General features: G+C 38.5%; 2 protein-coding genes across 3 annotated transcripts; both read left to right on the forward strand.

Moving 5' to 3' along the window:
- The first annotated feature begins 581 nt into the window (after positions 1–581).
- Positions 582–35,436, forward strand: LOC140229344 (glutamate dehydrogenase, mitochondrial-like). Of its 2 annotated transcripts, none has more exons than XM_072309628.1 (12): positions 582–834; positions 9,559–9,689; positions 10,425–10,566; positions 11,981–12,181; positions 13,435–13,574; positions 14,083–14,217; positions 14,929–15,066; positions 17,403–17,540; positions 18,120–18,200; positions 18,739–18,862; positions 20,198–20,352; positions 34,739–35,436. In XM_072309628.1, exons 1-12 carry the CDS (start codon positions 702–704, stop codon positions 34,856–34,858), a joined length of 1,638 nt encoding a protein of 545 aa, XP_072165729.1. In that variant the 5' UTR covers positions 582–701; the 3' UTR covers positions 34,859–35,436. The 2 variants fall into 2 exon arrangements, with proteins under 2 accessions (XP_072165729.1, XP_072165728.1); XM_072309627.1 differs by lacking the exon at positions 34,739–35,436 and adding an exon at positions 28,264–29,041.
- A 20,333-nt stretch (positions 35,437–55,769) lies between these two features.
- LOC140229346 (tetraspanin-17-like) lies at positions 55,770–116,045 on the forward strand. Its single transcript, XM_072309629.1, has 9 exons — positions 55,770–56,487; positions 72,345–72,395; positions 73,610–73,756; positions 89,247–89,321; positions 109,079–109,177; positions 109,860–109,991; positions 111,271–111,327; positions 113,792–113,908; positions 114,985–116,045. The coding sequence occupies exons 1-9, from the start codon at positions 56,104–56,106 to the stop codon at positions 115,057–115,059; spliced, it is 1,137 nt and encodes a 378-aa protein (XP_072165730.1). The 5' UTR covers positions 55,770–56,103; the 3' UTR covers positions 115,060–116,045.
- The last annotated feature ends 28,134 nt before the right edge of the window (positions 116,046–144,179 follow it).

Consider the following 144,179-nt stretch of genomic DNA (forward strand, 5'->3'; position numbering starts at 1 on the left):
CGCCCTACTGTTACATAATATGGATGAAAAGGGATACAACAGGATCAAACACAAACTGTGATGAACAGGTTCAACAACACCAGTGAGAAATAATGAAATGAATCACCCGTGGATCTGGAAATGAGTCATAACTGCCAAATCTGACTTTCCACTTGATCTAGATATATATGAGTGAGATTCCAGAAGAATCATGTGCGATAAAGGCAACAGTAACTCTTTGATAGTAATGATACTGTATGATGTATGCAGTCCTCCATTGATAGTAATACTTTTTTGTTTATGTTGAACAGCGATCCTTCCAAGAAGTAAAGTGAAAAGCAAGAATCGAATAAATAGTGCATTGACCCTAGCGTATGGTCGTGAACCCCCACCGACTTTACGATGTACAATGTACTTCCGTGTTACAATACTAGTAACCGTTGTGCCTATCACATTGTGGTGCCTATTTACTACGTCACAGTTGGCTTGCCCGTGAGTGCACGGTCATTGGACGCTCATGACACACCCCCGACATGCCCTTATTTGCATACAAATCACGAAGTGACCTCTCTGTGACGCCATTGCGCTGCGCTGTAACACTGCTGCACTGCTCTACTGCCGGTATTTTCTGTGCTAACAAGTAACGGTGTCCTTAGCTTGAAATAGTCCATGTGTGTCTTAATTTATCACTGAGAGTATTACCAGACGTGTTGGCAACAACTATGCTACGAAATATTGCATCAGGAATTTACAGGGAGTGTTCCAGAGGAGCTGGAACGCAGTCATTTTTACGAGCAAGCCAACAGGCAGTTGGGGCAACGCATCGTCATGCATACTGCACAGCCAACGGCGAAGGTACGTGAAGTGAATGAGATGTGACATGGTGGTCGAGTTCCGGCATTTGCTCGTGCTCCGTAGAGAGTTGTAGCGTTAATACACGTGTTGTTAGTGGTGGTTGATGAACGCATGGATCTTGACTGGATCTTGTCCCAGTCTTGCTCATCTCCGTCAAGAGTTCATATGCAGAGTCAAGGAATGTCTTGTGGATCACCCGAACTGTCTGGACTTGTATGACACTGATACCCACTGCAATTTTCTCGTGCTACCTTATTAACCTTTCAACCTTGCCTGCCATCTGTAAATTAATCCAAAATAGCCTGTTTCTTCTATCCCTCTTCTTTCTTCATAAAATCCATACTTGCCGTTCTACTTAAGTTTAATACCATTATCTTATCTTGCTGGATTTGCATAAATTTATCTGGACTCCAGGAATCTCCAAAATAGTGGAAGGATCAGCTAAGACTAAGAGAGAGAGCATGGTGCTGCATTGACCGAAAGATCGGTCTGTATCTGTCTGTCGGGGAATGTTCCGTGGAGACTGCGTCTGGCTTCACGGATCCCCTCTGTATACAGACCGAAGTTAATGATCCCAGCTAGCAGCTCCTGTGTGGAGCAACGCGCACAGATCAAACGTTACGATAAACCAATTTTCAGACAGCTATTTTACATTCAATCAAGTTTGACATGACATGACACATTATGCAGCAATATTTGGGGTTAATTTCTCACATTTTGCAATCGAAATACTCACAGTAACGCGGTTTTAATGCAGAAATTTTATCCATATCGCAACATTGCCGTTCGCTAGCTGTAGGTCGCCATTTTGAATCTGTAAACCAATCACATGCGAGGTACTTTTTTTAGTAAAAAAAAAAACGTAGAAACTACCTCGCATGTGATTGGCTAATAGATTCATACTGTATGTTTCTGCAGTTTGAACGTGATGACGCGACGGGCTGGTTGATGTGTGTTTTGCGTTGAAAATTCTACAGAAATATTGAATTATTCATTAATCTGGTGAGTGTAGTCTATTCTTGAATAGTTGATTTAACTATTCAAGCTTAAATTTGCCGACCTAGGGCCGTGAATTAGACGCAATCGAGAAGGGTGAGGTACCTCACCCAATTTTCCATAGAGACAGTGGTTAAGAACATCCACACAGCAATGGGTACTATAACCTTCCGTCTGTCTACGGAGGATGGCGTTAATGGCAAAATACAAAAGAGTCCTCCGGACAGACGGATCTTTCTGTCTAGGTGCTGCATGCATGCTAATATGTCGGCTTCAAATCTACTGTACATGTAGGACGATACCCAGCACACATTCATCAAGTGTTCATACTCTACTTTCACTTGAAGTCAGCTCGATCAGTATCTCCTTGATCATCCTAGTTTAGTTTACAGGCTTCAGTACAGAGTAAAAAAAAAAATCTAGCAGATGAGCACCGTTGCCGTTTCCGGGATCGGGAGTCAGTTTGGTTTAACATCCAAACGGAAATATTTGATTAATCTTAACTCTTGAAGATTCAGATGCATCTTTATTGATATATGTTGGATCATATAAATGCTTCTTCCATGACATATGTGTACAATAAACGCAATTCACATCACAGTTACTTGTCTCGGCTCTGTGACCATGGTGACAGATAGGCGCCTATGATGAATGTTGATACTTTAAAGTACTTCTAGACTAAATAATCAACTACAGTGTTCCAATATGACTGATATACAGTGTAAATTACATTTGTACCTCTGGCTCTGCTGTCACTCCTCACCATAACACGGTTGCTGTGTTTGCTTCACTGTGTCAAGTAGGACTGTAATGCAAGCAGCCCATAATTCGACCGGCCATAATGCCGTCCAAAATTTGAACGCCTGCTAGTGCTACGTGTAGAAACCTGTGCTTTTGCTTTTGCGCTTGGTCAAACCTTGGTGCAGGTGCTGATACTCTTCTGAAATGGCAGGATAGACTTTAAGGCCCGATTTCACAATGGTGGTACAATTGAAACCATGGTTTCAATTGTACCACCTTCATGAATTCGGGCCTTGATGAGAAAAAGAAGTAACGCGTTAGTTTTAATTTTCAAGCCCAAATTATGTAACTTCATTGCTCATCTGGATCTGGCATCCTCTGGTGGTGATACTCTACCATGAGTACAATGAGTGTTCATATAATGTGGAAACGTCAAAGCTTTTAATGTCACCTATATGTTTATACATGTAAGCATGCTGTCTGTGAAGTTAAGGTGTGTATTTTTTTTTTTTCTTCTTCTTCTTCTTGTGCTTGCTGTCAGTGTAGACTACTAGAGCTGTTTAGACATCACGGTTGCTGAGGGTCGGGTAGAAGATTTTACCTGCTGTCAAGTCTATTCACTATAATTGGGACAGGTGTACATCTAAAGTGGATGATCGATGAAAGACACATACAATGTAACTAACATTTTCTTCTCTCGGGATGAGATATTTCCACTCTTCCTCTTCTTTTTGCATATGAGGCAGGGGCAGCTACAATAAGTAATGTCCCTTAGGTGTTCTAACAACTCTGTATTGTCTGGGAAATGAATAAAATACAGTACATGCCACATTCACCTAGATTTTCAGTGTGCATAATTATCTCTCATAATATGATAAAAACCTGCATTTCATTAAGATAATCTTGACTTTCAAGCCCAGAATTGCGAGATAAGCGTCTATTTTTGGAGCGAACCAGGATATCATATGGTTAAATGTAGGTAGCCTACTGTGTACATGGAGCATACAACTTAGCATCATTTGCAAGCATGCAAGTCTGCTGAAATATGAGTACTGAAGTCCTGAAGATATAAAGTTTCAACTTCTTTACATTAGTAAAGCACAACTATACTTTCTTTGAGTACTGCACTGTACAATGTAATTGTAAACAAGTAATGCTGTCAGAGCCAACGTTGATTGTTATATGAGATACCACAACAGTTACAGTACTGAAGTTTCTGTGTTAAGTTGTCATATATTTCTGTAGGCCTACATCTATGCTATTGCATGGTTTATTTCATCCTAATGAAACAATAAAGACAGATTAATGATAAGCAAACATTCATCTATTTGACTGATTAATAGGTTTGTACATGTACAGGAATTTACAAAATGACCATCAAAGCTTATGTGATGTGAGGTACAACTGTACATTACAACAAAGTTTGAAGCTTTCATTTGTACAGTACATGTACATTTCTTGTCCTGCTCTACATTTTTTTAAAATATTTTGTTTTCAATTTTATCCATTCAAGCTACTTGAAGTACTGTAGTAATACTCAGGGCTAGTAATTTTGAGAGTTCAACCCCCCTCCCCCTAAAAAAAAAAAATAGTATGGAAGAGGGAACTAAAGAAAAAAGAGGAGCAGGGACTGTTAATCTTGTGCTCAGCGTTGAGAGTACTTGCTATTCAGGGCCAAAAGTTCCTGGAATTTTTTGATACACCATTTCTGATGTACCAGCAGAATTTCCATGCTGTAGTGGCAATACTTTGTCTCATTTCTCACAAGTATCAACTTTGTGTATCGATTCATATCGTTGTCAATGAACTACCGTAGTATTGTTTTAGTAGTGCCAGTGAGGTTGTAACATGTTGGGTATTCTAATACAGTCTGACCCTCCTATCCGGACATGTCGGGACCGGCGCTCATTCGGATAAGGGATTTGGCTGGATATAGGAGACTCACTGTTTAAACATGCAGCAACCTACCCAATGGTACCTACAGTAGCTGTATGAGCATGTATTAGTTTTGTGTGAACATGTCACATCCTTGTCAGCTGGTCTGCTTTCAGAATTTTCTGATAAATTGCTCAATGAACGATTGCCTGCACCGTGCCCTGATTTACTGAAAAATTTTCTGTCAATGTTCTTGCTGTGATTTGGGGGTAGCGAGTGTCTCAATGTCTGTTGTTTGGATGAAAATTTGATGTGAATGTACAAAATGTATGTTAATTATGTTGGGAATAATACATGTACAACTGTATGTAATTCATGTGAGTTTGTGCAGGAATTTTGTCTGAGTTTGGAACCTTCCCTCTCCCCGTAATTATTAGATTGGAAAAACAAAATCATGGCGAGATCACGTCTGGATAATACAGAGATCCGGATAAAAGGAGGCCGGATAGGAGAGGTTGGACTGATTTCCTTTTAAAGTCAGCATACAAGAACCCAACACAGACTTGTAAACTATTAGCAATAATTACAGTGTTGAATGTTGCTCCCCCTCAAAAAAACAAACAAACAAACAAACAAAATACACACACACACACATATTCAATCATGCAATTTGTATTACATTTGAGGGCTAGTTTTAAATACAGTGTAGTTGATATCTGGCATTGGTCTTTGCACATTTTTTTTTTTTGTTTAAACTCTTCCCTGTCAGTAAAGCTATGGCTTCTTTCTGATCAATTATCAATTACTGATTGTAGGAATAATGCAAGTGCTGCATTTTTGGGGGTCATTTTCTAACTTGCTTATAAGCATATTTTAATCTCTCTTCCACCTCTCTGGTGATAATATTATGTACATAGCACTGTGTAGGGCTATTGCACCAGGACGGTGTGTACACATACTGAAGGATTATCTGATATTTCAGGAATCCACAATTGATTTAGTCTTAGTATTCATACATTACAAGATACCACAGGGGTTACCCTGTACAGTGTACAACTGAGGGGGATGTGTTATCTTCCTTGATTAACACGATGAATGAGTTTACCGATAAAATCATCAGACACAATATCATTCTAGATCCAATCCTACATGTATGTCTCATGAACGAAATGCATTCTACTCAAGTGTGTCAAGATGCGTTTATCATTTGATATGTACATTTGTAGGCCATGTGATGAACCCTACAGCATAGAGCATGTAATTATTTGTACCTGGTAAGTTACAGACATTTGATGAAACCAATGAAAGTGTGACACTGAGACTGCCAATTAGGGTCATGATTGTGATACCTAGGGGTGGTACAGTATTGGTGGAGATGAGAATTGGGCTTTAACTTTTTGTGAGATACCAAGAAAACACTTACGAAATAGTACAGAGCATACCATTTTAAGAGGAATTCAAAGTTTATTTGACGAAAATCGGGTTTGGAATGACTGAAATATCCACAAACAAAGTAAAACAAAGCGATCGCAATGTGAGGTCCCACACTTCATTAGAATCGCTCTGTTCTGGATACCTCAGCCATTTCAAAACCAATTTTCGTCAAATAAACGTTGAATTCCTCATGGAATTACATGCTCTTTCATATTTCATGAGAAGTTTCTCATTATCTCACCAAAAATGTTAGAAACCTGAAATTAGGTCTCAACCAAAACTATATGATCCCTTTAATGTACCGGTATGCCAGCATTGGGCCGGATGCATAAACGCTAGCAATTGCTTGTGCTAGCCTTTTACTCGAATCCGTATGCATAAAAACAAGCAATTGCTTGCGAGCAGAAGCTCTTGCTAGCAAGTACAAGCAATTGCTTGCTGTCCGCAAGCAATTGCTCAGAGACCAAGCATTTGCTTAAAAACGTATGCATAAAACATACCTTTTGCTAGTTCTTGCTAGCAATTGCTTACGATTTTCCAAGCTCTGTAAAATGAGCTTGAGCTTTTGCTTATCTGGGACGTTCCCTTTTAAGTATCATTTTCATATTCATGGAAGAAAGACAACAATTGTGAAGGAGTGGTATAAATCTACAAGAAATTACTCTTAAGTAGAGTAAGAAATTTTTCATTTCAACAACGGGAATGTCCAGTGGTTAGCACGCAAAATTTGATGAAAAACAGGTAGGATGTCTCACTTCGGTGGAGAGCAAGGAGACGTCTCTCCACGTGCGATCTGGCAGATGCGGGCTATTGTAAGCAGTGGTGGGAATCAGCCAGTAATACGAGTGTGTGCATAGTTGTGTGTGTGTGCGTCTGTGTGTGCATTTATGAGTGTCATTTCATAGCTCTTCTGCTATGTCAGGAAATGTTTCCGCACACACATGCCCTTTCAAATGCATGCTGCCACACTCGCCTTTGTTCTTGTGTTCGCACAGGCGTGACGCTATTGTTCGAACCCTAAGCAATTGCTTGCTGAATGCAAGCAAAAGGTATGTGCACAAGCAAAAGATTATGCATATGTATTTAAGCAATTGCTTGAGCTACACCTTTTACTAGACGAGCTTGTGCTTTTGCTTGAAGCAATTGCTTACTAGCAATTGCTTGTTTTATGCATTCGGCCCATTGTACCAGTCGAAAAGAATGGTGGAATCAGGATTTGCAGTTTGATTTTCTCACATTTGTATACACATTGTAATAGCTTGCACTTAAACAGCAGCTACTATTGTGTACACTTCAACCACACATGAGTCTGAAGTTTGTAGATTGATGCCCTAACTGTTTAAGTTAAGTTAGCCAGACTTTTTGAATCATTTTCAATTCAAAACACATGTCCGCTGTAGCTACGTATATATGCATAGTGTTGTTTTTGGATATTTTTCAAGTATCGTGACTGGTGCACATAATGTGCATGGCAGTTTGCCCAAAAAGTTGCAACAATGCCCACTATCCTGAGAATTCACCCAGAATGTTGTGAAATGTGTACAGACATGTTTATACACGTACATGTACATGTAGCATGCAAAGTGCAGAGTTTAACAATGAGCTCTCATACCTGTTGCTAACTCTTCCATTAAAGTTCCATTCTTGGCTAACCTTGAAACTTTACCTACAGAGCATCAGCATTACGAGTCCTTTATTATATTATGGTACATGGCACTAAGATTCTGTGCTCAATTCTGTCTGAGGCCAAAAATAAACACTATGATTAGTGACACAGATGTAAATTGTAGATCTGCGTGTCTAATAAATCTTATATTGATTGTCCATTACACTGCCATGTGTAGGAAGTGAGACCGTGCTGCATGAATCCGCTAAATCCGCTATCGCAGTACAGAGTCATTCCCAGGCATTACCCATCATGAAAACTGAATGACTGCTGATTGTGCCCTAGTGAAGGATGGGGGGGGGGGGGGGGGAACCCAGCATCAATTATCTCAGCACACAAATCTACTTGCAATACTGATTAAAAAAAGGCCTACACCAGTCAGGTACACTTGCTTCACAATCTCGTAATTACCGGTATACATGTACATTGTATATTGTACTTGTACATGTGCAAATGTACATTGTACAGCGTATGTGTGTGTGGTCTTCTTGGCACACACTGTGCCATAACTTGCAAGCAGGCGCTCTTGTGAGTGCGTGGAGAATGCATTATGTGCTAATGAGGAACACATTTACTGCTTATTGCAGTGGCAATAATATCACAATACAGAAAAATGCATCTGTGTGACATTCAGCAATCATACATGTACCTCAGCCTTCTACCTCGTTGAGAAAAAAAGAAAGAAAGATGTCTCTGAAATAGTCTAATGTCGCTATGTATATTGTAGGCAAGTGTTCCAGGTTGGCTTGTAATATTGGTTTAGCAAAATTTACAAGGGGCCAAAATTAGTGTGCCCTGTACAAATAAGAGGAACCTTTTAGAATGAACGTTGAATTGAAACCTTGGAAGGTGAGAGTAAACTGTAGCATGACAAAAGAAGTGCTATTGTGCAGTACAATTCTGCATTCTTTTTGAAAGCTACGAAGAAAAGTGATAGCTTTTCAAATGAGACCACTGTATATGATTGTGCTTCATTAAAGGGACATTCCGTACGATTTCCATAATTTCACATCATGTAGTACATAAATCAACAGCTCCATGTATAGATTCCTGGAATTTGTTGTGGTCCTTGAGCAAAGAAACCAATAAATTGAAAATCTCAAACAAATTACACTGAACAGTGTTGATGACATCAGAGCCTCATATACATTGTATTTCAGAAATGTAGCAGTGCAATGCCATTACAATACCACTTGCTCAACAAGTTCACCTGTGAAGAATCTATGCATGCCTTCTTCTTTTGTTCTGCTTCCGTGTGCCCCAACTCATGCATTCTTATGGTGAGGCTGTCATGTCATCATCCTTGCTCATTGCAATTTGTTATAAATTTTGAAAACATTCTCATTCCTCATCCCAATCACTATAAATTCTGAAACTCTGTACTCAGTTTAGCTGATTTGTAGTTGTTCAGATGTAAAAGTCTGAAAATCATCCGGAGGTCCCCTTTAAGATGAGGGTACGCAGCTACATTGTACTTTGTATAATATATATATATATATATATATATATATATATATATATATATATATATATATATATATATACACATGTACAGTATATATATATATTTGACAGTGCCTCTCCGTCTGCAAACAGTTTGTAAATGTTAGAATTATGCTGCAGATGCAATTTCAAATTTACTGTTACAGTAGAACTTTTGATACATGCAACCACCAGGGGCCTGTTTCATAAAACTTGTCATCAGTGACAAGTTGTCATAAATGTGACAAGCTACTGAAATCCTTGCAGCTGATTGGCTGAGAGCAAATTTGTAATAGAAATGTGGCAGTTGTCACTGATAACAAGTTTTATGAAACGGGCCCCTGGTCTGTCTTTTAAGACATACTATTCATGTGTAACATTGAGCAGTATGAATTACGATGCAAAGGAATGCTTCGTATACATACAATGTGCCCAAAAGATTGTGTGTATTGATGAGAATTTTTGCTTCCTTCTTTTGTTTCTCTCATCAACAATGACATCATAAAAAAAAAAAAAAACACGCACTCTAGAGGAAGTTCAAGATGACCCAAACTTTTTCAAAATGGTGGAGCTGTTCTATGACCGTGGGGCCGCCTTGGTTGAGGACAAGCTTGTAGACACCTTGAAGGGACCTGAATCAGCAAATGAGAAGAGGCTAAGGGTAGGTCATACATATAGGTCAGAAAAATATTTACATTGGTTTTGTTTTTGTTTTTGTTTTTGTTTTTCTATATTCTTGATTTGCTTGAAGCATAATCGCAGAAGCATAATTGCATTAAACTTGCCTGCTCGTACATTAGTAAGCCATTCAGCAATATTTTCTTTTCTCCATTGCTTGTTAATTAGTCTTCAAGTGTTAATATTATCGAATAGATACCATGACAGCGAACATAGCAGTGATGTTGACTGAAAATGTCAACATGCAGTACATGTACATAACTACAATCATCAGCCTAGGAAGGAGGATGCAGTCTTACAAATAAATCACTTTGTTCCATTTTAATGAGGTACTAGTAATTGTACTGTATTCATGGCAAATCATTATTCTCTGGAAAGGTAAAAAATTTGTTTGTTTGTCTTTTTGCTTTCCTGAAATACGATATTTAGAAGATTTAATGACTGATGGATGATTTGCTGGCTTGTGAACAAAGATTATTGTATAACGTGATTGTCTGTCTGTCACTCTCACAGTAGAACCCAATATTTGTCAAACAGGAGAGTGGTTCCAAAAACAACTTTAAACTTATTCTGGAGTTTTCTAATTTTTTTCTATTTTTTTTTCATAACCAGCATGCACTTTCAAAAAAAGCACAAGTCTACCATTCAAGGGTTTTAAAAATCCACTGGTCAGGTACTGGTATATCAACTTGATGATGGTTTTATTTTGAATTCTCAGGTTCAAGGAATCCTGAAGTTATTGAAGCCGTGCAACCATGTGATTGGCATCAACTTCCCCCTCTTGAGGGACGATGGGTCCTTTGAAATGATTGAGGCATACAGGGCCCAACACAGCCAGCATAGAACACCCTGCAAGGGAGGTGAGTTTAGTCCCAGACACAGTGGATAGTGTGGTGTCAGCCACCACATTGACTGGCTGACGGTCACACTCTGCCTTGACTAACTTGGTGATCCATGAGTCAGGCAATGTCTTGACTGACCTTTTTGACTAAGGTCTTGTGTTTATGCATCTGAATTGATAATGACTTTTTGGCAAAATGCTGCAAACTTCTGATGTCATAAAGTATGCCACTCATAAATTGTGTGATGGTTTTTCTTAATCTTTTCCCAATTGTTGTCTGTTTCCATTGACATTTCCTTCTGTTTTCAAGTCAGATATTTTAATCTGCAGGTATATGATTCCACTAATGTGATACTGTACGAGCTGAAATTTCGCGTACAGATATTTTCGCGAATTGCTACTAGGAGAACATTTTCACGTATTGTTAATTTCGCGGTTGTGAGGTCTAACTGTGCTTATCTGTTCTCACGTTGTTATTTTCGCGTGTTGTTATTTTCGCGGTTCAAAGGCGATTCGCGAAATTCGCGAAAATAAAACCACCGCGAAAATTTCAGCTCGTACAGTATACTAAAATTCTTTCCATTCATAAGTTATGAACAATTCCAATTATTCCTATGAACAAATTATAGTACACTTAAAGGACAAGTTCACCTTCATTAACATAAGGATTGAGAGAATGTAGCAATATTAGTAGAACACATCATTGAAAGTTTGAGGAAAATCAGACAATCCGCTCAAAAGTTATGAATTTTTGAAGTTTTTGTGCAGTCACCGCTGGATGAGAAGACTACTGCAGTGTATGATGTCACATGCGTACAACAATATAAGGAAAATATAAAGAGAATTTCACAAAATTTCATCTTTTGAAAAAGGTACACATTCCCTTGACTCATTACTGACATACAAATGTATGTTATGGATAATATTATTCCCATTGCCTTTAGAAAGAGACAAGTCAAGTGCTCTTTTATTATGCGAAAAAAGTGAAAATATGTTGAATTTTCTTTACATTTTCTTTATACTGTTGTACTCATATGACATCACAAGCCTTAGTAGTCTCCTCATCCAGCAGTTCCAACACAAAAAATTTAAAAAATTCATAACTTTTGCATCGATTGTCCAATTTTCCTCAAACTTTCACTGATGTGTTCTACCAATATTGCTGCATTCTCTCAATCCTTATGTTAATGAAGATGAACTTGTCCTTTAATTATCCTGCGATGACATTTGTGTTGTTATTCATGAAATTTCTATATTTGTATGGTAAACCAGTGTTACTCTTTAGATTGGTCTTGTTGAATCTGACTGACAATCAGCATTAGATGGAAAAAAAAAGAAAACAAATAGTAATATTAGATCACATGTCATCACAAGACACAATGTGAATGCACATGCTAACTGTCCTCCTGTTGTCATGACAACTTTGCCTCCAGGTATCCGCTACAGTGAGGATGTCAGTGAGGATGAAGTGAAGGCCCTGGCATCGCTGATGACCTACAAGTGTGCAGTGGTGGACGTTCCCTTTGGAGGAGCTAAGGGAGGCATCAAGATCAACCCCAAGAAGTACTCGCTGAAGGAGCTGGAGAAGATCACAAGGAGGTTTACCATCGAGCTTGCCAAGAAAGGATTCATTGGTAACCAGCTACTTTCCATTGATGATCTTGCTCTTCCATAGAGGACAGTGATTTCCACCCATATGTATGCATGCTGAAAAATCACCCGACTTCCCAATATAGAAGCCTTTGTTTTGTCATAAACCCTCGGCTGCGCGGCGCGCCTCGCCCTAGCAGAAACTAGAGCACACACTTTAGTGCGCGTATGAAAACCTCAAAAATGCGCAGCTTGAACTCCCAAGTTCGTTGACCATACCTGCCAAAATATTGAAAATCCTTCATAAAATCCATAAATATTTCCAAATCACTACCAAAATTTAATCATCTTTTCCTTGTGCCATTCTCAACCTTTCCTGCAAGTTTCATCCAAATCCGTGCACAACTTTTTGAGTTATTCTGCACATTGACAAACAAACAAATTAACTAACGAACAAACCAGCGCCGATGAAAACATAACCTACATTGGAAGAAGTAAAAATATGCTATCGTGGAACATCAATGGAGGAAGGCTAGATCATACATATACTTATGATCTGCAGCTTGTGTTTATGATTTCGCTAAAGTTCTTTGACTTACCTTGATCATGTATACTAACTCGTACTATTGGATGACAGAAAATATAAATTTCCAATGCTGAGAGTGGATTCTTTGTGTCTTCTACTGTGATAAGGGACGCAGTGTCTGCATATTATGAGCAACGATATTCAGGGTCATATTCAAGGGTTTCAAACATTTACTATTTTACCTTGCCAGTACATTGATTGTTTTGTGCTGGGAAAATAGTTGCGAGTCAAATGTCATGAAGCGAGATAGCAGCTAAACGTGACTGAAAAACCATGTTTGATGATGATGTATAATGTGAAAGCAGTGTGCAGGTAATTTTCTCAATGTTGGTACTGATACTGCAGTTGCTGGCAGGAGCAGTATTTGTGCCTTCCCATGAATTTATTTCAGTTTAGATGAATTCTAGCTATCTCTTGAGAGCACTCTCAATGCTGTCATTATCATCAGCTCCATCATCAAGCTTATCATATCCAGTTTTTGTCTGCTTGTAAGGATACAGCTATAAATCTTATGAAACAAATTGCTTTGGCCAATTAACTTATAATTTCTTGTATCACCTCAAATTCCACCTGTCTAAGTGGATTTGTAATAGTGCTCATCCTGTGGAAGGAAACTCAGTGTGCACTGTTTAGATTGCAATATTTTCTGTAGTACCCCCAAGAATAGAGTTTAAGTTCCCAGTTCTTTCTTTCTTCAATCACCAATGTCAGGGCCTGGAATTGACGTCCCTGCCCCCGACATGGGCACAGGTGAGCGTGAGATGAGCTGGATGGCTGACACCTACGCCACCACCCTGGGCTTCAAGGACATCAATGCGCATGCCTGCGTCACGGGGAAGCCAATTACACAGGTGGGACTTGCACTGTAGACACTAACACCAGCAAAGACTTGTAATTCACACAAATATGCACCTACATTGGTATTTTGGGACTTACACGGACACTAACACCAGCAAAGACTCACAACACACATCAGCATCTGCACATATTGGTGTTTGTATTTTCAGTCACACTCTTTGGAAGATATGCTTTATCAAGAACATTGGCACAATGCTGTTGTTACACCCACAGTCATTGTGTCCTATAAGTGTGATATCTCATTCTTGCATAGAATTTCACTTTGTTTCATTTCTATATTCACACATGCAATCAAAAATCCAATGTGACATTTGATCAACAAAAAGCAGAATACATATTATTGGATGAGCAATTTGAGCTTCAACTTAAAGCTTGACTTAAGGACCAGTGGCATGCCACATGATGAAATAAAGCTTTCAAGCAGCGTTGATTATATAAATTATGGTACAGTCCCTCTTCACATGGTTCACTGAAGGTGAATGTCGTAATCCCATTTCTCAGGGTGGTATACATGGACGTATCTCAGCCACCGGCCGCGGCGTCTACCACGGCGTGGAAAACTTTGTCAACGAGGCGTCCTACATGAGCGCCGTCGGGCTCACACCTGGCTTTGGGGACAAGACGTTCATTATACAGGTAATTTAGGCCATGTGAAGGCTGTGTCTTTCAGTGTGAGTCAAAATCATTCATTCAATTCATTCAAATGAATCACATGATTCCCCTTGAAGTTCTATCATGTCAGTACCCATTATTCTCATGTCGTCTGTAGTTGATTATATACTGGGATCAAATCAAGCTCTTATTGTTGTGGTAGTGATTGCAAAGGCTATAGCCACCATGTCAATATGCTCAAAGCGCATTTTGCTGTTAGCATGCAGGTGCCTTTTTTTTTGGGGGGGGGGGGGTGGGGGAGAGTGGGATTGGCATGGGGATGGGGAATCTCTTATCTGTGAATTTCTGTATCATTTTACCCTCAAAATTACTCACTTTTGATTGCAGACTTTTGGCTTTTTGGAGACAAATGATAGTTCGTTAGATATTATGCGGGAAAAAAAAATGAACAAAAACCACAGATAAATGAAGAGGTTTTATTATCCTGTGACAAGCTTCAATTGTTTTGTCAAGTGCTGCTAAATTGGTGTGGAAGTGTCTGTAAAAATATGCAATAGATATACAGTGTATATGTCAAAGATATACTATAAATATATATGAAATAAACATATATTGAATATAAGTATGTGAGACAAAATGATGACGGGCAGCTGTTGGCTCGATTATTAATGTCACAAGTTGGAAGTTATGTGTGTTTATAAATACTTTATGCATGTTTTTTTAATGATTTTGTAGGGATTTGGTAATGTGGGGCTGCACTCGATGAGGTACCTCCACCGCTTTGGCGCGCGCTGCGTCGGTGTCATGGAGATTGATGGTAGCATCTACAACCCGAGCGGCATCCACCCCAAGGAACTGGAGGACTACAAGCTGGTAAGAGGGACAAGCAAGATTGACATTTTTTGCGAATTAGATCCGACAGCCTTTTTCCTGGCATGATTTTTTTTTTTTCCCGAATTGTCACTGGCATACAACGCATGCACAATGTAAGGTATTAAGGTAAGGTAATTTTTCCCAAATCTTGGCTCTTGCGAAATATGTGAAATTTAAATGCAAGTTTAATGTTCCTCGTTTTTCAGTATAGTTTCTCATATCTGGATTTGGCTTATGTCTAGCTGATGCAGCTGAGTAGATCAAGATTCGTTGGTAGAATGGATTTTTCAAAGGGTGGGGGGGGGGGAACCTAATTAGAAAACAAAATTGGCAGAAATGCTAGATATGAGAGGACAGGGAACTGCACAGTCAAACGGATCTTTGAAGAGTATTGAGTGCTGTGTACTAGTATATGATTTTTATGCCTCCGCCACGAAGTGGTGCCGGAGGCATTATGTTTTCGGGTTGTCCAACCGTCCGTACGTACGTCCGTACGTACGTCCGTACGTACGTCCGTACGTCCATCCGTACGTCCGTCCGCTTTCGTTTACGCAATAACTTGAGTAATATTTACTGGAATTTTACCAAACTTGGTCCAAGTATGAAGTATGATGGGGCAACGATTTGATAAGCTTTTGGGTGAAATCGGCTAAAGGTCAAAGGTCAAAGGTCAAGGTCAAATCATGAAATTGTATCCGTTTACGCGATAACTCAAGACTGTATGGAGCAAATTTCACCAAACTTTGTTGGAGGATGATGTATGATGGGACAATTACTTGATTAGTTTTTCAGTGAAATCGGACAGAGGTCAAAGGTCAAAGATCAAGGTCAAATCCTAAAATTTATCTGTTTATGTGATAACTCAAAACTGGATGAAGCAGCTTTCACCAAACTTGGTCCAAGGATGATGTATGATGGGACAATTAGTTGAGTAGATTCTAGTGACATTGACAAGAGGTCAAAGGTCAAAAGATCAAGGTCAAATGCTAAAAATGTTGCTATTTCCCCCATATCTATGCAATGCCCGCAGTTATTTTCTTGAAACTTAGTGTAGACATGTACTACTGCGTAAGGATTCACTAGAGAGAGTTTCATGTCATAAGGTCAAAGGTCAAAAGGTCAAAGGTTAGGTGAAAATGTTGCAATATCACTTTTCTCGCAAATGGTTCAATGTATCTTCATGGAACATGGTACATATGCATGTACTGACTGGCAGGGATTATCTAGGGAATTTAGGGGTCATGGGTCAATAGTCAGGGGTTCAAAGGTCAAGGTCAACTCCTCAAAATGTTACTACTGTATTTCCCTCATACTAGTATATGCAATGATTGCATTATTAGTTTTAAAAGTGTTTAATATATGTACATGTATTACTTGATGGAGATTCTCTTGGAAATTTCCAGCCAGAAGGTCAAAGGTCAAAGGTTAAGGGTCAAAGGTCAGGTTTAAATGAAAAAAAAAATATTTTGTACTGTAATTACACTCTTTCTTCATACCTTGAAAATTATACTCAATGCATAAACTTATAATAAGGTCGGTCAGAAGTCAAGTAAAAATTTTCAATTCCCCAAATATGTGTACCTGCACTCTTTAATAGACAATTATAGCAAACCCAGTTCGTGGAAAGTGAACATTCAAGATATTTCTGACAAACCTGTTATTTCGATATTTTGCCAGTTATGTGAAACTGTCATCACACATTGTCAAGATATTGTACTATACACCTATTGGGAGAATCATGCATTATGGCGGAGGCATCAGTCGCCGTAGCGACATTTCTAGTTTTATTTGGCGTTAAGCTTTTAGAAGTATGTAGTTCAATTTATCTGCAGTTTCTCCTCAAGTCGTTGCAACAACAATAGCAACAAAATCATGCGAAGCTCACGGAAGGGCAGACTGGCCAAATGGCAAAAATCTCTCATGATAAATGTTTGTAGCCTACAAATTTCAAACTGTCTCAGTTCCTGTATGAAAAATAGATTGGCATTGGTAACCAAGAAAACCAACAAACTATCTGTTGTTGTCACAGTATACATGCAACTGATGATGTGATGGGCAAAATATTGTGTCTGTATGAGAAACAAGGCATCTTAATGAGGAATTGAATAGAATTGAAACACTTTTAATAGGTTAAATGAGCAATGAACATTTCTTCTACAAAGTCATGAAGCATTTGACTCAGTTTTATTCAGTGCTCTAGTGCAATATGTAATAGCAGCTATGAAATTATGCAACAAATCTCTGCTGTTGATGGAAGGTGGTCAAGCTCCTTCCTTCTAGTTTGCCAACTCATGTGATGTATCAAAGTTTGTGCATCTACTTTCTCTTTTCCTCAGGAACATGGGACCATTGTGGGCTTCCCAGGGGCAGAGGCGTATGATGGGGATCTTCTGACGACCCAGTGTGACATTCTGGTCCCCTGTGCCGGGGAGAAGCAGATCACTGCCAAAAATGCTCACGACATCAAGGCCAAGGTATGTTTCCATGCTCTATGGCCCAACACTCTATTTTAATTTGCCAGGGCGAGGGGGGGGGGGGGGATCAAAGAAGGTTATGCACAATATTAAACATGTTCTGTGTGATTCTTAACTCTCACCTTATCCAGGGCATTCCCCCATATTTTGATCTCTTCATGCCAGCCACCCATCTTTCCAAGAACCATCTTTAGGGGATAGAGTGGTTATTGTTGTTGAAAGAAGAACATTTGGCAAATTTATTCAGAAACAATAGGCAAAAGGCTTATGTTTCTTAGGTGAGGCAGCAAGATGCTTACAGCTATTCTGTTAGAGATATCTCTTGGTGACATGGGATGTTCAGTTATGAGGGTACCTGGTTATATGTTGAACTTCCCTCCGCAAATATAGTTTGGAAAATTGGCTAGTATTTACCATGTAGACATGTAAGCATTGTGGAAAGTATGATCAATCTTAGTGAGCTGCATTTCTCCTAACTTCTAACTAGATGATAGACAGGGACAGGGAGGGATGTTTCCAAAGGACCACCAAGTTACCAGATAACAAAATTATTTCCCACTTCTCTCACCTGCACTCTAGATCATCGCAGAAGGTGCAAATGGCCCCACAACACCTGCAGCTGATAAAATCCTCCTGGACAAGAATGTGCTTGTGATACCAGTAAGTGTTAATGTGTAGTGAAGACCTGTCTGTTTGCTCTGATGATGAGCACTGAATTCTAGAATGAGAAAAAAGAGATTTGTGTGATTAATTCCTTTGGTAAAAAGACTCCTTTGGATGTGTTGCTTTAATTATTGATAAATACCACAATCAATATGGGAGATGTTGGACATTGAATGCCATAAAAGTTTACGTGTTTTTTTAACTTCGTAGTTAATCTGTAGAACTCATCAAGTCCTTTGTATGGTACAATGTAAATATTTCTAAAACTGATGTAAATGCATTGAGCATGGTAGATAAGTAAACCTGTTTGATAATGAATAACAGTGTCAATACTTATATTATTCAAGTAGGAGGTGATAGATTGATTTCCCGTCAATTTATCATATCTTCAAAATGTTTTTGTCAAGCTTTCCCATTCTATGACAGAAAATAAAGGGATGCTCTGTAAAAGATTTTCTGTGGTTTCTCAAAGCTTTGAAGCTCATCTCTAACCTGTACATGCCCATCTAACTGCTGTACCCTCTCATCATGCCAGGATATGTTCATCAATGCTGGTGGTGTAACTGTCTCCTACTTTGAGTGGCTCAAGAACCTTAACCATGTCAGCTACGGTCGTCTGACCTTCAAGTACGAGAGGGACTCTAATCAGTATCTTCTTGGTAAGTTGTACGTCCTTATGTTAGGGTACATCACTTTTCTCCTTTTTTTTTGTCTCTTTCTTTTTTTATCATTTTTTTTTTTATAATCCTTAATGTGGAGGGATTTTACCTCAGTAGGTTCTTGCAGTAGTTTTTGCAATGTGACATGATGGGAAACTTGTTAATTTTTGAAAATTAAATAGTCTGTGAATTATTTTCAGTGAGGCGTGATTGTGTATTTACCCCACAAACCTGTTGGCCGGCGAGCGGAGCGAGCCGCCTTTATCCACTCGTTCAGGGATGTGTACTTTTGTCGTTGTTGTTGCTTTATATTCTTCGACAAATTTGCGTACAAATTTGACGCAGAAAATACACACGGCACCAAGGCAAGGCAATGAATAGGTGAGCGATCGTAATTATGATTGGTTAACTATTCTTATTCTACTTAATATTAACGAGGCTTGCCTTGGTGCCGTGTGTATTTTCTGCGTCAAATTTGTACGCAAATTTGTCGAAGAATATAAAGCAACAACAACGACAAAAGTACACATCCCTGAACGAGTGGATAAAGGCGGCTCGCTCCGCTCGCCGGCCAACAGGTTTGTGGGGTAAACGCGCTATATGGGGGCACGCAGAGCGAGTCGCCTTGTTTAAAGGCTAATATGAATGTGACACACATGTACTGTACGAGCTGAAATTTTCGCGTACAGATATTTTCGCGAATTGGTCCTTCGAGGACATTTTCACGTGTTGTTAATTTCGCGGTTGCGAGGGTCTAACTGAACTTAGTTATTTGCGCGTTGTTATTTTCGCGTGTTGTTATTTTCGCGATTCAAAAGCGATTCACGAAATTCGCGAAAATAAAACCACTGCGAAAATTTCAGCTCGTACAGTATACATTTCTCCATTCAGTACAGTACTCCACGATCGCGAATTTAACCACTCACAAAATCTTAAGGAAGTCCCGATTCGTGAAAATTTAGATTCGCTAAATATATGGCGTATACAGTAATAAATAGGGGCACCGCTAGGATATTGCAAAGAGGAAAGTCGTTGCTGTAGCTGGATTCATGCTTTCAGGCATGAATGGTGCTGAAATAATGCTGCCGATAGCTGAACATCATCCCCTCTTGAATGGATAATCCAAGCATATATGACTAATAGCATTCAGGAATTCTTTTCCAAATTACATTCAGTGGCAGCAACTTACCCAGTCATTCCAAGGTGCAATAAGCCAATTGCCCTGTAAGAGAGAACTCTATGGCATTGGGAATCTGATGAATTGAGAATGATACCATTTATACCAAAGGTACAAGGCCAGCTGACTCATGACATTGTTGATCCTTTTTCTTGCAGAGAGTGTCCAGGAGAGTTTGGAGAGGAAGTTTGGTAGGCACGGAAGTGGCATCCCCATCCTGCCCTCGGACGAATTCAAGGATCGCATTGCTGGTGCCAGCGAGAAAGACATCGTCCACAGTGGACTGTCCTACACCATGGAGCGATCGGCTAGGGTAAGAGGGTGACAGAAACACACACATGCACACACACACACACACACACACACATATGTACATGACCACTAATGAGGAACAAAGCGAGGACAATGTCTTTGAGATGCTATCACTCCTACCTCTTAAAATCGTCCACAGAAAACAAGACAACTGATCTGTTTAAGCAAGTGTTCTTTGTCTATAACCTGAAATGCTGGCTGTGTAAGGACTGTGGGCAATTTAGACAGAGAGTTGGATGGCTTTTTTTTTTTTTCAGTGAAGTTTAAGAAAATATTTCTCCAGGGTCAATGCAAGTTTGGTCATTGACATAGTCATTATGGCCATATTTTCCAGTTCTCCAGTAGTTGCAACTGTCATGTCAAATATGAGCCTATAGTTTGTAAAATGTGATAATTTGACTTGTTACTTCAGTAGATGCAATTCTTTTTGAGTGACAGTCATTGCAAAGTTTCACACAGTGTGCAATACATCTTCTGACTTTGCCACAGCTGCTTCAGCTTTCTGATTTCATTGCACTTGTGATGGGTAAAATGGGAGAACAAGTCACTAATGGTAGAAAGAAGAAGGACACTTGGAAAGAAGACTTACATAGTGTATGCAGAATGATCTACTATATGAGATGGGGAAAAATATGCTAAGGGTGAAAAGAAAAGGTGAAATATTGCACCTCTGTCAAACAGATATCTTATTGAGAGGAGTTGGTGAAGTTACTAGGTATGAAAACATGCAGTTGTTGATTTTTTTTTTTAATTTCACGGATGAGTTAGTGCACACAAGAGTAGCAGGATAAGATGAATGATTGTTAGAGTGTGTGGCAGAAAAAGAATATGACAGTTCAGATGATGCATAGGCCTGTTGAGGCACACATCAAGGCTTGCTGTGTGAGGGAAGTTTGTTCTGAAGTGTCAGTCATTCCCACGATCTCAGCAACATACAGCCACGCTGCCTAAAGCTGGTATCTCACTGAGCGGCGAACGTTTGCGAACGTAGCGAATTTGAGATTCGCCAACTTTTCTGACGAATATTTGCGAAAAATCAAGGTTCGTTTCTGCCATTAGCGACAGTTAGTGACTTTTAGCGATGTTTAGCGACAATTAGCAACACTTGAGCGAATGTTTGCGAAAGTGTTTGCGAAACACAGGTGGCGACTATTAGCGACTGTTAGCAAATGTTAGCAACAATTTTGCAAATGTTAGCGACAGTTTTGCGAATATTAGCGACTGTTTGCAAATCCTTTGCGACAATTTGCGAATGTTCTGGGACCTAGGAAAGTACCAGGCGATTGTGTAAAGTGAGACCCATAAAACGAACGTACAACCTTCCACTGAATTCAGATCTCTTGTGACAACCGTTCAAGATGGATTTCCAGTATATGGAAATAGATTTCTGCCAAGAAGAGGCTCAGTGTGCTGTTATCCTTGAAGAGCTGCTTTGCCAGGCTGCTGCTACACTATCGTGCAGCATTAGAGAAAGAAGATAAAGAAAAACAAGAATGAAAGAAGAAAGGAAAGACTGTTTGGGTCAGAGAGCGGTTGTTGCAGAGGACAGACTTTGGTCAATATGAAAAGTTTTTGAAGCAATTACATGATGGAGATGTCAAGAGCTTTAAGAACTTTCTTAGAGTGGAACCTTGCCTGTTTCAGGAGCTTTTATATAGCAACCATATGGTTACTTGTTCGCTAGCAGTGGCGAATCAAATAAAGATGTTAGCGACACCGTATTACGACCGTTTGCGAATTCTTGCGAGTGTTTTGCGAATGTTTGCAACTGTTAGCGATAATACAAATTCGCAAAGGTTCGCAAAGAAATTTTGAACATGTTCAAAATTTCTTTGCGACAAGAAAACTGTTTGAGACAATAAAAACCGTTTGCGAACTTTCTTGCAACTGTTAATGAACCTTTTGCAACCCTTTACGAACCCTGGCGAAATCCCAAATTCGCTACGTTCACAAACATTCGCCGCTCAGTGAGATACCCCCTTAAGGCAGGTTGATAGTAGAATGGAGCGGAAGAGAGAGGGAGATTGAAGCCATGACCCGACTAAAGGCCACTGCACACTACACGGCTTTGCTACGATTTACCGGTAGTACAATGTATGTCCTAAGACTGAAGGTGTGACGTCACTGGCCTTGCCAGTTTCTAGTCTTACAACTGGGTCTCAATGCCAGTCATAGAGATTTGACATGTAAAATTATTACAACCGGTTGTGGACTTTCATCCGATCACGCTACAGTAAATGTACTGAAGCCAGAACAGTTGTAAGCCTAGCTGTGTAGTCTGATCGTATAGTGTGTTGCCAAGTCATGTGACTGGTTGTACCACCCGGCTCACATCTCTAGTAATGCAACTGGTAAATCGTGGCACAGTCGTGTATTGTGCGGTGGCCTTTGCTGTTAGCAGCAGCAGCAGAAAGTGATCCGCTTTCCTCATCTTGAGTTGATTGAATATTTCAATGTGTGCATGTGTGTTTAAAACGTGTGTGTGCTTGTTAAGTTTGTATGTTTTGAATGTATGTTTTGTGGACAGGACAGTAATTATTGTCTCCTGTCCTGGACGTTGTAGTTTTCTTGATGCTTGAGTGTGATACAGGGAAAATGTCTGTCGCATTTCATTTGATGGCAGTTGATTTCGAGAACAACAGAGAAGATGTCATCGCTATACCTGGAGATGAATGTGCAAATAGGTTAATTCTGAATCATACATGCACACGTGGAGTCTACGAAGTATTCCCTTGTATGAATATTTCTGATGTGTGCTATCTTCCTGTAAGCTTTCAGGTGTGCAAGAAAAAAAAAATTCCAAAGTATAACAAGAGAAAATGATAATACAGTACATTGGATTGTTTGGCGAACATTAAGTAGATTTCCAGTGCGTAGCTGCCGAATGAATGAAATATCAAATCACACTCCCCAAGCCTTACCCACAATGCACTGGTCATTGTTGCCAAGCTGTTGCTTGCTGCTGATATTCTGCAAAGTTGAATATGCACCAAACTTTGCATAAACCATCAATGGCAATAAAATGTACCAAATGAAGCTGGGTGTATATTGATATTCTGAGATAAAGATCGTGATTCCAATTTAAGCAGGGAATTTTGCTCCTCGAAATGCAAAAAAACAAACAAACCCTTTTTACAAAGTGAATAAGTTCACATGAAAACGATAAGTACATCCAAAGCTAATCAGGGACTTTTGTCGAGTCTACTGCAGCCCTAGAGAAAAGGAAATTCAGCACTTTGATGTAAGGTTGTGACTTAATTTGATGAAGGGCAGAATGTGTAGATTAAGTCAGAATGTGACCAGTGGTGGGTATTGCATCAGGATTCATGTGATCATAAGATTACATAAGTCTCCAGGGAAATTTTCATCCCCCCCCCCCCCCCCCCCCCCCCCCCCCCCGGAAGGTGGACAGTTTCATCGTCACTTGCTTTTTCATTTTATTTCTCTGCTTTTTTTTTTTTTTTTTTTTGCCTCTCCAAATTATTGCATCAGTGCTTCTTCCTGTGCTCCCTGCTCTCTTTTGTGTTCTTTGTGGGTTTTTTTTTTTTTAAGGAATCTAACTATGAGATGTTAGCTCAAGCCTTTAGTGTGACCTGTCAAGTTCTAAACCTTTTGGTTTTCTTCCTGTTTGTGGTGTTCTACTCAGGGTTGACAGTCACTGACCCTTGACTGACAGAAGCTCACAATTAACTGTTGACACCTCAATAATCGTTCGATGAGGAGTTGTTCTCTGACCAGCATGTTCTTGTCAAATTATCCCCCATCTGAAATACTTGCATCAAGTCTCTATCCTTGATGAAGAATTGTGTACTTTATCTCTTTTTGTCTGTCCTAATATCTTTCTCATGGTCTGCTGATTGTGGTACTTTCTTCGCTCTACCTTTGAGATGTTCTCTTGATTAATTCCCCCTCTTCTTTTGCACCCTTACTACCTTTATTAGACAGCCCAATACTTGAGTTAACATTAATTATCAAACAGTAGATTGACTCTAGACTCACAAAGATGCAGCAGAAAAACCTCCTCACAGCCCCTTGAAAAGATGACTGATGACTTTGTCAGATATAATGCATTCTTGCAAGGGTTGTAAGGCAAAAAACATTCATCAATTTGTCTGTCAGTGGTTAGGTGATGCAGGGAATAAGATGTGGACAAAACAGACCACTGGGAACCTTCACAATGTGTGTTTTGTTGAAGAAATGCTATTGATTAGCCCTTTATTCTTGCAAAACACTCTGAAGGAAAAGTTAAGCAAAAAAAAAAAAAAAAATGAACTGTTGAAGTGCCAGTTACTTCACGTGTGTCAGAAGAATGTGACCAGAGCTCAGCGTCTGTTGCTATCACAATATCAACTGTGCTAGGCACAAGTTAGGGAAGATTTAGAAACGTTTAAAGAAAGTGATCGGATTGTGAGACCGCGGCTGAAATCGCAGAACATAAGAGATTGAAAGGTGCTCACTGAAGACCTGCCTATTTTGGGGTAAGCAACAAAGTTTAAATAGTTGTGCGGTGTTTTTGTTTTCTCTGCATTTACCTTTCGTTCTTTTGTTTTCATCCTTCATTCTTGGATATCTAACACCACTGATGATTCTGTACAAACCCTGCCATCTCCAAGTTCATTTATCTTCCTAACTGTGCTTGTTTCTAAACTCATAGTTTCATCATTCCGTATCAAATGATAATCTTCAGCTTTCTGCTCTTGATTTATGTTGCATTTAATACAGTAACCCTTACACCAAAGTGCGGAAATCATCACTTTAATTCACCTGTCTTTCATGCAAGATTTTATGATTCTTGCTTTAACCAACAAGGATCTTCATTGTATACAGTCCACTCATGATTCACTTTGATCTTCTATGAGTCAATTTTAAACTTTGTTCAACTTTGTGTAAAGAATCAAGTTGGTTTGTGCACTGAATGCTGCCTGTATGTACTGTTTCTGGCCTGATCCAGTTTGAACAGGTTAAGGATTCAACAGGCTTTCCCTCACATACTTTTTGTACTTGCTTTATAATGGACTATTCTGTGTGTGGGTGTTTGTGTGTGGCTGTGTTTATTGTTATTTTTGTTTTTATGTGGATTTGTTCTGTGTGCATTGATGTTTAAGTGCCAAACTGGCATTTGGCCAGTTTTGATGCAGCCTGTGAAAATGATGCATGGACCATTTTCTGGCATTACCATACTGCCACAAATGAAATACTGTTACATTGATGGAGTACTATCTGATTTTGATTGAAAGAATCACCTTGCCAGGTTAATGTTGCTTTTCTTGATAACTGATTAATGTTCTGATCTTTGGTACATATGTGTACTTCAGGTTGCATGTGTTGTGATATTCTCATGTTTTCCCTCCTTGGCGCATCCTGCTAGTAGGCCAGCTGAGTGTGTTTGACATAGGTCTTGTGCAGTTTTGTCTTTCTCCCCTGCATTTCTTTGTTTTCATGGATCGGACCATTCATTTCCCACCTTGTGATGATGTGCAGTGTTGTGAACTGGGCGGTTACAAAGGTCGTGACCCTCTTGGTTGCCAGTCTGTCCAATGCCTGCCAAAGTTTATCTCAAGATGCTGGACATAAAAGATTAGAATTTGGGGATTCACTTCCTACTGTACTACTCACTGGTTTGGGGATGAGAAAGTATGTTGTTTCTTCTATACAGTTGAAAGAGAAAAAAATATTCTGACTGCTGTTATATAAAGGGGTCATTAGGAAGGTTACAAATCCTACACCAAAAACACGTGAGTGACAGTGATTGGAAGTCAGTCATGCATTAACAATATAGGATGCCACCGTTATAATTATGCCATGGAGTTTGCTCCCTCTGTCCCCATGCTCGATTCTTAAAGTCTAATACTATAACAGTGCTCAGTGCTGAGCTACTACATACCTGATTATGTTTGCTACACATTTGCAACCAGATTGTCTATTTTCAGTGTTCAGCTGATGTTGCCATTGTGTTTCATCATTTCAAAATGTCAGATAACATGGTCATACAGATTCTATGCATGAGAAAGTGTTTTGAATGCACCATTTACTAAAAAATCTTCATTTTGACCATTTGTACTAGCCATTTCTGCATGCCCCAAAGATATTCAACGAGTTCAATATTCATGACATTTGATATGGTTTCCGTGGAAGTACTAAGCAGATCTCCAAGGGGAAAATTGATGTTTTTTTTTTTTCTATAAATGATTAACCCTAACTAGGCCGGGCTATTCAGGTAGATGATAGAGCCGGGGGGGGGGGGGGGGGGGGCCTCCCAGGCCCCCCCTCCGGATCTCGGCTGTCGACCGCGCGATCGCGACGAAAATTGGCACACGCATTGCCTATGATGTAATCTAAAGTACCATGAAGTTAATTTTTTCAAAAATTATCATTTACACTAAATTATGCTAATTTATGCATAATGATGCATGAAATCAGACAATTTGGTATAAATCACTAAATAAAGCTCAAAACAGGCACATTTTTTGTGTAAATATTCTTTTTAGTGTCCTTAGCAAATGTAAGAGAAAAAAATTGCGCAATCAGAAAAAATTTCCTAAGTATTTTATTGTTTTTTGAATTTCTTATGTATTTCTTTGTTTTTTCGACTTTATGTTTTTCATTGTTTTTTTCGATGAAATTTGTCTGTGACATTGTTCCGAACAAGAAAATACGTTATTAATTGATTTTAATCAATAAAACCCCAAAATAATCATGCTTTTATGAAATTTGCCTGTAAACACAGTTTGCATTGAAATTGTACACAAATTCACGTTTTTGAGCAATTTTTGGTCTGACATGTACGTGCATATTTATGCGCAACTTCGGAACCGCGCACCCGGGCATCGCAAATTTGGTGTCAAAAGATGCAGGAGACTCGAAAGAAAAAAGTCATGAAACGTCGCGGTGATAGCTTCTCGCGATAGCGATACATCGCGCGAAACGTCGAGGGGGGGGGGGGCCTCGGAGGCCCCCCCCGGCCTAGTTAGGGTTAAGACAAAATGTTCTTTAAGTGATACTGTGCTATGGCCATGAACTGAATGTTATGATAATCTATTGCCCCATGACTCATAAAGTAGCCATGAGTTTATTGCTGCTTGCAATCACATTGAAACTTTTTGAACTTTACATTACCATCTTCTGAATCTCATGTGCCTCTCTCACCTATGCTCTGAAAATAAAACAATTTGGATAACTGCCTGTAGCAACAAGACTGCCATTAGAATACCAAGCTTATACACTGATGACAACAGCAGAGCTGTGATGAGCCAATGCTACAAGAAATCCCTACCAACCATATTAAAGGGATAAAATCAAATAAAAATCAACAAGACATCAAATCATTCTGACAGATGCATTCTGCACCACCACCCCAATGTTGTTTTTTTCTGTTTCATGCCTTGATTTCCATTAAGAGTTAACAAAAAGCTTTCCGTTTTCTTAAAAAAAACACCAACATTCAAAAGATTCCACAGCTGCCATCATACTTGTACTATACCATCAAAAAGTAATCAGCAATCCCAATTCTAATGATCTAAACTTAATGATCTAAATCTATTGCATGCTAAACTAATTTTCCAGTTTCCAGTATCTTTGAAAAGGCATGTTTAACTTCTGCATACTGTTATGATGATGTCACAACATGCTGACATAAGTCAATAACATATTTGTCCTAAAATGGCAGCAATACTCATCCAGGGGAAAACCCCTTTCTTGTTTGATCTTATTCACCATGACCCGTATCCCATATTCTCTTGCCAAATGTGATTGTATGTCATAGTCAAATTGTGTCAGTCCATTATCCAAAGATGTCATCACTATCATTCATGTCACTGGGATCCTTAGATTGTGCTTTTATCATTCACTGATTACCAAATGATTGCTTTTGAATGCATTGCAAACAATGAATGCATTCTGTTGTATCTTTCAGCAAATCATGAAGACGGCCATGAAGTACAACCTGGGTCTCGACATCCGCACGGCTGCATACGTCAACTCCATCGAGAAGATCTTCCTGACGTACAACGATGCTGGCCTGACCTTCACATAATTCTCATCTAGCTAATATTTATTTGACTTTTAGTAGTGTAAGAACCTGAAGAGTAAGCATATTCTTGTTACTCAAGTAGTCTTTTATGTGTTTTGTGCCCAAGAAACTTTTCTCAGACTAGGATGTGCCAAGCAAGCCAAAGTGCATATCAGGTTCGAAATCATATCTGTACTTTGAACTTATCTAGAGATACAAAACAAATAAACAAACAAAAAACAAATTACAAATAGTATGTGAAACAAAAATAGAGTTAGTTGTAATGCAAAAAAAGGGTCTGGGGTCAAGAGACATTGTTTTCTTGTAAAGTGTAATAGGGTAACAGGGTTGTAAAGTGAATTAAGGCTTGCAAGTTTTTCAGGAGTGTCAGAAAGGCTATCATCTGCATACAAAAAGGAAACTACAAATTTTACTGTGAGAGTAACATAGGCACTCAAAACAGTGATCAAAGAGATGCGCATTGAACGCACTCATGGACTGTTTTTCTGACCCACATTCCTTGCATAGTAGATATTTGGACCCCGAGCAATCTTCCTCAATGTCCTCGTGATGAAAAAGCAAACAAACAGTAAAATGACAAGTTGTTTAATGTCCATACTCTTTATAAGGAAAAGCGAAGCACCTAATAAATCTGCCTTTTTGTATACAGAAAGCAGTTCAAGATGGTTGTCAAGTATTTATGGTAGTATGTCAGCATGGATATGTTAATGAGCAGCATTTGCAAGCATGAATTTGTGAATGATGATGTCGGATGTTCTGGGCTGGAAGTTTGAGCTAGTGTACTTTTTATTTTGTTGTAAACACAGCAACTGCAGCTATGAATTGTTTTCTTTCCAAACTTAATGAGGATATGGCTTCCTTTGCTCTGAACATGTGAAAACTGCAGGTCTATGAAATTTAATAGGGAAACAAAACCAAATATACTGAAATAAAACAACATGAAGAGTTGTACAGGCACGAGCAAGAAGTGGCAGCTGGTCAGTGCATTGAGCTGAAAAGTCAATATTCAGCATCCAGTAACTACACTTTAGTCCACTCTGTAATGATTAGACATTATCCAGCATATAACTAGACTTTTAAGCACCTACACTGCTTTCAGAATTAAGCAGTTTTCTGAATAATCATGATGGAAACTTGAGACTCTTTACCACAGTTCCAGACTTGGATAAACTGGGGATCATTCATTAAAGTGTGCTTGTCATTAGAATTCTGTCTGGCAAGATTCATTGTAATTGATATTCCCTTTGGAACAGCCAGAAAAACAAAAGACACATTTTCATGAAAAGGCAATCTGTTTAATGTATTCATAGGCAATTTGGATGCACAGTTACTCTGTGTGAATGAGGCCAAGGAAGAGCTGATATGGCCAATATTTTATTTGACTCTAGAGGACAGTGTTGTTGTCTTTCATTAATGCTTCAAAGAGCTCAGCCCGAGAATATGAAACTAATGAAAGTGCACCCACTTGTGATTATTGCCATCTGAAATCGGAATTAGCCATGGCTGCTCTTGATACAATCTACCTGGTTTTCTGAATGTCAAGCTCTTGTGCTGTGTGCCTTTTTTTTTTCTATTTATTTGTTTATCTTATTGCTGTGTAAGGATTTTATAGGAAATTTGTATTTGCAGAAGTTGCTGAGAATAGTAATGATTACTTTTTTGTTTTGTTGTTGTTTTTGAGTTGTATTGATTTGCTTTTGGGAATCTCCTGACTGTAAAGGCCCCAGCACATGGAATTTGATTCAACAATACGTCAGAAGACACTCCAAGATTGTGCTCGAGGGTGTTACTTCTGACACTCTTGTGCAAAAAGTGTGCTAAAATATAGATCACAAGATTTTTACACAATGAACTGCTAGCATTTTCATTTCAGCCACACGCAAATTGTTGTCTTGCTCATTGTGTTATTAAATTTTGAAATAGCTATTAAAACGAGGCCTGTGTTGCAATGCCTTTAGATGTAGATGATGCTTTGGAAACACAGAATTTTGAGAAATGAAGAATGCCCTTGTTCAGCTGTAGAATATAACTGTCTGCACCTTATATTTCATGACTGCATAATTCACAAAGCTGCTTTTGTAAGACAATTTTGCTAGTGGATAAACTCATAACAGAAAACCAAAATATAATTATTATCATTGAAAAAAAGCGACATTCACAATATTCCACCTCGACAACCATTATACAATTTGTTTGTGTTACAGGAGACATATACTGTAAAGCAAGTTATTTTCGCCGCACAAAATTTTTGCAAATATCCGCTGGCATTTAATGGATAGTGTAGTTAAGAACTTTTGCGTGTATTTTAATTTCATGAGTCTTGGCTGGCATGAAATTTGCTAAATTAAGCTTCATGTGAACATTCCTGTACTTACAGTGTTAGCCTTGACTATTAACTCATTAAAAAAAAAAATCAACAACAAAAGCTGCCATGAAATATATGGCATATAAAAAAATGCTAGAATGCAGGAGGGGAAATTTATAATCTTTGTTCATGTGCTTCATTGTGTGAGATAGTGCTTCTCAGAATTAGTGATTTCACTGATTATTTTCAAGTCAGCCCATAGCAGATCCAGTGTATCAGAACGGTGTAGAAATGCATTTGAAGAGTAATCATGTTACATGTTATTGAAAAGACATTAATTCACATATGATTTGTCCTATATCTGTTGATAACCAAATCAATGCTTAATAAGGTGGCACAGATTGTATCAAAGGTTTATGTTATCTTCTCAACTCTGTTAAGTTGGGCAGTGGGATATGGCTGTATGCACGATCCCATTACAATTTGCTAGTCATCCTACTTTCGTAGGATGACTTATTTTCGTAAGTAAGAAAAGCAAAGATATTACTACATGTAGTACTGAAGTGATAATGTATTCATCATATAATAAAGGTATGGAAAAGTTAACATTTACATTCACCAAGTGAATTTCATATCATCCTGCATACATGTGTATCCCATCCTCAGTAGATGCACACTAAATCGAGCAAGTGCTGTATTTATGAGCTGAACTAGTTTTACACATTATTAATTATGTATAATCAGTGGATATAAACTCTGACGGAAGTGTGTAATTTATTCAAATGAAATCAAGTTATAGTATTTTTAATAGATTATGCACAGATGCAGTAGAGGACTTATTTTTAACAATGTATTTATGTTGACAAGTTCCTGTAGTACATTTTGTGATGTATTCCTGAGGCTGTAGACATATCAAATGAAATTACATCATATCTCCATTAGGAAAAGTGCTAGAGGCAATTCAATAGTGTCATAAAATGTGTTGGATGACGTTCACCAACAGGAGCCATTTTTGTAAGCCCCTGTTTCCGTAGAGACGAGGGGTAGAGAAAAGTATTGGTTTAAAGAAACGTGGCGAATGATATATGAAAATTATCTTTATCTTCATGATCATGTAGGAATATCACAACACAGAACACTTAAATGTGTCATTGAGACAGCATATTTCTTGACTTCAAAATTATGATATTTGACTAACCAACACAACGTGTTTGGTCAGTTCATAGCATGAGAAATATTACATCAGTCCCATGCACCCAAACTGTAGTGAGTGTAATCCTAGACTCAAGTTACATGTTGTCCGATCCTTGAGCAAGACATGTGCATCACATTGTTCTGGTCTGATGTAACTTTGATTGCTTACCCCTAAGATCACTGGGTAAACATGCAATGGGCTAAACATCCTATCAATATGTGAGGGTTTACTTCATGTCTGTAGCAGACACTCAGGCAGCAGTTTTTAATTACTTATTGAAGTGGTATCCATCATAGCTCAATACCGATGGTGTGAACGTGTACCATTGTGCAGACTAATGATAGATTGCAACTCTTCTTCATACAGTCCTTAACCTACTGAGCCTTGACACTCAAACTTCCATGACTTTATATGCTGCTGCATTCTCTTTACAGCTGATGTCAAGACAAATCAGGATATGATATATGATGTATCATTTTGACAGAGGAAATTGGTTGGTTTTGTATCTGCTTGACTGATGTAATGTTGTTGCTTTTCATTCTTATTCTCTGTGGCACTGAGAAAAAAACAATACAAAACAAAACAAAACAAAACATGGGACAGAATTTACAGAGAAGCACAAGTGATTGTGCGCAATGCATGTGGCATGGTGTAATGAATTCATTTCCAGAAAATGGGATGCGGTAATAAAGAGAATATATGAAGCTATATCAAACAGTGTTCTGTAGTCTTTCATTGAGTTAAACTTGCTGCAAGTTGTATTTTGTGTATCTTTCTGACAGGTGAAAGATGCTCTTTCTGGTGGTCTGTGACTGTGAGTGACTGCGAAAAAAACCCAATTTGTTATAAAAATCAGGAGGCAACTTTTAAAGGTTTACTTTCTTCCTTTAGTCTTTTGTTTTTTGCATGTTGACTTCTTTTTGGATGATGGACATGTATCCTTTGTCATTCTTAATGTTTACTTTTCTCTGAACAAGTTGGCTAGGCATGACAAGGAAGGGCAGTGTGCACTACTGTAAAACACAATATTTTCACGGCAAGAAATTTTCGCAAGTTGCCTCTGACATTCAATGCATATAGTGAAGACAAAGAACTCTCATGTGCATTTTAAAGGACAAGTTCACCTTCATTAACATAAGGATTGAGAGAATGCAGCAATATTAGTAGAACATCAGTGAAAGTTTGAGGAAAATTGGACAATCGATGCAAAAGTTATGCATTTTTAAAACTTTTGTGTTGGAACCGCTGGATGAGGAGACTACTAAGGCTCGTGATGTCATATGAGTACAACAGTATAAAGAAAATGTAAAGAAAATTCAACATATTTTCACTTTTTTCGCATAATAAAAGAGTACTTGACTTGCCTCTTTCTAAAGGCAATGGGAATAATATTACCCATAACATATGTCAGTAACGAGTCAAAGGAATGTGTACTTATTTTAAAAGATGACATTTTGTGAAATTCTCTTTATATTTTCCTTATATTGTTGTACGCATGTGACATCATACACTGCAATAGTCTTCTCATCCAGCAGTGACTGCACAAAAACTTCAAAAATTCATAACTTTTGAACGGATTGTCCGATTTTCCTCAAACTTTCAATGACGTGTTCTACTAACATTGCTACATTCTCTCAGTCCTTATGTTAATTAATGAAGGTGAACTTGTCCTTTAATTTCGTGAATCTTGGCTCTCACGAAATTCGCGAAAATTAAAATGCATGCAAAGATTCCTCATTTTACAGTATTTCTTGTGTTTACCTATAATCTCATCAGCTGTCTTGTTGTCATGCCTGACGTCAGCTGCTGTTACTACAAAGTGCCATCTTGTCATTCTCAGAACGCATCTTTTTCGTCTTTTTAAAAAAATTCTACACATGAAATGATGCATGGAAAAAGGGGGCAAGTAAGGAAGAAACTATTATGCAGTGACAGGACATTTCTCGCTTCCACTGTTTCCTCTCCATCCTGCACTATTTCTTTTAGACCCAAACTAGATTTTGGCATTGTTGGTGTAATAGCAGTGTAAGGCATGGTAATCTACTGTGGTACGTCTCGCTTCGCCCCTATAGCAGCAATATGATTATGAGAATATGGTACCTGTCCTTCATAGTCCAGTGCTGACACCATGTAATTATTTTAATTATTATTTAATGTCAGCTTCACTGATTTTTTTTTTCTTTCAAAATGAAAGAACCACTATGTGGTTTGCACTGGAAAAAATGCTTAGCATCAAGAGTTTTTCTGTCACAGAAACAGAAAATGTTTACCCATTAAATATGTTAATATACATGTGTGTTGCACTTTAGTGATTTGAACACAGAGTTCTTTAGTATTGTCTCATGTAAATGTCACATAGCACTTTCCATGAATGAAAGGTTGGTTGTTTGTTACGAGGTCATTTGAAGTTCCACCTTACAGGTAGAATTCTCCGGGTGCGAACATGTTTTCATGAATACTCCTGTGCAGATGATAATTTGCATCAGAACAGCGGGTGCAATACGTGAATAAGGAAAACTGCAGCTGGGCTTAGCAAAGATATTTTTAATGTTATGTCTGTTCACTTGTTTATTGTGATTATGAAAGGCGTCTTCCAGACTGCATATTGAAAGATGTTCACAAGTCAGTCTATTTTTTAATGTCATAAGGCAATGTAACAGATGAAATCATTTTTGTTTTTGGGTTGTTGTTTTTTTTGTGTGTCTGAGAGCTTTCAACACTCCTCTAGCTGCAAATAAGAGCCAAAAATAATGAGCCTTCCGCCACTTTTCTGCCTATTGCTCCTCTTGCAGACCTGAAAAGTTACAAAGGCTGCGCCATTTAATGATTTGTCTCTCCAATATTGTTCTCTCGTGCAGCAAATCATGAAGATTGCCATGAAGTACAATCTGGGCCTGGACATCCGAACAGCCGCCTACGTTTCTTCGCTGGAGAAAATTTTCAAGACGTACTACCAGGCTGGTCTCTCCTTTACATGAGGAAATAAAAGCCACATATTTCTCCCCCTTTGCTCTCTCTCTCACACACACTCGCATAAATACAGTCAGCTCATAACTAGAATAGCAGTAGGCTATGTGGTGTTGATGGGGTTTTTTTTCAGACTTAGATTCTCACCCTGCTGAGTGTTTCTCGATCAGTTTTGAGTGGAAATCAGATGAAATTCAAATAAAGTTTGTACATGTTTAGAAATGAGATATAAGGATGTCGTGGTGATGCAGTTGAGAAACAGAAGGGTGTATGTACAGTCGATATGTGGATATATAACAAAAGTAGCACCCGTGTGCTACACAATTTGTTTCAGTGCCACCCCCACCCCCCTCATCATGTCGCTCATGTCTAGTAAGTGAAAGAATCATGATAGTGCTTTATTTCATAGATATCAATTTAAAGAGAATCTGAAACATTCAGTGTATGAAAAGTTGTGTGACATTGTGCAGGTTAGAGGGACTGTGCTGTAGGCCTACTGGTTGAGGTGGGGATTCAGGTTTATAACATTCTAAGTGAGATAATGAGAAACCTCTTATGAAATATGAAAGAGCATGTAATTTTAAGAAGGATTCAACATTTATTTGATGAAAATTGGTTTTAAAATGGCTGAGATATCAAAAAAAGTGATAATAATAAAAGGTGACTGGCCACGCCTTTTATTAGGAACTCTTTGTTTCACCTTGTTTTTGGATATCTCAGCCATTTCAAAAGCGATTTTCATCAAATAAACTTTTGATACTTTTGATAGAATTGCATGCTCTTTGACATCTCATATAGTGGTTTCTGAATATCTTGCAAAACGTTAAAAGCTGAATCCTGACCTCAACCAGAACTGTACACACCCTTTAAAATGACTACATGTCTTACATGATATAAGAGACTGATAATTTGTGGAGATTGGAAGAGCATAAAAACATCAACCAGTGATAGACACTGTAAATGATGTTGAAATCATCCCACTGTGAGACATATATTGCCTATTTTTAGCATACAAAAAGATGTATTAGATGATGTGTTATGCCTGGAATCGAGACACCATGTTTCCAGCAGTGTTAGAAGAGGACTTACATGGAGAAGGCTTTGTGAATGGATTGCAGTCAGTAAGTTTTAGTTCTTTATTTAACTTCTTTGTTTTGCCATTGACAATGTTTAATATCACTAGTCTTTACACTCGTAGGGCCGCTGTGTCAAATTCCACTGTCATTGTAATCGAGTCTTGCATTCAGCCGTAATCTGCTTTTTCTTTGTTTTTTTTTTTATAAAGATTTTGCAGAAGTTGAAACATTTTCTTCCAATCTCGATGCCCTCGTCACAGTCACTTCAGTGTCATGCATATTCTATTTAGGTAGGCCTAATTCAAGAAAAGAGGTACATATGAATACATGTACTCATTTACAATAGTCGTGCTGTCGTACATATACAGTTTCCGTAATACTGAAACACCAAATCTGATGCAGTTGTCTCTCCCATATATTTCAGTGGCATGTACAACTGTACTGTTGTCTGGAAAGATGTGGTGCATGTGTTTCTCATAGCTTTGTGGAGTAAAGTCCAAAGTCAAGTAATGAAGAGAATGCTGCCTAAAGTTTTCTTTCAAAAAAATGTCTAATTTCTTTGTATCTATATGTGTATGTGTATAGTACATTTGTATATGCTCGATACTGAATTGTTCATGCAGTAACAAACACTAAAGATTCATTTTTTCCATAGAAACAGAATGTGAAGCAGTAAAATTCCCATTTTTTACACTGTGTATTATGGTTGTGGTGGGCTATACAAGAAGTGACTCATCCCATAAAGGATTTATATAGCTTTTTCTTGGCAATTGAACTTATATTTATTTATAAGTTTTTAGTAGGCCTAATAGCTGGTAATAAATGGCAACAGAAATGTGAAATGCACATCAACTGTCGTGTCTTCTGTAAATTTCTGGATTTGCTGTCAAATGTGTACATTGTACCACATGTTGAAATACACACACGCACATTTCAAGAATGTGGTATAGTCCTGACTTCATTCAGAATAAAAACATATTTTTCTATTCTTGGAAGTACACCACCTTGAAATACAGTAATATAATGTTCCAGTTGTAGGAACCTATACATTGTACTAAATGGTGCACTTCAGGTTTCCTTGTGCTTGCACAAAAGAGAAAATCCTACGGCATTTTGCCGAGTGCTATCCATTGCTGCACCGTTCTGACCATGTAATCTACCTCAAGAAAATTACACAGGATTATATCTCTATGTACCGATACATATAAATATATGCATGTATGAGTAAACTCAAATGTTGCAAGGTTCTCAAAATAAAGAGAACTCTATCATATATATATATATATATATATATACATACATACATACACACACACCCACATACAGTTGAACCTCTATTATCCGGCCTCCCTTTATCCGGATCTCTCTATTATCCGGACGCAATCTCGCCGTGATTTTTTTTTTTAATAATTACGGGAAGAAAGGGGGATTCCCAACTCCTTGAGAACTCCTACCCAAACACACATGAATTACATATTACTTCCAATATGATTAACATACATTGCATCAAATTTCCTTCCAAATTGCTTACCTTCAGACATTTCAACATCCCGAAACATCCCCAAATGTAACAATGAAAAGGTTGCAGTATACACATTACTACATGTGGTACTACAATGGGCTACATCAGTACATGTGTATGTATATGTACATGTATAAAGCATTGAGTCTCCCGTATCCGGCCAAATCCCTTATCCGGATGAGCCCCGGTCCCGACTTGTCCGGATACGAGAGGTTCAACTGTACATATAAGATCTCAGCATTAAAATATTAATATTTTTTTTTTGACATGAACTTTTGTTCTACAATGTATTGTGGTAGCTTAGATCAGGCAAGCCACATTACGGTTTTTGAAGGCAAGCTGTGAATTTAAATTTCACATCACATGGCTGCTGCCACTAATGCTGAAGTATGCTTGATACCTGTACTGGATTTTTTTTTTTTTTTTTTTTTTCAGCAAACATGATTTTGCGTGAAGTGTACTCCAGTCTGCATCAATGCTTTTGCTTTGCAATGCACTAGGACCATTATTTTGTAAAGTGTGAGAAGTCACTGTGTACATTACTGAAACTCTTGTTAGGCTGACGAGTGGAGTGTAGAGATAGCCATAAGTCTGCGTCTGCTGGGTTATACTCCTGTCATGTACCTTTCAAATATTAAAGACAAATAGTTCTTGTAAGTCTGTCTTCTAGCAAATGTCAAATACCAATACATATAAACACTGAGAAGTACAACTTGTATCATACCTTTGCATTTTATTCAGTCATCACAAAATATACAAAATATCCCAAAACAACATCAAGTGGTGACCACATAAGTGGTACTTCCACTGAATGTTTCACACATGACGGTAAATGCCACAATACAGTACTATTGGCCTTCTCAGTACACCTATAGAGCAAAGACATGACAAATCAAAGGATGAACTGTAAGCACAAATGGCAATAAATAAGACACAAGATAGAGAGAAAGTTTTGGGAGAATTCCAAAACTACTGTGAGCTCACCAGAGTTTCTCAGACACCAAGTCAATGTGTGTGTGTCATATAATTATCAAACAGCCAAGATTGACCAGAATTAAGTTAACAGCATGCATGAACACCAACCTTGTCGAACTTCATTTTAACCCGTTGAGGACGGACTGATTTTGCTACAACACGCATTTCCCATAGACACCTGCCCGAGTATACTCGGGACTCGTCCTCAACGGTTTAATAGCCTGTAATCATCTACTGGGAAGACCTAGAAGATACTTGGGGAAACTGAGAATACTTCACGTTTCTGTCATACATACGGCACAGCCAATTCTCTACAAACTGCAATGAAACACACACACAAATTTGTGATCCTCTATATGAAATCTGTAGAGACTGAAGGAGATAAAATCTATGGGCATTGATGGTACAAAATAATGACATTGGTTGGAAAATTTTCCACAAATATGTCAACCAAATGTAAGTCTACGGAGCATCTATCCAAAAATGATTGATGGTGCTATTCCAATGTCAAACCAACAATTCCAACAAGTTGCCTCATTGAAATGTGTGACTTGTGTGGGGATGATGCATAAGGTACTGTACCAGCATCCGAAAAATGACTGTTGCTTTGCGCTGCCATACTGAAAAAAACAACAACAAAACAACAACAACAAAAACACATGAACAGCAACATATAATTTCTTAAAATAACTACAAAGAAAGACTGCAAAACACTTTCGTGTTCATAAGCTCAGGGATGCACGACCCTCTATGTGGTAGAGATGACTTGTGCATTCTTCTTGGTTTATGCTTTAGAGATGCACTAAACTGGGACTGCGTCATGTGACTAGACTACCATTTGTGAATGTTGATGTATTCACAATGCGTAGCAGTCCCTGAATAAGGCTAATGGCTTCACCATGAGCTGCTCATAACACCTCTTCAAGGATTATTCCATCAAGTGCTTGGCGGTAATACTCTTTAGAGCTGCTAGAAATTGAGGGTAACTTGGGGCAGTACTGGCTGTTTGAATGCTTCGGAACACATCCCCCAAGCGCTCTTTTGTGAAACTGGCTGTTAGGACGTATGAGTGACCCCTAGAGAGCAGTTCTGCTTGCAGGTCCAGAATGGACATAGTTGAGACAATGAGTCCTGTCTGAAATGGTTGCCACTTGTCTTTGGTCCCAACAGACATCTTCTTGGTCACTTGAACCACCTGTTTAAGGTGGGCCACAGCTTTGTCATAAGCTTGCCTGTTGATCTTGCTCAGTGCCAAAACAGGGTGTCTATTTGACATCAACTCGACCCACCCACGCATAAACTCAAGGAACCACGCTGTTGTTCGAAGGGCTGGCTCACATCCTTCACATTTGACCAAGTGACGAAGAGCAGAACTGACTGAGGGACTAAGGAAGGCATCAGAGAAGTTTGTCTCATGAAAGTGTGTTGACATTGTGATGGCTCTGGTGATCTCTGGGGCAAGCTGTTCGTGTCCGTCTTTCTGGAAATTTGCCAACTTCTGCAGATGCTCAGCTGTCACTTTGTCTGAAGGAAGTTTGAATTTAGAAACAGTCTTCTTGGGCAGTGTTATGGTGTTCCCTGTCACAAGTTCCATTCTCAGGCTCTCAATGACATGAGGAGCATCTGCAAGAAAGTGCAAGTGCCTGTCAGGCCTACATGGGTGCGGAACCTTGTTTTTTGTTCTGTTGGACTTGGAGCAGCCAATTCCAAAACTTTTCCACAGGGCATGGTTGATACTTCCCATTGAAGAGGTCACTGCAGTAACGTGTAGGCCAATGTTGTGTGCCCTCCGGATGACTTTGAGCACAAATGGCTTGACCGAGACTTTATCCTCAGAACTTCCCGTGGAATGGAATGCAACAGTTTGTTTCCAGTGAGATGTGACTCCTGCAAGCATTATTACAAGAGCATGAGAGGTTGCTCTGGGGTGATTTTGAGGTACAGCACCTCCTTGTGTACAACTGGAGTCACTGGCATTCACAAGATCATCTTGTAGTGGCATTTCATCCAGCATCAGGCAGCATTCCCTTTCTGTTCCCTCCATTGCAGCCACCTTCAGCTTAAGAATGTCAAAGACCTCATCCAGCACACCTGGTTCTATGGATATTTCATCAAGCCATTCTCTCAAGGAATGTACAGATGGGAGGGGCTGCTTCTGTGCCAGTAGTAACTGGTATCCAGTGGCACTGCATGCAAACCATAGCTGGAGGGCTTTTTCCATAGTTTCAGCAGACCAGTCTGATCCTCCGTTGTTTCGAAGGCCGAGTTGATCCAACTGATCTTCACTGAACACCTTGGCCACTCTGGCCTCGAAGCTTGCACTCTGCTGCTGGAGCAATTCCCTTTCTTTTCGCTCTCTGGCCAATTTCTGCCGAAGACTGCGGATCTCCCTTTCTGTCGCCACACCCTTGCAGGGAGCAGTCCCAAGCATGCTGGATGAACTCTGTGAAGGAGACTGCGGTTGTTCTGATGCTCCTGCCTCTCCAACAAGATGGTTCCCATCTTCTTCTTGTGAAGCCCCTGGATGAGGAATCAAGGCAAGAAATTTCACAATCAAACCACACTTTGTATTATCCTCGTATCCAATACTTAAGCCGCCGCACACTATACGACTCACGACCTTATGACTGACAGACTTTGGATCTGAAACAAGAGACCCAGGGGTCTCGCGCTCACCCGAGTATCACAAATTCATCTTCCATGCATTCTAGCAGATTCTTACCTGAGAACATTGGAAACTTGTGGTGTGGGGCAGCTTTGAGAGCTGGGGGCATGGTGTCCATTTGCATATACCATCACACTGGTAAAAATACCTGCCAAGTATACTGTTCTTTATATAAAGTTGGACTATGCAGTTTTGAAAAAAAAAAGACTTAAAGCCCTATCACTTTTGATTTTAGAGAAGAATATTATTGAATATTCCTTAATTTAGGAGGTTTGGACCCCTGGGGACCCCCAAGGAAAGCATGGTGCCCATTCAAACACTTTGAGATCCTATCCCCCTAGGAATACTACTTGCCAAGTTTGGTGAAAATCCAGTATGTTGTTTTCAGCAAAAAGATGAAAATTTAGGTCCAAATTTGGATCCACTTGGAACTACAGTCATCAATGTACAAACTCAAAGTAACTTTGCTTTATCACTTCTGGTTCTAGAGAAGAATTGTAAATATTCCTTAATGTTGGGGGGGGGGGGGAATTAGGCCCCCTCAGGAGCATGGTGCCTTGTTGAACAAATTGAGATCTTAACCCCCTGGCATGCTACCTGTCAAGTTTGATGAATATTCATCAAAGGGTTTTCAACGATTATGAACATGTACAATTTACATCACCATTTGGACCCATCCTACCCCACTCCCTTGGGTCCCAAGGGGGGGGGGGGGGGAACCCCAGATTCTGCCATGAACAAACTTGAAACAATAGTCATCAATATACTGACTCATTGTATTAACTTAGCTCAATCACTTCTGCTTCGAGAGAAAATATTTAAAGATTTCTTATGGGAGAGGGGGTGTGGTGCCCATTTGATGGCATGGTGGGGCATGGTGCCCATTTGATGGAATTGAGATTCTATCCCCCTAGGGATGCTACCTGCCAAGTTTAGGGAAAATTCATTGCGGGGTTTTCAAGAAAAAGATGAAAATTTACAATTTAGGCTCCAATCTGGGCCCCCTGGGGCCCTCAGGGATGCTACCTGCCAAGTTTAATGAAAATTCATTTTGCCATTGTCAAGAAAAAGATGAAAATGTACAATTTGGGCCCATTAGGATCCCTCCTCAGCCCCCTCCACTGGCCCTGGGTCCCAAGGGGGGGGGGGGGGGGGGGGTGGTACCCCTGATTCCACCACGAACAAACTTGAAACTACAGTCATCAATGTACCAACTCATAGTATAATAGCTCTATCACTTCTGGTTGTGGAGAAGAAGATTTTTTAAGACTCCTTGATTTTTGGGGGTTTGGGCCCCTCTGGGGTCCCCCCTGGTGAGGCATGGTGCCCAATTGAACAAATTGAGATCCTATCCCCCTAGAGATGGTACCTGCCAAGTTTAGTGAAAATTGGTCATGGGGTTCTCAAGAAGATGAAAATGTAAAAAGTTTACGCATGACGGACGCCGGACGCCGCAAGACGGACGCCGGACAAAGAGCGATCGCAATAGCTCACTTGAGCCTTCGGCTCAGGTGAGCTAATAAACAAGCGGTGTTTATTCTGAGGATACTGTGATTTATTTCAGATCCAAGGTCTGTCAGTCATAAGGTCGTGAGTCGAATAGCGTGCGGCGGGCTTTATGTTAATCTTGTCATAAAATACCATTGAGACATCTTACAACTTACATGACAGAGCACCTATGGCACAATGGGTTATTATCTTGTTTACATCATTATCATTATTATTATTGTTATTATTATTATTATTATTACTAAAACTATCATTATTATTATCATATTATCATCATCATTATCATTATTTATTCCGCATTTGCAAGACAATACAAATGAATGGCCAATCAACAGACAAACAAACAAAACAAGCATAATACATGGGTACAAGATGTCAGGCTTTCCCTGATGCGCTTCCCTATGTTGCTGCGTTGGAAAAAAACAAAATCACTATGGCCCTTGCACCACATATTTTGCACCTCAAGGTCTTATGATTTCCAGCAGTTTTTGAGGAAGGAAGCAATCAAAATACATGTATATTCAAAATAATGAAGTATGTAATTTGTTTCTTCCATTGTTTGTACACAATTGTAAAAATTGTACAAAATACACTCAAGCGGAAGCAACCATGATATCATTGTAAAGACAAGACAATGCACACACATTTGTTTTAGGCTGGGCTGAAGAGGATTGGTAAAAGAAAAAAAATACAACTAGAAGTGTTGCTATTGCGATTGGTATGCCTCCACTATAATGCATGGTTCTCCCTGGAGGTCTAGAGTACATGTTGAAAATGTGAGATGACAGTTTCATATAAGTGGAAAAAAAATGAAATGACATGTTTGTCACAAATGTGTTGAGTGTTTATTTTCTTTAAACAAGGTTTCATTTAAATGGAAGTCTATATTGTTTATTAGAGAGCAAGTATTCAGGAATTTGAGCATTTTCACTTGACCTTTGATCCCATAGCCCACAATTCTTTAATATCCACTAACTGGTAACATCCACTTTTATGGCAATACCTTGAGCTTTTTCCAAAATATGGAGAAAATTGTGACATTTTACCATTTTCACTTGACCTTTAACCCCATGGTCAAATTTTCCCCTGCAGAATCATTGTGCAGTAATGCATGTATACACCAACTTTTATCAAGTTTATGCATTGAGTTATCTCTAAAAAATGAGTAAAAAGTGCAACTTTAGCATTAAATGGAATTTAAGCATTTTAACCTGACCTTTGACCCTTCACCTTTGACCCCAATGAAACAAAAGCTCCCAAAAGAATCAATGTCAGGCAGTACATGCATATGTACTAAGTTTCATGAAAATACCTCTTCAAAGCTACTTTAGAGATATAGAGAAAAAGATGAAATTTTAGTATTTTCTCTCGACCTTTCACCCCATGGTTCAAAACTTTCCCTTGAGAAGCTTTATCTTGTAATACATGCACATATTACATTTAAAGAAAGTGTGGGGAAAGAGTTAAATTTTGAGAATTTGGCATTGACCTTTGACCTTGAGCATGTGCAGGCATAAGTTGATAGGCACAACTTGGCTCACTCAGACATATGCCAAGTTTCATTAAAGGATACCTTGACCAACTTTGTAAATTGTGCTGTCCACATAATCTATTTGGAACGAAAAGACGGGTGGACTAACGGACAGATAGACGAACGACCCAAAACATAATGCCTCTGGCGACACTTCATGTTGGAGGCATAAAAAGAAAAGACAGAATTATCAACCTGCTGTAACACTAGCTTTGCCATCAGTTGAAGACATCTGTGTAATATCTGGCTCAGGGAGACTGGTCTGTGTGGAGTAGGAATGTTCCTGTTGGATCTGCTTCCTGTGAAATGCTTTATTCTGGGCAACCATACGTCTGCTTCTCCTCCAGAGAGCTTGGTGGTGGAGAGCCTTCACTCGTGGAGACAAGGTGACTGCATTTTTCTTCAACTTTTTAACATTTTCGGTACAATCTTGTTTGCACTCTGTGTGATCGGAGTGTTCCTGGGAAAACAATTATCAAAATGATCACAAAGTTAGTGAAATGTAAAGTGGTAGCCTTCTGCTATGAATCTTATCTCAAGTTCTAAACTGTGCACATGGATTCCAGAAAGTTTTGCACAGTAGGTCATGAAACTCAACAACAACCTCAGATGCAGATATAGAACACCACATTTGTAGACTTACTAATGAATGGAAACTGACAGAAAATACATGACAATAAACAAAGAAAAATGGATCCTATTGATATGGAATCCAATTTTCTTTGTTCACTGTCAATCAAGTTATTTTTCTGTCATCTACATGATCTCTTAAAATTATACACCATGGTGTTGCTTTAGTTTTAATGCCACTCTGGAAATGAATTCTTCAGTGTGTAATTTCATTTTCTTTTGTACAAACTTTGTGCTTAACTACATAATAAAATGTGGCATTCTGGGGTTTTAAAGGGGCCATGCAAAACTTCTACCTCATTATTACACTTATTGATCTCAGTTTACAAAATGGAACTCCATTTTTTCAGCTTTCCAATCAGTGTGTCAGATTATGATCCTAGATTTTTGCCATAAATATTTGTTTGATAGATACTTTATATTCTGCAAATCAATATATATACATAAATTACATAATCATAAACATGGGAAACATACAAAGTATATTTGAAACAGAGTCGTTTGACTTGCATAAACAACGATATAAAAGGAAATTAATGATACAATATTACAGTATGCATGTCTATGCAGCAGGGATTACAATAACAATACATTGTATTATATTTAAGGAGCGATAATGCAGAGGGCCGCCATTGTAAGCATTGCTTGAAAAGATGGCCGGCCCGAGGAAAAGGTAGGGACGTACTAGATTCGTAACAATACAAATTCTGCTGTGAAGATAGCAGGGGAAAATAAACTCTGATGTGTGATGGTGGTGAATGTGCGTGCAAGTGTTTGAAAGTGCACAGGGGCAGATAGGCTGGAATTTAGAATAATAAAATTGGTTTGCTGGAAGAGGGAACGACATCTTTACAACCATTCCTAAGAAGACACAGGAATTAATATATTTTTTCTTAATCATATTTCATATCCCAATTAGAGCAACAGGAATAAAGAGAGCGAGATAGCTAAGAAAAACGAAACTTCATTATTCATGCAATCTTTTGAGAGCATTAAAGGCCACCTTACCCCAAGGAAAAAGTCAATTTCAGGCATATGAGTAGATGCTCCTCAACATAAGGATAGAGAGCAGAAAAGGTTTGCTGATACATTCACGCATATGAATACATAGTATAGGTCTATGTGATGCAAGAACAGGGATGAAGCAAGGTGGTGGAGGGAAAAAAAGAAATCCCCTCTGAAGTTCTGTGTCACTGCACATGTACACCATGAAGCTTCTCTGCTTTTCCTTCTACTAGAATTTAAAATCTTCTTTTTCCATTCAAAAGATTTCAATGTAATGTCTGAATTTTTGTAAGCATTCACCACTTTCTGTTTCCTTGCAAATCTATTTTGAATCGAAAGTCAGATACCCTTGGTATGCGACATCTACACATCAGAAGTTTGGCAGAGCAGGGAGCTCAAGGTACTTCACAGAATATCATCAGTTGACACTTATTTTACACGAGTGCTGCACTTGCATGCATGATGCCTGCACTTGATGGACTTGCCAGCTCTCTCATCAGCACTCTCCTACATATCATTATGGCATCAAATCTTGCTGTGGAATTTGTAGTATCCTTGGTTGACATTTTGTACTAAGTGTATGTGGGTTAATCTTTCTGTAGACATGAAATTCATCTACCTTAGTGGTTTTCAATATATACATGCATACTATATACCCTATTTCCACTAAAAGGGTAGGCATCTATGGTGGGGAACACTTACTCCAACATTGAAGGCAAACCTCGTCGGTAAGGCATTCGGCTTCAATTTCCGCAGATTATCAGCACGACCTTGCTCATACTGTGTTTCATCAAAGTGGTCCTGTGAAAGATAGAAGTAATCAAAATGATCAACTATAGTCAGTAATATATGAGGCCCTAGTCCTTTGCTTTAAAGCTGCCACACTGTTGGGGTTTGGTGAGGGCTTCTTTCAATATCCATTGACTTTTGATAATCAGAAAGTCTCAGCAAAGATTTTCGAGGAAACATGCAGCATTCATAATCAAGTCTTTGCCTATCATGAGCTGCCCCATGTATGAAGCAACACACAGACATAATACTGTACGAGCTGAAATTTTCGCGTACAGATATTTTCGCGAATTGCTACTTGGAGGACATTTTCGTGTGTTGTTAATTTCGTGGTTGCGAGGGTCTATCTGAACTTAGCTATTTGCGCGTTGTTACTTTCACGTGTTGTTATTTTCGCAGTTCAAAGGTGATTCGCGAAATTCGCGAAAATTAAACCACCGCGAAAATTTCAGCTCGTACAGTATGACAACATTCACACAATCAAGTTGCTACACAGATTGTGCTATGAGGTACATAAGACTTTAGTTCGGTGCATTTGACATCACTCGGCCAGCTTTGCTCTGAGGCAGTTAGTGTATTCTTATGGAGAAAAGAAACCTTGTATACATGTGCATTGAATGAATGCAGCAATATCAGTAGAATATATCAGTGAAAATTTTGGCAGCAATGCAGCAATAATCATAGTGGAATATACACTTGTATTTTTTAGTGAAAATTTTAGGAAAATCTGACAATGCGTTCAAAAGTATGCATTCCTAAAGTTTTGGTGCAGCTGTCACTGGATGAATTCAGACTACTGCAGTTCATAACGTTGTTTAACAGAAAACAAGGCAAGTGCCAAAATGTGTCTAGCCCATTCACGTAGAAGAAATTGTTTTTCGAACTCCAAGAAGTTCATTGACCTGCCCATGACCTTTGACCGTGTGGTGACCTTCAACTCCCCAAGGGACATTTACCGGCCAAGTTTGGTCACAAACGGACAAGTTATGAGCCATAATCGAAACAAGCCGTAAAAAATAAACATTGGGCCCTAAAGGTTCATTGAACAATGTCTGTGACTTTTGACCATGTGATGAATTTCAACTCCCTAAGGACATGTGCCATCCAAGTTTGGTCACAAATCAGGAATGGACATAGGAATCAAAAGTTATGAGCCATAATCAAAACGCAACGTAAGCCATAATCAAAACGCGCCGTAAAAACTCAACATTGGGCCCTAAACGTTTGTTGACCCCTGTCAGTGACCTTTGACCTTGTGATGACCTGCAACTCCCCAAGGGAAATGAACCATCCAAGTTCGGTCATAAACAGACATAGGGATCAAAATTTTTGAGCCGTAATCGAAACGTGCCATAAAAACTTAACATTGGGCCCTAAAAGTTCGTTGACCCCTGTCTGTGACCTTTGACCTTGTGGTGACCTGCCACTCCCCAAGGGACATCTACCATCCAAGTTTGGTCACAAACAGACATAGGGATCAAAAGTTTCGAGCCATAATCAAAACGCACCGTAAAATCTTAACATTGGGCCCTAAAAGTTTGTTGACCCCTGTCTGTGACCTTTGACCTTTTGGTGACCTCTAACTCCCCAAGGGACATCTACCATGCAAATTTGGTTGCAAACAGACATGTGGATCAAAAGTTTTGAGCCATAATCAAAACGCGCCATAAAAAACTTAACATTTGCCCCTTAAGTTCATTGATCCTTGCCTGTGACCTTTGACCTGGAGGTGACCTCCATGTTTGGTAAAACGTGTAACTTTGTATAACCACTCTTCCCTCCAAGTTCGATTGAAATTGAAGCCCACTAGAGAGTAATTCAAGTTTTTGTAGCGTTACGGACAGACGATGGACGGACAGACGCCGCAGGCGATCCCCTAGTCTCCCCTCACCTCCGGTGGGCTCGACAACAATGCAAAGAAAACAAAAAGAGAACTCCACAAACTTTAATTCTTTATGAAAAGTAAACATTCCTATAACCTGTTACTGACATAAGATATGCTATTTGTGATGATATTCAATATTCCTCCTGCTTTCTGAAAGAGGTAAGACAAGTGCACTCTATATATAGGAAAGTGGAAAAATATGTTAAATTTTCTTTACAATTTCTATGTATCACTGTCCATACGAGTCGTGGCTGTGATGTCACAACTAGTCTTCTCATCCAGCCATGGCAGCACTAAAATTGTCAAAACTCTTAATTTTTGAACAACTTTTCCATACCCGTTTCCTTTAAATTTCATTGATGTGTTCTATTAGTGTATAATTACTGCATTTGAATTGAATTGAATTGATTTTATTTCCATTAAAAACTTTTAACTTTTTAAAAACTCCAGTTAACTTCCACTAAAACAACAAACAACATTTGGAAAGCACATGTATACAAAACAAAAATGATATGTAGACCCTATATGTGGGTCTTATTTTCCTTTAATCCTGCCTGTTGGTCACGACCTTTGATTGTGATAATTTGGGAACAAACAGGTAACTTGCAGCATTGCAGGACCACAGAGTGCAATTTATATAATTTCTGATACTATCACTCCTACGAGTTCTCCTTTCTTGCTCATGCTGGAGACAATGAGAAAGTAAGATGAAATAATTAACTGCAACATATCTGAAAAAAAAAACATTTAATCATATATATCATCAGATATAACATGTCATTGACATGTAATATTAGAATGCTATAAAACTTCAAAATTGCATAAACTAGCCCAAATGGAACTGGTTACACCTCACCTACAAACCTTACCGAACTTTGTGTAATTTGCCTAAAGTTATGAACAAGAGTGTGAACATGCAGAGGGTGATTTCTCAAAACACTTGCATTGGAGCTTTGTTGAGGATAGATCTAGCACTTTTGACAACAAAAAGTGATTAGTCGAAAATGCTTCGGAATGAGGTGACAAATTTAAATTGGCCTGTTTTGGATAAGAAGGCAACTTCTCAAACTCTAGGCCCTACCCAGTCCCAGATCCCCTTACAGCCTTGTGTCTTGGTGCCTTGCTTGAAGAGTTTTGATCTTCTCACTAACCTGTTCATTCTGAGAAGTTCTTGAGTTACTATTCAACCTATTCTAACGGTTGCCACAACTAATTATGAAGAACTGTCGCTATACAGAACTTCTCTTCAGAAGTCGCGCTTCAAACGGCTAATGTCAGTAATATCCCGATGAATGAGCACCGAAAACTGGCTTGGGGAGTCCCCCGCCACGGCCCGGCGGCGCCCCGTGATGAGGGCGAAACACGGACGACTCGGAGCTGATGTGTGCATGATGTTCAGGAATGTAGATCATTATTTTCTATTCATTGAACAATCTCATAAACATGACAAGCTGTCAAGCATACTCACGGCACACAAGAACGATGAGTTTTTAGCATGCCAATTTTCTCGACAAACCAGGATTTCCCACAGCCGTCTTCTTTTAGGATCTCTGGGAAACCGATGCATTTTCGACCCCCTATCCGGTCTATTGGAGCATCCAAGCACTGCACAGCAAGGCATTTTCACTCAGATTTCAACGAGATCAAAGGACAGAGACAAATCATACGAGGCCTAAATATTGCAAGGATTGCTTGCAAGTGAGCTGTCAGCCTTGCTCTTGTATTGTCAACCAGCAAGAGGAAAAATTAACTGCTCTGCCTCTGCTAAAGAGCGAGCTTGGCGAATTGAATCCCCCGCAACGAATTGTCGGGTAACAATATGGCGCCCGACACTCTAAGAATGTACGTCACGTGATCGCGAAACGCGTGCTATGTGCGCAGCTCAGCGGGGGTATTTCACACAAAGATACCACTTTGTCACAATATTGACTACTGTATATCGCCTACTCGGTATTCTTATCTTGTAGGTCCTAGTCGTTTATACGGCAGCATGAAAGGAAAAACAACTCTCCTAAATGTGCATTTTTATTACTGACGTTAGAACAACATTGAAGACAACACGATACATACCATACTTTTTTTTGGAAAGATCTACATGTACTTCAATTTTTTGCGAAACACTGTCAGCAGGGGGATACGAATGGGAACGTGACTGTCTCCATCTTTTCAGGAGTGCGAATTTTCTTTGCACGTTTGAATTAGATACATCATTCCAACATTTTGCTCATTCTTCGGCGTACGGGATCTTGGATGGAGCTAGTCGAGAAATGTCGACAAAAAGTTAAGTTAACGACACTTTTATGAACTCTACGGTACGGTGATTCCCAGGGTTGTGTTATACCTAACTGTCACCGAGTCTTAAAATTTAGGGCCTACATGACATTGTATACAAAATGAAGGTATCTCAAATGATCCCTCAGTGCACATCTTGATATAGCATGCTGATGATATTGTAATTGTAGGTATGAATAAACAAAATGAAGATGCACTAGAGAATATTTTGCATTTGTTGATAACTGCAAGATGCAAAGATAACCATCTTGTATTGAACACAAAGGAAACTATGGAAATGATGTTTGTTTCAGAAGGAAGAAAGACTTTGAACCTCACACGTTGCCGATATCGTAATTTGATGGGGACCCGATTGAAAATGTACAAAATTATAAATATCTAGACACTGAAATTGATGATCAGTTAAACTGGGAAGAACAAGCAAAAGCTGTGATCCCTTCATGAAATGAAACCAGAGATTGTATTTTCTGCGCAAACTCGTGAAACACCTCAATGTAAATGAAAAAAAAAATCCTTTGGCTTTTTTTTTTTTATTATTTATAGTCATTCACACGCCAGACCCATGACAGTGTCGTGTGGTTCAGCAATAGGAAGCAAAATGATTTGGTAACAGTGCACAGAGTTGTAAAGCAGGCAGGAAAAATAACCATTGCCAGAGTTGAATTGAATAACGTTTATAAAGATATAGGTTGTGAGTGAAGCCCGATCTTTTGTAACCAATGATACTCCCTATCACCCAGTCCATGACCAACACTGTTGGCCCGAATTCACGAAGGTGGTACAAAATGTTTTAATGAAACCATGGTTTAAACCATGGACAAAAACCATGGAATGCCAATTAAAGTGTCGCATGCGATATTTCGCTACGAAATCAGTCATTTCGTCGATGAAATGATTATTTTGTAAAGAAATGACAACATTTTGTAACTAAATGAACATTTCGTCCACGAAATGATAATTTCGTTAACGAAACAGTCATTTTGTCGACGAAATGACCAATTTCGTAACGAAATATTCTGTTTGACACTTAGCGCTCCATGGTTTTTGTCCATGGTTTAGACCATGGTTTTGTTTGTACCACCTTCGTGAATTCGGGCCAACATAACATGTTGAGGAGTGCAAGGAGACTAAAATTATAATCACAGCAAGAACATCCCGTTACCTGAACTCATTTGTGCCTTATTCCATGAGTCCGGTTATTAAATGATTTTCATAGAATACTTTATATGCATCGTGTTATCCTCAAAATATGGAAATAAAATCCTCCTAATATTCATCATTGCAATTTAGTGTTATACGTTCAGTTTTAATGTTAGTCGCACTTAGTTTATATCCCCAAATGCACATATTTTGTTGAAAATTACTCATGATGAAGTAGGATGCACTCTATAACTTCGTTGGATTAAAAAGTAATCTAAAATAGACCATGAGGAGGGACAAATCCAAATAAGATTATTAATTTCAAATCTAATGGATTTAATTTCTAAATCAATTAGACTGAAAATTGTAAACTTATAATATGTGGATTTGTCCCTCCTCATGGTCGTATTAGATTACTTTTTAATCCAACGAATTTAGAGTGTGTGTTGAGCAGTGTGTTGAGTGATATTTTCTAGGTTTCACAATGTTGACAATATACGATGTTTTACAGATTTTCATTGCTGTTTATGTGGATGTAATTTATTCTGTATATTCGTTGAAATCTAACATTATGTATAGGCATAACAAACATTTTGATAATGATAATGATTGTTATGGAATTGGCTGATTTGATTGGTATAGGGCTTAATATGTATACGGCCTAAGGTTTTGAAGGCAAGATAAGTGATGAGAAGGTTTGAATTTTTGTATAGTCGATGATATTTTCTTTTTAGTAGAAAGTAAAAAAAAAAGAAGTAGGATAACATATTGTGAGTATGATAATGACTTGTTGTTGTTGTTTTTTTACTTTTGAATTAATTTATTTAATGATTTGTATGATTCATTTTTATCTCAAGACACGGAAATAATCCACCTATATTAGTTTTGTTGTACTGGGTATTCATATCAGTTTCGTCGTACCCTCAAGACACGGAAATAAACCACCCATTTCAGTTTTGTTCACAGTTTATATCAATCATAAAGATACATCGATGTTGAATGATTGAACATTGATGTTGATATAAGATATGTGATATGATATTTGTTTCACTGTGTTACAATGCTGGCAAAATGATGTCTCTTATGTCTTATATATAATCATTTGAATGTTGTTAATGTATAATTGTATTTCTTAAAGCATGTGGACAAAATAAATATTCATGGTTGTTTTGGACAATAAATGAAATGAAATGTCCATTTGAAGATGGATAAAAACCTTTTCTATGAACCGATTTGTATAGAGCGAATATTTTACCTCCTCCATCCAGTAAACATGCAGTGTATGAGTTTTTTAACTCTCGTATACTATAGTATCCTCATAAAACGTGTTTCTGTTTTTATTCCTTCATTATCAGTGGCGGATCCACAGGGAGCGCACCGGGCCCTCTTTATTTTTGTTTAAAATAAAAGAAATAAAATGCGGAAAAATGGGGGGCACGTGCGCCCCCTTTATTTTGTAAAGTAATGCACCCCTTTACGGAATTCTTGGATCCGCCCCCGATTATGCGCCTTGAAAGGAGTCACGCGGGGTAGGAGTTTCAAGATTGTAAACATGCATGCAACAAAGAAGTCCAGGGAGACATCCAGGACACGGGGAAGGGGAGGGACATATAGGGGTGGAGACTATAGATCCAGAGACAAGTTAGCAGGAGAGAAAAATTTATACTGCAGGTCTTTTATAAGTGGAAAGCTAGGAATATAAAAACGAGATCGATGCTCACAAATCAATAGGTTATTACGTGATAAAATGCAGAAATTTAAGAAACGATCTGTGGATAGATATAGGCCTATAAAAGATAAATAATAAGCATAAAAACAGGGTTCTACATCATTTATGACACAAGCACACACACACACACACACACACACACACACACACACACACACACACACACACACACACACACACACACACACACACACACACACACACACACACACACACATACACGCAACTACCGGGGGTAGGAGTGGCGGTCAAGGTCAAGGTCAATGGTTCCCCCCTCCCCTCCGCATTTTATATGCGGACCCTCTGCAATTGGTACAAGATAGTGTACATTACACACCAGAAGCAGGTGAAATTGGAATATATCGCATTAAGGTATATAGTAATCTCTATACTTAACTGAAATGTAGCATTTTGGTAAGTCATCAGGCAATATAGCTGTGATTTTTTCCCCCAAACATATTACATCTGGCTCCAGTTGACTGCAGAACGATATGAAGTTCTTGTTACTGTCTTATGCTGCCCTCTCTAGTTGATGAACTGCACAGATCCGATGGTGATCGTCAGTCACTCGGGAAAGTAATATCCTCAAAGAAAATGTAAAAGGGATCTCAAAGTAAAAATACTATAGGATATATTAGAGCTGTTGACAACTTTCATTTGGCACGAGGACCGGTATATTTGCCACAGTGTTTCTCAGCAATATGTAAAGTGAATGTTTACGTTTTATTAACCAAAAACAAACAAACGAACAAACAAACAAACAAACAAAAGGCCCAGAGCATGTAAAATGTGCGCAAAGTTATATACTTACATAGATATTCACTGTATATACATATAATTACATACACACACACACACTACATTAAAAATCGCTATTAATACAATAAAATAAATGTATGATATTGCCGTATGAATGACAATAGAATGACTGACGTATGAAAACCATAGGTATAGGCCTAGGCCTTTTACGTGGAGATCGCATTTATTGAAACAGGACCTATTTAAACAGAAAAAAAATGAAAACGTTGACGACGTCGTATGTCTTTAAAGAAAAACAACGCATTTTCTATGGTGCGTTTAATCTAGCAAGTCATAATGAAGAGAGACCCCCCTCTCAGTTACAAGTTTGTGATCCAAATATTCAATTACTGAATTGTTTTCATGTATCACATGTTTTATGCAGCTCAATTTTGCATACGCAAATAAACAAATATGTTTCTGGCCTTCCCTTCGAGAACCTTAGTGTACAGGCACCCTGCGTATCCATGTGTAGCATAATATTGTTTTGGTTCCGCGAGTGCTGACTATTCAGGTTGACCACAGGGCGTGTCCCGATGTGCCTTCCTTTTCTCTGGAAACCTGACGTCATTCTGGACACAAAAATACCAATGCAGTGCACTTGCACTATGCGTGGGTAGCATTTGATACCCATTATATACAATTTAATATATTTTTGTTTGTTTGGCATTTTTTTTTTTTTGGGGGGGGGGGGGTGTTTCCGTGTCGTGTGAGACATCTGAGCAGGGAGGGGTAATAGGGAAAAGAAACCGTACCCCACCTTCTTGATGGGAGTAAATTCGTGGACATGTGATGACATGGAAAAAAAAGGATGTGGTGGTCCACCCTTTGGAATGAGGCACACAGGATCTGGGCAGGGAGGTGGGAAGGTCTCTTCCAACCTCCCTGATTTGGGCAATAGCAGGGGATTGGCGGATTTATTTCGAGTCACATCAACGTCTCGCAATGACACAGAGAATGGGGAAAAATAAAGAAATGATTTTTTTTTTCAAACTATGGTACAAAGGCATATTTTCCATCATGTAAGAATTCACATGTATCATTCTCTATCTTGAATACTTCTGTACGTTGTTATAGGTACGAGTATTTCATTCTTTTTATGTAGTCCTAGGGGGAGGGTGTGTGAGTTCCGTGTTTTACGTTTTTGTGATATGAGTGTGGTGTAGTGCAGTGTGTCCATTTCCAAGCATATCACGCATAGCATTGTACACCGCCACCTGCGTGCAGTTACTCACAGCCGAAAGATCGACGACGACAGATAATTGATCAGCGGATCGGACAGAACGTGAGCGGTTGCTTTGTGTGGTTTCATGTTCATACGAGCTAAGTGCGTTGCCCATTTCAGGAGTAAGCAAACATTACTTGAGTTGCAGTTGACATGGGCATCTGTTCCTTTTCCACGCCTTTACTAATTTCATGAAATATTAGAGAAGCTATATTCTTTACTTTTTCAATGTAATTTGCGTCAATTAAGTGATTTGGAATCGCCAAACGATATAAGTGCTTCACCAAGTTTCACTCAATGACCGTGTCGTGTTCAGCTCACTGGGGACTGAGCTGAGTGAGCTGCTGGAAAGCATGATGAAGATCTTTATCTGAAATTTCAGAAGGAAATACCGTCACTCGTGCATGTATATCCTCCGTCGTATCAAAGTGTAATATTACGTCAGTGTCTTCGGTTGACTCCATGTGAATTCTGCTTCGTGCATCATGGCTGATTACTACGGAAATCCACCTCCTTATAGTACAAATCCACCGCCTCAGTCCCATGCCTACGTTCCCTCCGCCGCCGGGCCGTTGTACTACGACGATTATCCGGGGCCTCATGCAGCAGCAGGGTACGGCGCACCGCCTCCACAGCCAGCGGCCTCGGCCCCACCGATCACTCCGACCTCGTCGGTGCAGAGACCGACGTCGGGTGTGCCGCAACAGCAGCAGAATAGGGGTCGACCCAAGAACAAGAGGGGTAACAAATCACAGGCGCCTCCTCCCCAACAGCAAGCAAGACCAAAAATGCAACGGGCAAATAGTGTCCCATCCGAAATAAGTCTCTGCACCAAGTACTGCTTGTTTTTTGCCAACTTTGTATTTTGGGTGAGTAAATTAATAAACAGTGTAACGTTTAAATTTATACGTGTAAAAGTGAATGTTTAAATATTTATGAGATTACTTTCAGATTTGCTCCACTTCTACTTTAACTCATTAATGAGTCAATCAGCTCACAAGGCTCACACCACGGTAAGTTCGGCCAGATGTTGCGGCACATCATCTTAGACTAGTAGAGGTCTAAACTTTAAGTAGTAGGAGCGTAGGTTCTAACACTAGTATTAGTATTAACAAGAAATCTTGATGGGCACAATTCATACTTCACTTGCCCTTGATAAACAAAAAAGTCCAGTGTGTGTCTTCTTGGGATAAATTTTCTTCTCAGAATGGGACAGTATTAAAGTCAGATGACACTGATGGATGGATCTGGCATTAATAAACCCTTGCCCATGCTGAACAACTCACTCTACTTATAGTTATAGTTATAGTTATAGTTATAGTTTATTAACTCAATCACCCTCCTTGGGTATGTGAGTAAAAATAAATACATGTAAGATACAAACTGGCAAGAATAACAATCTACATGACAGACTAAACATGCAATGAAGATATATATTCATGTACATGGAATAGAGATGAATCTATACGAATACATCAGACTATCTACTTTCTATAACAGGCACTGTGCCTGCAATACATGTAAGCTAAAAAATCATTATCCTCTAACAGGGTTAATGTATAAGTACTCATAATCACACACAAGAAAATCTTTCAAAGTTTATCAAAATAATCTACAATTACCTTACAAAACTTTACTAATTTCAACATCACTGTTTGCGTAGAGTGGTTAAATAAAAGATCCATTTTATATACATTAGGTCGTTTCCAAAAAAATTTCTTCATGGCTTGTTTACGATCATTTTCAAATATTGGACACTGAAACAAATATGAAATTCATCCCCGATCTGATTCAGGGAGCAACATTCACATATCATTCGATCCTCTCGAGGAATATTTGCATACCTTCCAGTCACTTTATAGGGAGCTTATTATTTAAACATCGAAATCTACAAAAAAAATTCCTATCACATGGATTAAGGTGCACCAAATAATCTTTAAACACTAACTTTTGCTTATATATTTGATACACAATACATTGAGAATTCACATTTATTTCGTTATGCCAAACTTGTTGGCGTGTATCATTCAACCTCTGCGACACAATTTTCTTAAACACAGAAAACTCCATATATTGTGCTTGGTTATCCCAAATGTATGAAAATCCTAAACTATCAAAAATACTTTTAATCTTCCCAAGCCATGGCAGGATGTAAGTACCAGTTTCAAAAAGAGAAAAGTAAAACGAATACATTATGCTAGCCAGTTTACCTTGCTTTCCATGAACTATCGTATACCAAAGCATACGACTTGCAACAATATACTCTAATTTATATTTCCCCAATTCACCATAAACTATACAGTTAGGGGTCTTCCTATGAACATCAAGAAGACCTTTACAAAATTTCAAATAAAAATTTTCAATCTGTGTTTCTACTGACAAGTGAAAGTGGAAGTATATGTAGAAAATATCTTCCATGATTGCTCGCCCAGTACTCTGGCATTGGAAAATTATTTTATGTTTCAGCTTATCAAGATTGATCTCTGTCTGAGACCCCTTAAATCAAACCTTTTTTCCTCCTCAAATGAGAGCTCATTCGTGACCTGTGAAGTTTTGAAGTTTTAAAGATGTTCTCCAGAAGTTGTAGACAAGATTTCAGATCTTTGTAGTATTTAAGTAGTATGAAACGAATTGTACTGTGATTCCTTGAGGTATGCATACATGTATACATTCTGCTTTAAATTCGACCACACGCAAAAGGCATAGGTTTTACATGTAGTGGGCAGTCATATTTTGGACGGCGTTTACAGTCGAATTATGAGCGGCTTGCTTTAAGCTTCTACATGTATACATGATTGTTATACAGTTTACACTATAACCTACCTTCCAGAAAAAAAAAAAGAGATTGTATAGTTTGAAACTTGATGGAATTTTATGAGTATGAGCACAATCATAAAATTTATGCATGCCATGATGTGTCATGACGCCATTTTACTAATATGTATATTTACCGGTAGGTATCATTTTTAGAGCCAAGTCTAGCTCTTAATCATATGTAGTGTTTGCGAACAGGCTGCACAGACGTGCAAAATACAATGTGGTTTGGCCCCCTGAGACATACAATGTACAGGTGTATACCTAGTATTCAAGTAGTATGTCATACATACGTATGTAGTATACAATCCATCTGCATGAAATATCTTGGATTTGAAATTGGCAGTTCAATCCAAAAAGAAGCCATTTCATAGATATTTTTGGACAAGAAAGTATTATGATGAAGAAGAAAGTAAATTTTGTGTCTGGAAGGAAATAATTTACTAATAAATAGATAGTAGAAAAATATCATTGTGGGTATAAACCAAGGAGGTTGTGCACAGCTACAGAAGAAGAGGGATTAAAAGAAGACAGGAAAATGAGAAGGATGAGGAGGAACAGAACTGAAGAAAAGAAGAAGAAAAATGTATTTAGGTAGTCCTTTAATGCCACTTGGAACTAGATTCAAATTGAAAGGGCTGCATTCTTTCAGAGCTGTACCCGAAAGCAATAAATTGAACTCGAGATACATAAATTTCTGTTTCCTCAGTTACTAATTTTCCTTCTTTCATACCTGACTACAGTTAAGTAGTACAGTACATAATTGTACTTCCTTATAAATTGACAAATGAAAAGATTCAGTAGTTGGTATCTAATGTTAATAAATTATATTACCCTGTATATACTGAGATTTTTGTGTCAATTTAAATTGATTAAAATTAAAAAATGATGCAGACTTTTATATATATTTTTTTTCAAAATTGATATTGCCATGTGCGTTTATTACCATAAAACATAGATTGTGAATGGATGAGTGACTACTTAAGAATGAAATTATGATCAGATGTAGAATGCATGCAATGCCCCCTGTTAACATCTGAAGAGAGGATGTTTGGCTCTTCAGTTTCCCTGTTGCGTGCAGGGTCAGGGGAAGGTGCTACTTCCTGAAAGAGCTTTAAAATACAGGCTGTAGCTGTCATTTCTGCACTTTGTTTATCGCTCTCTTCATTGCCTTCTACACACATCTACAATGTGTACTGTACTTCAAGATTATGACTTCAGAGAGCTGCAGCGAACATCCTATAAATAAGTCCTTAACGCAGGATGCAGGCACGCATTGTGTTTACATCAATTGATTACCAGGTGTGCTGAGCTAGAGTCTGTCAAGAAGGTGATATTCCAACATGACTGAAGAGTGCTTTCCTTTAATACACTGTACATGGAATTTGCCAAATTGATTAGATTGGGTTGGCATAGTATTATTAGGGCAATAATGAATTTTATTTTTGTTTTGATGAACGAATTTAATTTCATCATGTGATCTTAGCACAGTTACACATATATTATATGACATTAGTTTGATTTAGTGAAAGAACTTACATGTAGACAGGAGATACACTACAATCTACATGTATACACACAAAGCAGAAACTGTTTTTGTATCCTATCTAAGCTAGTGGTGAACATGTAGTGGACTGTTTGAAGTTGTGATTTCCATGGGATATATCTGATGATACATCATTTTAGATCAGACAAAAAAGAACCCCACCCATACACAGACCACCCTCCTTTTGGTTGATATTTCCTTTTGTCTGATCCTTTTGCCTGAACTAATGTTGAAGCTGCTATGGCAACAAATGATGTGCTCACACAACTGATTATTCATTCCTTTGTAGTGCTGCTATGGAAAAACTTAAATGTGATATTTAATACAGTGATATTACTACTGACATGAAGAACTATCCCACTCAGTATACTGCATCTTTAACTGTGCTATACATAGGAACACATCTGTAGAACAGTATTCTGTGCCACACCATATGCTATTACCATCCGTTCATCTTCATGAGGATACATTATGCATACTAACTGCAGTCTCACCATGAATATCTTATATGGTAGTCCCTATTTATCAGGGCCATATACGACAGAAAGTTTGACATGTCATTAAATACACTCAGCATGCAGTTTGCAGCATTTTCTTATAAATGGTATTTTGATATTTTGCAAGATACCTGTAGCAAAGCCAGTATATGATTTTGCAAATATGTTAACTTAAATCTATATTATTAGCTTACAGTAAATCAAAGCCTCATCAATAGCAATGTGCAGTCATTACAACGGAGTATAACATGTGATACATTGATTGTCTAATATGTGTACATTTTGCAATGCACTCTCTGGTACATTGTATACATTTGTGATACACTGCACCACTGATATGTATGATACAATGTAGCCATTTCTGTTGTCAGGAGGTTTCCTGTCACTTCCATCTTGTCAAGGTTGATTGCTCATCCCTGACTGGTGAAGCATACTGGAAATGGCATTTCTCTACACCACGTGCATGCCTTCATCCTGCAATCTTTTGTTTTATTTTACTTACTTTTTATACATTCTGAATAGCAAATGCTTTCACTGTTTTTACTTGTTAGTTTGTTTGTTCGTTTTCTCTATCAGAACAAGGTACAAACTCACAAAGACCCTGCACAATTGACTGTCCTATAAATGGGGGTCAATATAGACAAGTTGTATGTAGTTCACAATTAGCACTGATGTTTTAATACTGGTACATGTGTAGTTCAAGAAAAACATTGGTAATGTAATTATTTTGTATTTGTATTGTATGATTATGGCGACAACTTTTGTCCAGTATCCAATATGTTTGTATCATTGACAGTACCGGTACTGACAGGGAATAATGCTTTTAACCCACTGAAATCTAGACTGTTGAAAGTTTTAAATGCTAATCTTCGTGTAGATTATAATTTGTATTTTAGGATGCATGCTCAAAAAGTTTAGCAACAATGCTACCCCATGTACATACTCACACACTCACACACACACACACACACACGCACACACACACACACACACACACACACACACACACATTTACTCACATACAGTCTAATAATACATTTAGTGTTCGGCAAAGTTTTCATACAATCTTTTTAACAGCAAACAGACTACTAAGTATTCTGCACAAGTTTGTTGAACCTCACAAGGTCCAGTGGGCTGTTCTGCAATATCACTGCCAGCAACACATTTTTGTCATTTTAACATACATGTTGCGGTCAGACATCGTAGCAAGCATATTACACTGTACCTGTACTGTAGCATGACGCTTGTGGCTGATCCGTGCTTGTGTTCAGTGCATGGGGCAGGCCATTCTGAATTGAATTTGAATTTAATTATGATTTATTTTGAGTGCACTTTTGATTTTATAAATACTTTACAGTTTGATTTTGCTAACTTGGATTTAATTAAGGTATTCGAAAGTTGAAGGGAAACATAGTCCAGAGTATCAAAAGTTCAAAAATTTTGTTCTAATAATCTGTGTTGGCTCAGAATTTAAAACATTATTAGTAAATTGTATACATAGGGTGAGACCCCCTCCCTCCCCTTCCCCCCCCCCCCAAGAAAAAAAACCCACAAAAACAAAACAAAACAAAACAAAACAAAGAGAGAGAGAGAAAAAAAAAGGCCTGGAGTATTAACATGAATGACTTTAAGTTGTTTTTAAATCTTTGAGATCTTCAGCTGTCTGTGCCAGTACAGGCTTCCTTCAAATCATACTTGGAAGTGAGGTTTAATTCAATTAGCCCAGACTTTGTTTACCAGACACACAGGGTTCCATTGTAAATCTGCCATGAAGGAAAGTCTGGAAGCATCCCTGTAGAAAAATACATTCATCTGCAACTTTTTTAGTTTCAGCTTCAATACTTCATTTTGTGGTACAGCTACAATTGTATTGTGAAACAATTGGAAAAATACTATACAGGAGATATACTTGCACATACTCTGTACAAGTATCTGTGAAATACACTTTTTATCTTGTAGTCTTGCAAGTCTGGCAAATATTTTGAAGGCATACAATGTACATTGTAATTTGTATATCTTGCTAGAAATAAGTTATGTGTCTGTCAATGTATTTTTATGGGGAATCAATGCTACTATTTTAACCTACTATTTATCTACTTTTCTTATCATGACCCTGCTAAATGATGTTCGACAGGGATATTTAAAGGGGCATTCCAGACAATTTTCACATCACATCATGTGGTACATGAATCAACAGCTCCATGTATAGATTTGTGGAATTTATTGTGGTTCTTGAGCAGAGAAACAATACTTTGAAAAACCTTAAACAAATTACACTGAACAAGGATGATGACATAGAGGCTCACATATTTCAGAAATGTACCTCATTGTAATTCCATTACAATACCACTTGCTTGCTAGTTCACCTGTGTATAATCTATGCATGCCTTCTTCTTTCATTCTGCTTCCATGAGCCCCAACTTGCCATGTCATCATCCTTGTTCATTGCAATTTATTATAAATTTCGAAAATATTCATATTTTTCATCCCAATTATTCTGAAACTCTGTCCTCAGTGTAACTAAGTTATAGTTGTTCAAATGTCAAAATCTGAAAATCATCTGGAGGTCTCCTCTAAGGATCTGTGGTCAGTGTGTCACATGGTTGGACAGTTTGCTGTTTGCTCGTTCTGTTGCTACAGTAAAGCTTGTGGAGTGCACTATTTCCACAGTTTTTTAAGCAATTGAAATGGAATTTGACAAATTGGTTGTGAGGAATAGAGGAATAGTGTGAAACATGTTTTTATTTCTATTTTGTTTATTTATTTGTTTGTTTTTTGAGATTTGCAGTTTCATGCTAATCCCTTAGCATAAAGTGACCCCTTCCCCCCCCCCCCAAAAAAAAAGAGTCATTTACAATCCTTTCTGTGCAAACATTTTCCCCAGTTTTGTAAGTAATTCAAATGATATTTGTAACAAACATGTTGGTTTTGTGGTTTTGAGGTAATGATTTTATAGATTCATACTAACGTTATTTGAGTGTATAGTCATTGTTAAAACATATTGCTATGGTAATGGCTTATTATGCCCCCCCCCCAAAAAAAAACCCAAAACAACAACAACAACAACAACAACAACAACAACAACAACAACAACAACAACAACAACAACAACAACAACAACAACAACAACAACAACAACAACAAAACACACACACAACAACCACAACAACAACAAAAACAACAACCCCAAATCAGGGAAAACAATTTGCAAGTATGAAAGTGATAGTAAGATCAGCACACATATTGGTGTTAAGATGTTAGAAGTACAAATTGTACATAAATTATAAATATTTTTGGTTCTCATAAAGTGAAGGACATATGAAAATGATATAAAATTAAATGAGGGAAAATCACTGCTGAGAATACTACAAACATGTATGTCTTATGTTTTAGTGCACAGTTAGTTGTTAGTTGAATGATTGGGAAAGATCAAGGGTATTTATTGGAAAAAAGTAGTGTGACACCGAAATGGTGCTCAAGGCACTGTTCGTTGAGCCTTGAATGAAATTCATCAGCCGTGCTTTTACATTGGTGCCAAGAGTGCTTAATTTGAATGCTGAACTACAAACACGATTGAAATCATGATTCTATTCATCGTTCGTTCACATGACAAGAAGAGGTCTTCACGGATTCTGTGGTTTTGATTTCCAGAGCAAGGAGGGAGATTTGGCTTCTTTCCAAGTTCCCATCAGTCACTCTTGAGCCATCTTTCTGCGAGGGTGATTGGAAGGTCACCATAATCTCCGCCCCCAAAAACACGATTGGAGTTAAATTACGTTCACATGGCGGTAGTAACGTGATTGGAAAACATCTGTTGACCGTCATTTGAAACATGATTGGAATTACATTTCAAATCTCCCTCCGTGATTCAAATTTCCATTCACACTGCAAGAATGCTTAATTTGAAACATGTTTTTAGTGATGCTTCTTTACAAAGTGTTTCAAATCTTGGTACACTATACTAGGTGTGAAAGCTAGGTTAGTTTGCAAATAGCAGGTATCTTTTTTTTTTTTTCTTAATGTTGGGCTTCCTCCCACATGATCCCCATGTCAGATGATATATGAGTTTTGTGCTGGAGCATTGTGTCAACATCGAATTGTTTAAAGTGGAAACTCAATGCAGCCATCAATCATATCAATGCTCATATGATGCCCCATGTACTCCACCTGTACATGTTTATCCTGAGCTTGGGCGGTGATGTTGTTGTTATTTTGATTTTTAAGGCATGTGTCATTTAGTTGTTCATATTTATGCTGTGATGAGCTGACTATTGTAGCCTTATATTTGCAGCAAATACAGATGTAGCATGTTGTTTATAGTACTAGTAACCTTGACAGCTGTAGCCTTCTCTTCGAGCATACAAGAGTGACAGTTACAGGACTACTAGTAGTCTCCAACTACCATCCATCAACATACATTCTGCATTGATAGACAATATAAGATATTCATGGTAAAGTGAATGGTAGCAAATTGTCATCTACCACTGTGACATCTTGTTCAAATGTATTAAAGAAAAAAATGTTCATTGTTTCAGTGGTTATGACTTATATGACTGAACACTGATCTACCTGTACACCTGTTTGTAGAATGTACTAACACTTCATTTTTTAGCATCTGAAATTGTACTTTTCTTTCTTCTTAATTTTTTAATAAAAATTTTGGCTCGAGTGTTAAACTGGTCTATTGTCCTGCAGTCCTTGCGAAACACTATATGTACATTGTACCACCTAGCTGGAGGAAATCTGCCTTTCCGAAAGACTTTTATATCCAATAGCCCTACAATATTCCAGATGCAAGATTATGTATACAGTGGCATATTTGGGGGGGGGGGGGGGACACCAAGCACACACCCCCTGCATGAAATCGCACGATGATGACCAACATTTTGAACATACATAAAAAATCTCCCTACCCACACCCTGCCCTCCGGCTCGCTTGGGCTCAGTTGCTATGCTCCCTCACTTTGCGCACTCCCCCCCCCCCCCCCCCACCTTTACGGAATTCCTGGATCCGCCCCTGTGTATAGCGAATGAAACAGCACTCTACTTGCTCACCTCTACAGAGCATTTTTAGTATGTTAAACAGCATATGGCTGTCTCATTTTGCACACGGACTGAAAACAGATCAATAAAATGCATTGACAAATGACAATAGTGAAACTTGAACATTGAACAGACGGCTGAGGTGGCTCCATCATGAAGAGAGGGTGGAGTCAAGAAAGGTATATTGACCCTACCACTACTAGAATGTAACTGTCTGGCTTTCCTATGTACTGATCTGCTTTTAGTATGCCACTCATAGAAGAGATTACAGGATGTTATAAATGTAAAGTGCAGAGACAAAATAAAACATAACACAAAGCATCTGCATTTATTATCATTGTTAAATGTTAATGTTCTTGGCTCTATCTTAATGTAATTAGTTTGAATTTAAACACAAAGCAAATTGAATTTTCAGTATGGTACAAACTATCTTTATCACCTTACATTTACTGATATGAATTATGACTGTATGTTGTCCATGAGACTCAGAATGCACATATTATAGGAAGACTGGTGTGAGCTACCAAGAAAATGAGATGTTCTGCATGGGGAAATGTTCCCATGTAATTTGCTCTTATTTCAGCTCTTTAGCAATGCCTTTAACACAGTACCGCCATCATAATGAATAGTCCACATACACACACAGAGGAGGATTGCTTTAATTTGCAATGTACATTAATATCAGCAAATATACTCCTAGAATTAAATAGGTAATCACTTTTTGGGCAAGGGGACATTATGGGTGTGCAGTAGTAGTAGCCAAACTACCGTACACAGGGTACAGTACATAGCATGTGCCACTGTGATACGATCAAGGAGCTTCTTGCAATCATGAGAATGGGCCAGCTGTAATAGAAAATCAGTGCTGGACAGTGCAGTCTGTACGGCCTTCCTGTCATCAGAGCCGGGTGTGGACACGGCTATAGGACAATGCAGCAGTGTGATTCACCCAGCTCAGTAATTGAGATGTGTGGTATCATCTAGGCTGTATACAGTCAATCCACTTCATCTGCTCATGATGGAAAGAATTTACTGGGGCTCAGAAGTTTGTACATTACAAGTGAAGGTAATATATTATGTATAATATGCCTGCTTGTGCAAATACACAGAGATAATGTTTTAAGAAATAGATAAAGATGGAGAAAAAATGAAATGTTTGTTGGCACCCTAAGAAGACGAAAAATATGGAGATGATGGAGAGAGAAGGGGAGGGGAAGAAGAGAGAGGGAGAGAGAAAGTGAGTGAAAAAGAAATAATTTGATTAAATTTTCATAATGTGAAGGTAGAAATGAAATTAGGAATGCCTAGATAATGCGTACATTGAATCAAATGTGCTATGGTATACCAGTAGTACATGTGTATATGTGTGCAGAGAGAAGGTAACATATGCTACATAGAAATCTACAATGAGGTAGATGGGGAAAGGTCAAGTAGATACATTGCAGATATTATTATATCAAGGGAGGGAGAGAGAGAGAGAGTACATGGAAAAAAGAGAATGTGATTATAATACACATCTAGAAGTAACGTGTGATCTCATCGTACAGGATGGGATTGGTAGTATTAAGTTAGATTGCCCTGTGTGGCTGGCTAATGATTACACTGCGGTGTTCACTCAGGGAAGAATGTTGCCAATCAATATGGACACAGTGCACCCCCATGTAATTAGGTCAGATGCCATATAGAGGACCTCACCCCCTCCATTCAACTTTTCCCCTCCTCCAGAATATTCAAAGACATTTGACACATTGAGTATAAAGATAGCTGTTGTATAAATGCTATCTACATATATAATCTACATATATGTGTATAATATCCCTAGTGAGTAGTCTGATTCTGCAGAAATTAATTATGTTAATTACCAAGCTTGGTTGTGCCTGATACGTATTGAATGGCATACAATTGTAGGCACAATTTCTCTAATCAAAGCTATCAACGAAAGTGTATGCACTGGTATAGTGATGCTTTCAAGGCAATCACTCACAGTGAGCCATCTTCTGAAAAAAAAAATAGCCTAGATGTGACCAAATAATTGGAAAATCTAAATTGCTTGATTTAAAGGAACCCATAGAACAAAGGTCTGTCTGCTAAATATTTCACCATTTACAAGGTAATGATATAAATCCATTCTGCGATGATTCACACAATTATAAATCATTATCTTTTTTCATATGTCAAATTCTGACAAGCAATCTACCGTTCCATTTTGTGATATATTTTTCAGGCAGCTTGGTTTCCTGGTAACGCAAATGGAAGCATGCTGACGTACATTGATAGTCGTCCTGTTCATAGATTATGTGAGAAATGAGTGTGTGATCGACATTGTGTTGTGACCCTCCACAGACCGTGGGGCGCAAGTCCTGCATCCAGTGCACATTCTGCATGCTTTGAAATGCACTCTCCATGGTATCGAGAGTGACTCACTTGTTGCTTAATATCAACTGCAATGAAGAATGTATGTTGATGGATAGTAGTTGGAGACACATGTACAACTGTACCGTGATTATATACTGTATAAGCTGTTATTTTTGTGTACCGGTATTTTCGCAAATGGGGAGGTCACAGACATTTTTACAAGATGTTGTTTTCACGATTTGATACTGATGCTATTGTAAGTGGACTAATACCCGAGTGTATGACAACATTTTCGCATGTTGTCAATTTCGTGGTCCAACAGTGATTTGCAAAATTTGTGAATTAAGTAAACCCTCGCGAAAATAACAGCTCATATAGATACAAATGTATGTATCATACAGATACAGCATGTGTTTTACTAATGGTCAGTGTGATATTGTGTAGTGGATACAAATAGTAGATAATTTGACTACCGGTAATGAAAGAGATGGTACAAGTGTAATGGTCAGTGAATACTGGCTTTGATAGTATCCCAGTAATAGTTGCAGGGCTGCCAATTTGGGCAGTAGAGATTGTTAGATTTGCCATTTATCTCAACTTTTAGTCCATGATGCACTTCATGCAAATTTGTGAGATAAGGGTATTTATGCCCATTTGTAGTGGCCACTGTCAACAGTTTCTCCACTGAAGTACCTCTTAGCTATTAAGAGTTTTTTTTTAAGTGTTGTGTAAATATAGCCAAGCACAAGGTCTGTGTATTATTCATACATGTGTGTGTGTGTGTGTGTGTGTGTGTGTGTGAGTGTGTGTGACCAGCGTATAGAAAAAGTGACTCACCAGTGAAATTTCATGGCCGATGAGGTGGTCTTACGAAGGGAATTTTAAGCATTGCCTTCAAGCTAGTTGATGAATAATAGTGATTTGCTGAACCACCAATTTGTTTAACAGTGCATTTCATCTCCACAAGGTGAGAGTGAACAATATGTGTGATGACATCAAAGGCACAAACATAGTGTAGGGCCTATACCCTACAGAATTCACACCATGCTTGTCTTTTCCTGTGATGTTCATCCATTATGGACCACCCATTTTGTGTGGATCGTTGGTTCATGTATGAGCCAAACGTTTCATGTTTGTAGCCATTTATTTATTCATTTTTCATTCACTTTTTATTGCAAAGTGAAGTTGTAGTACAGCATTCTTTACCACTGAATAATCAAGGCAAATGTACATGTTAGTTTTAAATTGATCATGTTCAGATAGCTTGAAGGATTAAGTTAACCACAGAGATATGATTTGTGTAGACTCCCATATGTGTACATTGTACATGTAGATCCTGAATCCATTAAAAGTCCTCTTACTTTCGGAAGATGCCCCTCAAGGGTTTCTGAAAGTATACAGAGCTGTACCTACTTGTAGTCTGCTCTTCTTGAAAAAAAAAAAAAATGAAACAAGGTGACAAATCTAATCATAAATCATTTTTGCAGGTATCACTTTCCACTGTGCTCAAACTTTCTGAATGGTAATTTGTTACCTGGATATAGTCTGCCCCAAAGGGAAAGCTGTTTTATTGAAAGCAATGACAAAACCAAACAAAACCAAACCAAATCAAACAAACAAACAAGGCTTCCATTTCCTGAAATAAAAGATAGTGTTATTTGTCTTTATGTGTACAAATTAAATAAGGAGTTCACATAATCACATCCCTATCACTTGACTAGGATTTACACATTTGCAATCAGTTTTCATCGTCTGTCTGATATATATATATAAGCAAAGGTGTCACTACTTGTGTGTGTGTGTGTGTGTGTGTGTGTGTGTTTTACCAAACACTGTTTAAGAAAAAAAAAAGCCCCAGATCACACTTCAAAATATTGGTCAAACTACTCAGATTGAACACTGGCATAAGTGTTTTCCTTTTATCTTCCACCACTTAAAGACTTTCGCTTGAAAACAAGTGTATGTGTGTTGTATGAAAGTACCATCAGTCTCTATGCAGTCGATTCAATATATACACACAGTCTCCATTGTCATTTATAATATTTGACTTCCTCATGATCATGGTGAAGCTGTAAAGTATACAAAACTTTCTATCTCCCCACACAGTTGTGAAGGAGATTTCAGTTTCTGTGAGCACTTTCTCACCGTTAAGTGGACAGCCACTTCATTTTCAAAATGCTTCATATTAAAGCGAAGTAGAATGAATGCAGTAATGTAGATACTAGATCTCATACATGTATTTCCCTCTAGCTTTTCCTTAAAAGCTCCTGTAACACTGATCTTTATCCCCTTTCACTGATAAACCGTAAAGGAGTGGTCACTCTTTTGCTACCACTTGTTCTTATAATATGGATGTGTATCCAATTTAGCATGTCTTTGAAGCCCCTGTCAAACTGGGGGGCCTTTGAAGAAGTGTTTTGTGGGATATATATTTTTTTTCTGATATGTTTGCTCCCAGTCAATCAGATGCAAGGATTTCAGTAGCTTATAACAGTTTGTACAAAAAAATATATATATATACTGACAAAATGCTTCATGAAATGCCCTCCTGATTTCAGTGCCCTCTCACTTGTCAAAAAGGATGAGAGGTTCCCATTAGCTCCCACCACTGGTCCTCATACATATGCAAATCTCATGTAGCATGTCTGCAAAACCCTTGTTATCCTAATCTAAAGACCCCCTTCACTGATCAACGGGGATGTGTGGTTTCCATTGGTGGTACCACTGGTTCTCGTATAAATCCCATTTCTTAACCCGTTGAGGACGTGCTGATTTTGCTACAACATGCATTTCCCATAGACACTTGCCCAAGTATACTTGGGACTCATCCTCGGCAGGTTAAACCCCTGTCAAACTGACCTTAGTTCCCCTTTTTCTAATCAACAGGGGTAGGATCAATGGCTCCCACCAACACCACCACTGGTCCTCATAGACCCCACATATCATGTTAAATATTCAACTTCTATCCTTGCACACATCCCTAACATTGAAAGCAAACTTTACAGACATGTTGAAATACAGTACCTATCATTATTTCTATCTCTCATTGTTTTTTTTTTTACTCTTTTTAACCTTTTGTTTTACAGCATTGTTTAGTTTCCCTAGCTCGTCTCTCCATTTCCAAATGGTTTCCCTTTGTGCTCCACCTTTAGCATTCAGGGGATGTCTGTAGCTATTGTCTAGACCCACCTGTTGCTGCAAATGAATTTAAAGCAGACATGTTATGCAGCTGTCTTAAAGGTCAACCAACATCAGTTCTGCTCCCATGATATCCCATTCCACAATGACTTCTGCTCATATGATTAGGTCTTCACATCACAAGTTCAGGAATTATTTGGTGTAAATATAATCTATATCAGCTTCCTTTAATTATTTCATTTTTTAAACATTTCTGAAGTGCCTGCTAAGCTCCATCCATAGGATGTCTTTTATGCCTTTTGTGATGTTGTCAGCAATATTCAAAGTCAGCTGAAATAAGTATTGCCATACCTAATGGTATTAACCAGGGGTTCCAAGAGGTTTACGCAATGCAATTCCAAACTTCTTTTTGCCTCAGACTCAATCATGGAACATTTTCCACCAAGCAATGATGAAACTTTCATTCTTTCATTTAATGATGAAACTGTTTTTGCTTTTGATTGTTTGATTTTGTGTAATCTTTGGTATCCGTGCATAGCATTTGGCATTGTGATGCCCATTCTAGCTGACTTTATTTTTATATTTTTTTTAATAAAACTCCAAAAAGCTCAACTAAGTTTTCTCGGGTGAAGCTTAGTGGATACAGGAACTAGAATGAATAAAAGAGTGAATGATAAGGAATTGATGACAATACTTTAATGAAGCTATTCAAAAATATGTGATTTCCAGACTCAATCACATTGGCAGAAGCCCGCATGGAATGGGAAGTCAGGGAGTCTTTAAGGTTACCTTGGTGTGACCCTTGTATCAGATCGTCGGTACCATCCATAAGGCGTAAGCACTTCCAATCTTAGTGGCATCAAGTTCAAGGCCCGAACATTCGGCCATCTGGAACATTAAGTGATTGGGGCCCAAGAAACTCATGAAATACAGGAAGCTGCTAAAGACACGTGCCTCTCTACAGGATGAGTGCAGATTGTGCACACATTATTTGCTGCTAGGTCAGACAAGTCTGAGTGGGAAAGAATGGCAAATTTTATGAAATTGCCATGTGGGGCATTCTTATTTTTCCTCGGAGCATAGATAATGTAACAAATTTGGTTTGAAGCTATTCTGTTTACATGCTTTCAATTACTTATTTTCCTCTCATTTTAGCATACAGCCAACGAATGTGTACTCAAGATCATCTGTAATTTTCTTATGTTCTGTTGAAGGAAAAAAAATAAAATGAATTGAATTGAATTTATGTATAATAAAAGTGCATGCAAATAGTGAGATTCAGTCTCTTGTATATTAAAATAGTAATGATTTTTCTGTTTCTTTCATCCTACAGCTGGCTGGTGGGGGACTTATAGGAATTGGAATCTGGGCATGGCTTGATAGAGTAAGTTGGTATTGCAAGATACCCTTGGCAATTTGCACTATGTTTTCATGAAGAAAGTGCTCTGTTGATATAGAATAGTGCACACTGTTGAGGTACCGGTAGGAAATACACGAAGCTGGTACTTTGAAGTTGTTTATTTGTTCGGTTTCTGTGTTTTTGCATGAGGTGAACTGAGTGCAGCACAGCCTATTTACATCATGTATGCTTGTCACAAGACTGAAGTTCGTTTAGCCCCACGTAAACTTAGATCTTCAAAACCACATTATACTTCTCAGCTAAATGTTCAACAGAAAACTACAGTGAAGCCGTACAGATGTGTTTTGCCCCATAATGTTGATTGAAATTTAGGAGGGCACGTGAGACATTAGCATGGCCATATGCCACTTCAAAGTTAGTGCCCGGAGTGATAAATTGAATACTGCTGCATGCGATCTTGGTTTCGTATTTCAGCACACGTTTGATTAATGGTCTCGCTATTGTTCATTCCTCATCTAAAGTATGTGAGAGTGGAATATGAGATTAACATATTGAGAACTTCACTAGTGCTTGATGGCAGCTGTGCAATAATGTTTAACTAGAATGATGGGGAGTGTTAAGAATTGGATGCAACATATGAGGGGCTGATATGTTTTTATTTTCAGATATAAGTGTCAGGTCAGTGATGTTTTATAAAAGGAGTACTGCTGTCAGTTAGATGGTGTCTTACAAGTAATAAATGTATAGGTTCATGAAGTCTACTGAGTGTTTCAAATATTCAATGAAAAACCATTTTGAAGAGGACACTAGAAATGATGATTACATTAATGAATGTAAAATATAATTTGATATTTTGGGCTATATCTGAGCTGTCGCTCTAAAATCATGATACAATATTTAATACAAAATGCATACATTGTATTTCTATATCATTGTATTTTACCAGTTATATGATTTATAATTTTGGGTTTTCATTGTCTTTAACCCGTTGAGGAGGGTTTGATTTTGCTACAACACGCATTTCCCATAGACACCTGCCCGAGTATACTCAGGACTCGTCCTCAACGGGTTAATTTGTTGTAGAAAAGAGTTCTCATCTAATATGACCTGTTCTGATGAATTATTTGCCGAGTATAAGGGGCTAAATGTCTGGACTTTTAATCAAAGCGCAGTCAGCGATTGTCTTCAAATCTTCTAACGTGCTAACAAGTCTTTGGATTGTGTTTCTGCCGCCCCAGGACTTCTTTAGCAACTTGGATGATCTCAGCACATCATGGTATGTGGACCCAGTTCTCTGGTTCACCATAATCGGGGCAATCATCCTCATAATGGCCACATTTGGGTGCATCGGAGCTCTGCGGGAGAACATATGCCTTTTAAAAACTGTGAGTACTGAATCTACTTTACATTGATTGATGGCAGCAAGGAATTATGCTGCTAAAGTGATGATATGTATTTGCAGATTTTTCTGCAGATTTTTCTTTGTTAAAATTTGCATTTTTGATGAGGCTCCTTTGACCATATCCTTTGGTTTTTCCCCACTTTTGTAATTGGTTTTCTCATGTAAATTTCTGCTTGTTTATTGTAATGTTCAGTGGGCATTGATCATCCATAGATATTGTTTATTAGGGAAAAATTCATACAGTCATAGAACATCAATACGTTGTTCTCTCAGATGCTTGTGACATAATGTTTTATTGCTCTGTGTGAGGATATGAAATGATCTGAATTACAAATCTAATAAAAATTTCTGTGGTTGAGCGGAGATGGCGTGGGCAAGCCAAATGCTGATTTCCGGGTTTGCCCTTTTTTTTTCTTCTTCTTCCTCACTCTGCCCTTCAGAGATGGTTTCAGTTCACTTTATGTTTGAAATTATTGGATATTCAAATTTAGCCTCTGACCACAGAGTGAAGATGGTTTTACCCAAACATCGTGATGTGTGACATTGTATCTCAGGAACTGCTCAGGCCTCAGGATGTTGCAACTAGAGCGCACCTTGACATGAATTTTTCATGCATCCTGCCTGAGCCTGCCAGCAAGTAAATGTCAAGGGTTGATTGCAGTTCTGCCCCCAAAGACATGGCTTTAATGTCATAGAGAATAACATAATATGTTTCAGATGAACAAAGACCAATCTTAATTATTTAAGTCTACATAATACATTGTTGTTTTTGTGTGAGAACACTGCATACCAATACCAATTCATCTAAAGCATGACCTTTAAAATGTTCTCTTTGTACACAATGGCAAAGCCCACTTTGTCATATTTACATCAGTATCCCTTTAGTATCAGATACTGTGTTGGACTCAAACATAAGTTATTCCATTGTAGAAACATTGTGTGAGCTAAATAAATTAATTTACATCTATTGCCATAACATATTTTCAACTTACAGTGTAATTGAAGAAAAGAAAGAAAACTGTACAAAATGTAATATACACAAGAGAGAGTGAAATGCCCAGCATTCTTATATATTTTTTCCCCTCTCAATACACAGATGCATCTAGTTAGAAATCAGTGCACATGATTCTTACAGTTGTATGTTAAATATCATCTTTGGTTGAACTTTGATATTGGATTTAAAAATTATTCTGCATCACACTTTCTTTAGAGATGAGGATGTCGCTGTTTCAAGTGGTTCCACCAGTAAAGAACTAGAAAAAAAAATTGAGTACAGGATCGATTTGACACAGGTTGTACAGCAGCTAGGCATTCACAGAATGCAGTTACAGTACCAGGAAGTCAGGAAAAGGGGCTGCAGTATTACACGTAACTGGCTTTGCAAATAATGCCATGCTTTGTTTACTGGCCCATTCAGGTCATACCTGCACCAAATGGTACCACTGGGTGGTGAATAAGGCATTACAAATATTACTGTGTGTTTCATTCTTTGACACGCCCTTCAAAACCAACCAAGCTAGACACACTTCACTATTGTGTGGACACTGTTCATGTTGGATATATATACATAGTGGATTGCATGGATTAGGGAAAAAAAAAATAATAATAGGGAAAGAATTGGTGCATGGTACAATGCAAAGTAGCCTTTCTTAGGATATGAAATGTGCATTAGTTAGCTGACGTCAGAAATTTCATATTTTCTGCCGAGGTATTTCCTGTTTCAACTCTGCTATTAAGTTTTCAGCAATATCGTCCATGAAACTTTTTGTTTCAAACAAATTAAGTCTTGCATTTTCATTGCTACTCTGCCTGTGTACAATTTCAGTGGTGTGTAGATATGATGGTGCTATTAGAGGAGAGTTAAGATGCAATTCCCATTTATGTTGAAATGACTAATGAATAGTTTGAATCCAATAACTTTTCTTTTATTCTGTTAATATGAATTTATTGTGTTTTTTTCCACGTTATCGAAGTCGAGTTGAATAGGGAATCAAATTGCTTCATTAGACTGTTCCTTGATGCCACTTTTGTGTTATAGCAACATGATGTCTGATTTTACTTTGTCTCTGTTCATTGATTGATTTATTGATTGATTGATTGATTGGTAGATATTTGTCCAAAAACTGAAATCAACATGAAGTTCAAAATGGCAGGGTGGGTAGAACAGCTCTTTATATCAATCTTTTCATGTTAGTTGTTGTTAAGCACTATCAAAGTGCCATCACGCACTACCTGGTAATCCATTTCTAAACTAGGTGTGATATGTCCATTGCACAACAGAAAGGGCTTTTTACACTTGTGTTTTTTAACCCCGGACTTTCTCTGACCCAGGACTATCGTTAGTCCCGTACCAATTTTTTCAGCTTTTTACACTCGCCAATTAGTCCCGTACTATCTCTTGTCCGGGGCTAAGGAGAAAACTGACCTTTTTACACTCGTATTTCTTAGCCCCGGACTTTCCAAACCACATGAATATTCATAATTACGCTGTGTACTGTACACGTACACGCACGCACCGGCAGCACTTGATTACCTCGTTTCTGATTGGTCAGTGAGGGTCGGACTTCGTCTCCGTCGCTTAGCCCAGGATTATTTTTTCGTTCTGTTTACACTCACTTGCTTGGCACCGCAATTGCGGTGCTAACCCCTGCTATTTTGCAGGGCCAGATAGTACCGTACTATCGGTGGGGCTAGCCCACTTTGGCAAAAACGAGTGTAAACAGAAAGTGGGCTAAGGATAGTCCCGTACCAACGGTGGGGCTAAGGCCCCCCCTTAGCCCCACCGTTGGTCCGGGGCTAAGCAAAAATTTACAAGTGTAAAAAGCCCTGAAGAGAGCATCTTCATTCATACGATACCATCGGTGCAATTACCCCCGAGGATGATTACCCCCCCCCCCCCCCACTCCCCTCCAGCTAAATACTGTAAAGTGGTAAGGTTAGAGTAAAGATTAGGGTTATGGTTAGATTTAGGTTTAGAGTTAGGGCTAGGGGTAGGATTAGGTTCAGGATTAGGATTAGGGCCAGGGGAAGGGGGGGGGGGGTAATTGTCCAGGGGGTAATTGCCCTAGACCCAAATTGTGACATGTCATCATCATTTGACTACTAGTAACTTCACTTTCAAGGTGAACCATTTGAAATTACTTTCATGTTTAGTCAAATGTGACTTCCTCTTTTAAACATTGTAGTGTAGAATGTCAAGGGTGAAAGTGAAATGAAAAGCGGTCAGAGTTTTATTACCATGTGAGAATAGTGTATGTGTGGGAGGAGGGAGGGGCAGTGAGTAAGGGGTGGGGAGAGCACATGTTGATAGCTTTCTGTTGATAGCTGACACTACCTTGACTCTGAGAGGTGTGACTGTTTCACCTCTGACCTTCAGCATATTGTAATTTTAATTTTGCCTCCCCTGATCTGAAAAAGTCAGATTTCAGGCAGAAAGGGGGTTTTCCCCTGTAGAGAATGGTTTCCAAGCAGTCATTAAAGTATGATTAATCCTCCCTGCAGAACTTGGATCTCAAAGTATATCATGCGTACTACAGAATAGCCATAAACATGCTTCATATTCTCAGAAAAAGACTTTTGCTGTAGGCCCCTACGGAGCAAGTTTCCCATTATTTAGTACTTTCCTGTACATTTGTTTCCAAAGAGTACAATATTTAATCTTGTTGAATTTTCTTGTAGTGGTGAAGATTTTAAACATATTTACATGCCTTTATTAATTTCTCTGTATTATCTACATTGCAAGAAGGTGCTAGTCTAAATTGGCAAGCCATTGTGAAGAGTTTTGACAAGAAATATGGTCATTGTGGCTTTCAGTGAAAGCTTTAGTGGCAAAGTCGCATTTAAACGATATGTTGAAATGAAATGTTACATGACTGAATCAGACTTTAACTTTATGTTTAACCTTTCACAGTCAATGCAGATAAACAAAACTTCAGCAAACACACAATTCTCTCTGCTGAACCTGCAGACTTTTTCATCCAAAATGTTAACATGTTTATGAAACCAAATGTTAGCTTTTAAAGGGAAGATAAACCCCAAGAACAATGTGGATTGAGTGAAAGCAGCAACATTAGTAGAACACATCAGTGAAATTTGAAGGAAATCGGACAATCGATGCAAAAGTTATGAATTTTTAAAGTTTTGGTGTTGGAACCGCTGGATGAGGAGACTACTAGAGGTTATGACGTATGAGTGGACTACAATACTGTAAAAGTGGAAATTTTCGCGGTGTTGAAATTTTCGCGCATTTCGCGCAACCAGAAACTAGCGCGAAAATAAAAACACGCGAATATTTTTGCTTGCCATACGTACCTGTGCGTGATGTCTTGATTCCGCGGAATTAAAAACACGCGAAACTCTTCTGACCCGGCCGATCGCGAAAAATTAGTCGCGCGAAAATATCCACTTTTACAGTATCAAGAAAATCTAAAGAAAATACTACAAAAATCCATTTTTCATGAAAATTACAAATTCCATCAACTTGATATTGACATATGTTAAGGGTAGCAATTATTCCCCCTGCTTTCTGAAAGCGGTTGGTCCACTGCTCTTTCATAATTCTAGAAAAGTGAATTTTTGTTGAATATCCTTTATATTTTCTTTGTATTGTTGTCCACTCATACGTCATATCCTCTAGTAGTCTCCTCATCCAGCGGTTCCAACACCAAAACTTTAAAAATCCATAACTTTTGCATCGATTGTCCGATTTTTCTCAAACTTTCACTGATGTGTTCTACTAATGTTGCTGCTTTCACTCAATCCACATTGCTCTTTGGGTTTATCTTCCCTTTAAGAATTAAATTTATATTTTAGTGGGAATTTAAAGAGATTATTAAAGAGTATTTTACCTTTAAAGCTTCTCTATGTTGCCTTGAGATGTAATGTTTAATCTTTATGCAAAACTGCAATCACTGTTGTGAGTCCAAAGCTGGAATATTGCTCTCTGAGTCATGGTCTCTGGCTACTGTGAGAGAGAAAACTTTCTTATGATAAACGTGATGTGCTGGCAAATTTCTGCTAATTCATATGTGTATATGTATTTTATACATGGGGTATGTCTGTATGTAGCACACAGCATTTGGCAAACATGTAGTCCTAGCTTTCAGTATTCATGAAGCATATATGTGGATATATTCAAGATGGTTGCAGTGATTTTTAATTCAAGGAAAATTTTGTGCAAAGATGAGGTACCCACATTTTTACATTTTTTCTTTCTTCTTCCTTTTTTATTAATGAATTTACAATTACAGTGTGTTGTCATAAAGTTTAAGTAGTCAAATATATCATTCAAAACTGTAATTAATGTGGGCAAAATAATTGTTGGCCCCTATATCTTAGACTTGATTTAAAAGGATTTTGTTGTCAGATTCTCCAGTCATTATTTATGAGAGAATAAATATCAGATTTTTTTTTTCCTAACCTGGAAACCTGTACAAGGTATGCCTTACAATGTATTTCATATTAATAAGTGAATGAAAAACTGTTTTGTTCATTGTCAGTGAGATTGAATCTCTGTCATGCAGATGCCCAGTTCAGTAGAAATATTGTTGTTTTGGTATTTTCTGTTCAAAATGAAGGGGTGCCGTTCGGGCTACATTAGATTAACCATGAACAGATCTATAAGCTTTGTATTCATTACCCATATACACAATGTATATGATACAGAATTTTAGATTATATCATTGGCATGTAATTATTCATTGCTCTGTCATGATTCGATTGTACTCCATGTTTTCTGATTAGTTTGTTGCATGTTTCACACTTTTGATTACATGAGGAATCATTTCTTCTGTGGGCAACTGCCACTACAAGAGCCAGGCATAGCTTTTGATCCCCCCCCCCCAAAAAAAAAAAACAACAACAACAACAACAACAACAACAACAACCCAACAACAACAACAAATAAATAAATTTAGAAAAATAAAAGAATATAAATAATGCGTTCAGTCACTCGAAGAAGAGCACCATAATCAATTGTGCCTGCAAGTCACTTTAGTATTGACAAGAATGTCTTGAAAGGAAATGCTTCACAAGTGAATACCAGTAATCATCTGTCACTAGTAAAGAGAGAGAGAAAAAAAAAATACAAAGACCTCACCCCATAGACCTGTATCCTGTTAGAGGCAAATCAGCATGACAAAACATTTCTCACTGGGCCTTCAAAACTTTAGGGGAGGGGGGAACATGCATCCTGTGACCCAAGATCTTCCCTGGGTGTAAATTTTGTACATCACCATAGCAATCACAGACATTGAGGGTTTGCAGAATGCAGTAAAAGATGAGGGAAACTTGGTATTCTGATGTACCTGTAGCCAGCTTTATCTATTGAGATTTGTAAGTTATCAAAGTTCATCACAGTGCAATATGAGGCGTAGACGTTCTATGGATGGCAGTAGGTGTTTCATATAAAATTGCCTCTATCACGTGGGGATATTCAGATTAGCGAGAATAATGAGATGTTCAAGGCAGACCGGAGGGGAAGGATAGGGTAGAATATGGCCTTTTGTGCCTATTTTATGAGACATCAACTTCCTGTCCCTGGCAATTGTTCTGAGAGGAGTTGACACATACCATGCAAGCCTTGATGTGAAGAAAGAATGACACGCCTGGGTAATCTGTGAATTTACCCCCAGAATGAACACTCATGATTCCAAGGTAGACTCTTTACCAGCAGTTTGCATGGATGATATCAAGAGGTTGTGATTATTATGTGTTATGCATGTTAAACTTGGTGGTTAGCAGTGGTGGTATGTCTGTGCTGTATGTCGGTGTGATTAATAATTGACAGATATAAGAAGAAGCAGCCCCCGTAGGAAACCCATTTTTTCTGCTTCTTCACTGATCAAATGATCTTGTTAAGTATGACGTGATGCTTACATGTTTTTTTTTTTTTTTTCTGCTTCAAGGTAATGCAATTTTGTGCAAACAGTGTATAAATTGAGATTTATGAAGAGCACAACTCTGAAAGTTGTATATTTTGATGGTCACTTTTATACACACAGAGTATTGATATAGTGACGTGACCATGCAACGTTGCAGCATGAGAGCATTGACTGTAGATGCACTCCCCTGATGGATGATGATCCTACATGTATGAGAGCATTCAAACTACATGTACTGTAAAACCAGGGATGTTTGCTTACATTTTAATTTTGCAAATTTTGCGAGAGCCAAGATTCACAAAATTAAAATGCACTCAAAAGTTCTTGTCTGCACTATACACGTTGAATGCTAGTGACAAATAGCAAAAATTTCATGCCACGAAATAGGACGTTGGCTCCAATTCGTCAAAATTTCATGGCACAAAAATATTCTGCTTTTTAGGACATGCCCCCTGTTGTGACAACGTATAGCAGTCTTATACGATCTTATTCGTGGGCAGTATGGATGTTCTGGAATGCTGTACTGGTGCATTGTGTTATAAAACGGTGTCCCCTGCCCATGATGAAAGGGGAGGTTGAGTCATCTTGGCACGTCTGAAAATTATGCCCGTCTTGTTGTACATCATTTAAGTACTTTGATTCGACACATTCATTCATGAAAAAATGTGATATCATGTGGTGAGCAAAGCTGAGGAAATTGTGTTATTATACAAAATGTAGTGAAAAAAATTGTATATAGGCATATCAAAAAAAAAAAAAGAGAATGAAAATAAGTTGACTGCAGTGCAGTGTTGTGCAAAGTCATTTGAATTTAAAGGGTGTAAACAAGCAAGAACCATACCGTCTGAATGGTGTCACATAGATTAGAAGAACCATGAGTCCTGTAGAATTGTACCCTCTCAGAGGCTCAATATTTGATTACCCGTGGACCCCTGCAGCTATTATGCTGTCCCCATCTGATAAGGTGAGGCAGGAAGGGCCAGTTTTATCCCAGAAATTGAGGTCAATTTTCAGCTGCTGCAGTCCCCTCCTTTTAAAGGTGTTAGAAAAAGGCATCGAAACTCAAATTTAGACGAGAGTCCCTGGTGTGGTGGGGGGGGGGGGGGTGGGGGGTGGGGGTAAATGACAAACACCATCAACAAAGGGAAAAATTTTATACTGTAAAAGTGGATATTTTTTGCGCAAGTAAATTTTCGCGCTCTGCCAGGTAAGATGGATTTCGTGTGTTTTTAATTTTGCGGAATCAAGGCATTAACTACTGGAAAATATGGCATGCAAAAATATTTGTGTGCCTTTACTTTTCGCGCTAGCGTCTGGTTGCGCAAAATGCGCGAAAATTTCCACTTTTACAGTAGTGACAATTTCTGCATTGGATATTCTGTAGTTTATTTGTCTCCTTGGGTTGAACATTATCTGTTCTGTTGATTTCAGTCTGTTAAATTCTTCTGAAGCCAAAATGATTTGCATTTTGATTTACATGTTTGTTTGTTTTTTTGTGTGTGTTTGTGTCACACGAGAAAAGAGCCTCGTATTAAAGATTCAGTGGAAATGAAGGGGAAATGCTCACTTTACAGAATACACAACCAGAAAATATGAATATGTCCACCATCAACTGGAATCCCAAAATTTTCTTGAGTGCATCTTCACTAATGATGCAATCTATTTTGCCAGATAATGCACTTTTTTGCAAATCATTGTAGCTGATATTCATATTGTGCCTTTTCCTGTGAATACAGAAGGCTTTAAAGATAATAAAAAGTTTTGGTACCTCAAAAGCGTCCCTGAATTTCCTTGTCTTGGTTTGTGTTTCAGGTTAAAGTACGTTGTCTGTGAGAATTACTCCCCCCAAAGTGCTCTCATGTCTTAGTAATCATGCAATAATGGTTTCGTACCAGAGCCGACGCTGTACAGCGTCGATAAATATTGTACGAAACCACTGACTGCGACCAGCAGCGTGCAGCCCATTGTATGCATAGCTAACTGCGACCAGCAGCCCCATACGCATAGCGTAATGGGGCTTCGCATGGTAGCATTCAGGATCTTGACAGAATTAGTATCGCGGGTAAATGTCAACTTAAAATCCAAAAATTTCTTCAATTTGAAGACTTACCAATTAAGTTGAAGTATTGAAAACAGGCTTCGAACACATTTTGGTTCTGCCAATAGTCCCTTTCTGTTCGAATTAATGACTGATAGTGACTCGGTCGAGAGGACCTTGGGAGAGCTACATACAATGGATACCATGGCCAGCGCATGCGCACACAAACATCTTATCCGTTCATGGATTTGAAATTTGTGTGCATGTGATGTGTTCGCGTGCACTGGCTGTAGTATTCAGTGTACTGTATGTAGCTCTCCTAAGGTCCTGTCGACCGAATCACATTCAGTCATCAATTCGAACAGAAAGGGACTATAGGCAGAACCAGACGTAGCCCGAAGCCTGTTTTCAATACTTCAACTTAATTGGTAAGTCTTCAAATTGAAGAATTTATGGGATTTTCAGTTGACATTTACCCTGCGATACTAAATCTGTCATGATCCTGAATGCTACAATGCGAAGCCCGATTACGCTATGCGTATGGGACTGCTGGTCGCTATGCGTATGGGGCTGCTGGTCGCAGTTAATTGCATGATTACTAAGACATGAGAGCACTTTGGGGCGAGTAAGTGTCACAGTGTTAGTTATATGAAAGGTACTTTAACCTGAAACACAAACTAAGACAAGAAAATTCAAGGACACTTTTGAGGTACCAAAACTTTTTATTATCTTTAAGATTTTATCCCTTGGTTATTATTCGAGTCAATACACATGTACAATCTACTAAAGCAGTGATGGTGCAAGTTCAAGGAGCACATGGGGTTTCAGAATAGATGTTTTCAAATTGTTTTTTGAATTGTTCAACTGGGTTTGTGAAGATTTCATATGAGGAGAGAGCCTGTGCCAACTTCCATCAAACTAAATTTCACCTTGGGATATATCTTTTTCTCTTTTTGACTTGGTCTAGTTGCATCTTCAGAGGCAAATAGCACATTAATTCGTGTTGGGTTTGATGTTGAAGTCACAAATTAGTGTTCTTTTATATTGAAACTTTGGGACGGTGAAGGTGCACTTATTACGGCTGATCTTGAGAATATTTTCAATGATGTCTCGGGGGGGGGGGGGGGAGAGTATCTGAAAGTAGTTATATGAAAGTTCTCATAAATGCAAATATTAAAAAAGTATAATAATTTATATATGAATACATCAAGCCACAAAGGTTATATACAATTGAAACATGAAAAATGTTAAGCAACTGCTGAAAGTTAAGGTTATGCAGTGTAGTGCTGTGCAGTGTAGAACAGTTTTCCTCGTTTCTACAAGTGACAGTGAGAGGTTTGCCTTCTCTTTTCAAATCACGTAGAAGCACATGATCTGCCACCAAAGTCAAGGATAAACGGTTGTGCTTGTATGTACTCGTGTGAGTCATTTTGGGAATTATCAGATTAAGTAAGCTTAAATAGCAGATCGACGATGTTGTTAAAGGCACAATGCGCCTCATGGGGAGTTCTTCACTGATGTGCACTATTTCTATGTAGCCGATGACGTGATTCCGGGATCTTATCTGATTTCATAATGTATCAAGGACAGGGTTTTGAACATGATCCCCAGCACATTTGGAGAACCTCAATGAATTATCCCTTCGTTTGCTGGAACCCCATCTACCTCATTGCTGCTACACCTCATTTTCACTTTGCAAGAGCGGCAAATCATAAAATGGGTCGCAGATTCTCTGCAATCTGATGAGCCGATTGCCATGCAAAAGTATTTTACAATATTGGGCTATGTGTCGGTGAAATTCGTGCAGTGAAATATTTCTGGTAGATTTGTTAGTCAGTCGGTAAATTTTTTTTGTGCAGTTTAGTTTTGCCCAGGATGTGTGACTCAGGGTTCCAGACACACAATGGGATGCTATGTAGGTGTAGTAATCTCACCTTTGCAATACTTTTTTTGTGGATATATATATACACCCATTATATAAAAACATGATGCACAAATGGGCATACGTTGTGCGTTAATGGAATGGGATGCACTCATTAACTTTTGAAACCGATAAGGCACAGCAGATTGACTGAGTACATGTATACATAACGTTTTTCATTCCAAAGTTTAGTGTATGCATGTGTGCCCAATTTTCACTAATGATAACTCAAGTCATTGCATCATTTTCATGTAGACCATTAAATAGAACAAATTTGATAGATTGGTGCCATGTTGGCATCAATTGCAGAAATTATCAATTTCTGTATCTGTGCATCCCTTAACTACATTAATTGTGTAGAGATTGATGATGTTTTCATACGAGAAAAAAAATAAAAGTATAAAACTTGCAGTCCACAGAAATCCATATATTTCTATTAAAGTGTGATTTATTTTTTGGTAGATTTAATTTTCATACATATCTTTTTATTGGATATCAAAGATTCCATCATGGCAGTCTCTTTGTTTTCTTTTCTTTAATGGAAAATCCTCTTCTAAGAATAAAGCCTATATGTACTGCTCGGGAATTCCCAGCTTTGTGAAATTTGAACAAGAGTATTACAAAGCATCATGTGATCTTGTTATGCATGGTATTGTGAGACCCTAGGTAAGTGAACTGTCACTTTTCGAGAGGGATGTGTCAGTAAGTGCCACTAAAATAGAAGTTATTATAAAGGAAGTGTCACTCAACATGTCATGTGTTTTTCAAAGCTGTTACTCCCACTGTTACAGAAGATACAACTATCTTTTGGTGATGCAAATGAAAGTACAATTTAAACCATCCTAAAGTTTCATGCACAAAAATCAGGCAAGGAAGATGAATTTCTGTAAAATCTGAAATTTTATGAACTTATCATGCACCAAAGTCATTCAAATTAGCCAAAGACTACATCTCCAGAAAGTAACCAATATTATATGGATATGTGATATGGAACAGCACTTTGTTAGTTGTTCTTGATGATTAAGATGGCTACTTGCTGTTTAGACAGAAAGTGATATCCTGATTTTATTTGATTCTTTGGTTTGGAAGCATTTCTCTTTCATCACAGCCCCTTTTTTGTGTGTTTTATGTAGCATCTCTTCTCCCAGATGATTCTGAAATATACTGGAAAGTAAACAATTTTTTGAATGGTATCCTAAGATCAACTTTTAGTGTACAAAGATAGTGGTGCTCCTGCCAAAGTGTGTCACTTCCAACACAATGAGATGCCATATCATACCTTTTGCTTACCTCATTACAATCCGTAATCGAGACATCAGGGAAGTTTTGTTTGGCTGCCATATATTTGAATATATTGTTTGGATTTGCCAAAAAACAAAAACAAAAGCAGAAGAAGAAGAAGAAGAAGAAGAAAAGCTGGCTGTCAGCTTGGCCCATTTCACTTCAGAACAGATCTATATGTTTTTGCCCATAGATGCTCGAAAGCACAGGATATTGCAAGGAATACCTCGTGGTAGGTTTCATGCATATGGAACTCAGAAGGATAATCCAGCCCATGTATGTGCTGGCTGTAGAAAGAAAGAGTGACGGGATTTTGATTTTGTCTGCAAGCCTCGTGCGAGATACCAAAGTACACTGTACTAGGTTTGTCATTAACTACTGTTTTGTTTTCTGTTGCCAGTATCACGCATGTACCTGCAGTTTTAGGACACATGTCACATGATGATGTATCATGTAATACAGGATATATTCTTTGCTTGTTTTTTGAAGTAGGCATGGCAATGAAAGTTTGTTACTTGTATTTATTCCATTTTTGTGGTTATTGATTTGGTTTCACAGTGCAAGCAACTTCAATGTTATTTCTGCAGTCCATTTGTTGTGATGATGTCATGATTTTGATTCACATTAGAAATAATAATTTGGTCCTTGCCGCATAGCCCACCAGGAAAGTGTATTGACATGCTGACTTTGTTTATTGTGGCCTGTGCTTATCCGCTGGTTTTACCACAGATATTCTCCTCATCAGCCTACAAAGCAAATTATATGAATTCACCTTTGATGTGGTGGTGAGGATAAATGATGAAAATGTATTAAAACACCCACAGAGAACATATATGTTATTTTTTTGTTAGATATGTCAATCAGGAATTTGTATGTAGAGTTTCATCTGGTACAAACATAGAGTTTTGTTTTGTCTGGCCTGTATAAAACTGGCACAGCCTTTACCTGCATTGTATGTCAATGATAAAGTACTTATAACAAGCATAAATTGGTCAAACATGTACTGTACAAACTAAAATTTTTGCGGTGGTTTTATTTTCGCGAATTTTGCAAATCGCCTTTGAACCGCGAAAACAATAACACACGAATATAACATGCAAATAAGTAAGTTCAGTTAGACCCTCGCAACCGCAAAATTAACAACACACAAAAATGTCCTCCAAGTAGCAATTCGCGAAAATGTCCTCCAAGTAGCAGTTCGCGAAAATATCTGTACGTGAAAATTTCAGCTCGTACAGTATGATGCAGGCAGTATTTAGGGGGAAAAGACCTTCCTCATGTACAAGGTATCTCCATATCTGTGGATGTGTCATGTTTCTACTAAGTCATGCAACTCTGCACCAATATCACATTTCAGAAGTACAGTGACATACATGCAAGTGGCACGCTGGAAGTAATTTTGATATTGTTGTCCGTTGCCATGGAAACTAGTTGTGTATATAACATTCAGCAATAAACTGCTCAAAATGCAAAGAGTTCAGGGGGGCATTTCATGAAGCATTTTGTCCGACAAAGTTGTCGGACAAATTTGCTCTCAGCCAATCATATGCAAGGATTTCAGTAGCTTGTAAAAGTTTGTCAGAAAAATATCCGACCAAAATGCTTCATGAAATGCCCCCCTGATATGGGTACATTGTAGGTACTGCAGATAAGCTGAACAAAGCTGTGAAGGAACGTGACTGGTCCCAAGTTCTGCAGGCAGACTTGATCAAATGAACAATCAGACAATCTAACGAATCAAATCAAGCTGTGCGCAAGTATGAGAACGGCAGTCATGAATATTGGCACCTACCCCATTGAGAACCACTTAGAATTGACAGGATTACACTTGCCCCAGCATCGACACTGAGAGATTGAATGCATTTGACAGCTTTGAGAACTGTGTTAAGGAGGTGGAGCGTGCCAAAGGAGTGATTCAGTGTTGTGCTATTGTCTGTGACAGAAAAATGGACCAGCATGGTCTCATAGATGAGAGTTGCTTCCTTCTGTTTGTCAACTAATTTGTACATGTATGTGAGACTTGAAACAAGACTACAACAGTACATTTTACATGTTTTCACTTTTAGAAATGCCAAAAAACTTTAGATTCTGTGGGAAATGAATGCTTGAATGTCTGATCAAACATGGGGGGGGGGGGGGTGATCAAGATTCGAGGTTGGAAAAAGAAACTTATGAAAACGAGTTCAATTCAAGTTGAGTTTGTATTGATCAGGTCATGTGGATGGCACCCTGAAACTGTACATAGTGATTGGATGCTGCTGTCAGACCTGGAGGTAGCATGTTGCATTCAAACTCCACATAATGCTGGTTTTAATGTGTTTCTGTTGTATTACCCAGTTTTTATGGTAACTGGTTGTACACTCCTGAGAGTGTGCTGAAGGCCTTTGCTCTTTTACTTGCCATATATGGCAATGGTGTGAGGGCACTTTTACTCGCAGGGTTTCAGAGATGATGTGCTCTCAGTTTTCACAGTGGGCTCTCTCTTTTGTTATTTGTCACCATTAACATGCAATTATGTTAACTATGAATCCAGATTATGGCTAAAAGAGTAATCTGTTCTTTAAGTTGGCCACATTGTGCAGAATGGGAGAATGAGTTAACTGTGTAAACTTTTATGGGTGTTGGAGACTGCACGCAGGCAGTATATCCTTTTTTTTTTCTTTTCTCTGTGTTGCCACTGTTTGTATTGATAGTTGGCAAGTTTAAAGGTATGGTATCATAACTTGGGTCTTATTTGTTTTCACACCCTGTCTACGCCATGCTTACACCATATCCTTTGTGAATGAAGTTAGCAAAATTTTGGAATGTACAGTGGAAGATATAAGACAAATTGTATGGCCTCTAGAAGTTGTTGCACGTTTAGGCTTTATGTAATCAAAGGTTTGAATTTCTTTTTGTTGTTGATGAATAGAAGACCTTGTACCACAGAGGTCAAAACCTCAAATTATACAGGGTACTCTTATCAAGTGCTTTGTTTTTTATTATTATTTGCTCGGGAAGTATTATGTACTCACCTGCTGATAATGCACTTTGGTTGAGAGTGGCATTAGTTCTCATGTTCGTGCCAACAGAAAAAATAGAGATAAAGAAAATACTCAGCAGGATAGTACATTAGATATTATTGCAGGTATTCGTAACATCGGAGCGTGCAGAAATATGATGATTGATTTTACAGTACTGGGTTTCAATTTATGGTTGTGAAATTTCTTGTCTTCCCACGTGATCATTACCCTGTACATTATAATATGAGGTTCTTTGGAGTTTTTGTTACATTGTTATTGTTAAAAATTATCATGTATATGCACACAAATGATAGACTATATCATGTTTTCTTTTCCTCTTGGCTTCACAGTACAGTACAGTTCTTGGTCTGATGCTGCTTACAGAAATAGGGGGAGCAGTGGCCATCTACTTCTACAGAAATACTGTAAGTCAATTAAAAAGGAGTTTTATTTGATGTACACAAATAAGAAATTTATATGAAACTTGGAGAATCTTGAAGAATGGAAGTTAATATTGAACAGGGAGAAGCAGAAGAAGAAAAGGAGAGGGAAGAGAGAGAGAGAGGGGGAATGAAAGGGGGATGAGAAAAAAAAAGTCAATCATATTGTTGGCTGATTAAAAGGGCACTATCAGGCTGTATGTTTTGAGCATACATAAAGATTAAACAATCACAATTTTCATGAAATTTAGAAACAAAAATCAATCAAAAATGAGTAGATTTTATATGCATTGTTCCAAATATTGGATAAAATAGCACCCTTCTGGTTTTGAATTTTAGAATTTTACTGAAAATGAAAATGAAATAAAATTGACACTTTGTACAGGAGATCAAGCTCTACAATATGATACCAATAATTCAGTACACCCCGCCCCCCCCCCCCCCAAAAAAAAAAAAAAAATGTGATAATGGCCTTTTGGTTCTCAGCCGACAATATGTTGGAATGAACAGTAAGTGAAAGTTCAGCATATTACTGCACTTTTGTGCATTTAATGCAATTTAGTACCTCAGTCTCCATTAATTACATTTAGTTAAGTCTGGTGTCCTGTACATCTCTAATGTTTACCCTCTGTGACCCCTGATTGAGTTCTTGCTGAAAAGGATGTTGTTGTTGAAAGCTCTCTGAAAATATGACCCAAAGATGTGATCCTACTACCATCAACTCGGTAAGAATAACAATGCTAATGCATTCTTTCATTGTTGTTTGGGATCTCTGACAGAAATAGACCTGTTGAGCTTGGGATGACATTTCATTGCACATGCATTAGGAGAACTTGGAAATTTAGATTATGATTAATACAGATTTTTTTTCTCCTTTTAAATTTGTTTAGTTTATAGTAGTAAATTAACTAGAAAACAGTTCAATTGAGCTTGTATATGATTTTGATACTAGGGTAAAGCATGATATTGATTTGATGCCAATTTGGACGAAATTTAAATGAAATTGGGACAAGTTGAGAAAGGAAGCTGCCTTTAACAGCATTAGTAATGCCTAATAGACAGACGGAGCAGGCAGGGATAGAATCTGAAGAAGAAGATTGTCTGTGGTGCAGTGAATTACCCTCTTCATACACACATTTAGCTGAGGTTCCTGCAGTGTGTGTATGTCAGTGTGTGCAGGTGCTGTGACCCTGTATTGGACGGCTACAATGTGTGTCGTGTGCAATAAGAACATCAATAGAAAATATCCAGTTGACCAGTCGAGAAATTATAATGTGATGGAGTCAGATTTAGCGAAGGGGGTACGGCCACCTGAAGATGGCACTGAGTGCAGGAGTTTTGATTTGAAATAACAAATAATGATAAAAAACAGGTAGAAAGAATTAGGACATTCCCCATGGAGAAACAGAACACACACATGCACACACTCATGCACCAATGTGAGGCGAGGTGTGAAACATTATTCTTCCATTGTCAGGAAGTGTGCAACCTGCAGATGTGTGGAAAATGCAGTGATGTTAAATAGATGGGTTATTTTCATCCGAGTGTGCTGCTTTTAGCAAGGATGTTTGAGATGGAGATCACAGATGGCTATCAGTGCTTGGCAGATGTAGCCACTGTGGTACAAGCCAAATCTCCAGAAAGTCCTAGAGAGCTACAACCAAAATGTTGCCATTCCTTCAGTGAAACTGGAGTTCTTTGTTTTCTTTTTTTTCAATGACCTGTTAATGTTTTTATGATCATACGAATTAGTTCTACTTGCCTGTACATAGGGCAGTTTTAGAAATGCTTAGTCAAGATGTAATATTCCTTGATAATTTTGCTGGTCCATCCAAACATTTGACATGGATTTGTGTCTTTTTAGACAGCAACTCAAGGCAACATTTAAATCTATTCTTTCATAATTTATGTTTGAAATACCATTGCATTAACCTCCTTTTGTGCAAATTTAAGGAGTTTCAAAACGTAGGCTGTAACTGTCTTCCAAAGAGAATGGAAACAGAAAGGGTATCGGGGCTCTGAAAGTTTTTATTCAAAAAGTCACACTGCATCAAAATCAGACAGGAAATCAGAAGGATATGGAATGTCAGTTTTTCACATTTTTTGACAAAACATTGATATTCTATTGCAGTGGTACATTGCATATAATGTAAGGTACACTCTGATAGATTTTTACACTAAAATATATTTTTTAAGAATTTAATTTTTTAGATAAAATTTTGTTGATTATTTAGCAACTGTCACCCCTGTACTCCTTTGAAAGTTATTATTGGTCAGTTTCTGCAATACTTTGAGTGATTTGATTCAAAGGATGCTTGATATTGTTATTGCTCTAATTTTGAAAGAGGAAATATTATGTAGATTTGTTTGTATGTAATTAATGGAGATTGTATGGTGATGACATCATAGCTTCATCTGATTGCAATTTGCTTGCCACTTATGTTTGTTTGTTTTTAAAAGGTGAACCATCGTAATTCTGTAATTTCATTATTTCACTTTCCATTTTAATGAAACTTCAGCCAATCTGTGTATTGTTGATTTAACTCTGTTTATCTATGCTTAAATTAGCTGAAGGTGGAGTGGTATTGTACTTTCACATTTCACCCAAAAATGTTACAAATCTGATGTTAGATCTCAACCATAACTATAAGAGCCCTTTAAGATTGAGAAGTGTGAGTAATTCACACAACAAACTCCATGCCAAGATCCCAGCATGATGTAAGGTTCTTGAATAAGGAATGAGGTAATTTCTGTGTCCATGTGTGGGCAATCATTCCCAGTAGAGCGTGGAACAGATGAAATAATGAAAATGTGCATGCATGGTGTGATGTGGGTGTCAGGAAGGGTTGTCTACAGAGGTTTTTTGGAATTAAAAAGTTAACGAACTGTAGTGCATGTATTTCAGTGCAGAATCATTACCTTATGTGATATCTCCGTAGTTTTGAAATGCAAGCATGTAAAGAGGCTCTCACTGCTTAATACTAATAATAGCAGAATACGAAGTGTCTGTTCTTTCACAACTAAGCATGACTGCCAAGCAATTCAAACAGAGTTTTTGAAAGCAATAAAGTGTATTACTGAGAAAAATGCAGAGAAAACAGACCAGGGATCATTCTGAGGAGCACAACACATCCTAATATGCAAATACTTGCATGTTTGTTTCTCCAAAATACCTTTAAAGTCCCTGTAATTTACAACAACCTTTGTTGACTGTGAAGCAGGATTATTCATGCCTGAGTATCAGCGTTGTGTGTAGTTTTCGATTTCACGGTGTATATTCATGGCCAACATTGCATTTCGCATAGTTGCTTTATAAGCAAGGGTTCAGCTTGGAATGATGGCCAAAATACACATTCAGATATGTTATGAAAACATTTGAAAATAAAAACAAAAACAAAACAAAACTGATGGCCTCTGGCCAAGTGAGAATGATGGTCGCCATCCACCTTTTTCATTGTTTGATTTTTGTCCCCGCCGAACGAGTTCGAGCAGGGGACTATGAAACGGGCTCCGTACGTGTGTGTGTCCGTGTGTCCGTGTGTCCGTCCGTGCGTCCGTGCGTCCGTGTGTCCGTCCGTGCGTCCGTGCGTCCGTCCGTGCGTCCGTGCGTCCGTCCGTGCGTCCGTGTGTGATCAAAATGTTCAAAATGCTACTCCTTCGCCATTTCTAACCCGATTTTGATTCTGTTTGCTTTATATGATAGCACTACATGGGAGCTTTGAAACTTCTATAAAGAATTTCAGTTGTGACCTTTGACCTTGACCTTTGACCTATATTGTACATTTTGCTTCAAAATGCTACTCCTTCGCCATTTCTAACCCGATTTTGATTCCGTTTGCTTTATATGATGGCACTAGGTGAGGGCTTCAAAACTTCTACACAGAATTTTGACCTTTGACTTCTTTGACCTTTGACCTTGATTTTTTGCCTATATTGTACATTGGCTACAAAATGCTACTCCTTCGCCATTTCTAACCCGATTTCGATTCCGTTTGCTTTATATGATGGCACTAGGTGAGGGCTTCAAAACTTCCACACAGAATTTTGACCTTTGACTTCTTTGACCTTTGACCTTGATTTTTGACCTAAATTGTACATTTTGCTACAAAATGCTACTCCTTCGCCATTTGTAACCCGATTTCAATTCCGTTTGCTTTAAGTGATGGCACTTGGTGAGGGCTTCAAAACTTCTACACAGAATTTTGACCTTTGACTTCTTTGACCTCTGACCTTGATTTTTGACCTGTATTGTACATTTTGCTATTAAATGCTACTCCTTCGCCATTTCTAACCCGATTTCGATTCCGTTTGCTTTATGTGATGGCACTAGGTGAGGGCTTCAAAACTTCTACACAGAATTTTGTCCTTTGACTTCTTTGACCTTTGACCTTGATTTTTTACCTATATTGTACATTGGCTACAAAATGCTACTCCTTCGCCATTTCTAACCCGATTTCGATTCCGTTTGCTTTATGTGATGGCACTAGGTGAGGGCTTCAAAACTTCTACATAGAATTTTGACCTTTGACTTCTTTGACCTTTGACCTTGATCTTTTTACCTATATTGTACATTTTGCTACAAAATGCTACTTCCGGCGGGGACATATATTACGCACCGCGTAATTTCTACTTTTCCTTGTTTTCTTTTCTTTTCTAGGGGCAGCCAATAGCAGGTATCTGCCACAAAAAGATGGCTTAAACAATATCAATACTCAATGTTGGTCCTATCTGTCGTACTTTCTAATTGTTTGTTTGTTCATTTTCCATCTGAGAGATGGCTGGATAGCCCATATTCAGCTACGTTAAGCTGGTCTTCCATGGGGTCCAGTTGGATGTGAGGTTGGACCATTTCACCGGGTTAAACACCCTGCTCTTTGCAATGAATGAATGAAGCAGGATCTTTTACGTGCATGAGTTGTTACTCTCTCATACACAGGACCTCCATTTTATGTCCTATCCGAGGGACAGAGTGTTTTGCCTCTTACTAGAGGGGACGGTATGCTTACACACAACATTGCTCAGTCCAGACTCGGGTTCGAACCCGGGCCGCGTGATCATGAGGCAGACGTGCTACCGACTGAGCCAACTCACCGAATTCCTACTAACTGCTTTGTAATGCCACTTTTGGTATGCTGCTTCTTTTTAGACATAGTACTGCTTACGGATCAAACCTCTTGAAGAGGTTGTAACCATGGAGCTACCCACACAGCTTCTCTGTGTTACATCTTCTCAAACAGTAAAGTACCTTAGTACTTTATTGTTTGAGTAGATGCCACATTTACCCTCTAAAGGAGCTGGAGCTGCCTCTAACCCCCTCCTCCCATCAAGCTATTAGACCCTTCTTTTCCCCCTGCATCGTGTCTTATCCATTGTACCCGCATAATGCTGCGTTTTATCTTCACGTTGGCTAAATGAGCCCTACACTGTTTCCTTTAAATAGACATCCTTATTCTATACTCCCTGCTGGAAGGGCTGGGATGCTATTCCATGCACTCAAGTTATCTGTGACAATAAGAGTGTGAAGGGGAGACAGAAATTTCTATATATTTGAATACAAGAAGAGAATATGATGGGGTGTGAAGTTGCATATGATATGTGTTTTCACTTGTCGTCCCTGATTTGGGCTACAACCAAACGGATGATGATCGAGAGCATCACTTCACAGTTCTCCCATAGAACCCACAGATCTCCCATAGACTATACAGATTAATATTGGCGAAATTTCCTGTGAACGAAACTGAAAGCAATATCACAAGTATCCTGTAGTGTGTGCATCAAATTACCACAATGTTGTATATGATGGCACTGATAACTTTTAGTGAGTTATAGGGATTGTTAGTTACAAAATATTAACCAAAGAAAGAATAGGGGGAAAAAGGAGAGAATTTATAATGTGTTTGTTTACAAAGTAATGGGATTATTGTGAGGAGAATATCATGATATCTCCTCAGGTAATTTGTATACGTGGGTCATGTAGGGTGTGGACAGTGACACTGTTTTTGTGAAAACATATGTCTGGAATTTCAGTATCCGATAATTTCTTACTCTATGTCAAGTGCTTTAAGGGTGACACTTTTACCACTCTGCTTGTCTGATGCACTCTTGATGAGAAGTCAGTTAGAACATGGTTATGTCATTGCACTTTAAAGGTCCTGTTTGCCTTTGGGAGCTGTGAAGTCAAAAAAATGTTCAAGATATCACATTTGATGCATATGTGTAGGTCTGTTGTGTCACAAAACATCCTACCGTATAAAATTACAGTGGTTGTTTCTATCCCAGACTCACATTTTCGAATGATTTTAAAGCACAAATGCTGGGTTTTTGTTTCATCTGCAAATGGTAAATTATGCCTTTAACCCTCTACTGCCCTCCAGAAAACTAGTCCTTGTCCTCAAAACTATTTTTTCTTCCTGTCATGGTTATGAAGTATGCAGAGATGTAGTTTCAAGTTGGCACCCACATGTGAAGTAAATGAAAGAGTAATACATCTTTTTAAAACTGCTTGAAGAAGATACTCTACAATGTAGGTAGACTCTCACTTTGCACATTCCTTGAAATGTGATAAAACGGATATCTCACCCTTTTTATTGGCATGCATTCTGTTGTTTCAAAACCGGCCCAAGGAGGAAGAACCATCTCCACTCAAAACATGTGTGTCCATTTACTGGTTCAGAGTTGCCAATTTGCAGGTCTCATCAGCAGATCAGTGTCAAAAGAAAATATACATCATCACCTGTGTACATAGTGGTATTTGAAGCTTACGTTTCTTTGACCTGTGTTTTCCTTTTTTGGAAATTTGATGACCCAACATTAATTGTTAATGCCGTTTGTCGAAGATTGAAATTGATTCTTTTAAAGTCAGCTTGAATGTGGTGTGGGAGAGTAATATCAGAGCTCCTCTCTGATCTGGTATCCAATTCTATACCCAGCCAGCTAGGTAGTGTACAATGTCCATTGTTCAACTAAATATGAATCACCAGGCATCAAATTAATGAACCAGGAAATTTTCCCCACAGCTGGTCGTGTGGCGTTTGGTATCCTACGCAGATGTGTTATTCAACTCCAGGAAATATTTTGTTTGTGTTACGATTATGATACAGTGGATTGAATGCCATTAATTTCTTTGTGCTGCATACAAGGTCCGAGTGATGTATGGAATTATTTTAATTATGATGAAAGCAATGAATGGACTGCAGTGATGATCTGTCATCATGGTAGAAATGTACATTTTGTAAGTTGCAGTTATTTTGTTTTATGTTGACAGGATGTTTTTATGTTTTTGTTTTTTCTTTCTGCCAAAATATTTGCAATGTACAATGAATTCAGGGATGGGTGTGGGAAGTTATGTTTCAACAGTATCTATTTTGATTAGCTTTTGACTTATCAAGTATGCATGTCACATTTCAACAGTACCCATTGTGATTAGGTTTTTTCAAGTTTGCATGTTGAAATTAACCATTTTCATTCTGATTTTAGTCATTGTAGGGCACTGGTGTGGTAATGACCCTTCAAGTAACTTCAATGTACCTCAAGCAGAAGTCAACATGAATACTGTATATTGATAGCAAGCTTATATTATTTACAAATGTTCATATACATGCATTCAAGGAAACTTCACTAAGATACATTGTATCCATATAAGATGATAATTTATTCATCTGAAAGTTGCGGAGATGTAGCCGCAACATCTCTTAAATGTCTTGGAGACCTTGCATACCGGTCTCTAGCTGGTCTCCGTGACCAGCTAGAGACTGGAAAGAGCCTTTAAAAAAAAAATTAAAAAAAATTGAATATGTTCAATTATCTTTATACACTGCTGCGGAGATTCGGCTACATTCCATGAGACCTCGCGGAGATGTCTCTGTGACTACTCAGGGACCAGGGAGATTTGAGTCGCCACCAGGTCACCAACTAGTCTCCAGCCCAATGACATACCCACCTACATTTTACTGAGACTTTTCCCGGCAACCGGAAAATAAGCTCGCCATAGACTTGCCTGACATAGCAACAATGACTGCATGCAAAGTGCAATCAAAGTATTGTTCAAAATGCATCGAGCATATAACTAAATAAATTCTTATGTGAATGGAATCGCTTCTTATTTAGTAGTAGCATCTGAGGAAGAACATTTGCATAAACTTACATGCAAGTAATGATGTACATGTGCTACTGGACAGGCCTCGATATATTGCCTTCTAAGGCTGATGTTGACATACTGTGGTTGTGAAGTGCCATGACTGTCTCTATGCCTTGTATCATGACTCTAACTGACACAATAAGCTCATGTACATGTCTTGTAGTGCTCACGCTGGTCATGATTCATACAATATATCTCTGTACACACACTGATGGCCTTTGCTAGCTGACATGACAGAGATGTTGCCACTGCTCACAAGCTAGCTGGAAGTCTGGTCAGCTGTGTTCCACGCAGCAGAGTCATGCGTGATGTGGATGACCCCTGTAGTGAATATCTGTGCTTCCAGAGGGTAGGGGGAGGGAGGCAAATGTTATGTAATAGGCATCCCTGAGGAGAGTGCTGCTGCCTCTGTAACTTGTGTTAGGAGACTTTGCTTGTGATGGTCACATAGATTGTTTATCTTTGCTTCAGACTTGTGTCATTAGTAATGCTCCCATGTTTTCTGGAATTGCATAGCAAGAGTTTAAATAATCTTCAATACAAATAGACATCTGATATTACAGATTATTATCCATACAGAGGATTTTTAGAGCCCAAATACAAGTGTTATTTTGTCGACGCACCTCATAACCTCCAACCCACTTAAAAAGTTTGTTGAACTCGACCAATATTTTTTGCCGAGGCGACCAATATTTAAAATATTGGACGGCAAGAGGGGGATTCCCCAAAGTTTTTATAAACTGCACGGTGATTGGTTGAGATATATACGAGATGACCTGAAATAAGAAGTAAAAACATCTGTGATTGGTCAATCACGAATTAACTAGAATATCGTTTCTTCTAAAATTCTGTGTTTATGCAAACAAATTTCATATATCAATTAGTTGAAATTGTTTTTCACACAATTTTTCAAAATATCAATTTCATAACAGGAAGTTAAATATAGGTTTGATGAAAACAAGTTGCATTTTTTTGTGCATGCAGGCGCAAGGCGACGATTGATCTGCAGCTCTGCATGCTCAGCGCTACTGCTAGATAGCCCGCGCGCGATATAAAGTAGCCGGCCGCCGCCGCTGCGCTTGCATTTGCATGCGCGATATGCATATTACAGTTACTGTACATGTACGTACGTACGTGTGTACAAGTACGTTATATACAGCACAGTACTTAGGACTAGTTGTGGTAGTAGTAGCCTAATTCGATCTTTCACGATCTACGGTAGATGTGACGTGGATTGTTTCTCAGATCTCGGATACAAATACATCTAATTCTGGTTTAAATTAGCTAGATCTCGGTCTAACAGTAACAGGACGGCTACCTTGGATACATAGATCACTGTTTTATCAGAGACTGAAGTGGATTAACTTGCACTGAAGAGTGTACATGTACCATACCCCATGTCAGGATCACTACACAGTAGGAACAGCACTCGGAGTCGGAGACAGAAAGGGTAGGCCAAAGTGAAAACATTCTTTGCTAAAATCCTCTGTAGGATAATAATGATGATATTGAATGTCCTATTTTTGATTAATACAAGGAAATATTGGACTCGCTAAGAAAAATATTGGACTCGTCTTTGACTCGTCCAATATTTGTGCATAGCTCGTCCAATATTTCCTTGTATTAATCTCAAGGCCATCCAATATTATATAACTATTGTTTCACCTTACATAGTGTATGCTTTGTAAAAAATATTTTTGCATGCCCTTCACATTCCATGTGACATCAATGCGAAGATATTTGTGCAGTCAGTCGTGTGTGACTCCAAAACAAGTTTATGGAAATTGAGCACTATCGTAAACAGCAGCTACAGAATGTTGAGGGCATCATGAACCCCCACCCCCACAGATTTGTTAGTTACTTAACTACAGGGTAGAATGCAATCTAGCTTCATGATTAGCAGACTGCCTCATTTGCATAAGGAAACACACACATTTACACATATGTATAGCAAAAATGGTGTACATGCATACCTATGATAAATTTATGGCTATGATTGAAAAGAGTGAAGATCTCACAGTGCTACTTTAACCTATCAAGGACCGCCACCTCAAAGATTGCCATTCACTTTGTGCACAGACAGGTCACCAGTGGTGCCTACAGAGTTAACCTGCTCGTCATTATTGATATGGTTGTCAAAGCACTGCTGCCACAGCAAGGCTCGTGTGCGTCATTAGAGATTTGCGATATCGTGGCTGGGAGCATCGATGGGATTAAGATTGTCAATGGCACAATGTGGCTGTGCTCACTTCCTTTCATAATATGCAGGGGTTTTTGTCCCTCTTTACTAGTGTCCTAGTACATGTCAGTGCCATGTATATGAGGGAATACATAGCCAAACCCGCAATATATATAATGTGTGTTTTTTTTTTTTGTCAATTGGCCACTTTACTTCAGATATATTCAGATTTATGAACATTTTTCTTCTGAGCCTATTCCATCTACTGTTACAGACTGAATGCATTTCCAATTTGTTGCCAAGATTAAGCAGGCCTTTACAAGCCTTTTGCATGTTGGTAACAGCTTTTGTTAATAAAGGTATGCATAAAATGTTTAAAATTGAATATCCTTGCTAACATACTGACTCTCAGTGCATAATGTATCATTTGCGGAGATGTGTTAGCATCATGCCCATGCCTACGTGTAACGTTGTCAGTTGAATTTGCTGTATTAAACCCATCATCAGAAACAATTGCTAGAAACCACAAGAAGCCTAAAGATATTACATGAGCTGAAGGAACATGAAAAGTTGAAAACACAGACGAAACTCGGAATAGAAGCAAAGCAAAAAAACACCACCAACAACAACAAAAACGGACAAGTGTGGGCGCAGACTACCTCTAACTTGAGATTAGAAATGTGATTGCATGCCTGGATATGTCATCACAGCAAATAGTCTGTTGAATATGTAATGTGTTCCTATCTCAAGGGTGGGAATATCCTGCCCCTCCTCTATGTGCCAAGAAACATACTGGATAATGAGGGGGAAAAATAGGGGAAAAAAAATGTTTGCTGTGTGTATGAAGGATTTTATCACCTTTTTTTTTTTTTCAAGCTCTCACTGAGTGCTAAATTGTGCACATGGTATTTATTCCAAACATATCTGACAATGGCCATATCTAGACTATAATGCCAGTTTGTTATAGAGTCTTGTTGAACACAGTTCAAAGAGGCTTGTCTTGAAAAAAAAAAACCAAACAGACTTTTGTGCCAGAGCAGGGATCAGAATTTTCAGTGCCCAGGCCAGCTTACTGTCAACACATCATCATTTCACAATGCATACATGCATCGCAGTTGTTATGGAGCCTAATCAGGGCTGCTGTAATACAGGAAATTCAAGTTCCATGCTGGTGAACTTTGTCAGGCACAAAGCAGCTACATGTGAACAGACTAATTTGTTTGTGCGACATCCTCATGCACCCCTTCCAAATGCATAAGTTTTATTATTAGTATATCTTGTCTGTTTTTCTGAGCCCCTTACATTTATTACTCCTATCCCGGTAAAAAACAGGACTAACTTACTGTATGTATGAATACAAAGTAAAGATGACATTTCGGAGGATTTGTGTGACCTTGTTTACAAAGTCCTATCTGTATCAGGTTGATTCAGACACGAAGATTTGGGAGAGTATTGAATGAAAAATAGAAAGGTAGGATAAAAAGGTCAAGCACAGAACAAGCATTCCAAACTGGTTCCAGGATTTACACTCTCCTTCCTGTTCCCGCATAGGAAGTGCTGCGAATCGCCACTTGACGTCATACATCGGCTTCTTACGTAGGCCCGCGCTTCGATCTCCATCGTGAGTCACGAGACAGTGACCTCACCAAGCCCAATCTGGCGGTGACGAGGCACAAACAAAGCCCTGATGTCGCCCGCAGAGAGTACGCTCTCCGAGCAATGAGAAGACACGACTCCGTTCTCGAGAAAATGCGGTGGCACCACGCGGGGGACGTAGCCTAGGATGTCGCATGGGAGTATACAACTCCTGCAGTCGAGTTGGTCCAGTAATGTGCGCTGGTCTCGCTAATGTCGGTATCCGCTTCGATGAGGTTACGCGCAGGATGCTGCAAAAATGAAGATAATACCGTTTTAACTTCTCATTCACCTCCTGCCTCTTGGCTACTTCCTGTAAAGAAATATATTTACCACCTGCACACAGATATTAGATTACAGTTTTAATGTTCTGAAACATGAACCCATGGGTAACCATGTAGTGTGTGTAATAAGCAATGATGTGAGAGGATGTTACATATTGTATCACTTGCATTTTTTTTAAGTACTTCGCATTGACAAACTTATAAATTTTGCAGTAATTACAAGTAGTTATGTATCAATCATGCATCTCCTCATGTGGTAGGTGCTGTTACTGTACTTGCACATTAGCGAGATAGCTTGCATGATCTGTAGTCATAGACGAAGTGAAAATGACGGAACTAGCCTTGGATTTGACCCTGTCACCTACTGCTTGCAAAGCAGTGGTGTTGTCAACTTAGTTGAAATCGGGTCATATTGATGACACCATGAACTTGGAACAAATACCCGAGTGCCTCCATCTTGTTTCCCCTTTGTTTGATGCTCATTGTCTCATAACAATGAAATGCCTGTACCCTTTTTTAAATGCATCAATTCACCAAGCTGTGTTCCAAACAGTAGAGGCAAACACTACTCAAGTGAATTAGTCCAATCATCAATTGCACAATTACTATATACGCTGAATATTTTGTGACGTTTTTATTTCGCAAATTTTACAAATCGGGTGCTATTCACGAATTTAAAGACACAAGAAAATATTGATTCCGATCCTGATATGAATGATATGCACACATGTATCTGCCCTTTCAGTGCAGTACTACATGATAACAAATTTAACCACTCGCAAAATCATTGGGAAGTCCCAGTTCACAAAAATTTAGACTTGCTTACTATTTGGCGTATACAGTATTAAATTTCTGCTCAAAGTGAAGAAGACTTTGAGCCTTTTGTTGTTGTTGTTTTTTTTGTTGTTGTATTTATAAAAAAAAAATCAAAGTGTGCAGAGATGAGGCAGGTTTTTTTTTTTTACTTGAATTATAAATCCACTCTCTGGCCTTTGCAATTTTTCCCCAGATTTGATCCTTTTTTTTTCCTTTCTTTCCGTGGAATTAGCTTGTTTGTCAGCATGCCAGGAATGGCTGATTAGACGCATGGGTGAAATGGAAGCAGCAGATAATGCCAGTTGGTAATGTGACTTTCACAAAAACAGTAATCGTAGCGTGCTTGATGATACATCCATATTTGGCTCCGTGAAGTCCTTAAAGGGAAATCTGCTAAATAGTTACACAGAGACAAGCTGTGACTGCTACTACTACTGCCACCACTGCTGCTGCTACTACTACTAACATTACTTGTTATGGTAAAAGTTATGATGATGATGTTAATGACAGAATAATGATAATATCTACCCTAGTATTGAAATATATATTACCTTGTTGAGTAATTACAATTTTGAATCAAATTGGAGAAATGATGATATACTGATCACATTGGTGGTCTTTAAGTTTGCTGTAGTGTTGGTATCCTGCTTAGACTTTAAAAAAAAAAAAAAAAAATATATATATATATATATATATATATATATATATAAATAAATATACATATATATATATATATATATGTATATGTATGTATATTGTATGTATATATATTGGTCATTGTTTTCTCCATGAGATTAAAAAGTTTGTAAGATATTTTCTGATTGACTTTTGTGACGCCATGTAAGATTTTATCTATTCTTCCCTCAAATTCGAGACTTACTGAGGGCCTATATTCATTCTTTTTAAAACATAAAAAATTTGTTAGTTTTAACAATTGGAAGTTTGCTGGCACTGATGTGAATATTCAAAAGTGATTGATTGTTTTTGTGGCTGCTGCCAGATTAACTGCAATCATTGCACCTCACATTGTCAACCTCTCTATTCAAATGGTTCCCCTGTCCTTCAGGGACACTTTCATGTGCATCTTGCACATATTGGTGTGTAGTATTTCTTTGGTACTAGTAGTATGTATACAATGAGCTTATCGTGAATAATTCACCTATATAGAGTCTTGATAAGGTTGTAATGCCCAAAGAATATAATGGGTCGTGGGTGCAAGCGTGAATCAGTGGCCTTTGACTTGCGACATCATTATCAAATTTAGCGGGACTTTTTTTTCCCTCTCTCTCTCTCTCTGATCACTCTCTGTGAAGATGGGTTTGGACCCACAGGGAAAAGAAACAACCTTTTCTACTTTCCTGGAGGTGTGTTCCGCCCCCCCCCCCCCTCCTCTTCTCCCTTCCCCCACACTCATTTCCAGTGAACAAGGACTGCCTGCAAAAATCTATTCCTTGAAGTGCAGGAAACCCAGACTCCTTTCACGGAATTATAACACTGCCTTTCAGTTATGCATGCAACATGGTTTACGAACAGATTTTACCCCCTGACTGTTTCTGATGGGTGTAATGATGCCACATGTAACTCTTCTTCATAATAGGTTTATGAGATGAAGTCAGGAATGTACTCTTTGTACAAAGCAAGGTCAAAGGTCACTCTTACTCAGCGATCAAGCTGTAAATGTTATTAAAGGACAAGTTCACCTTCATAAACATAAGGATTGAGAGAATGCAGCAATATTAGTAGAACACATCAGTGAAAGTTTGAGGAAAATTGGACAATCGTTGCAAAAGTTACGAATTTTTAACATTTTTGTGTTAGAACTGCTGGATGAGGAGACTACTACAGCCTGTGATGTCATATGTGTACAACAGTATAAAGAAAATATAAAGAAAATTCAGCATATTCTCACTTTTTTTTGCATGATAAAAGAGCACTTGACTTGCCTCTTTCTAAAGGCAGGGGGAATAATATTACCCATAACATACGTTGGTAACGAGTCAAGGGAATGTGTATGTTTTTCAAAAGATGAAATTTTGTGAAATTCTCTTTATATTTTCCTTATATTGTTGTACGCATGTGACATCATACACTGCAGTATTCTTCTAATCCAGCGGTTACTGCACAAAAACTTCAAAAATTCATAACTTTTGAACGGATTGTCCGATTTCCCTCAAACTTTCAATAATGTGTTCTACTAATATTGCTGCATTCTCCCAATCCTTATGTTTATGAAGGTGAACTTGTCCTTTAAAGATGTAAATGAAGAGTTGTTCACACTTTGAGAAGGCAGAGGCAAAGTTACATTCTGCAGTTTGATATTGCTCTTCTGTTTTGCTGATTTCATATTCGCCCCTCATTTTACAGTGAGACATGCTGATGTATTTGCTAATCTGATGCATTTAATTGGAATGGATTATACTTAGTCATTATTTTAAACTTCATTGTATGATGAGTCTGCTCTTGTTATTTTCTCAACCTCCCTCAAACTCTAACGTTGCAAAGTTGCAAGCAATTACTACTTACTAGGTGTTGAAAGTTGTATAGTGTGACACAGAGCAAACCAAATGACATTCTTGACTCCATGTTGTAATATACAAAATACCTGACTGTGGAACTGGAAAGGAAGCAAGACATAGAGACTAGCAAAAATGATTTTCAGAGATGAGCTTGTTTGATAAATTGTTTCCTTTGAAAGCACTTTCAGCTTGTCAAAAGTGTATGGGTCTGTTATGAATTGTAGTAGGCCTATTTGTAAAGTGGTCTTCAATACACCTTCCTGGAAAGGCACTTTATAATTAAGATGTACATTATACATTATTGATGGCAGGATTTTTTGTTGCTTTTATCGTTATTGTCCTTTGAAGGAATGGGGAAGTGTCGTGACGTATTCTGTACTGGCAAACCCCATTGAAAGAGTGATGAATGCAGTTTAATGGGCTGAAAACAAGGCTAAAATGAAAGTGATACTAGTGTTTGCAGATCAAGGTTTCCTCTTCATTCAGCATCTTTCAACAAAAAATCTCCCTTTATCATTTGGATCAGCTGTGATTTCCTCTGCCATTTCAACTGTGCGGTTAGCCCTGTCTCCTGTACCATCGTGTGCTTACGCAGGCACTAGCCTTGATTATGGGCTCTATAAGTTATTTATCCTCTGGCTAATGAAAGAAAAAAAAATCTACTGTTGTCATTCAGTGTAGATAACCTTAATACAGTTTGCAGTAGTTATTCATATATGCAAGAGCAACATAATAGACAAATGAGTGTTGAAACTTTTTTGTTAGTCCGCATGGAAGGCCTTTACATCATGAGTTAACGAGGTTCCAAAACGTTGCATCCGCCCACGTCAATCACCTCTGATATTTATATACTCTTTTCTCTCTATGTTTTTGTTACTTTCATATTCAGTGCCAGGCACAGATTAGCATGGATATCCAGGCGCTGTAACATGAGTGTTTCTATGTATTTTGCATAGCAATGAAGGCTGTTTGGAAGGCATCCACAGACAAAGAGGCACATAGGAATTGAGCTTATCGAATAGATGAATGAATATTATTCATAACATAACATTGACAGATGAATGAATAGATTGTCAAAAAGCTGATATATGAGGTCATCAATTACACCAATAGAAATGGATAAATAATTAGTTATCAATAGAAATTAATTCAGCAAAAATTAATAAATAAAATAAATAGTTCTTATCTCTCCAGTTGAACGTGACTTAAGGAAATCTTGTAACTTATAAGAATGTAGAAACATTGAAGTCAGTAGTGCAATATTACATTTTTAGTGCCCCATTGTGCATGTAAGTGGATTGAAATGAAATTAAAATGTCAGACTGCAGCTCATACTGAATTGTGTTTGGGGAGGCTATATGTGCCCTTTTTATGTCTAGGAGAGGCAAAAGAATGGTATTAGCTATCCGACTCTGGGGAACCACAAGATTGTGTTTTGGAGTCGTCCAATTTAACCACACCATGACCCACACCTCTCAGTGTTTGCTCACACATCCTGTTTTCTTCCACCAAGCGGTTTATATTGCCTTCATTTTTTTGAATGCCTCTCGGGTATCTTGTTGGTATCCTGTGTCTTTCTGCAGAGTGTTGATATGCTGTTGTTGTTCAGATGGTCTTGTCTGTGATGAAAGAGGAAGGATGTTAACATCGTAATCTTAGTAAACTGGTTATGCCCTTCTGCCTCTTTAAGCTTTATGATGTGATCACATTTGATGCAATAGATGGGTGTGGTGGTATTCTGAAACTACCGGTATCACAAACAGAGTGAACAAGTCCATGATAATGTGCTCAAAACAGTAATCTGATCATACACAGATGCCTTTTTTCTTTATCGCATTGGTACTTAATAGCCTCCGATGTTTATATTACCAAGGCTTCTCAGATTACAACACAATCATGTATGCCTTAACTGAATACTGAACTGAGTGTTGCTAATCATAGCTTCTTTCTATGTGTGTGTGTGTGTGTATGTATGTGCTTACTTTTCATTTGTTTGTTTCCATACTTCTCAAAATGTGATATTACTATAGATGGCTAAATGAACTTACCAAACATGAATATAAATGATCGGTTCAACAGATATTTCCATATACAGAAGGAAAACAAGAAATGTAGTCGTGTCTTCATAAAATCATGGTTGACTCAACTGCAGGTCCCTGTAATTTTGTAGTCAGTAAGATTATGTAGAATAGATTAGTTTGTTGTGACGGCCACATCAAATTTTTATTTCTTTTATTGCCTCCCCCCCCCCCCCCCCCCCCCGGAAAAGCCAGGCATTTGCAGTCCAAGCTTGAATATTTGAATACTACTCAAGGCTGGTTGCCATGGTAACTATGTTTCACAATTTAATGAATGGAATGCAGAATCACGTGAAGAGCTCCAGCCAAGGAATGGCAGTGCAAATTTGGAAGAGTGCCCTCAAGTGGCTGTTGGCTTGCATTAGTCCTCTCAGATTGCTCTGTGCAGAAATAGAAATGCAACAAAAACAGACATACAGTTGTAAACAGGATATGAACAAGGGAGTCAATTGTATGTGTACACTGAGGGTGATTACAGTGATTATAATTACAAAAAAGACAAGAAACTGACAATAGATTGGAATGAGCAGTATGCAGATTTTTACTAATGAAAATGGCAGAGTTCAATGCACTCACACTCTTTTGCAAGCCCTGTTAAGTTTTCTCTACAGTCTTGTATTTCCTTTAAAATTGGTCTGAACTTTTGATGAGGGGAAAATAAAGATACTTTTACAAATAATGTTGAAAATCTTTTGTGGAACAAGTGAAATGACTTTAACCCGTTGAGGACGAGTCCCGAGTATACTCGGGCAGGTGTCTATGGGAAATGCGTGTTGTAGCAAAATCAAACCGTCCTCAACGGGTTAACACAGATTTGTGTGGAAAGTCTCACATTCTTTTAACATAGGTCAGTGGACTCAGTTTTTTTTTCTCTCTCTCTTTTTTTCTTTCTTTGTCATTGTGGGTTCTTGGTATGAGTGATCTTGGTTTACAAGGAAGAATGCAACATGATTGTTAATGGACTTTGTACAGGCGGGCAAATGTAAAAGCTTGTTGATGGCCTCACCATCTCGTGCAAAATGTTTTGACCAACAAAAAAACCACCTTTTTCCTTCAAAAAGAAAATAAGCCATTGATGATGCATAAGTTGTCCCTGATAAAAAAAAAATGTGCAAAAGATCATTGAAAAGCATAACCACCATGTTGTTTTTCTTTGTATAGCCATTAGCCCAATATCTAATGAGGAAAAACCAGTGGATCACATTCTTACTTACTCAGTTTTTTTACAAACAGCTGAACATATGTGGTTTTTGATACCTTAGGGTGCCAAATAGAAATTTGTCATTTTGTTTGATTATTCATTTTGTAGTGTTGTATCCTTGATACCAAAATGGGTGGAAGCAATTTTTAGTGCTTTATGCAAGGAGATTTTGTAGCTCTAATAAAAAAAAAAAAAAAAAAATTAACTCTGAATTTGTTTTTCGTTATGGATCTTGGTTCTTCCATTGTTAATTGTAAATTGAATTCTGTTCACTATCAAAAACAAAATTTTAAGTGTCAATTTCTTTCATTTGATTAAGTAATGCTACACTGTATATAGTTAAGGTGTGAGCCCTTCATTTGCATTCCCTTAAAACCCTGCAACTTTGGCAAGCTTTTTTCCACTGTAATCATTGATATATTATGTAGGAAAATATTGGAAATTACCTACCACCTGCACAGATCAAATGAGCCAGCCTAACTTTTTCTCTGTTATTCCTCAATGATAATAAAAAATTTAAAGAAGTGTTATTATTATCAATGTTGTAATTATGTTAAACACATCATAACAGTGCTGAATTGGCATTGCGATAGTTATCTCTGATTGCTAAAATATAGCTGCCATGACAGCAAAATGTAACTGTACATCTTACGCACATGAGATGCACTACTTCATGCTGTAACCCAGGGCATGACAGTACCCTGGGGTACGGCTTGGTGCATCGGATGTATGACAGATAACATCTTTAGAGCGATTTGGTGGCTTTAAAGGACAGAGCACTCATAACCGACAAGGGGTTATCTGTTGCTTTGGATGCCACCATGACCTGGACCCTCCTCATTGGAATATAGTCTTCCCTAACATGTCGTCTTTGTTCATCTTTCTTTACTCTGCAGATCCTAAATTTTGTGACAGAGAGGCTTGATGAAATCACCATCAAGAATTACAGAGAAAACGAAGATTTCCAGGGAATAATCGACGGATTGCAATCTGGGGTGAGGATTTAAACAAGTACTGGTGTTTGTTTTAATCAGACTATAACTGATAGAAACATTTTGTTGTTCTGGCCGGGATATTAATTGATAATGAAAACAAATACTTTAACAGTCTGTATCTGTTGAACGTTTATTCATAAAAACATTTATATTTTTTGTTCCAGTGATGATCACAGATTCTGAAGTGACATTAAAATTTGCCTTGTATGTATCAATCTATTTGTTATTTTGGATTGGGAGAGTGAGTTGTAACAAAAGTGTACATTTGATGAATCTTATTGTTGACAATTTATAGGAAATACCAATTATACATTTGATACGGAATATATGAATGTATGAATATATAATGATAGAGACAGTGCATGCATTGCATTGTAACAAAATTGTATCAGATGTGGAGATATTCTGGCATGACATATACCTTTCCACTCTCTTTAGGTCCTTGTGAAGGGCTTAAGAACATTTTTTGATGTTCATAAATTCATATTACTCAGATAACTTGAAATGGGAAATTTTTTGGAGTCCTTCTCTTCCAAAAGCTTATCTCCAATCCAGAGCTCAAGATAACTTTGTTTACACGTTGAAGCTGCATTACTTTTTCATTTTAGTCATACAGATACTCCTCTTTCGCATAGATAATGACACAAGTGACAGTCTTCTCCCCTATCATTTCTTTCAACAGTTGAAATGTTGCGGTGTGAACGACTATAATGACTGGGACAACAACATCTACTTCAACTGCACTCAGGCCACCAGTCGCTACAACCCGGAGGCGTGCGGGGTGCCTTTTTCGTGCTGCCTCCCAGATCCCGCTGTAAGTCAAAAAGTCGCCAGCGATGGCGCTGTGTAGAGCAACAACTGTTGCCAACATTTGCCACAGGAAAAGAGCAATTACTTTTCTCTCAGCCAGGATGAAGGGACTGTCTGACTCCCAAGTTGCTAAAGGATTTATCCTCTTATTTCTTTTTTTTTCTTTTTACATGCTTGCTTAATTTCCCAAAAATTTTGGTGAAGACATTAGAATGAGAATAAGATAACATCAATTTGGGCAGCCTCCAGATACCTCTGCGTCAATGTTATTTCTCATGATGATGTTACCCGATGACCGTCAGTCGTGTGATGACCATGAAGGGCACAGTAGAATACGTTCAACTAGTGATCTATCATTTTTTATTTCTGTGTTTAGATTGGGTGGCCACCTCCCATGTCATCAATTTGCGTTTTGTCTGTAAAAAGAGACAGCAATTGAGTCTAATTATGTTTCATTACTCTCAAGTCAAATTGTACTCTCGTTGATAACATTTTAGATTCATATGCAAGTAGATATTGGTGTATTAGAAGCCACACAGGCTTTAGGGTTCCCAACATTGCACATTTTACCATACTGTTTGGCATCGGTTTACTCCAAATTGACCAAAAATAAAAGTCAACAAAGAGCACATATTCAGAGAATAGGTTGTGCCAATTTGTTCAGATTGTGCTCCTCATCCTTCTACTGAATAGAATATGAAATGCTCAGGATGCGTTTTGAACATTTTTGCAGATCAGAAACATATCATCTCAATGATGTTGAGATTAGGTCTTGGAACCAAGTGTTATCTCCTTTGTGCATGTCTTGTTTCATCCAGGGAGGTGGGAAAAGACCTTCCCACCTCCCTGTTTCATCATAGCTTTCACTTTGGGATGCTGCTCATGCATAATTCATGGGAAAAAAAGAACAGTTTATCACAGTTAAAAGTTTAAAAGTTATTCTTGTTATTCTTGTGGGCATCCGCAGCTGTCATATGAAGATGATCTATCCAGAAAGCTCTCAAAAAATTGATGTGTGTCTTTTCGGTAATTACTTTTACATCATGTTGAGGTGAATGCAATGTCCATGAAAGTAAACCCTCGTCAACCTCACGTGCTGGTTCATTTATTGAATGATTGCATCTTGTTCCTAGAGGTTGTTGACTGATGTTCCAAGTTTCCTCCTCTCATGGGTGTGGGTGGGATGTGTGATTGAACAATTTATGCATGAAAATTATGATCTTTTTGTGACACTTACATCTCCATGCTTTCTCTCCCTTTTTTTGTTCTTACCACCTAATTAGGATACGAGTGGTGTCATTAATACACAGTGTGGATACAACGTGAGAGACCCGTCAAAGGTAAGTGGACAAATTTCCAGATTTTTTGTCTTTGAGACACCAAATTGTTAATAGGTAGTTGGCAGGAGTGCTGTTGAAAAAGAAACAACCCCCAGATGTGCTGGGGTGGTATTCTGAACACCGTTTTATCTCTGTTGTAACTTGTGTTGTAACTTGTGTTGTAACTTGTGTTGTAACTTGTGTTGTAAGTCTGTGAGTTACAACACCGCTAAAACAGTTGTAAATCGGTATTCTGAAAACTGTTTTAACGGTGTTGTAAGTCATGATAACCATGCCCATGGCAATAATCATATCCAATAGGAAATATTGTTAGAAGTAGCATCTAAGACATTTCAAGCAATAAGATTGCTCCCTTGGGCAAATGCGCCTTGCTTAACTCTGCGCATTTTAACAAGCGCTCATTCTCTGGCGTGCGCACAAATAGGACAATGGCATGCGCAGGTAAAGAGAGCCAGAGATGAAATAAAGTTACAACAGAAGCTTGATCATTATACCTTCTTACCGGTTTTGACGGATAGTTGGTGCGATAGGGGATTCGCAAAGCTATCTCAGATTGAGTCTTTTCATTTGAAATTTTGTTTAAAAAATAAGATATCTGGCGTTCTTAAGAGGAACGCAAATTTCATGGTTTATGGGGAGCTAGACGCTTCTAAATTAAGTTGAGCCCTTGCAATGCCATGTTATTATTATTGTTATTTTATTATTATCATTGTTATTATTATTATTGTTGTTGTTGTTGTCACTATCTTCACAAGATATCTCTTGCAGATCAATATCACGTTAAGTTCCATCATGGAACCTTAGACTTCTAATACTTTTCTCAAGATTCGCACCATCCCCAGCAATAAATATTTTTGAAACACCCAAAGGTACTGATAATGAATTCTTATTGGTGAAGATAGTGAAATATTATGTTTGAAATGAATAGTGCTTAAAACAAACTGCCGACGGTGCCGGTAACCTTTCTGTTTGTGTTTTATCTATGTGCATGATTATACTACGCGTATGTCCTTGCAATATGTTACTGTTACCAAATTTTGTATTGTGGAATGAGTTTACATTTTGTCAAACTGCTATATCTTTTGCCTTTCTGCACATACATTGTTTTTATTTATTTTTTATCTTTTTTATTTTGAACTCGCATACCACAATATTGACTTAATGAATTATCTCACTATCAACCATAAGTTAAAACGAAAGTTACAACGAAATTAAAACACCTTCCACCCTGTTTTATCTCAGAAGCATAAATTTGCACGGGGCATGACTTACAACAGAAGATAAAACAGTTTTCAGAATACCGTGTAATCTAATATGTGTTCAGGTTTGCGCCCACTGTTAAGCGGGTGCGCATGCCCTAAGACAATGGTATGCGCAGGCAAAGAGTGCGCAAGATAAAACACAAGTTACAACAGAAGTTACAACAGAGATAAAACGGTGTTCAGAATACCGATTTGTTACAACAGACTTACAACAGAGATTAAATGGTCTCAGAATACCACCCCAGGTGTGGTCTGTGAAGTGAAATAACTACCCCCGCAATGATTCTATGTTTGTGTTTAACATTTCCCAATCTATATCTGTGACCATTTATGAAGGCTAGTTGACTATTCTTTCCTTTTGCATGGAATAGAGTCAGGATACATAATATGCTTTGTTTTGTCTTTCTGCAATGAGCTTACAAATTATGAAACTGGATTGCCATTGCCATTGCAACTTGTTGCATAGCTGACAAGCCAGACTCATATCATCTTACTTGCTGCCCTCTGGTGTTCCAATTGAGACATTCATTCCATATGTACACAAGCGCAGGCTAAGAAAGTGTAGCAGCAGGAAATCTCTGGAGACTTGGAAATCCACTAGATGATTTGATAAGTTGCATTGACAGCTTTTTCATATGAAGTACTCCTTGGAGGGGAGCATACGGGATAGGAGACAAAATAAGAGATGGAATACACTTATGAAACTCCTGGCAACATGTGTTCATCATTCTGTTAATACCGCAAATTCTCATATGTTTCATTTAATTGTGTTGGGGGAGCATTAAAAAAAATTTTTATCTTTAAGTGTCACATTCATTTTTGCTCACCTCTTGTCAGAGTGCCGTATTCATTTTGAATTGCTTATAGCAAGAGTGCAGCCGTCTTGTCTTCATGCAGTCAGCAATACAGTTGCTGTCTCTGTTTATCATCATTGTTGGATTGCATCAAATGCATGTTTCATTCCACTGTGGAGATAATTGCCCAGCATCCAAGATTCACTTCATAGGGCTGTTGATACATGTCTCTTCCAAGAGTCAACTTTTGTTATTCAGCCAAAGTTTTCAAATGAAATCCACTTGCAGAGCATTAGCACCTTTAGAGGGCTGGATGGGAAATGCCTCAGTGGGCACATGTAGGGTTGATAAAAACAAAAAGCAGAATGAGGCTAACAAATGACGAATTGAATTCTTCTTCCTCGGCAGCGCGATGAGTTGTCCACCAAGATTTACACAAAAGGATGCATTGGTGCCTTCCAGAGTTGGCTATCCACTAATCTGGTGGTAGTAGCAGTGGGAGCAGGAGCTATCCTACTCGTCCAGGTATGTTCATCTCCCAAGTTTTAGATTTTCTGATACCATTGCTCCCAATAAGTTAAGGTCCGCAACTTTTGCAACTTCCGTTAAGATGTGTATCTCCTTTAGTTAGTCCTGTAATGAAGGATCTAGAAATCACTCAGTTTCAAGTTTGTAGCATCGGTTTAAACCCATAAACCTATTTCATGAATGCTTAAAAAGGAATATTTGTGTGTGTGTGTGTGATGTTATGTAAATCATCATCCCCTATCACATGCAGCCGTACATCCTATTCATTGAAGTCACTAATTTACAAATAGTGAATGGTCATGGGTGCAGTGGTACAAGATTTCGCATGAGGTGAAAGATAGAGGCGCTCTATTCAACAAGGTGAGCTGAGTTAAATAGTGCGCCTCATCTTCCACCGAGTGCGAAATCTTGTTCCATCGCACTGGTGACCATTCACTATTTGTTTTATACAACACCTCGAACGGCAACAGATTGGTACTCACAGATTCATGAATTAAGCACAGATATTGCAACCATTTTCCGAGAAAGACAAATAAGTAGCCGCGGCACGGTCACAGTCACCTTGTACATATGTACACGAAAGTGATCGTTGAAGCTGTTTAAAAATGAGTGACAAATGTACGCGCTTGTAAGCGCACCTGTATGTAATTGTTGAGTGCATGCACCAAATGTTCGTTTATTGTCACATCAAAGCCGTGCAATGGAACAAAAAATTTAAGTCAATCGTGAGTTTAACATGGGAGTCAATGGAAATTGGTGACGCCAGCCATGCACTATCCATTTTTGCTCAAACAAAAAATTGCACGGCTGACAGCCACAACGTGCAATGGTACTTTTAATTGAATGTCATGCAATGGGCAACGGACGAATTGGATAGCTACATTCTTTTTAGGTGTTGTATAATATGATGTATATTGTGGCCTTCTTGAAAAGGCGTACAAAATTTTTTTCCTCTATGTGCCTGTATATCAAAGCTAAGCTTCTGTGCCTGTATATCAAAGCTTCCCAAGCTTATTCTCTGCATCTCTTTTTTTCTCCCCTTCCCCCTTTCTCTCTCACGTGCATCAATTCAGATTTTTGGCTTCTGCTTCGCGACGTCCCTCACGAGTGACATCAAGCGACAAATGGCCAGATGGAGAAGACACTAATTCTCATCCAGGGGCCCCTTTTCATGAAGAGATGTTTGGATAGCAACTCGTGCTGGAGTGGCAAATGTCACGGTAACGACAAGAATCCAGCGCCCTTATTGTCTGTTGCTATGAGAAGTTGCTATTCCAGCAAGACTTGCTATCCTATGCACCATCTGTGAAGTGGGGCCCAGATCACCTCTGACAATGTCTCTGTGCATTTTGGCACATGCCTCAGTCTGGAATGCCACTAAAATTTCCAAAATGATTTTCAAAATCATCTTCGATTGTCACATTATCTGTGAGATCGACAGGAAACCAGTGATGGAACTCCAAGATTATTATGCTGGTTGGAAATAATGTATCCAGTGACCAGGGTAATAATAGCTTGTAAAGCGCATTGAACTTCTTACAAGTCTGAAATGCACTATATAAAAACCAGCTATTATATTATTATTCTTACCCACCCGGACATTGGATGGATGTGTGTGATTTGTTAGCATCCTGTCGGCAACCCGAGCATTGGCTGAGGAATTGGGGTAAATGAAATCGCAAAGCTTGTTATTTTACAATTTACTTACATGGCAAATGAAAAATCTATTCATCATGTCTGAAGCAGTCACGAAAATGTCGGAGTGCCAAGAAATATAGACAGAAAATTATATGCTACCATGTTTGGTATGTTTTGTTAACGACATTAAAGTTTAATGACACACATTAAGAGATGCATGATTTGATGTAAGCAGACCTTATCAACTGTAGTCTCAACTTCTTTCTTTAACCTTAAGGCACCAGTAAACGGCTCAAGGAAGAGATAATGGAAAAGACATTGTAAATAAGCCATTTTTGTAAAGACAGGAAATAATAAGTAAAACTGGGCTGATTCGGTGAAGGAATTTTTGTTTTGAAGTGCTGCACAGTCTTCAAAGGCTTCTTGCGCCATAGAATGTGCGCCTTGAGAAAGAATCGTGTGGCTCAGTGATATGTGTTTATATGGTGGTAGTCATGGCCGTTATCATTCATTCATCATAATATATTATGCTAGGCTGAGGTTTCTGCAGTGCAGATGCAAGTGAAATAACTTTCTTTTTTTTTTCTTCTTTTTTTTTTTGACAAGTCAAGACAGGGCTGAAAGATATTAGCTGTTCAATTTCTTTTTATCTGATGACATTTTCAAGTACCTAGCCATGACAATCGAGGAGGAATACTATGTAGGGCCTACCTTTCATGTGAAGGCAGGAAATCTTGAAAGCCACTGCAGAGCTGGCTACAGAGGGCAGTATTCACAAACATGAATCAGTGCCAGCTGTGCATAGAGTCTAGCCAACACTGCTCAAGTATAGGTAACACTATGGCGGCGTGATGCTTTGTTTGGCAGTCATGTAACAAAGGAACCCACGCCATGTTGCAACCAGCTAAAACCGAGTTGGCCAAGCTCTGTGCATAGATGGTTCTGCCAGGAATGTACTATTGCAAGTCATATTTTTTTTCCTACCACCATGAATAAAGAATGAGGCTTAATGTAGAATGTTGCTGAAAACATACTGAAAAACATCCATTGTTACCTCATAATGTAGAGCCCACATTTTCAATTTTTTACAAGGATGCTCATGTCATACTTTTCTGTCTTTTTTTTTTCCTTTGTAGTGCTGTAACATGTAAGTAGAAAGCCCCCTTTATGATTTGTTTTATATTTTTGTATATGTGACCTACATTGGTAGTGTCAGAAATACAACATAATACTCATACATGTGAATATCCTAAATAACCGTGTGTATCATTTTGAAAGGTGCAGATTTCATGCTTATTTCTTCTTCTTTTTTTAGATTTTCTGAAAAAGTGATCCTTTACTAAACTGGATCTGAAGGCTGGAGGCAGATGCATAAAAATAGTGAAAGAAGTATTTTTTTAAATGTGTTTTTAAGACAATAAAAAAAAATCATTAATCATAAGTGATAAATGACTGCTAAGTATCCCATGGTTCTGGAAAATCTGATAGCACATTTGTAGTGGTTTCTTTGAAATATAAAATCCAAAAAAAAATCATTTTCTGTTACTTATTACAATTCATTAGGAGCATTCAATTTTGTATTTAATTGTTCATCGTTTTAAAGCCGAGATTTTTTTTAAAGAAGATGTGACTAAAGCTACAACCTCATATTTTTAACTCTGTTGTAGTACAAGTTCACATTTTTAATATCTCTGAATACTTTGTACTTGATGTTTGCCTCAAATTATTGTTACGTTTCCTGTGCAGTCATTGAAAATTACTGAGAGCATAATGAAAAAAAAAAATACCTGTAAGATGTACACTGTGTATGAGATGTCTGCAATAAGCTACCATACGAGTATCCAAACATTGCTGTCTTCAAGCTGGCACATACATAATTGGTTTTGTGAGATATTTGTAATGAATTTGCAAATTCAGGGAGAAATTTGTAGCATGAAGCATGATATCAGTTTCCATTTCCAATGGATATATATTGTTGCAGGAATTATTCAGACAGAGCTCTGTGAAAAGTGGTTTTCTCCCGTCAGGCTGGTTCATGTGTTCAAACCATGTCCTTTGATGCCTAGTTCATGTGTGCATTAGCATTATTCTGTGAACAGCCAGAGTGATTGCTATGACAGGTGGCAGGGTAGGTAGGTCAGGGGTGTGTCTGCCCTGCGGTACAAGGACATGGGTTCAGGGCCCAGTGGGTCTAGCTGAGCGACATTGTGTGTTGTGCTGTCTTGTCTGGAAGGAGAGAAAAAAAAAATGAGCCCACCTTCAACAAAACCCCAGTGAAGTGCTGTCTTTTAGATATGACATGAAATGGAGGTCCCATGGGGAAGGGAGAGTAAAAATTTTCCCATGAAAGTGCTTCCACGAAAACAGCAAACAACCTGGTGAAGAGCTCTGTTCCATGCCTATCCTGGATAAATAGTGAATGGTACCGACCCCTTATAGTGCACTTGAGGTGGCTCGAGGAACATCAATCATAAAGACCAAACAAAAACAAACAAGTGTATACTAGCATGACAATCTAATCTTATCCTTTTTCTTGTTCATTTTGCCTTTGTATGTGATGCTTCAATGTTAAGGGGTATACCGGATGTTTCATTGAGACTCTGATAAAAATGTAATGTTTGTAAATGTTTTCTTCACATGTGCACAGAAATGATACTACATCCTTGTGATAAGTCATAAGACTTAACATACAACTTGCATGAGTTCAGGAATGGAGACAAGTCCTTAGACTACGTACATATTATATACCCCATTTATACAGGACATTAAGAGCACTCTTGGAGCCCTGCTGAACCCGTCTAAACTCGATGTTGACAGACATCAGAGACCAGGAGTCCTCTAAAGTTATGCCCCTCTCAACAGTGTCTCTGAATTGATACTGTGTAAAGTTTGATCATAACTTCTCATCAGGATTTCTTGGTATGAATGGAAAATGTTGCGGACAGCATTCCTTTAACCTGTTCAAGACGAGTCCCAAGTAATACTCGGGCAAGTGTGAGCAAAATCAGTCTGTCCTCAACAGGTTAATTGGCATGCGACAGCAGTGCGATGACAGTGATAGTTCAAGTGCAGGTATTGTACAGTGATGATAAGGATAACAATTACGGTACATGTATTTAGAAGTGTGGAAAAAGAGCAAGTCATGTCCCTTATAATGTAGTGTTCTCTGAGAAGTATTATGTGACAAACTTGCAGAGGTGTATTTTTTTTTTTTTTTTTGGGGGGGGGGGGGGAGTACAAGCAGAAACATATCTAGATCTCTTGCACTGAACTCTCTCGCTAATTCAAGAAGTGAATATTTACTTGAGGATATAGGTTTTGATTTCTCCAGTGTGAGGCTGACTTCTCTCATATTGCCTGAAGTAATCTGCGTGTTTTGGTACTGGAGAAGATTGCGTTGTACTGATCAACAGCCCTTGTTGTCATTTTGAAAGAACCAAATATAAATCAAAGTCTGCTGTACATCACATGGGACAAGTGCCTTTCAGTTGCCTGTGTTTCGTTTTTTATCACACAGTTATGAAGAATTTCAATATTGCAGTTTATCCAGATTGCTGGTTCTACAGGGAATGAAGTCTTGTTATGGGTCAGATATGTTTGTAAATGCACAGAATATATACATGTACATATAATTGTCGATTGTTAAGTCAAAGCATTTGCAAATATGTCCAGTGCTAATCACAGAAATGGCTTACAAAGCTTACATCTTATGTAACATATGCATAATTATCTGTATTCACAGGAATGTAAATATGAATTTGGTATCTTGGGTCAACATGGAAGTTACCACACTGTAAAGTATATCAGTTATCAAATTTTATGGTTTCCTTCTCTGTTAGAATATCCCCTCCCCATATATTAGAGACCTTTTTTGTACCATACTTAATTTTCCTACTTTTCCACACTCATTTGTGTACAGTTCCCACTTTCATGTATACTTCATTCATGAGTAACTTTTTTTGTAGCCTTTGTCATGAAGCATTGTGATCATTTAAGCATCATATTTCCTGAAGAAAGCCCATGTGTTGCAGTTTTATAGTAATTTGTTCACTTCCGAACCAAATGACCATTTACTTAATTGATATTTTTGTGAACTAGTGTAAAATTAGTTATCAAGTTACAGCTTTGGATTGTCACTGAAAAAATTCATAAATTCTTGATTGACTGAAACACAGCAATTGGTAATAAAGTGTATTTTCTGGAAGGGCATGTTGTCCCTGGGGCGATGAGACCTGCTATCTCAATTAGCATTTATTTGAAAAATATCCTTACTCAGTTTTGCATATCAAATATACTGATTTGATTTTTAAAACATACTGATTATCAATGTAATCCAAACAATGTTTCAATTTTGTTTGACATGAACATTGATGTCATGTTGCTAAAAGTTTTTTTGCTGTCCTGAAAATACAACTGTACATCATTTTGACATGTAAAATTTTGTCACCCTAGGAACGATGTTCTAAATCAAGACTGGAAGCTTTCCCATTTTCTGTTTGAAGCAGTGGCTGGAAATATTTTTTTAATGGATTTGTTTTATGTATTTAAGAAAAGTAGAATTCATGCTAGTACTAATTGTGAAAGAAGAATAATGCACTCATACCATTTCAAATATACACAGTTTGTTTTGCTATTTTGTTAGTGTTGCATTTATGTATTTACTTATGATATGTGTCCTCACAATGTCTTTAAAAGTGGAAACTGTGAAATATGTAGGTTTCCCATTTTTGTTGTTACAAGTTTATAGCATGTGGTTTGGGTCTGTCTTAGAAGTGTTGCAGTTTCATCCTGTTTTGTCTGCACTTGTTTTGAATAATTGAAATGTATATAATGACTGTTTTCTTTCTAAAAAAAAAAAAAATTAACAAAACAACTAATTTTGTGAATTTTGTGTTTTCACGAAAGAGTTTATATTCTGGTAGATGGAAGATATATCACTCTGGGCTGTTTCCCGATGTGTGTGTGTGTGTGTGTGTGTGTGTGTGTGTGTGTGTGTGTGTGTCAGCCATTCATGTTCGGGTGATGGAAGTGAGGTAATTCATCAGCGTTGATACTGTCTCATTATTATTTATTTATTATGAGCTCTTTTTGAGACATGACTATTACTTGTTTTACTGAACAATATTACCATAATAATCAAAATTTGTATAAGATCCTTTGTGGAGGTATTTATTATGAGCTCCCTTGCAGAGACATCCAATATGAGCCCATTATAGGCATTATATTGCATATCAAATGATAATATTTGATTTCCTTTAGATCTATTATGGTCTGATTTTATGTCAGTACTGACTGGAGCAAATTATTTAATTTTGTTTAATAGGATCCCGTTTTTTTCTCTCTCATCTTTTCTTTAAAACAACAACAACAGATGGAAGAAGTAAGAAAAAAAAGAGAAGTAAAACCATCTTTGAATAGGTGTAGCAATGTATATATATATATATATATATATATATATATATATATATATATATATATATACATATACATATATATTATACATACATATATATATGTATGATATACATACACACACACACACACACACATATATATATATGTGTGTGTGTGTGTGTGTGTGTGCGTGTGTGTGTGTGTGTGTGTGTATTGAAGACTTTGATTTGGGTCAGTGGGAGACTGTGAGATCATGACATCATCACTATGATCTGAAGTGCATACATAGTCGTGTGCATCTGTGTTGGTTGCTACTATTAATACTAACATCATCGTTTTATAAAAACATGAATATCATTTCATCCCCTTTCGATGGATCATTCTGTATACTCCCTTCCCCTCCAGTAAATATCGTTAAAGTGCTGTCTATACATAATTATATGGGTGTACACTTGTCCTTTTTTTTTACATTTTTTTTTTTAACTTCTTGACACCATGGAGCAGTACATAATCTGGTGTGGAGCCAACATTAATTCTGATCGAAGTGGCTGTATTGAGTTAAGTATAGTGTGGGATTGAAAAAGGTTTCGCTTGCATTCGACCGCATAATGGCGCAATTCGTTTTGATGGTCTTGCTCAAAAACTATTGCCAATGATGATAGGTATGGTGGTGACGGTAATGCTGATGTATTGATGGTGGTAATAATGACAGTAATGTTATTCTGATTTACGATAATAACAATAATACTGAATAATAGTAAAATTACTTATGATAGTAAGTGATATTGAATGATGACAATAATAGTAATAATAACAAGTTATGCTTGCTTGAAGACGCTTTTGATTCTCTTCGTTAAAGAAAAAGCAATAAGAAGGATGTGCTGTTACTTCCACATTCGAACTATCAGGTTCGATACTTCTAGGCACATTTGACACTTTTGAATTAATTTCATATTGTTTTCGCATGCACCAACGCTCATTTCATCACAAACAGTAACTGAAGGCATCCACAAGTTAATACAAAACATATTATACATGTCAAACAAAATGATGTGGACTTTCATACTTTTCTTTTAAGAAACAAATTTTAGAAATTTAAAACTTTCATCTCCCTCATTTCTCTATGGATATACGCACTGCTTTCTTGTAACATTCTTGATCAATCAAGTTCGTGTGTCCCTTTTGCAACCCCGAAAATTAGATTCATTAAGCTGTTATATTGTAGAGGCAGTTATTCCAGACCTTTCCTTAGAAAGGAAATAAATAAATAACCTAGAAACTTTTGTATCGTGGAGGGGGAATTACTAAAAATTTCCGGAGAATTTATCCGGACTCCGGAAAGAAATCTCAGCCCAGGGAGGTGTTACAGAGATGGAGTGGCAACTCTTCGTAATTCATGCAAACACATGTTTGGGTTCAAGGCGTTACAATGGGATGTCTTGCATTCCACTACGCTTTGAAGTCGTGCTCGCCACCGCTCTAGTTGCAAGACGAAGTTCGGAGACGAAGAGCGCATTTTACCTTTCGTTGAATTACAAGCTTTATTTCAACCTAAAATTTTAAATGAAATGCTCGAATTGATTTAGAATAGTTTAGGAAAGAGTTCAATATAATAAACATGTATTTCTACTTTCTTCGTAATGCGCAAATCGAAATTAAATGAAAATTAGGCCCTCTTAAAAACCTAATATTTTTCTATAATGCGCACATTTCCGCATGATAGTTTTCTATCATTACAAATCTGGTATATTTGATCTTTCAAATAAAGTACTCCGCTAAAGCGTGTTCCAGCGTGCTTTAAAATATTTGCTGTTAAAACTCTCAGTTTTACACTGTATTCTGATTCGCTGCTCCAATTCAAGGTACACACATTCATTGATGCCATCACATTGAAAGAGAGAGCGAATTCCAATAGGGGCAAGTATAATAATATCATACTTGCCCCTATTGGAATTACATATTATGTAGATGTGAGAGCGCTAGTCCCGATTATTGATGCTCTCTTTTGTCAAAGCACATGGGTAACACCTGTAGTTGAACGCATAACTTCTCGGCGGTGCCGCGCAGACTTCAAAGGAGTAACATGAAGTTAGGTTTTCACGCATATTTTTTTTCCCAAAAAAAAAAATCAGAGAGGTGTATTAACACAAAATTCATACACGCTGTTGAAGGACATTATTCATAACCCGCATGCGAAACTTCGTGACGTTTGCAAAAGGGAAAATAATGTACGATCTGTATAAAAGGATCATACTCCAAAAACATTTCTTCTAATACAGCCGATTTTCTTTTTGACGTTGTAAATCTTAGTTTGTTTTTCAGTGACACAACGAAATGATATCACAGCACACCATATTCGTTAAATCCAATCTAATCCAATCCGATCCATTCCAAACTAATCAAATCACACCGATTCAGCGACACCGATGCAACATGCGTTTAAAGCTCTGATACAAAACTGACATAAGAAGATGGAATGGCAACCATCGAGACACACCCTTTTTGCCCTCTATTAGCGCAGACCTAATTTCATTCAAATCCCCGCAGGGCTTCACCCAATCCTCTGGTAATATCCTGCTTTTATTTTTAAGAACTTTTCCCATTTCCCTTACAAAATAATGCATCAACCATACCAAGCTTTAAATTGTCTTTATCGATCTCATTCCTGTGGCGTTTTTGTTAGTTTGTTTGTTTTGTGTCTTTAAGCTATCATTTTGCTCCTGAGAATATTTCTGATGAAAATGTCCGCAAAAAAAAAAAAAAAAAAAAAAAAATGACAAAAATTCAATGTTTCTGTCATTGAAGTCTGAAACATGACAATATTCCTGGTTGAATAACGTCAGAATAGTGATCAGTTAGATATACGAGGATTTGAGCCTCAGGCATAATTGCGTTTGAATGAAAAACTGCAAATTACAAAATTTTATGTACAAACTTTATGGCAAGCTGTGAGGGGATGACATGCTCACTTTGCCATTTGCATATTCATATTGACCGTTCAAGAACTGTTTCCCAAAAAAACAGCGAAACTTCAAAATGTCATAACTTCCTTATTTTTCATCCGATTTCGATCAAAATTGTACCGTTGAACTCGTAATCTTTTACTCGTTCTTATCAGACTAACTTATATTTGGACTAGATTTTTTCCTCTTTAAATAAGCGCAGTGACTGTACAGAATGCTGTACAAATTTACCATAATAACCATAATACGTAAGCATGACAGCATGATGAGATCGTTCCGCTTACCTTTTGCATGATCTGACAAAATTCATTACAAATCTAATATTATATACGCGCGTACATACACTCACAGATAATATTTATTCATAAATGTATATCCCTGAAATCATACTTTACTCTTTGATGTCTTTATTCATCTATTCACTCGTCCATTTATTTTCATTTTTTATTAATTGTTCATCGATTCATCGAATAGTATATTATTGTCATTGACTGTATATGTAATCATTCGTACTCTGGAGTATTACCAATAAAATTTCGTTGTTTGCTGAAAAACAAACAATCAAACGAACAAACACGAACCAGCATATAAAACAAAGTAAGCAAACAAATGATGAAAAAGTAAGCAACAACAACAAATGCTCACCGCGGTGGTCACGTTCTACTCTTTTATGTCATGTGTCATCGCCCCTCAGATAATCCAAGTCTGGAGCGCCAATTTAAAATGAGTTTTACCAAAGGAAGCAAATCTTACGGTGCTCTCTTGGGAGCAGAAAAAAAACCCCAACAACGACAACAAAATAAAAAACAAAGCTAATGGAATGAAAGCTCGACTGCAATTTACTCTTCACAGCGATGAATTAAACATGGCGCCTTTCTAGCCTGCCTGCCCGCCACGACTATTACGCACAAATCCTTCGTGGGCAAGTGGTGGGATACTACGATTAAACCTCCACGGAGCGATGTTATCTTCGTGTCTTGTCTCACTGAGCCTCCGTGATACCAACTTCCTCTTCTGCCTTTCATATCGACGGCGCCCTCTGTAGTGTAATGATGGACCTCTTATTACACTAATTTGTTTATCTCCACTTTCTACCAAACATTTCCAACATTTTGCATACCCAAACAATCCACTGGTTAGTATATCCACAAAAATCCCACCTCGTGTTTGCATTGGATTACTTGAGTACTTTAGGATAACCTCATGTTGGTAAAATCAAATTCCAGCGATTGAGAAAAAGTTGAAATATACAGGTGGTTCATCTCCCGGCATTAGTCCCTGAACTCCAGTTGGGGGCTGACCTGTACACAACTAAACGGATTTTTTATTGTAACATCTTTCCTATATATATATATATATATATATATATATATATATATATATATATATATATATATATATATATTCTTTTGTGAGTGTACTTGACGGTCGGTCTTTCTTTGTTTATCAGTCGATTCTGGTATCGGTAGTGGTACAACAGTTCTGACAGACCTACTTGGGCGTTCATTTTCTTTTGTGTACATTGTCTGTAAGCTAGCATATGAAATACAAATGTACATAGGCATTTAATAAACTGTTATTCCGATAATGATTCACTAAGATGAACCAATGCTTCTCTCTTACGAAGGGCGAGAAATAAAGAAGGCATTCCATCATAATAACTATTGTGGCTAACATAACAACTTTTAAAATACTGCAAACTGTAAGTGCACAGATTAGTTGTAAAAATATAACTCACAATGTGAAGAGAAGAGGATATATGAAAAGCGAACTGAAGAAAGATATAGTTTGTGGCATTGGGACTTTGATAAGACAGAATGATAGAGATAATCAGGGATTGTTGGTTTAACGTTCATCTTATGCTGATGTGGATGTAGTTATTCAGAGCTTGGACCACCAGATATTATAATATTTAGACGTATTAGCGAAGAAGAAAGCTTATTCTATACGTCTTCAAGATTGTCTGGGCAAAAACCAATACGACATATCGAGATAGAGGGGGAGTTTTAGGAGAAAACATGAGAATATGGAAGAAGTTTATCATGTCAGTTTGGATTATCTCACAGAATTTTCTTCATGTATCCCATTATCTTGATGAAACGAACCGTTTCAATCGCTAGATACATCGAGAGAGTGCGTTTGTTGTATCAGTCAGACGATTTCAGACAATTATTCATGTGCACTAACGTGTCTATCAAGATCTAAGTAGTAGATATATTTCATTTTCTTCACCATATATTTGCTATCAGGAATGCAGCGAAGTAGAGGAGAAGCAAGTCAAGGCCTGTGAAGTTTGTCCGGAAATTGGGCGTCTGCCAGCCGATCTGGCTCATCAGTGGGTGTCTCAGTCGATCATAAGTCCCATCCATACTTGCGAGAGGCAGGCTCTTTGAAGCAATCAAACAGTCATCCATTTAGAAGAACACATCAAGTTATTCATGCGCATGCACGATATTGTGAGGAGTCATGCAAGAATAGAGATTACATTGTATTTCATCATCATCACCACTTTACCCCGCATCTCCTCCCCCTCCTCCTCCTCCTCCTCCTCCTCCTCCTCCTTCTGCTCCTGCTCCTTCTCCTCCTCAAAAAAAAAACAAAAAACTGTCATCTCATGACGTCAGGACACAAACAGAATAATTCAGCACTTCATTCCTATTAGTTAAAGTAAAACAAAGCACCTCAGTAAAAATAACCACCAAGATAAATAGAAACTTTTTTTTTTTGATGATGATGAAATTATGGTGGATTCTTACTTATAATCCTTCTCTCTCAACACATCACAACAACAATGCTCGAGGGTATAACTCGAAAAAAGTACAGTAAAGTGAGATCATTTGCAATTGCAGGTTATATATATATATATATATATATATATATATATATATATATATATATATATATATATTGAAAGAAAAAAAGAAAGAAGAAAGGGAGAGATACACACAGAGTGAGCTTTTGGACCAATCATGTTTATCAATCACCCCACCAAATCACACATCCAAGTGGTGATGAATATACAGCAAAACTTGATACTTGAAAACTATCAGCTCATTTTACAGCACCTGTACAGTGTCAGCATACATCAAGTGTATCGTTTGCCTCCCTTCGAACGCCTTGAGAAGTCCGTGTCGACTGTTGTAACATGAACAAATAACTGAAGACAGATTCCCCAATGCCTGCTCAGTCAGTTTCCTCGTAATCGTCCCACACGCAGCCCCCAATTTGCAAGCACGAACTCAGATTGAATTTCAAAATGAATATTCCAAAAAAGCGCGCCAAACGCCCTGTCCCTGAACACATCCGTTACATCCCTCTTCCCGTCGTCAGTTGTTGTCCGACTGACCATTTTAACTTATGTGTTCTCATGTTCCCTCCAATTCGCGTCCTCCTGTTGGAGTAATTACAGTGCCCTTATTGACGAAGCTTCCAAGATTGCATGTTCACGCTGACCCTCATTATTAGAGGCGAGCAGTTGACAGTTTAGTAGAATGTGTGAAGTTTCAAGATTTATTTCACATCTCGTCCACTCTAAACCTTCAACAGAAGAAAGTAATTTTCCCCCACTAATCATCTGTGAGGCCTTCCTCAAGGTTTGTTACCACAAAGCGTTTTCATACAGCTTTGTTTGAGGACAGAATCTTTATAGTGCCCTGCACTATTTATGGCTAACCTTGAAAGTGTTGTTATTTTCTTCAGGATCTATTTGTTCTTGAAAATACAAGATCAAAACTGACGTTTTTGACACAAGATAATCACGTCATGATCACAGTGCAGTTTACCTCTCAGTTCTGGAAAGTCCATGTATACCAACTAGCATCAATTCAGTATCACCACGATTTTGTTTTTCTTTCTTTACATCAAATGAGAAACATTCAGATCCAAACTGAAAACGTATTTGTTCCTTTCATGGTAAGGATTACTCTGCAATCTATAATGTTCAGGAAATGTGCCTTATCAAGTTGTGTTTGCTTGTAAATTTGTTGTTCTCGTGTTTTGTAAATGTATTTTTCTTGAATCGCCATGAGCACCGAAAGGTGGACCTGTAGGGCACATGTCACAAGTTCGACGCCCACGAATCATGCAGCCCACGAGTTATACAGCCCACAAGTCATACAACCCGTGAGGTTGCCATTAGGCAAATAAGGCCCACGAGTTTGACACTAATCAAACAAGGCCCACGGGTTTGACTCTAAGCAAACATGGCCCACGAGACCTACTATTAGTAACTTACTACTAACTACTATTCTTGGGCCGTTTTTGCCTAGTGCCGAACTCGTTGGCCTTTTTTCCTAGTGTCAAACTCGTGGACCTTGTTTGCCCATAGTGTCGGACTCAGGATCCTTATTTGCCTAGTGTCGAACTCATGGGCTGTGTGACCCGTGGGATGTAATGACTCACGGACCTTTTTAATGTCGGAGTCGTGGGCCATATGACTCGTGGGTGTCGGTCTCGTGGGATGAACGTGACCTGTGCGCTATTTGAATGGCCACTGTTATCATTATTGATGTATGAAATTGAATAGCTTATCCTCTCTTTAGCGAAAATCAAGAATTTCAACATCTTTATCAATTGTATTACATTTTTCGGCTCAAAGAACCCAAAGTATAGTAAAAGGGAAATGACTCAATGTGCATGAATTGTTATATCAGATACAGATAACAAGGTCCCAAGAAACATGAGATTGTCGAGCGTATCATTGTGCAACGGTATGGGCTAGGAACACTCCGCTCTGTTAGTTTCAAACAACAACCAAACATTGAAATCAAATGAAATCAAATAAGGGACAAGACAATATGACCATCCATTTTTTAAATCTATTTTTAGAAAGGCAAAAGAAACCGAACACCATTGACAAAATTAGATGCATTTTTGCAGTCGGCTAGACTCTTGTAGAGATATCGTTTTCCTTCCGGTAAACTAGTTCAAATGCACAACACCGTTCACGCGCGTGTGTAGACATAATAGTGGGTTGTCCAAATATAAAATTATATTCTCACTTCGTAGAGTCTGTATGTATGTATTAAACAGAAGTTGTGTGTGCTTACGCATGCAAGCTAGATAATATTACAGTGTCCCAAACTAGGCTTTAGAGTTTGTATTCTCCAACTTTCAAGACGCCAGTAGTCCCGTATCTTAGTGGCTTGTCTTCCAGTCTTAATAATGTTTAAGGATGTCTTGGTATACTGATATGATCTACATCAAAGAACGAAATAGAATGACGACGTTGGAAATTTACCGCAAACTCGAATCTCGATCTTCGCTGGTGAATTAAGATGGGACATTGCACTCACTTCTTACCCTGTTGCTGATTCTATTAGATTCAAATAAGACAGAAATAGAATGTATTCAACACATAACCTGCGGTAGTCAATTGCCGAATAGGAGTACTGACAGTCATTTTTTTCTTTTCTTTTTTAGTTGTGGATAGAGCATGACGACATTTGTACAGCGTGTCGACCAAACTGTACTACTGTGTTAAACTGAAAAAAAAAACAACAACTTTGGGTTTGTCGGCAAGTATTTAAATAAATGTAAATTCAGTTCGAAGGATTATTCACATACCAGACTATCGAAATAACCCCAGATTTTCTCGATGAACCCAAAGATCATACTCTCGCGGCTATACACAAACACTGATAATGTTTCAAGTTCTTTCACTAAATGATCCTTATTTTTTAAAGAACCTAGGACTTGGTTTTATTACTGTAATGATTACAGATTAAACGTCCAAAGCGTCTAATGTGAGAATTATCTCCGGGGTTTGTTGAATGTTTCGGCATCTTTTCTTACTGACGGTGTGTAGGGTTCCTAGATAATAGACAGCGGATATGTTACACAACGCAAGCAGAGCAAGGTTTTGTTTGTGTTACTGTATGTGTGTGTGTGTGTGTGTGTGTGTGTGCGTGTGCGTGTGTGTGTGTGTGTGTGTGTGTATGTGTGACATAATCATTCAAGTACGGCTCATTCGGGGTACTTCTTTAGTTTCAAAAGAATACTGTTTTCCTCCATTTATAGCACATCACGTTGCGAGTGTCTGAAGATCTCTTCCGTTCATATCCTAATGGAAGAGGGGAAACACAGATAGGTATAGCCTTTAAAAGGCTGCCAGTATTGAATGTACGTGTATTTTGTTGTGAGGATGATTTTCCCTGAATAGGTTTCAAGATTCTCGAGACCGCCAACATGTTTTTCCTGTCACAAAGCATTCGATTTCAGAAATTAGATCATGAGAGGTGAGCGTGATAGAATGCCCATGCACTTTTACCATGCGCGGTTCCGGGTATTGATGGCCATTGCCTGCAGCAACTGTCGATAAATTGAAATTGGCAGTTGAAATAATGCTATAAGCATTGAAATTTAGAAAAAAAAAACACGGTAGGGATGACAATGTGGAAAATAGCAAATGTAACGTTTTAGCTCCGAAACCCCTGGAAGCTTTTTGATACAGAAGATCACATATTTATAGATTTGCCTGAAGAGAAGGAGCCATGGGGTATTCGTCCGGCACTGATGCATCGATCGTCTGATGCTAGACGACTTAAATAAATTGCGGTACTTAATGCGCAATCGTCTTCTTTCAGTACCGCCAAGAAAGAAGTGCTTTTCAGTCCAGCTGTCTGCTACGAACGTCCATTAATTTGCGCACTGAAGAAGCCAATCTTGACGGAGATCGTTGAGCGCGAACTGAACCTGCACTCAATTCTATAAAAGTTAGGCGAGCAAAAGGAATATGATAGTGATATTCAGAAGAGTTTCTTAAAATGTTTCAGGACGCGCGTAACATCAGAATGTTTCACGGAAGACATTGTGGCGTACACTGTTACCATTATCGCGATCGATTCGGGAGCAGTGGCGGCAAAATATCGCAAGGCAAGAGGTCCACTGAACCAAGTGTGGGTGAAGTCACGTCTGTGCAGTACAAGTAGTTTGAGTGCTTGCATGTATTAAGTGCAATAATTGCATGGAAAGAACGTTATACAGAATTATTTTCCTCCTAAGTTTTTTTTTTTTCCAGAGTTTGTGTACGCATGGATTCATCACCATAATTGACATGTTTTATCCCATTTTAGGCGCTTGTTTTGCTTGATAAATAAAAATTAATGTTAGAATAGAAAATCTTAGAATAAATTACATTCTTATTTAGAAGATAATGATGAAAAAGTCCTATGAACTCCAAAAAAAAAAAAGAAAGTCCTATGAAAAGCAAACAACAACAACCGAAAAAAAAATGTTCATACACAGCCGTTTGTTGATCTAGTTGATGGGATCATGTCGTTTAGCACTCGTTGCATGATTTTCGCAATGATTAAAGACACGAGATAGTCTTAATGTCAGCCGTTCACGATTTTGAAATGTTCGTGTTTGTATTTTTTTTACAAAACAACACGTAAGTGCCTTCTGGTCAAATGCAGGGAGTTTGACACCGAGAGAGAAACATGCAATTCAAATACACCATGGTGAGAAAGACTCGAATACAACTCAACCAGTGTAGAATGCAAATCCATCTATTCTTGGCCTTACTCTATAATAGCTATAGAACTGACTTATACAGAAGACACTCGAACTAAGGAAGTGAATGGGCCTTGATTTTTCCGATTCCATTCCGGTCTTTGTCAATATTTCTGTCACCGATTCCTCCCCGATTTCCCCGTCGTGTCGATCGATATTGGTGATATCGAATTGCGATGCAATTTGTGGCCCCCGATGGTAGTTGATTACCTCTCGCGAAACGCTGGCTATGATAAAATACTAAAGGGCTCTCGATCGTCACCAATCACTCCCCGCTTCGAGTCGAAGGGTGGCGAAATAGGGGTTACTCGGCTCCGGTGAGCGAGGGCGTGCATGGTAGTTGACGTCAGGCCGGCTTAAAAACAGGGACGTATTCCAAGTTTTATAGCAACGTGGCCAGTAGAATGTCGCCTACAATCTTGTATTATTACCAACTATATAGTTCATTTCAGCGCTTCTACATTACGAGCGGAGGACCGAACGTATATCAGAGTATTGAAATTTTATGAGCAAGCCGAAAGATACGACAAGAAAAAATAAGATCTGACAACAACACTACGTCTTGATGCACAAAAGAAACAAAAACGACAGAGCAGCGGTGGAGATAATTGAGAGAGCGGTAACGGAAAGAAACGAGACGGATTGAAAGAAGGATATGAAAAGAATATAAAAGACACCCATACCAGATGTAGATGAGAGGAAAAGCATTTTCAAGATGGAAGGAAAAGATGCCATACATGTGATAGAGGATTCAAAGCAAGCAAAATGTGAAATCAACGAATCTACGCCGATTTAAGCACCCATGCATGCGCACTATAAGACTTTCAAATAATAATAATAATAATAATAATAATAATAATAATGATAATGATAATAATAATAATAATAATGATAATAATAATAATAATGATGATGATAATAATAATAATAATAATAATAATAATAATAATAATAATAATAATAATAATAATAATAATAATAACATTTTCAAGACTTTACCCAAGGCACAGAATTGTGAGTTTAACACAGAAAGATTATCCGTCTTATCCTCAGTCTCGGCAGCGTCCTGTTTGTTTGTTTTTATTGTAAAGTTAGAATAAAAAACCAGAAGGAAAAAAAAAAACTTGGCATGACGGGATGACTTGTTATGTCGACATCAGCGCGGAATTCTCGTCGCGAACACAACGTATAGCGCGCGACACTGAATATCCCCTGGAGGAGATTCTCAACATTCGAGATTTCCGTGAAAATCTAACTCGCGATATCCTCGATATTCGTTCGATGACCCGAACGATGTTATCGGTCGAATGGAATGCAGAACCCAGGAAGAGTGAGATAAAAAAAAAAAAACTTTCAATAACTGTTATCACGTAAGCTGTAGAAATCAAGTGAAAGTTATTTTTAACTATGCCGGCGGCATTAACTTAATAAAAAAATTGTCGCCTCCTATTTTCGTTTCTTTGAATAGTATCGACCACCTAAGCTTGCTGATAGTAAAGCTGGTGAATGGACACAAAACAAAAGTAAAATACAAAAAAGGAAGTAAAAAAGAAGAAGAAAAGAAATAGAAACCAGAGAAGTAAGAAGTAAGAATACACTGAACGAGAAGAATGCTGGTATAGCATTAAAGTATTTTTTAACAAATATTGCAAGGCACAACGCCAGTTTCTATTCAAGATGACAGTGCAGGGAAGAAACGTACAGACAGAATGACAGCAGTCCTTTAGAATCGGACGTATACTACAGTTTGGGGATATGAATGCCTTTTTATTTTCAGTAAAAATACAATGTAGTATAACCACGAGCAGAGGGGATGGTGTCATCAGGCCGTAAGTTTCCCGTTAACCGTGACACATATCTTCACAAGAAATGTGCTTGCTTGTTTCATTCGATCGGCATGTTTTATAATTCCCAGAGAATACCATATTACCCGATATCTCCGTCTTTTGAAAGCCAAGAATGTGGAACCATACGTTGGCAAATTGGTGTTGCATTTAAGACGAGGAAGAGGGTGTACGACTTGAAACAAGCACCGTACAAATCAAAGTAGAAATGAATCTATGTCGGAAACACCATTTTGTTCTTTTCACATCTTCCTTTCATATTCCGTTTTCGGCATTTGTTTCTTCCGTAACAATGATGGCGTGGAGTGAGTCTGGAGGTACGACGCAGTAATCATGAATATTCTTCTACATATGATACCAAAAATGAATATTTATCATTGTTTATAGAAGAATTCTGAAAAAAGGAAATGCTCTTTGACTAAACTTGCTTCCACCGATCAGACAAACCAGCTCCTGTGAGAGATGAATGTTAAACAGCAATGTCGTCAATCTAAATCTTTCAGAGTCGTGACAGAGAACTTGCATTTATGATTTGGCTGGGCGGAAGAGACAAGTAGGCCTACGAAATAGTTAAACAGAGCTTCAATTTTCTTTTTTCTTTTTTTTCTGCTACGTTTTGATTTGTTTTTCTCCCAATAAAGGTTTCTAGGAATGCTTTTACGGACGACTATGGAAATGGTGTTTGCATAAGCAAAAGTGCAGCCCTTTTTAGCTAAAAGCATTCTGCCGTATCTGGTTTGGGTTGGTCAGTCTGAGTCGAGTTTGATTGGTCTAGCTTAAAAGTTGTCAGAGCAAAAAACAAAAAGCAAAAACAAACAAACAAACACGTCATCTGTTCCAAGAGTACAATGCGGTGCACAGTGTAATTTAGATCATCAATTAACGTTTGCGAACTTATTGTAAATTGCTAGATACGTCGATTCCAACTGTTGTGTTTTGTTCTGATGTAATCTCTGTATCTTTATTGATTTGGGAAAACAAGGTTGATATGACATGAGTTTTTCATTCCGACGATGCATCTTTGAGAAGACTATTCTCATTCAAGTGGAAAAAAAAAACCATGCAAACAAACGAAAGTGCATGTCCATCAGTATGTAAACAAAAGTGGAGGCTAACCAGTTGTTATAAGTTTTTTTTTTATGTGGTCAGTCTTAGGTAACACACACACACACACACACACACACACACACACACACACACATATATATATCATAAATGCATCTATATAATATTAGTGCGCTTGTACATTTATGTTGGTGTTCAGTGTGCATAACGCACATATAGACGAGCCTATGGGATATATAATAACGAAATTAGGGAAGGAAAACATGGACAACAATATTACTACTGGCATGGGCGTAAATCCCGGGGGGATGGGGGGATATATCCCCCCTGAAATGGAGGAGGGGGGGGGGATGGCCTGTACAATCATCCCCCCCTGAATTTTGAGGGGAAAAAATGGAGGAAGCAGAAATGTGATTGTATCAATTTTGGCATATTGCATGACGTTTGTACGCCGGCCTTCAGACAGGTAACAGAGCTGAACAGTGTTCTATCTTGTAGGAAAATGTATAATTTTCTCAAGCGCTCGCTCGCTTCGCTCGCTCGCGAAGAAAGTAACATCGACATACACTGTAAGGTATGGCTCAGGCGTTGACAACGTCAAATAGTATAGGTCTACATGTAAACATGCTATGACGCGAGTAACTGGGGACCATCTGCAAAATATGTACGAAAACATACAAACAAACAATAACAACAACCTTATCGCCATAATTATTGAATCCCCTCCATTTCCTGAATCATTCCTGAGAAACGACAGTGACTGATGACTCAGTCAGGATACATCTATGGGCATACCAAGGGAAGATCAGGGACGTCGAATCTATGGGGGGCAAAGGGGCATTTGCCCCGCCCCAAAGGAAGTGTTTAGACAGACAAATCATATATCCCCCAAGCAATTCCCGAGATGAGGACAAATCTCGAACTTTCTTAATGGAAAATTGTCCAAATATCGCCAGAACTATGCACCAGATCGTTGTATTGCAGTCATGAACATGCAAAAGGTCCGCTATACAGGATAAGGGATAAACTTTGTACACTTTTGACATAGACGTATATTCCCTAATTTATCAAAGAGTGTGCACAGTCTTTCACTTAACAAAAGCAACCTAATATGCATAGAGGCGTCGATTGGGGGGGGGGGTGGTTCTCAAATAAAAGTGGGACAAACAAAAGCGAAAAATATAGCTACAAACGGCAGTTTTTGGAGTGTAAAATGTTAAAATTTTCAAGCTCACTCGCTTCGCTCGCTAGCATTTAATCAGTATGCCATTCTCGTGATGTTGCTGCCAGTAATTGCCGGCAGTTGCGCCCGGTGTGCCCCCTTAATTTCCAAAGTGAAAAAATACAGCCACAAACGGCAGTTTTTGGACTGTAAAATGTCAAAATTTTCAAGCTCGCTCGCTCCGCTCGCTCGCATTTAACCGCTATGCCATTCTCCTGATGTTGCTGCCAGTAATTGCCGGCAGTTGCACTCGGTGTGCCCCCTAAATTTCCAAAGCGAAAAAGTATAGCTACAAACGGCAGTTTTTAGACTGTAAAATGTCAAAATTTTCAAGCTCGCTCGCATTTAATCGCTATGCCATTCTCCTGATGTTGCTGCCAGTGATTGTGAGCAGGTGCGCCACCTTAATTTCCAAAGCGAAAAATATAGCTACAAACGGCAGTTTGGGGACTGTAAAATGTCAAATTTTTGAAGCTCGCTCGCTTCGCTCGCTCGCATTTCATCATTATTCCATTCTCCTGATGTTGCTGCCAGTAATTGCCGGCAGTTTTCGCCCGGTGAGCCCCCTTAATTTCCAAAGCGAAAAATATAGCTACAAACGGCAGTTTTTGGACTGTCAAATGTCAAAATTTTGAAGCTCGCTCGCCTCGCTCGCTCGCATTTAATCATTATGCCATTCTCCTGATGTTGCTGCCAGTAATTGCCAACAGTTTTTGCCCGGTGCGCCCCCTTAATTTCCAAAGCGAAAAAATACAGCCACAAACGACAGTTTTTGGGACTGGAAAATGTCAAAATTTTCAAGCTCACTCACTTCGCTCGCTAGCATTTAATCAGTATGCCATTCTCCTGATGTTGCTGCCAGTAATTGCCGGCAGTTGCGCCCGGTGTGCCCCCTTAATTTCCAAAGCGAAAAAATACAGCCACAAACGGCGGTCTTTGGACTGTAAAATGTCAAAAATTTCAAGCTCGCTCGCTCCGCTCGCTCACATTTAACCGTTATGCCATTCTCCTGATGTTGCTGCCAGTAACTGCCGGCAGTTGCACTCGGTGTGCCCCCTAAATTTCCAAAGCGAAGAAGTATAGCTACAAACGGCAGTGTTTAGACTGTAAAATGTCAAAATTTTCAAGCTCGCTCGCTCCGCTCTCTCGCATTTAATCGCTATGCCATTCTCCTGATGTTGCTGCCAGTGATTGTGAGCAGGTGCGCCCCCCTTAATTTCCAAAGCGAAAAATATAACTACAAACGGCAGTTTGTGGACTGTAAAATGTCAAACTTTTGAAGCTCTCTCGCTTCGCTCGCTCGCATTTAATTATTATTCCATTCTCCTGATGTTGCTGCCAGTAATTGCCAGCAGTTTTCGCCCGGTGCGCCCCCTTAATTTCCAAAGCGAAAAATATAGCTACAAACGGCAGTTTTTGGACTGTCAAATGTCAAAATTTTGAAGCTCACTCGCTTCGCTCGCTCGCATTTAATCATTATGCCATTCTCCTGATGTTGCTGTCAGTAATTGCCAACAGTTTTTGCCCGGTGCGCCCCCTTAATTTCCAAAGCGAAAAAATACAGCCACAAACGACAGTTTTTGGTATTGGAAAATGTCAAAATTTTCAAGCTCACTCGCTTCGCTCGCTAGCATTTAATCAGTATGCCATTCTCCTGATGTTGCTGCCAGTAATTGCCGGCAGTTGCGCCCGGTGTGCCCCCTTAATTTCCAAAGCGAAAAAATACAGCCACAAACGGCGGTCTTTGGACTGTAAAATGTCAAAATTTTCAAGCTCGCTCGCTCCGCTCGCTCGCATTTAACCGTTATGCCATTCTCCTGATGTTGCTGCCAGTAATTGCCGGCAGTTGCACTCGGTGTGCCCCCTAGATTTCCAAAGCGAAAAAGTATAGCTACAAACGGCAGTGTTTAGACTGTAAAATGTCAAAATTTTCAAGCTCGCTCGCTCCGCTCTCTCGCATTTAATCGCTATGCCATTCTCCTGATGTTGCTGCCAGTGATTGTGAGCAGATGCGCCCCCCTTAATTTCCAAAGCGAAAAATATAACTACAAACGGCAGTTTGGGGACTGTAAAATGTCAAACTTTTGAAGCTCGCTCGCTTCGCTCGCTCGCATTTAATTATTACTCCATTCTCCTGATGTTGCTGCCAGTAATTGCCAGCAGTTTTCGCCCGGTGCGCCCCCTTAATTTCCAAAGCGAAAAATATAGCTACAAACGGCAGTTTTTGGACTGTCAAATGTCAAAATTTTGAAGCTCACTCGCTTCGCTCGCTCGCATTTAATCATTATGCCATTCTCCTGATGTTGCTGCCAGTAATTGCCAACAGTTTTTGCCCGGTGAGCCCCCTTAATTTCCAAAGCAAAAAAATACAGCCACAAACGACACTTTTTGGTACTGGAAAATGTCAAAATTTTCAAGCTCACTCACTTCGCTCGCTAGCATTTAATCAGTATGCCATTCTCCTGATGTTGCTGCCAGTAATTGCCGGCAGTTGCGCCCGGTGTGCCCCCTTAATTTCCAAAGCGAAAAAATACAGCCACAAACGGCGGTCTTTGGACTGTAAAATGTCAAAAATTTCAAGCTCGCTCGCTCCGCTCGCTCACATTTAACCGTTATGCCATTCTCCTGATGTTGCTGCCAGTAACTGCCGGCAGTTGCACTCGGTGTGCCCCCTAAATTTCCAAAGCGAAAAAGTATAGCTACAAACGGCAGTGTTTAGACTGTAAAATGTCAAAATTTTCAAGCTCGCTCGCTCCGCTCTCTCGCATTTAATCGCTATGCCATTCTCCTGATGTTGCTGCCAGTGATTGTGAGCAGGTGCGCCCCCCTTAATTTCCAAAGCGAAAAATATAACTACAAACGGCAGTTTGTGGACTGTAAAATGTCAAACTTTTGAAGCTCTCTCGCTTCGCTCGCTCGCATTTAATTATTATTCCATTCTCCTGATGTTGCTGCCAGTAATTGCCAGCAGTTTTCGCCCGGTGCGCCCCCTTAATTTCCAAAGCGAAAAATATAGCGACAAACGGCAGTTTTTGGACTGTCAAATGTCAAAATTTTGAAGCTCACTCGCTTCGCTCGCTCGCATTTAATCATTATGCCATTCTCCTGATGTTGCTGCCAGTAATTGCCAACAGTTTTTGCCCGGTGCGCCCCCTTAATTTCCAAAGCGAAAAAATACAGCCACAAACGACAGTTTTTGGGACTGGAAAATGTCAACATTTTCAAGCTCACTCGCTTCGCTCGCTAGCATTTAATCAGTATGCCATTCTCCTGATGTTGCTGCCAGTAATTGCCGGCAGTTGCGCCCGGTGTGCCCCCTTAATTTCCAAAGCGAAAAAATACAGCCACAAACGGCGGTCTTTGGACTGTAAAATGTCAAAATTTTCAAGCTCGCTCGCTCCGCTCGCTCGCATTTAACCGTTATGCCATTCTCCTGATGTTGCTGCCAGTAATTGCCGGCAGTTGCACTCGGTGTGCCCCCTAGATTTCCAAAGCGAAAAAGTATAGCTACAAACGGCAGTGTTTAGACTGTAAATGTCAAAATTTTCAAGCTCGCTCGCTCCGCTCTCTCGCAATTAATCGCTATGCCATTCTCCTGATGTTGCTGCCAGTGATTGTGAGCAGGTGCGCCCCCTTAATTTCCAAAGCGAAAAATATAGCTACAAACGGCAGTTTGGGGACTGTAAAATGTCAAACTTTTGAAGCTCGCTCGCTTCGCTCGCTCGCATTTAATTATTATTCCATTCTCCTGATGTTGCTGCCAGTAATTGCCAGCAGTTTTCGCCCGGTGCGCCCCCTTAATTTCCAAAGCGAAAAATATAGCGACAAACGGCAGTTTTTGGACTGTCAAATGTCAAAATTTTGAAGCTCACTCGCTTCGCTCGTTCGCCTTTAATCATTATGCCATTCTCCTGATGTTGCTGCCAGTAATTGCCAACAGTTTTTGCCCGGTGCGCCCCCTTAATTTCCAAAGCGAAAAAATACAGCCACAAACGACACTTTTTGGTACTGGAAAATGTCAAAATTTTCAAGCTCACTCACTTCGCTCGCTAGCATTTAATCAGTATGCCATTCTCCTGATGTTGCTGCCAGTAATTGCCGGCAGTTGCGCCCGGTGTGCCCCCTTAATTTCCAAAGCGAAAAAATACAGCCACAAACGGCGGTCTTTGGACTGTAAAATGTCAAAAATTTCAAGCTCGCTCGCTCCGCTCGCTCACATTTAACCGTTATGCCATTCTCCTGATGTTGCTGCCAGTAACTGCCGGCAGTTGCACTCGGTGTGCCCCCTAAATTTCCAAAGCGAAGAAGTATAGCTACAAACGGCAGTGTTTAGACTGTAAAATGTCAAAATTTTCAAGCTCGCTCGCTCCGCTCTCTCGCATTTAATCGCTATGCCATTCTCCTGATGTTGCTGCCAGTGATTGTGAGCAGGTGCGCCCCCCTTAATTTCCAAAGCGAAAAATATAACTACAAACGGCAGTTTGTGGACTGTAAAATGTCAAACTTTTGAAGCTCTCTCGCTTCGCTCGCTCGCATTTAATTATTATTCCATTCTCCTGATGTTGCTGCCAGTAATTGCCAGCAGTTTTCGCCCGGTGCGCCCCCTTAATTTCCAAAGCGAAAAATATAGCGACAAACGGCAGTTTTTGGACTGTCAAATGTCAAAATTTTGAAGCTCACTCGCTTCGCTCGCTCGCATTTAATCATTATGCCATTCTCCTGATGTTGCTGCCAGTAATTGCCAACAGTTTTTGCCCGGTGCGCCCCCTTAATTTCCAAAGCGAAAAAATACAGCCACAAACGACAGTTTTTGGGACTGGAAAATGTCAACATTTTCAAGCTCACTCGCTTCGCTCGCTAGCATTTAATCAGTATGCCATTCTCCTGATGTTGCTGCCAGTAATTGCCGGCAGTTGCGCCCGGTGTGCCCCCTTAATTTCCAAAGCGAAAAAATACAGCCACAAACGGCGGTCTTTGGACTGTAAAATGTCAAAATTTTCAAGCTCGCTCGCTCCGCTCGCTCGCATTTAACCGTTATGCCATTCTCCTGATGTTGCTGCCAGTAATTGCCGGCAGTTGCACTCGGTGTGCCCCCTAGATTTCCAAAGCGAAAAAGTATAGCTACAAACGGCAGTGTTTAGACTGTAAATGTCAAAATTTTCAAGCTCGCTCGCTCCGCTCTCTCGCAATTAATCGCTATGCCATTCTCCTGATGTTGCTGCCAGTGATTGTGAGCAGGTGCGCCCCCTTAATTTCCAAAGCGAAAAATATAGCTACAAACGGCAGTTTGGGGACTGTAAAATGTCAAACTTTTGAAGCTCGCTCGCTTCGCTCGCTCGCATTTAATTATTATTCCATTCTCCTGATGTTGCTGCCAGTAATTGCCAGCAGTTTTCGCCCGGTGCGCCCCCTTAATTTCCAAAGCGAAAAATATAGCTACAAACGGCAGTTTTTGGACTGTCAAATGTCAAAATTTTGAAGCTCACTCGCTTCGCTCGCTCGCCTTTAATCATTATGCCATTCTCCTGATGTTGCTGCCAGTAATTGCCAACAGTTTTTGCCCGGTGCGCCCCCTTAATTTCCAAAGCGAAAAAATACAGCCACAAACGACACTTTTTGGTACTGGAAAATGTCAAAATTTTCAAGCTCACTCACTTCGCTCGCTAGCATTTAATCAGTATGCCATTCTCCTGATGTTGCTGCCAGTAATTGCCGGCAGTTGCGCCCGGTGTGCCCCCTTAATTTCCAAAGCGAAAAAATACAGCCACAAACGGCGGTCTTTGGACTGTAAAATGTCAAAAATTTCAAGCTCGCTCGCTCCGCTCGCTCACATTTAACCGTTATGCCATTCTCCTGATGTTGCTGCCAGTAACTGCCGGCAGTTGCACTCGGTGTGCCCCCTAAATTTCCAAAGCGAAGAAGTATAGCTACAAACGGCAGTGTTTAGACTGTAAAATGTCAAAATTTTCAAGCTCGCTCGCTCCGCTCTCTCGCATTTAATCGCTATGCCATTCTCCTGATGTTGCTGCCAGTGATTGTGAGCAGGTGCGCCCCCCTTAATTTCCAAAGCGAAAAATATAACTACAAACGGCAGTTTGTGGACTGTAAAATGTCAACCTTTTGAAGCTCTCTCGCATCGCTCGCTCGCATTTAATTATTATTCCATTCTCCTGATGTTGCTGCCAGTAATTGCCAGCAGTTTTCGCCCGGTGCGCCCCCTTAATTTCCAAAGCGAAAAAATATAGCTACAAACGGCAGTTTTTGGACTGTCAAATGTCAAAATTTTGAAGCTCACTCGCTTCGCTCGCTCGCATTTAATCATTATGCCATTCTCCTGATGTTGCTGCCAGTAATTGCCAACAGTTTTTGCCCGGTGAGCCCCCTTAATTTCCAAAGCGAAAAAATACAGCCACAAACGACAGTTTTTGGGACTGGAAAATGTCAAAATTTTCAAGCTCATTCGCTTCGCTCGCTCGCATTTAATCATTATGCCATTCTCCTGATGTTGCTGCCAGTAATTGCCAGCAGTTTTCGCCCGGTGCGCCCCCTTAATTTCCAAAGGGAAAAAATACTAGTACAGCCACAAAGGACATGTGGGACAGTAAAATATCAAAATTTTCAAGCTCACTTGCTTCGCTCGCTCGCATTTAATCGTTATGCCATTCTGATGTTGCTGTCCGATTGCCGGCAGTTGCGCCCGGTGTGCCCCCATAATTTCCAAAGCGAAAAAATACAGCCACAAAACGGCAGTCTTTGGACTGTAAAGTGTCAAAATGTTCATGCTCGCCCGCCCCGCTCGCTCGCATTTAACTGCTATGCCATTCTCCTGATGTTGCTGCCAGTAATTGCCAGCAGTTGCGCCTGATGCGGCCCCACTTAATTTCCAAAGCGAAGAAGTATAGCTACAAACGGCAGTTTTTGGACTGAAAAATGTCAAAATTTTCAACGCAAAGAGATTTCACCCTAGGAGGGGGAAACCCCCCTACCATACCCTCCCCCCTCGCTTGATTCGTTCCCTCACATAACCGCTCCTCCTAAGATCAAATCCTGTCTACGCCGATGACAGGCCCCATTATTTATTAGGCCTTCACAGTGATGTCGCACAGCAAGAGCTGAAATACCACGATTTTGTCATTCAATAATATATTGTGAATATTTCATTTTCTTATTGTTTTTTTAAAGAAGAGAAAAGAAATTTTTCACCACAAGTGAGCACCAGATCGCTGAATTTCAGGTCTGAAAATGCAAAATCTTCCTCGTGTGGGAGAGGGATACCCCCCCCCCCCCATACACACCCTTCCCCCGTTCGGTCGTTCCGCTCCCTCTCACAGATATTTCAAAAAAAAATGTTTTCATACTTTTAAGGTCTGATTTTCCGCCGAAAGTCGTCTGACAAGCAAAAAACAAAAAGCAACAAGAACAAAAAGTCTTTATATTGTTGCTGCCACTTTTCTCCCACTTTATATTTCATGCAAAAGAGTGGGGCATCCGATCCCTGTAAAGTGTGTGTGTGGGGGGGGGGGAGGGGGGCACAAAGCTTCTCCCCCACCCCCCCCCCCCCAAAAAAAAGAAAAAAGGCTGCGCCGGACCGGTTATGGGCTTGTAATCGTGGTGATGGTGACCATCCCCCCCCCCCCACTCCTCAGTATGGATTTACGCCGTTGACTACTGGTTACCCCTAACTACTACACGCTCACTGTGCACACATACCATATCCATATAAGGAGAAAAAATATCAACAAAGTTGATTAATCATCATTTACTTGCACGCAAACAGTCAACAATGTTTATTAAGCTGCACGATGAATTTTCGTTTGTACGCAAAATACTACAAACAGGTTTATACACATATTCGTTTTTCAATGCTTAAATGTTTTCTTTCCTTTGTCCAACATATCCAAAGGCAGAACTATAATAGCGTACTTTAAAGTGAATCGATATAAATTTCAAAAGTGACATTTTTATGTGACGTCGAGATGACTATAGTAAGTGAAATAGATCCAAAGACGTTAATCTTAGAACATTTTGAAGATGAATTAAGTTATAAAAAAGAATAGAAAACCTTAAAATATAAAATACTCAAACAAGGTGATACAACACTCCGCATTTCTTCTCTGTACGTGTGGTATGGATGATATTAAGCTATCCCCACGGGGCACTGGGAATCTTCTTGAAATAATCCTTTCCAGAAGGTATCAAACCAGACACGTTTCGATGATCAGTATTAGACTTTGATGGATTTAACTGCGACGAAATGAGTATCTTTTCTCAGTTGAAGTTTTTCTCCTAACAATGTTTAAATGCTGATAGTTTGGGGAAACAAAGTGGAAAATGTTACGCCCTTGAGCGAGGATAAGCGACTATGATACATATTTAATACACACAAGTTATGGATTAACAATTGACGACGGATGAATAATTGACGTGCGTTTCAGCGGGACCTATTATAATCGTAATACCTTTCCCGCTATATTCCCTCTTCGAACATGTCTGTTTTAGGTTTTTATCTAAATCTTTGAAGAGGTACTGCATGTGATGGAACATGCATAATGGAATTATTATGATAGCAGATTGTTTTGTTTTGTTTTTCACTGTAATAGATGGATTACAACTCCACATTGCAGAAACGA

The sequence above is a fragment of the Diadema setosum genome, chromosome 5, assembly GCF_964275005.1.
Source record: "Diadema setosum chromosome 5, eeDiaSeto1, whole genome shotgun sequence".
Classification (NCBI taxonomy): domain Eukaryota; kingdom Metazoa; phylum Echinodermata; class Echinoidea; order Diadematoida; family Diadematidae; genus Diadema; species Diadema setosum.

What these genes read in the sequence shown, in the direction of transcription:
- LOC140229344 (XM_072309628.1), top strand. Translation starts at nt 702, where the DNA reads ATGCTACGAAATATTGCATCAGGAATTTACAGGGAGTGTTCCAGAGGA. An exon ending in TGCCAAGAAAGGATTCATTG is followed by an intron (nt 12,182 to 13,434) that starts GTAACCAGCTAC and finishes CACCAATGTCAG; the next exon opens with GGCCTGGAATTGACGTCCCT. An exon ending in CTCACGACATCAAGGCCAAG is followed by an intron (nt 17,541 to 18,119) that starts GTATGTTTCCAT and finishes CCTGCACTCTAG; the next exon opens with ATCATCGCAGAAGGTGCAAA.
- LOC140229346 (XM_072309629.1), top strand. Translation starts at nt 56,104, where the DNA reads ATGGCTGATTACTACGGAAATCCACCTCCTTATAGTACAAATCCACCG. An exon ending in TCGACGGATTGCAATCTGGG is followed by an intron (nt 109,178 to 109,859) that starts GTGAGGATTTAA and finishes TTCTTTCAACAG; the next exon opens with TTGAAATGTTGCGGTGTGAA. An exon ending in GCTGCCTCCCAGATCCCGCT is followed by an intron (nt 109,992 to 111,270) that starts GTAAGTCAAAAA and finishes CCACCTAATTAG; the next exon opens with GATACGAGTGGTGTCATTAA.